Source organism: Perissodus microlepis, chromosome 16 (assembly GCF_051167445.1).
Source record: "Perissodus microlepis isolate ML-2025 ecotype Zambia chromosome 16, ASM5116744v1, whole genome shotgun sequence".
Lineage (NCBI taxonomy): Eukaryota > Metazoa > Chordata > Actinopteri > Cichliformes > Cichlidae > Perissodus > Perissodus microlepis.
Window position 1 is genome coordinate 11388232 of NC_140476.1, and position 144179 is coordinate 11532410.

Consider the following 144179-nt stretch of genomic DNA (forward strand, 5'->3'; position numbering starts at 1 on the left):
CTGCATGAGAGCACCTTGAAAACTGACAGGATGACACGACAGTGAACTGTGTCACATCCTCTCACTGCTCATAATTGCTCTCCACTTGCCTTTAATTAAAAGACATAATCCCATTAACAAGCAGAAATAGGATTAATACTGCCTCAGACTCCAGCTGCTGCTCTGTAATGAGTGTGACCGTGTGTGTGTGTATGTGTGTGAGTGGAAGTGTCTGGTCCCCTGACTCAGAGATATCACCAATACCACATGGGTGATGTGGGTGAGAGGAAACGAGCGAGAAAGGGATGCTAAAGGATGTTCCAAGGAAAAGAAATGGAGATTGAAGATGGAGGGTGACATATATACAAAGAAATACAAAAGATTAAATGAAAACAAATATATGTGCACTATACAGTAGGTGTGTATCTTCTGCTATAAAATTCTATAATATCAGTTAGTGTTTAAAATTCTCAGTGATATGAGAGGAGTTTGGAGAGAGAGAAAGGATTGGAAGAAAAAGAATGAGAGAGAATGATTCAATGACAGAGGTCAGAGTCTTTTCCACTGAGACATCCTCCCTCGTCGCTGAGCTAAGGTGAGAAACAATGACCGTGAAAGGATGACATGCCAGCACAATGCCACTATTGTAGAAATAACAAAGGCTGCTGCTGAGCCACAAGGATAAGAGGACACGGTAACAGGGGAGCGTTCAATGTTTCTGAGTCGATTATGTTGTTGTTACCACACAGCAATGCCTCCCTGCATCTATGTCTTCTAATGTACCTTACACAAGCCGAAACCATCCTTATTCCCCTGTCTGTTCTGTAATTGTTGCACTTTTTTTCATCTCTCTACAGCGGTCCCATTGTTGCTGCCAGTTGGAAATATTATATGACTCTTGCTGTGTCATATTTTGCAGAAATCGGTAGTTTGAAGATCATGTCCAATTTCATAAGCCTCATGTGGCCACATAAAAGCATGAAAAGTGAAGAAATCACAAATTGTGTTGCAAGAACTGTTGCTTAACTGAAGAAAAAGTATTTACTTGAGTGGTGAGCGATTGAGAATGAGCCAAATGTTTTATTTCTCGCCAAAGTGATATAGAGTTATGATGGAAATTATATGACAGCATGCAGCAGTTGATCATTGTGACACCTATGTTAATCAAGATCTGAAAAGAAATAACAATGTTCTATGAATTTCTCACAAACAAACAAAGTTGTAAAAGCTTTCAGTGTCAAAATTTTTTCTGAAAATAACAAAAAAGTAAGTGACCTTGTATATCATTTTTTTCATGGACATCTACTGGTCGGTATTCCAGCAGCCAGCTCTGTTAGTTAAGTGTGTGAGTGTGTGTATGTGTGCTTGATGTGTCAGGGTTTGAACCAGTGAGTGGTAGAGTTCAGAGGGCTTGTCTGTGCTCTCTCTGTGGGCTTCTCTCTGACAAGACAGTGAAGTGACAGCACCGAAGCACAGACACATTACTGACAACTAAGGTTAGACTGATAAATGAGGTCAAAAGTGGCCTTGTGCTTTAAAATTGGAAATACCTGTCACTGCCATTCTCCAATTATAACACGTATTGAATGAAGTTTCATCAGCTGTGCTGTATTAAATACTCTGTCAATGATATACCAGTCTTTTGGAAATTTAAGGCTTTATTTGCATTATGTAGCAACCACCATAGATAGATAGATAGGGAGAGAGAGAGAGAGAGCTATCGCCAGCTTCAGGGCAGGATTTTTTGTATGAAACCTCAGGATTCAGGACATCAGTGAGTAAGCTGAACCCTGGACATCACAGGGTGATCAAACCTTGGTTACGTCTATCCCCATAGAGTCTTTAAGAAGAGAGATCAGCGGTAGCTGCACAAACTACATCTAATACCACCGAATACTTTATCTGAAGGTGCAGGTATATCAGAGCTGCTTGATGGATAAGTTGTATAACCTCTGAAACCTCCTATTTACAGATTTTTCCTGTGTCAGGTTTTTGGTGGAACATATCTAAGTTATTTTTTTAAACTTTCTTCAATTTCCATTGACATTTGCACCTACAGTACATCATGCAGTGAATGACCAGGTGTTTAGAGCTTCAAGCTTCTCTTTCTTCTCTCACCCTCTTTTTTTTCTTATTTTGATGCTTCATGTACAGGACCATTCATATAACAGACACCTCTGTCTTTGCCTTACTTTATTTTTAAATACAAATTTGGTTACTTTATTGGATGACTGTAATTGCAAGGTATGATTTTGCTAACTTCACATTGCCTGCTTAAACCCACTAAGACTTTCAAAATTCCACTTTGCTTTAAGTAGTTTTTACAATATTTAGAGAGTTTTCCCAGATTCTGAATGGTAAACACCTGTGTCAGTTAAGTCTCAGTATAGGTTGGATTGCCCTTCTTTCATACACTTAAGCTTACCTCTTTGCTGTGAGTGACATGATGGAATATATCAATGTGAATGTCAGTGCAAAGCCTGAAATAAGAAATGGGGAAAATGCCTGTGCTGTCTGAATAGAAATGCAGGCCAACTGTAAGGACTTGACATAGAGATTGCATAACACCTCATACATAAAACATTAAGCTTTGCATATGCAATGCACACACAGCTAGGCAGGCATATGGTGTAACCCCCATTCCCTTTATTTTTGTCCAGCCAAGGAAGCATGAGTTAATTGTGGAACCGCTTGTATGTACTGTTTGTGGATTCTTGCCCTTATGTGGACATGTACATGTCTGACTTCTTAGAGAGCTGCTGCTGCTTAATTGTAAAGTTTCTCTCTCTTTCTCATTCCTTTGCTAAGTCTTTTTCCCTCCTCACACTTTCTCTCCTCACCTCATCCTCTCGTCAGACCAAAAGAGAAAACCCGCAGAGTCAGTTCAGCACATGTTCATCAAGCAGAGGTTTGCAGAAGACTCATAGGGGAGGGGATTAGGATTTAGCAGGCTACAGTCCGAAGGCGACGGCAGGCAGCTGAAGACGCAATCAGGATTGTGTTTGATTTTAGCACAGCACATGTGAGCTGATTAATAACGTAGGGGGGAAAGTAGGACATTAAAGGCAGCTGCAGTTTCCTTCAAGTGTTTTTTTTTTTTATAAGTCACTTTGGTATCTTTTTCACAGATAATGATGGCCTAAATGGCCTTAAAACTTCAGGCCATTTCAGATGAAGTTTATGTTGGGAGGAAGTTGAAAAAGCTTGACAATCATTAAAAGTGGGGAAAAAAAGATCAAAGTGAAACTTTTAAAAAACTGAGTTAGTTTAATGGATAATTACAAAACTTAGAGCGCAAATTTGTCCCATTTTTCCACGCACCTAAAACCCAGAGTATTTCTCCTCCGCCTCCCTGTCCTCGAGTTCACCTCGCTGCCTTGTTTTTCTCAAGCTGTCCTCCTCGTTACCTGGCTAATCCCAGCCACTGTCGAGATTTAAATGCTGCTTTCAACGTGAGTCATATTTTCAGCATTCAGCGTTCAGCATCATTTCCCTGAGCCCGACAGACAAGGAGAGAGGAGAGGGAGGGGGACTGGAAAAAGATAAAGAGACACACTCCTTGGGTTACACACGCAAATACACACATAAATATGCGTATACACATGCAGGAACACATTGTATGACTCTGTTTAATTAGCCTGGCGGTTTATCAGGGTGATCAGGAGTTCAACGCAGTAAAGTTTCCTGCAGATAAAACAGTGTTTGGGGAAGTCGGGTCTAATGAATGCTGAGCAGCACAAAGGAGGAGGAGGAGGAGGGGAAAGAGGAAGTGAAGAAGATGAGAAAAGGATGACAAGAGGGCGCTTCAGTTTAATTGCTTACCTGATACTTTCACTTCCTCTTTATCATCCTTTTCTCATCTATTACAACAGCTTCGAAAATCGCCTCTAACAGATGGAGCTGACACTCTTTTATTTGCTAGAAAAGAGCTGAAAGTTTATGGTGACGGTTTAACTATTACAGAAACTGACAGGGTCTCCTTCAACTATTTATGCTTTTAAGGACTTTGTTTACTGTGGCGCAATCAACCAATTGTTGTGAACGGATTAGGACTGTTGAAACGTAATATTAAACGTAATATCTTTAACTTGACCTTATCAGCTAAAAAGTTTATTTTCACATTCCAAGTGGAGACCATCACAGTATTTTCTCAAGTACTTACTTTCTGACTACATATATTAGTTGGTTTTCTTAACTGACCGCTCCACTGTTGCTTTGTTTGCATATGGTGAAGCATATGTGGCAAATGACAAACAAATACAGTCCCTCTATTGAATGTCATATTCAGGAAGATGCGCTAGGTGAGAAGAAAAGATAAAATGCAACTAACAAAGAGGATAGCCTATATTACAATTTGAGAATGGTCAAATTTTGTCTCCTTTTCAACGTGTGTGTTTCATTCTAGCTTGAAGAAAGACAAAGACTCTTTATTATTGTTAAAACATGGACCAATAAATTGTGATGTTTTATAACCTTGATTTACAAAACAGGAGACGTTAGTGTGAGGCTGCAATCTAAAAAATGCGCCATTCAAAGGGGAACATTATGCCAAAGATTTAGTGATAATGCACTAATTTATGAACAATGCTTAGGCCGGTTCATTTTAATAATGACCAATGCATTTTTGGCACGAACGGCGTAAAATTACAGCACTGAAACATGATGAGGAAGTGAGTAATGTACTAATGAACTAACCAAAACAACTTCATGCAAGCGTAGGATTTACATGTGTTTCCCTTGAAAAAAAGCATGGTAATCCAGATCGATGAGAGGGAACTGAAGAGAGTCGATATGTTATTGATATGAGATTGATGTCTTGAAGGTGTTATGTATTGCTGTAAGAGGACTGTAGGAGGTCTTGAAGGTCTTCAAGGTTGAGACAGCCATTTTTGGATAAATATGACAGGAAAGGTGAATCTGAAGACTTTCCAAGAGCAAAGCTGTTAATTACAAACTATCTTATAAATCTTAAGTCTGTGTGTTACAGCTGCCCTGGATGATGTGCTGAAAAAGAACATTATCTAAAAAAAAGTTTAAAAAAAATTCACCCAGTTACATGTTATTGAGCTTAGTGTTACAGTGTCAAAAGTACATAATGCAACAGAGATTAACCTAGCACACCATGTGTTTGTTTTGGACAGATAATTTTATATGGCATATAAGCCATCCTTATACAGTATCTGGCTTGTGTTGGGTTTCCCAATCCCTTTGACGTTCAACATTAAGTTCAGTTGTGTTTTGTTTCATCACAATACCACTGGGGACTAGAAATATGTGAGGCTTGGCTCGCTACAGGACTACTAGCTTTGAGCAATCCAGCCTTGCCAATTATGCAATTGTTCTAATAACACCTTCCACTGGATTTCTAAATAAATCAAAACTCCAGGTAGTAACTATCACAGCCACATCAGGCACAAAATGTTAAGTTAGCTTAAATATAGCACAGATTACCTCTCTCAAACCTGAGTAAATCACGTTTGTGTGATTATTTCAAATACGCTTCTCCCAAAGTTTTGTGCTTTAGAAGTTAAACTTGCAATGCAGCAAGGCCGGCTGCAAAAATAGCTGTGTTCATGCCTTTCAGTCACAACATTGATAATGCACTAAACTGGCTCAGACTAAATAAATTCAGCTGTTGGTCTGGCATCTTGGCTGTCACCATCATCTTTTTTAGAAGCCAGAATGATCATACTTAGTGCTAAATGATAACTTAACACACATCTGTCACTTAAATAGGCTATCCCCTTAATAATGCAGCTTGAACCCTCAATTCCTCAAAAGATTTCTATTAGAAGGTTACTGAGAACTTCAAAAGACTCTCCCATCTATGGACAGCTGGCAATGAGTTGGTATAAGCTATAAACGAAGCTATAATCAGGTAATGTTGGGTTCAAGTGTCCTAAAAATCACACTTTCCCTCTGATAAAAAGATTACATGCTCACATTGTATGAGAGTTTATTTGCTAATTTCCAGAAAAATGAAAACTTTAGTCTCACTGGCTAACACCAGCAAAAACAACAGAAGCTAGCTACAATAAAGGTCAAGATATCCTCAAAAACTCACCTCAGACGCCAGACTCCTTACACAAAGGATTACAACCTCCTCAAGAGTATTTACACGTAGGTGCTTCACACTGGGCCTTTTGACAGCTGAGGTGAACAGCAGTTTGACAACAAACTGGGCAGAGCGTTTGAAGTGACTTGGGGAAATGTAAAATGGTAAACTACTTAATTAACATATATATTTTTTGTCTTTATACTTGATTTACTGTCAAGTGTTGATATTATTCAAATATGTTAAAATATACTCCATCCGTTCTCTTCTCTTCCTATTCCAGCTACCATATCAGGAGAGGCAGGGTACTCCCTGGACAGGTCGCCAGTCTGTCAAAAATATAGTATGTACAAAAAATGTTTTTACGAACATCCAGTAGTAGAAACTTGCCAGCCCATCTATAGCTATTATGGGAAGATGCAAAGCAAGCCATGTCCTTTATGGCTCATGGACTGTTAACAGACATTAAACAGAGGAGAAAAAATTTCCTCCTGTACAGTTTACGTTTTTTGCAATGCAAAGCAATGGCTTTGCTTTTTGTAGCCAGCCTCAAATGGCCATTGGCGTGAGTGCAATTTTTAGCACTTAGTGTTGGCTTCATTTTTCACCCTTAGAAGTCAGAGTTTACTCATCACCAGTGTTGGGACTAATGCGTTATTAAGTAACGCGTTACAGTAACTACGTTATTATTGTGGTAACGAGCACGGTAACTAGTTATTATGCCAAAATCAGGAACGCGTTAGTCGTTACTGGGATTTAGATAGGGTCGTTACTCGTTATTTCGTGTGGTGGCTATCGCGCAGCTTCCACAGATTCAGTAACATTAGCAAGTGGTGGAGGCCAGCAGGTGGAGGAGGGAAAGGGGACGCAGAAGGAAAAGAGACCCGAGGCGGCCGCCGGTCCAAGTGTGAACTGAACTTCAGGTAAGAAGTTATGACCTGCAGTCTATCTGGGTCAGATATAAACCAAGTTTAGGTGGAGTTTATTTTCGTTATTCTGACTTTTTCCGTACTGCGTACTAGCTAGCATGACGGAGTTTCTATACAGCTGGGTGGGTGCTATGAAGTTAATGATGTTGAACTCTATTTTGTTCATAAGTTATTAGAGTTGCCAACCGTCCCGTCTGGTATTCAGAGAAAATATTACGCGTTTCTTATTGAGGTGAAAAGGAACAGTTTGTCCCGTAATTCAGCTACAATGAAAAAGGCACAAAGCTGGAGTTATTCTGTGTCTTTGCTGCACAGCTGCCTCTTCTTCTTTCATTCTCCCCCCTCCCTCTCCCGTTTCTACTTCAATCATGAAAACTGATCAATGATCAGCTGATCGGCTCTCTTGTTTGTTTATCGCCCACTTTGCGCCGAAAGAGGAAACCAGCGGATGTCGCGCTAAACAACAGCAGCACTTTTAAGCTTGATCAGCTGTTGTTAGAATTTATTTAATATTAATTTCTAGTATCAGCTGATGTTTGCTGGAGCCACAGCTGTAAAGCTGCTGGTCATGATATCGGTTTGGTTATCTGGTGAGAGGGAAACATGAAGATGAAACCAGGAGATGTCCTTACTGAATCATCAGAGCTGAACAGGTGATGGAGAAACAGGTTTACCTTTTAGGTGACATAAATGAGTTGAAGGGAAGTTATGAACTGTTTCTGAGAGACAAATAACCCCAGGATCCTTTTTTAGGTAGCTGACAGCTGGTAACTGTGCAGGTGCGGATCTAGCAAAGTTTTACCAGGGGGGCCAGATAGGGCATTAACAGGGAGAGGTGGGCACAAAGAAATACTTTTCTTTCTTATTCTCATTTAAAATGTCTAGCTTTTAAAAAATAATTATCTGAATCTTACAACAAACGATTGATAGATTGATGCATATATACCATCAAAACAGTGTACATCACTGTCACAACAGTGTTTATTTTCATTCAAGGGCTTTATGATTTTTCCTATAATGGTGGGCCAGTCTCTAGTCAAAATGCCCGGGCCAATTTTCTGTCCCAGTCCAGCCATGTATGCAGCTCATCTGCAGTCTGGTGTTGCCTACATCTTCCTATTCAGCAGGCAGAATTTCCGAGTACTGAGTACAATCGAAAGCACCACGACTGCAGTTTTTGTGTTGGATGTAAAAGGCGCACATGACGCTGTGACGTAGGCTAGAATCATGGCGGCAGTCAATGACGGTCCAGGCGTGGGATTTCTCTCGTGGAAATATGCACATTATCTTTTCCTTTCTATTGGTAGGTGGCACAGTGCACTTGTGGCAAGTAAGCAAGCTAGAAGACTGGCAAAGTTATGGAAGCAACACATTAACAAGAGAATTCTGAGTAAAACCAAAGTTACTTTCCCTAGTAACTAGTTACTTTGAAAGTAACGAGTAACTTGAAGTAACTGAGTTACTTTTGAGAGAAGTAACTAGTAATGTAACTAAGTTACTATTTTAAAGTAACTTACCCAACACTGCTCATCACCATAAGCTAAAGTCTAAGATGAAGGTAAGAACAATCAAAATCTGGAAACAACTAATGCAATATGTGTTATAGAAATAAGCTAGTCTTAAAAAAAACAAAAACGATCAGGTCTGACAATATCAGGCTTGACAATAGCTTATAGCTTTATTAGCTTATTTTACCTCTTAATGACTTTGTTATGCAGTTTTTCAGGAATTACTAATGACAGCAGTCATTTTTACATTAATCTCAGAATACATGTTTTTGTTTGTTGTTTTCATTGTCTGTATAGGTTCTGTACAGGCCCGTATGAAAATGTTTGGAAAATATTAGATGATAAAAAAAAAAAAAAAAAGTTGCATCTTGGACATTTGTAATGGTATCAGTCTTTTTAGTGTTTGACATTTTTCAAAACATTTTCGCCAGTCTCTATTGTTATGGAGTCTGACAGGACAACACGCTGCAGTAACTGGTATTATTTTCATCTTGTGGGTCTGCCTGTCATTGCGTGTTTGATCATAGCAGAATGTGGTCCTGGACACTTGTACGGTTGTGGGAAATACCACAAAGGTCACTTTGAGTGATACAGCAGGTTTTTGTATGTTCAGATGTCTGTAAAGACATATTGTTAAAGCACTAGTGTCACAACTGTGCAAGTAAACATCAGAATATATGACAGGTTCAAAGATGGTCATGGTCCAAGTATTCACTGAGTATTCATGGGTCAGAATCACAACACGATGACATCCATTGTAGTCGGTGTACATTTACAAATATGAAGAAACAGCAAGTCTGCCTATAGGCTCAGAGAGGCAAATACTGTGTACGGAGGGATGCTTCTTCCTTTAAAGTACAGCTACTCTTTTTTTTTTTATTCTGTTTGTGAGCAATGAATTATCCCACCCACTGTCACAGTTGTGTCCAAACAATGATGTGATGCTCTTTGATGATACATGGATTCTCTGCCAATTTTCAGTCAAAGAAAATTAATTCAATAAGAGGTAATTTGTGGTAGAACAAGCACCCAGATTCACCCCTGCCAGTGAGTGGAATCATTCCCTCCCAGTTATATTGTAATCACATCCAATTAGCGGAATGACAAAGCAGTCTTCATTGTTTCGGGGGGGAGGAGATGTGTCATCTTACCTTCTGTATGTTTTCCGGGGATAAGCTAGCTCCATCATCCCTATCGTCTTGCCAGTGTTTTCCTTTTCACCCCACCCCCTTTCCAAAATTTCCCTTTCCAGTTTTCCTCTGGCTGTCTGGCCAAATCTTCAGAGAGTAAAGCATGGGAGGAAAAACTCAACCATATTGACTACCCTCTCCTGACAGGGATTGTGATCCAACGAAGGGTATACACAGTCATATTTGGGGAGGGGGGGAGATGGGGTGGTAGTAGAGGGTCTGCGGTTACGTCTTAATTTTTTTTATATATTATGAATGTTACGCAGTCACCAATGCACTGTATAAAAATATAGCCAACATTTATGTTTACTGGAATTTTGTCTTACTTTATGAAACTATTTCTGGATTTTACGAGTTATAGCTTTTATGTTACAATTTCTAACCATCTTTAATGGGTCATGAAGATGACGCCAATTTTTACAAGAATGTTTTTAGCGTAACTGAAAGGTAATGTGCAGATTTTAAAAACACTCGATGATGGGGGAGTATAAACATCAGGCTAAATTCTGTATAAACAATTTAAATCAATATTTCTTAGAAAAACAATGGATAAATTTACATATAACAAAACAAAATGAGGAGAGAGAACCACAGAACCTCAACAAACCAAGGTCTCATCTATGGTAAAAATGGCATATTGACTTCAAAACCAGCAGCATATCATTTTCAGGGTCTTTGATGAGCAGTTCACACACAAAAAAAAGCCTTGAAAGCTTGAGATTCCTTTCAGAAGAAGAACTGGCGCACGGAGAACGGAGAGAGAGCCAGCCAATATACACTGTCTGGTTCCAGCATCGGGTAGGCAATGACACACGCACATGCATACACACCTACAATAACCCCATACATGTCAGGCACACAAACTGAAAGGAATGTGGATATTTCACAAGTCCTACAGTATTATTGAACAGCTGTATTGAAATATATCGACTAGAACGCATACACACACTGCATTGGCCTGTTGTATTATTGATGTAAGTCATTGTTCTCCTCTCAGCACCGTTACTCCATAGACAACCCTGGCCAATAGGGGTGCTGTTGGTGAGACTTTAGTGACCCCATCTGGCAGAGGATTGGTTCAAACGTTCAACCAAAGAGAACAGAGTATAAAAACAGATAGACCACCCACCAACGACAACAGTTACGATTGGATAATCCACCCCTATGTCCGATTGTTAGTTATCTTCCTCACTCAAACAAGTTTGCCTTTGTTGTTAAAGGGTTTCTTGGTAGTGTGTGGGCTCAAGTGTGAAGCAAAGAGGAAATTGGAAACTGCTGATCTCTGTCTGGCAAATAAAGAGCAGCAGTCTACATCGGGCTGTCAGCTTGGTTATGCCACCCACTCTGATAGCACTGCCTCTTCAGTTAAGAGCAGACTTTCACTGAGACTGAATTTGAGGCCTTCGGCTGGATCAAATGTAAGATTTCTGAATGGTTTTTGTGTATACACGTGGTTGTGGATATTTATGAAGAAGACTGAAGTGTACACCATGTGCTTGTTTACATTCATATGCATATGGAAATGTGTGCTTATGTAAATTCATCATCTTCAGTGGTTCTTTGTTTAGGGTAGTGTCTTGATGACTTGCAAAATAAATTCAAATCAAAGCAACTCCAAATTAAGTAGTTGCCTTCCTGAAAAAGTTGGTAAAACTAATTTAAAACAATTCATACAAATCCTGCACTCCTTAAAGCCTACATAGTAACGTCTGAATTAGGACTCATCAAAATGTGACAAGATAAATGTTAAGATGAATAAAATAACAGGAAGGAAATGGAAAAATGTTTTTACTGCATTTCATGGTTAAAAAATAACACTGTGTTCTGTTATTAAGATACAAATGAAATAGAATATAATATAGGCAAATGACTTGTACCAAAACATAATTTTACCATGAATATTGTCAAAGTACTTTTTAGTTTAAATACATACATTGGGGGGAAAAATAGACTAATCTCTGTGTTTGCATGGCTATGTGCTGTTTCATGCATTTTTCTTCTTGTGTATTTAGGAATTACAAGTACATTTAAAGAATACGCCTACTTTTATGAATGCACGTATATCTGAGGGTAAATGCTATGGACAATCCTGCCAGTGCAGTTAGCTGGCACTGTGACTCTGCTGTGGATCAGGAAAGGTTGTCTGAAGGTAGAGGAAGGATTAGAGCACTTCAAAGCAATGCTCACTTCTAAGCTGGCTGATGCAAAATCCGCTTTGTGCAAATGGACAGCCGGCACTCCAAAAAGAAAAAAAGAAAAATCCAAGCCCGAAGGAGTTGAGGACAACTCGGCTATATTCTCAATATAGCGTAATGCTGACGTTACTTGAAACAGATACTATTTGAAAACTTATGTGTGAGTATAAATTATTATTATTATTATTTTAATCATGAACTCAATAAATTTTTTGGTTGGATATAATTTCGTACTACTATTAAAATGTTTCTGCAATTAAAGTTTAAAAAAAATAATTTTGCAAGAATTTTAAATATCCTTAAAAATCAAACTTTCTGTGTTTTTTATTTGGCAGCATTGGAGCACCACGTAAGAGTAACCACACTTTGTGCAATACAGTTTCAGCAGGTGATAGAAAGATCCTGGTCAGAGTACAGTGGCCAGCAGGGCCGCTTCGGTAAGTCTTAAATCACTGGGAAACAAGACCGCCGCTCTGATGGATGTGCACAGCACACCCCGAATCAAGAAACCTCTTATCTGTCTCTAAGAAGAGATGCTTTAAAACAGACATGTGGGCTGAGTCATGCATACATGAAGTGCACGTTTGCATGCATGCAAATAAACATTTGCACAAAACTACACAAAGAGTCACACGTGTAGTAAAAAGAGGCACAAAGCATAAGCAAAACAGTCCAGCAGATTTATGTGACTAAAGGTGCTGTGGTCAGGTGAATAAATTGGTTAGCTGGCAAAGTGGGTGGGTTCAGTAGCTTCAGTGGCCAAGACAAACCTTCTAATCATTCCAATAGACTGGCAGATTTATGCTGATAAATGATATCTGGGAATAAAATGCAGGTGCAATAAGAGTCCTGCACAACTAGGCGAGATCAACAGTAAAGGTCCAATGAAAAGCAGGAGGACGGTGGTTCCAATGAAAGAAGCAGTTTACTCTTCTCCCAATAGAAATGGAATTAAAGCAAAGCTCTCTCGGCAAACTTTACCACATTCACCAATTCCTGTTTTTCCCCTCTCTGTGTCTTTGTGAGTGCTAACAGAAATATTAATGTTGGGGACATAAAGATGAGAATGGTGGTGTTTAAGTAAGTAATGTTTTTGTATAGTCACTGAATTTCTGTGGCTGTACCAGAAAATGCTTGGATACAAAATTAGATAATTGGTAATGATGTACAGAGGCTGTAAAGTCAAATGTTGATTTACTCGTACACTTCAGCTGTAACACCCTGTATTAACCAAACCTTCAGTTCTGGTCCCAATAAAATCCTGTAGGTAAATGGTATGTCACTAAAAACAAAATCAGTGACCAATTTACTTACGAGTTTTCCTTTTCCCCCACTATCCCTATATCTGAGCACCTGCAATAACAAATAAGCAATATGTTAAACTATCTTGTGTTGGAGTACCTCATTCACAGCAAAAATGTCAAAAAGAAGAAAAGTAATTGAAAAGTGCTAAAGTTCCATTTTTTAAAAAAAGAAAGAAAATATCAAAAACAAAAGGACTTTAAAACAAGCCAGGCCTGGGTTTTGTTTTTTGGTGTTTTTTTTGCCAGGTGAAGATTTTTTTTTTCCTGTGCTTTTTCCAGTGTGAACAAGCTGGATCCTTGCCAGGCCTTTACAGTGCTGTGGTATTTTGGACGAAGTCAATATGGAGTATTGCTTATGCATGTTGTGTTTATCCAAACAGATCTGATTTCTGCCAGATTTTCCCTGCCAGCTCCTCTCTTTTTATTCTGTACTTTGTTTTTTCAGTCAGAATAAGTTAAAGCTTCTTTGTGGAGCAAACTATCCCATGCAGACCCAGGAAGCGTCCTATAATGAGCATAGAGCCACAACAAAAACCTTTTTTTTAAACAAATATTTCAGTCTGTTAATAATTATAGTAAACCTTTTAGTGTTTCTCCATAGTCCCAATTAAGTGTGTTTTATGATTAAAAGATTCATGACTTTTCTGAAGTTGGATATTTATTATACTTTCAAACCCTTCCATGATTTGTTATTGTGGTGAACCCTGTGTATATTCCCTGTGGAACCATAATGGCTCGGTAACCCATTGATTAATTGTTAAAAAGGAGTATCTATAACACAATTTATTTATGTTTTTGTATTCACGTATATCAAGCAGGGCAGAACCCAATAATTGGGTGAAATAATGTTGACGCTGCTGAGTTAAACCAAAACTCAGAAATAGCATCACATCAATAGAAATGGGCACACAGACTTACACAAACAGTAGACGTGGATTAAAAATGGTTCATGCATCGTTGTGATCTGCATGTTATATGTAATGGCACAGTTTAAATGAAAATTGACATTTTAGATATATATATGCAAAACTATAACAGTAAAATTCTTCTGTATTCCATTAAGGCATATTTATTAACAGATCAATCTACAATCAAAGATGTAATAGCAACGAGTAAACCATTAAAGAGACAAATTATTTTATGCTGAAATATTTCATATAGGTTTTCACTCAGGATTCATAGACTTTGCATTAAAATACAACTGATTTTAGGTTCTTTAGTTTTCTTGAGTTTTTCTACTGATCAGTACAGAAAGAGTCTTAGATTAATTACATGTTAATTTTCCTCTGAACTCATGTGTGTATAGGAATACGATTTTTTTTTCTCTGATTTGCTTTTCTAAAAATGTGCGTTGTGTTACAAAGCCTGACCAGTTTGAACTGTCTGAGACAGCTGGCCGCACCAAAGCAATCTCAGCGATCACTGGACATGTCGTCATAATTCTCCTTATGTCAGGCCCCAGAACGAAGAATCCGTGGGATTAGCGTGGTTTGTATTTGTTGACAGACCAGCGACAGGCCAGATCGAGAGGCAGGGTTTTATACTCTTCCACACCCAACACTGCACTATATTTGGTCTTTGAAGGGTGAGTGATTCCATATTGAATGAATATACTATATTTTCTTGCCAAAAGTGAGTGGAAATCCCCAAATATTCTCAGTTACTGTGAGCTATTCATGGCCAGATGGGGACTACAGGCTGTTATGAGGAGTCAGTTGTTCATCCAACAAAGAAAAAAAAATTTTTTTTTCAACTGTCCATCAATTAATTTTTTCTTTTTTATCCATTTCTTTTTTCTAAGATTATTATTTTTTGGCATTTTGGCCTTGACAAGGGATCATACTTATAGTTTGTGTCTTGTATTTTTTAGGGCACATAAATAGTGCTGCGACATGTAACAAAACCAGCATCCAGTTTAACCCTTAAGACTACAGAATATGACACGAAAAAATAAGTGGCTACACAATAAGCAGGGCTGTAAATATACAGTAACTACAGCATGCACTGCATTGTATACAATAAAGACATATAACACACTTTCCCCGTGCATTAATTTTGCTACTTTCAAAATCTTTAATGGAATTGGAACCACTTAAAATTTTTCAAATGCCACATGTCATGTTCATGACAACACATCAAAGAGCAATTATAGTAAATGTGATTTTAAACAGTTGCAGATGTCACTTTGTATGACACTGATCTATAGTCCTGCTCTGTGCTACCAGCAGGTAGGCAGCACCAACCTTTAACTGAGTCACCGTGTGCATGGCTGCATTGATTAGGTGTGACTACTCCGGTCAGGGGCCAATTTGGGGTCGCCAGAGGGTCAAGCGTGTTGTCCAATATAACAGCGGGATCTCTGGACTGGAATGGGCCAGTATCCTGGCAACAGGCACCTCCTCCCCACCCCGAACCATGAGAGTACCCGTCCCGTGGTGATTGAGAATGCAGGGCTCCATTCTCTTTTCATCAGCTTTAGTTCATCTGTTCCTATAACTTGGCCCAGATGAATTAACCTGAACAATGGAGGCAGAGGGTCAGTAAAGTGTTCGACATTGTCAAAGAGCGCAATTAAAGTGAATGTTCAGTTTGTATCGTTTTTGTGTGAAAACACGTTTAATGCTTTCCCTTTGTAGTTGTACTGTGCAGAACAATAAAACAAAATCAAACTGACATTCATTTTTTTAATCAATGACTGGCTCCAAAAAAATCCGTTGTACAGATGCCTTGTGCTTAAACTCTATACAAAATGTACAGAATACTTTGATGCCATGTTTTCTTATTCCACAAAGAAATATAAACCTGACCTAGAATAAATCGTTCCACCATACATGTGTGTTTTGTTTGTGTCTGCTTTGTAAATTGTAACTCAAATCTCAGCGAACCAAACGCAGCCACATTGCATCACAGGCCTGTGCACTTATAGACAATCGCTAAGTAAACTCAATGCAGTGCCATCAAAATGTCCCACTGATGTGTTTTCAAGCTACTCAAATAAGTCATTATATTAGAATAACATATGTCTTGCTATCTAATAATGTCAAGTGAATTACAAAGTGATTTGAAATGAAGAGTAGTCAGCAATTCCAGGATTACATGCTCAGTTGAATTCAATAAGCCAGTGTGTACTGTAATAGGAAACCACAGAAAAATCCATACTTACCGCATCATCTGATAAAAATGTCTGCTTGCTGCTCTGCAGGATTCTGTTAAAGCCATTAAATACCTTGGTTTTCCTGCTAATTCCAAAATAATATTCTGAATACAAAAGAGCATTAACAGACAACAGACGTAAATGATCTTGCAATAATCAAATATTTATTAAAAATGCAATTTACTACAGATCATTAACACTGTCTGCCTGGCTGGACAACAATATGAGAAACACAAGGATAAAATGCATTTGTTTCAGTGATCTTTCCATGCAAAAGGCTGTAAAAGTCAGAGGGAGAGAAATATGGGACTCTATACTCTAAACTCTATATAACCAGTATAACACCTATGACTATTTTTAGCTTATTACTGTTAAACTAACAAAACTAAACCTTTTCCAAAGACGTGCATTCTCTAAATTTGTTCTGTGAGGCACAACTTTTAATTTGAAAGTCTCCAATTCCAAATTGCATTGTTTGGCTAGTAGTTAGCAAGTATTTGCAGACAAATCCGATGGGCAATTACTTCCATCCACTTCCATCCAAACGATGGGCAATTATGGCACCCAGAATTAACAACAAAGGGACTCACAAGGAGGTTTTTGGCACAGCACTTTGTTTGCGACCAATTTCAACTGGTCACTAGCAGCAACCTCCAGAACGTACTTAGCAACATTTCAAAGAATACATGTTTTCTTTCCTAGAGAGGACGATAAGACATCCTTGTGATAGAGTAGAAACTCCCACAACACGTACATGGACCCCTAGTGAGGGACTACACCAAGCACAAAGCCTGACCTCTTGGAACGCTTGACCAGGAACAACCAGTCCCTAGTTCATGATACTAATAAAGCTAATGTCTGTCAGCTGGTTTACACAACCATAAGTGCAGCCTATCTAGGCAACCCCTTGTTTCCAAACGTCTTTACAGCTGTACGGCTCTTTCTTTGGCATCCCCTTGAAGTCTGTGTATGAGTGTGTGTGTGCGTGTGCAGATAGACAAGTTGCTACATCTGTATAAAGACTGTGATTTGCACTTCTTTATTCCAAATATTTGCTCTCCCTGTATCTGATAATAATGATTATATTCTCCCAGTTCCCTCAGATTGAAATCGGGTGTGTGTGACCGAGTGTGTAACTTGAACATGTGCGAGTGTGTGTCCAAGTTAGTCTCAGTAATTGGGCCGGCTCTGCTCTCCCGGGGAGCTCCCGAAGGTAGAAAAACTCAACGTTCCATTACATCCTCCTGTTCGCTCCTTTCATTCAATTCGTCACACACCTCCTCTTCACCCTGCAAGTGTTTGCACCTGCGTGTATGTAGTGTTTGTGTACGTGTGCCTGGTTGTTGAGTGTGTGTATGGTTATGAGTTTGCTGAGAGTGGTATGTCCTTGTTTGTGCGTGTTTTTTGGGGGTTGGGGTGTCTCATAATGAAGCCATATGGCCTGTCTGTTAGCATGCGAGCTGCCAGCACTCAGAGCTGAGATGCTGGCAAAAAGCACTAAGATCAGACGTGAGTGGCATACTCCTGTCTTCTTCTCTTTCCCATCCCTGCTCTTCTTCTTTACCCTCCCCTCCCTTCTTCTTCTCCTCTCTGTGCTCCTCCTCTTTCCTTCTGTTGTTTGCTACCCATCTTTCTGTCCCTATCTCGTCTCGTACCTACTCCCATCATTCTTCTCATCACCTCATATGTACTTTATTCATTTGTGCATATCCCCAGTTTTTTCCCCCCTTCTATTTCCATTTACTCGCATCTTCCCTTATCTTTTTTGTGCTAATACCCACTACTTAGTTCTCCTCTTCCCTCCTTTGTTCTTCACATTAGACCCTGTTGTTTTCGCGTCTCCCTCTCTCTCTTCCAATCAGATTAACTGGTGTGAAACGATCCATTTCCACATTTTCCTCTGAAGCCTGGAGAGGAGACTGTGGTCTGACCTAAATTTACATGTAAGGGAGGGAATCTAGATGACAGCACATGAAGGAGGGAGAGAGAGAAAGACCAAGAGATGAGGAGTGGGTGTCTCTGTCCATCAGGGACTTTCTCTGGACAGTAAGAAAAGTTTTATACTTCTGTTGAATACCTTCAATCAAAATGTCAAAATAATGAGTCCAACACCTGCCAGTTGTTCTATTTTAATATGAGCTCGTTAACTGAGCCTAATGAATGTATCACATTTTAATTGTAGTAGGAGAAGAAATATGATTAGAAATTATTTTAAAAATAGGGTAGTATTATTTTAACTTTTTATGTCTAACTATGTCTAACTAAATTAAAGCATTAATATACTGTAACCTAAGTTAGAATCATTTTTTATTATTATTAAAATATGTATTTAGTAAGTTTGGGATCAAAGGTGAGAAACAGCTTACATTTATTTACCTTTTGTAAATAAGAATCAGAAAATAATAATCCATAAAAACCCTCAATAATATTTATTATTACTTATTGTTACTTGTTGTAGGGTTTTACCTTACAAGATAAATCCCGTAAAACGACCGATGTTCTGATTTGACACTAAAAAAATTTGAAATGAATTAAATTGAATTGAACGGAATAATTTTCAGCTTGCATTTTCACATAAGTGGTTGTATTTATTTGCACAGAGTAGTTGTTTTAACTTAAATTAGAACTTTCATTTGAATATTTTTTTTCTTTTGATTTGACACGTTTAAATTGTGGCATGGAGGTGAAAAAAGAGAGAAGCAATTAAAAGAAATGTTACATCAAACAAGAATGAGGACCCTTAAGTTTAATTTTGAAGGAGGGCAACCTCTTTACAACCAAAATTGTTTGTGCATAAAGAACTTAAAAGAACACAAGATATCGATTTAGGTTTTATACTTTAATAATCTTTTACCTGTAAATATTTAACCTTTTCTTCTGGGGGATGTAGGGTAGATTAATTATTATTAATTATTATTAGATTAAGTGTTATAACTGTTATCAGTGTACATTGTGACCAACACATAACATTAAAAAGTTTGCAGTTTATTACTATTAAGATATAACATTATTATTATAAAAATTTATTTTGACTGTACGGGTTAAGCTTCACTTTTGAATCCAAATTGCATAAGAGCAACTGAACAGTTTTAGAAATGTATAAGATATTTTTTGGTGGAGAGAAAATTTAACTCGTATAGTTAATTTAATTGTTTGCTTGTTTTTTCTAAGTCTGTGCCAAACCTGTTGCAGTTGAACACTGCCTATAATTATGTTTAATATTAGTCAGGTAAATATCAGTTGATTGAATCACATAAATGTGAGTTGATCTGTTGAAAATATCTTTGAGTAAAGTTTTTAGTAAAAGAAAATACATATTTATGTATTCATTGGTGTAAGCTAGAATAACAGGATTTAATTCAATTCTTATTGACAGAAAAAATGTGAAAGTTAACCTAAACATCCATCCCATAAGACTGGAAAATATGTCCTGTCATTCCACAATGTATTTACAATAAAACACTTCAAATGTATGAGGTGTGATGAATGTGTATGTTATATACAGTGCAAGTTTTTTTGTGTTTGTGTGTTAGTGTGTGTTTTTAAGTGATGTACCTTGTGTGAAGTACTGTTGTACAAAGCAAGAGAGTTATTCAGAAGAAGAACTTTATCCAGGAACTATCTCTGTGTTTTCTTAATCTGTTCATCTCGGGCTCTCCCTCTTTCTCTATTTTTGTCTGCCATGTGTTCTCCACAGGGAACAGAGGAGGTAGACTGCTTTCGCATGCATGGGTGTGAGAGGAAGATTCAACACCCCTTCACTTGCTGAGACACACATGGATGACTTAGTTTGTGTGAAAAACCCTCACGCAATGGAACGAGACAGTCTGTCCCAGAGTCAGAGGAGAGAGTGGGCCTTCCTGTCTGTACGTATGTTGACTATTTGTTAGCATAAGGCTGCTACTGTATGTATGTATGCATGTATGCGCCTGTGTGTTTCCTTTTCAGCTTCCTGGCACGAGCAAGGCCCGTGTTTGCCAGTGTTCCTGTATGTGGGATGACTGCAGCTTGCGTGATCAGAACAAAGCAAGAGAGCATGACAGAAAATCCCTCAATACCCGGCCTTTAAAAAATGCAGGAGGCCAACGCACGCAGAAGCAAGTAAGGTAAATGTATAAATTATGGACCAAAAAAGTCTGCTTCAAAAAGAGGGAGAGATCCCCCACATGAGGCAACAAACTTTATTGCATGTGAAGACAGAGCACCGACAGCTGCGGAGTGCTTGCTAGAGTTCCTTCACTCCGTCTTGCTAAATAATGAGCCAGCACCTTTCTAATAAATGGACCGCGTAGAGCTCCGCTTGCAAATTGTTGGCATTTAGCCAGTACAGTTCACGTACACACTGGCCTGCGAGAAAAAGTTGAAATTTTGAATGTAGTTTCACTTTTGGTTATTTATCTGCAAACTTATAAAAATATGTTGTTTATAGTATTAATAAATATAACTTTACATACAGAAATGAATCCAAAAGGAATATTTTTTAAAGCTTTGAACTAAAAGAAAAGTACATTAAAAATATATATAAACCGATTAGAAAAATCAAAGCAAATGTTATAAATATATATGTGGGGCTTGGATGTTTTTTAAGGAAAAAATAAAAAGGTTCCTATTTTAGTCTTTTAATATTGGAGTTTTTAACAATAGTATCTAACATTATATTGTGGTGTATCAAAGAAAAGTGCTTTTGAGTATTTTGCTGGTAATTCGCTGCCTTACCAGTTTTTTTAGGTAAGTATTTAAGTATTTTATTTTTTTAAACTCTGTTTTTTTAAATCTTAAAAAAAAAGAAATATAAAAAAAACATACTGTTAGACCTAAAGAGAAGGATTACTAAAAATCTACCGATAAGAAAATTGTTGTTAATGTTAATTTTCTTTTTAAGACATTATAAGAAAATAGTTGTTAGTAGTTGTTTGACTTTTTAACTGTTTCTCGCAGTGATGGTCGACTTCTACATTGCAGAGTTTCATATTAGAAGAGAAGAGACTAGGCTTGTTGAAATCAAATTAAAATTTATTTTGTTATAAAATACATTTCTAACTAAAATATCGTTTTCTGATGGTAAAAAGGTCCTTTGCTGTTACTGATCAATGTTCCTGTCTTTCCTTTAACAACTAATTATCCAAGAAATTATGATTGCTGTAAACCTTTTTTACTACATGCGCTGGACAATTTATTTTAGTAATTTTACCGTAGATGAAGAATTCTTAAATGTACATAAAACTGAAATGTGATCTTTAAAAAACGAACAATTTTGAAAAGCATTTTAGGGGAAGCCATTAACTACATCACACACTATGTTGTAGCTTACACAGGGACTTACATTTACCCATTTCATTTGTACAGAAATGAATAAGGGGACTGCAGTATAATAAATGTATAACTATTATTATATTAGCTTTTATTAGCTTTTATTAAGGGCCCATAATTTTTCTTTTCTTTTCGGGGACATTGCTTTTTGGGGCATTTTTTTAAAATATTGTAAAATGACCATGTTTATGAATCAGTACACAAAAAACTGTTCTGAAATCACCTTATGAAAGCACATAACCAATGCTTCATGTCAGACTAGCAAATGATGCAGCCACTTTCCCTTTATGCTCTCAGAGTCTGTGTGTTATTTTGTGCAAACGTGCAGAAAATGTGGGTTTGTCCGTGTGTGCGTAACGTGCACATGCGCATTGGACAGGCTTCCTGGAGTCCTCTTTAAACTGTGCATCAAAGCATGACTAACAAGTCAGCACACAAGTCGGTCCTTGCCTGCCATGACATTGTGGCGTCATCGCTGGGATTTAGATGTCACCTATCATCGTTCAGGCAGGGTCTGAAAAGCTTCACAATTCGTTTGCATGGCAACATACTGTAGCAACTCACTTTACCATTATTACTTGTGGTAATGAGATTCATCTCAAATAACATTCATCAAAACAGTAAGTCAACCCAAATCTAACTGTATTTGTCTCATCCTCCATAACAATCTAACAAATAAAGAGCACCTGAAACAAGAGAAGAAGAAAAAACCTATATGTATTGTAGGGATATAACTGAATTAAATAGACATTATTAACATAAATGATTGTAATGTGTATGCAAACCATTTATTAGGATATTTCGGAAATTTAACAGTAAAAACAGAGCATTTACAGTAAAGTGTTGCTTGGAGCTGGACACAGGGGTAAGGTTATAAACAATAACAATAACGATTTCACTCCTATGGTACTTAACATTGTGCAGTAGTTCTCTACTCACCTTTCTGAAGGTGCAAGTTGCAAAAATATTTGTTTGATACGTAGGGCTGTGAATTATTCAGGAATTATTTAATAATGCAGAGAAGTGAGGAGGAGACTCAAAACCATGGCAGTAAAAACTGCTCAGGCTGGCTGCCTGTAAGCTCTTGCCACAGATACAAAATGTATTGCCCTATCTCTTTCTAATTGGCAGCAATACCTACTCTTTGCAGACATGCAATTTTCACTCACACTTCATTTTGCACTTAAATAGTCTCTTACACATGCTCCATTACTAAGCAAAGTAGAAAAAATGCAAATTTGCTCATTTGCTTTTCCCATAAACTGGATGTCCCCTGAATGCACCAGGAATAACACATAACTCAGTAGCACTAAGTGCACAAATTGCATTTAAGTGTGTGTGTGCACTTGTGCGTGCGCGCGTGTGGGCATCTGCATTAATCTGGGGATGCTGCAGATACCGCTTTGCCGACAAGCGCTATCATTATACAACAGCTGTACTTGTCACCAAACAGAAAAGGCCCAAGAAAAGTAAAGCTAAGATGATAAAACATCCCCTCCCACATATACACACACGCATCACACATATATACACACGTACACACACACAACTGGGTTGATCTGTTTAGGTGAGTCACCACTTCTTAAAGCAGCAGTAGGTGGTTATGGCAGCAGCTTTAAATAAACAGCATAAAGCCCTGAGTCAATTGGTAAAGTAACAGAGAGTGACAGAGAGTGACAGAGAGAGGGAGAGGGAAAGAGAGAGAGAGAGAATTAGACAGTGAACACAGGAAAATGAGAGATTGGGAGTGTATTTGAGTTGTGCTGAGTGTGTCGTGCTGAGCTCGAGGGCTAGGAATCATCTCACATCCGTCATGGAGGCTGGTTGTAGGGTCAAACTCAGTACTGTGGCGAATGGCCCTGTTATCACACAGCTTTACATTCGCTGCGCTGCCTTTTCTCAAAGGCAGCAAAACAGGGCTGGAAGAAAACCAAAAATAGAGACGCCCAATTAGAACTGTTCCCAAAGCTTTGATGGAATTAGCAGTGAAAGGAGGCTTGCATAACCCACCCTCCCAAAATGTGCAGACAGCATATGCAACACTTGTCCTATTTACTGGAAATGAGTCCTGGGTCAATTTTATGGTTCTGTGAAAAAAAATTACATAAACAAAATGTGCGGAAGGTAATGCCACGTTGTTCTCGTTTAGTTTTGTGAGACATATTTTGTCTATTGTAGCATTACCTTTGGCCTCATAAAATGCTGACCAGGAACTGGTGTAGCTTACAAATATAAAGATGTGAATCCTGATGTAGATCCTGCTCATCATCAGCAGCTTGCCTGGTTGCCTCAGGCAATATAGCCTCAGACTGCTGAAGAAAGAGGCTCACAGTTATTTCATCAGATTCATTTATATATATAGCACTTTTAGCCAAGGACTAACACAAGTCTAGGCCCAGGCAGCAACACTTTATTCTACAGGGAAAAGCAGGAATCAGATGTATTAATATAAAAATGAATACTGAAATAGCATATTTGAAATCTGTGAATAACACCTTATAAATAAGCTTTCGCACACCGAAAAAATCTTTCAATTGAATGAAAATTTGCAGAATTAAATTTGTGATTATAAGGCATTTTTGAATGCAACATAAGTTGATGAATATTGAATGGCTGTTTACATTTTACAAGGTTCAACAAAAGATGTTCATCCACAAAGTGACACATTGTGCACAAGCACACAGACACCAATGCAAAGACCTTAGGGATTTGATCATAACTCAGAGGGCAGCAGATTGTATGATATGTATATATTCCAGTGGGAGTTGTAAAAGAAATACTTTTTCAATCTATAATAAATAAAACTGATGATAATGATCAGCTGGAAGATGAAGGCTTTTCCCATGATGTATCGTTTTTATAGATTTTCAGTAGCTTGTATAGTTAAAAAACATGTAAATGTACATTTTTCTTTTTTTACAAGTGTAAGAAGTTTACATGTATGTATCATGAAATGTATTACTAATCAATGGGTGACCGCTGACAGACAAATAAACACGACCATTTACAGTTGTGGTCAGCAGTTTATCAATATCTGTTGACCTTTGGGAGTTTTAATTATTTCTTTGAACTCTTATTTTTCTGTGGTGGAATGATTGTACAACATGTTTATGTTTTAAAAACCAAGAATTGGATGTGGAGGTTTGAATTTATTCAGGATTTTTATAAGCTCAGAGCTCAGGTAACATAACCTTTTTTTGTCTTTATTAAATGTTTCAGTTACTTGTATTTATTTTTTTATTTGAGACCATCCCCAACTTTCATGACAAGCTGGTAATAAAGGTAACGTGAAAGGGGCTAACTTGCTGGTGTAAAGATTGGACTTGATTAGCCCAGCAGAGGCCAAATATGGAGACATATAAAAATGGAACGGTGAGGAAAAAATAGGGAAATATTACAGCAAATAACGGGTTAAGTTTGAAGGGGCAACTCCCCTCCTCTTCCCTACCCAAGCAGACAAAAAGAGCGTGAGGGAGCAAGAAAATGAAGATTTTTGGGGGGCATCCTCCTCCTCCTTTTTCCTTAGCAAGGAGTTGGATGTGGGTGGTGGAGGTGGAGCAAGTCAGGGGGTGGCGAAGAGCGCCGCCGAGCATGCCTAATCGGACAGGACAGTTCCTGCTTATTATAGAACCAAGCACAGATAATAAAATCTGAATCAAACTGCTAGCTGAGAGCCGCGAGAGAACCGCCTCCTCTTCAATTTTTAAAGTTATGGCAGCGCTTGACACTGGGGTGGATCGTATAACACCAGTTTGCGTGCAAATACTTACTTAGCGAGCCAACACGGCCCAAATCTGCAAGGCCGACATGCAGGTGAGCGGCATTACAGCTCTCTAATTACACCACAGCCCCAACAGCTCTCTTCTTCGTAGTTTGTCCCATCACTCCCCTGCCTCACCAACTCACCAACAGTCACGATTTGAGTGTTGACAGTTTATTACCTTCTATTACTTTTAGTGAGAGTAGTGAATCTGAGGATGAATTCATATTTCGGTTGCTGGGAACTGGTAGCACTCGAATAAACACTAAAGTGCCCAAATATACAAGCAGACAGGGCAGAGGAGAGCAAGTAAGAACAGAGGCACAAACAGTCAAGGGGAAGCTGGCAGCTCTGTGTGAGTTGCAAGCCAACCTTTATCTTTTTTAAATTATGCTCATATGCAGCTGATTTAAATTAGTAAAACACATTTTCAGAAAAATGTAAAGACGCCCGGATGAAGTTGTTCATCTGAATATCAAACCCAGCTAAATCTGCACTGCCAAAGCTTTTGAATAGTTTTTTTTGTATAAATTGGTTGTGGCAACTCTAGTATGTTAAAGATTAGTTTATACTGTAGGAAACCAGACTCAAATTTGGATTGCTATGTAATGCAGACAAACAATTTGTACAGTCATCTACAGGCACAATTTACACCCATCTCTTTTACTCCTTACTGCTTACGGGACAGTTAACATGCATATGCTCTGACTGTTATATATTGAAGAGTAAAAAAGCAACTGAATACATGAAGGGACGTTATAATTGGACTGTCCTGCAGAACTGATATACTTCAGGGAATTTTATACATGACAAGTTAGGCATCATAACATCTTTAAGCTTAATAGTTCTGAAGTAATGTCTTATGTACATGAGTATGGGTTATGTAAATCCCTATAAATAGTAGTCTTTGCTAACCTGGACTAGATTAACCTTTTCCTTTGCTGTAGTGCTAAGTGTTATTACAGGTCTAATTTCTGACATAACTCATCAGTGAAGTTCAGTGTATAGTTTAGAGGTATAGTAATTGTTTCCAGTTTGTGAATAGAATTTGCATAAAAATCAGACCTTTTATTTCAGTCTGTCCTTTATTCAAGGCAGTTAAGCCCAAACCTATGGAATATATTTTGTTTTTCTGTAAATGCACGTCTCATCAAAATCCTCATGCTGCAGCTCTCTTTGGTCTTCAGCTGGTGACTCATTCAAATTTCTCTTGCTTGTAGTGAATTAAATTTACAAAGTAGATACCTTGTATTATTGTTCTGAGTGATGTTTAAGTGTTAACTTGAAATACAATAGAATGAAATAGAAAACGTGTCTATGAATTTATTATGGATCTTTTTTTTTTTCATTCCCATTACAGCTGCTATCATCCATTGTATTCAAACACGGCCAACTTTTTGCTCTCCTGGTGGTGGGTGGGTGTACCAACTGTGGATCTGCCATCAGCTGCAGTGCTTAGCCAGTCCCAAACTATACATTTTGTTTTTCATCATCTCTCTTCTGCATATCCGACTGTGTGTCTGTTGGTATATTGTACATTTAATGCCAGTAATAGCTGCCAGAATCCACAGAAACTTTTGTTTTTGGTGCCAGATCTGAAGATGTGCCCCCATGCAGGGCTGTATGCATCTGGTGGTATAATAAAAGTTTGCTACAGTGAGGGTCGGAAGAACATTCAGTGACTCTTAGTGTGGCATCATAAAGGATACTTTGGATGTTTATAATTAAAATAATGACAAACTCCCGCTCATTTTCTTGTGCCATAGAAAAATCAATATCTGGTACGCGCTTCAAAGCACTCAAGAGTGGGGATTTGCAAGGGGGTGAAAACTGGCAAACAAACACGGCATTTAAACTGGGTTGTGAAGATTAATCATGTGTTCAGTATGTATTGCACTGAAGACAAAAACTCTATTCATGAGTTACTGAAGAGACGGAAATTTCGGAGAGTACTTATTTCATAGTGGCCCAACTGGAAGTGTTATTGCTGTAAATTAGGACAATGTAGTCGAATACATATGCAAATAAAAGCTGTTTATTTGTTTGTTTGTTTTTCTTTGCAAACATAATAAAAAAATGATGTATACACGATAAAGACACAGCTGAAAAATTCTATGCTAATACGTTACATCGATAATTTGTTGGACAAACTTTTGCAGTTTTGTAGTTTTCCTTCTGTACATCACCACAGCAGATTGCTGTCCCCCACAAAATTAATTGTATAATTGAGTGAAGGCCTGTTGCCTCAATATATTATGGCCAATAAGCAGATATAACTTCTGGAGTTGATATCTGACATCTTGAATTTGTATTTTATAGTTTTTTCCACTGTAATTTTTAAAAAGACACCCAAAGAGATGGCAGTGCAAGTGATTAGGCTAAAACAAAATAAACCTTACAGAGAGAGAGAGAAAACAATAATGAAAAACTGAATGCAGAAACACCCACAAATAAGCAGCCACTGAAGGTGGCTACAGTAAAGGTCTGGCAGTGCATTTGATGATAAATATCAATGGCTGCCTAACTAGGAATCATTGATTGCAATGATTCTCATCCAAGTATTAGAAACAATCCTTATATATACAATTATGTTGGTTTGAGTCTGAAAATATAAAAATTAAAGGTGAAAGCCTGCACTTCAGTTACACATTGATTGTCAGGTCTTAAAATCCATTGTGGTGGTATACAGAGGCAAAACTATAAACATCTGTCTTTGAGCAACAAACGGGCCCAACTTTCTGCAGACTTTGGAATTAATCAGCATTTACATAATACAGCTATTAGATTTAACAGAGCTTGAGATGAAATGCTACATATTCAAATTTAATTGAATCTGCTCTCAGCAGATTGCTACACAATGCACTACCATAACAATCCATGTAAGTCCCATGCATGCCAGTGCAATAATACACAAAAGCACCAAGGCATGTTGTTTTACTTGCTCTGTGATGAGATCAAATGGTCAAAATGTCAGGATAATGACAAGTATGAGCTGTACAAAACCCAGAGATGGATTAAAAAAAAAAAGGAACTAAGATATAAGGAAATGAAAGAAACACACACTCCTTTTAGTGTCTGTTTCCATGTGCAAAGTGGCCAGGTTTTTGATTGCTATGATAAAAAAGTTACAATGACTTTAACAACAACATTGCATTGGGAACACTACTCTCACACTCTGGAAGACCTATAACACAAAATTCAGTTCACACAGATAAAAATGAGCATCCTCTGAGCTCGCAATTTTGAATTTCAAACTAAGTTTACATTTGCAAAATAAACATTTTTTAAAATGGTACTCTGAGCTGTTCTTTTTCACTGAAACTTACTCATCCGTGCAGATCCCAATCACTGCCACTTCCCAAACTAAATGAAGCACTTCACACTAATATAGCATTGCTGACAGATTACTTTGAAATGCCAAGAAAAGCCAGTGAGAGCAGAGGTGGCAAAAGCACAGTCATTTTCCACTTACATTAAGTAGAAGTACAGATCCTTGTTTTAGAAAAGCTCAAGTACTGATTTGACTTCTTTACATAAATAAAAGTCAAAGAGTACACTACACAAAACTTCATTTCACCTTAAATTCTAATTCTGTTGAATGTACTCAACTTAAACAGCTGTTATGTAGAACAAAAGCAAAGAAAAATAAAGTAAATTTAAAAAAATGCTCTATTTCCTGTTGCCTGCATTGTAACTGTTTAGGTGTCAGGGTTTACAGTGGGATTCAGCAGGTGTGGGAACCCTACATTTGGCTATAGTGGTGCAGCCTCTGGGTCACATTAATTTCTACTATGATCAGGTAAGCTGTGGATTTAGTCAGGTGGTTTAACAGATATTACAAGAGCATTACATGAGCTATCATAGCTGCTTTCTCTCCCCTAGACCATATAAATCTAATATAAAGGTGAGTGAATCTAATCAGAATCATTACCTTAAATTTAATTTGATGTCTGCTACCCTTCACGAACACCATATCTGATCGGCACCAGTCCAACATACCACATTATTGTAAACTTTACAACAGTACTGTAAACTAACCAGCATAACCTACATTGAACTTCCTGGTTTCATCCAATCCTTGAATAGCACAAAGTTAATATACTTAAGTGAGTTTTGCAAGACACAAAAGAAAACATAGTTCAATAACACGTCATGTATAGTTCCAATACCTGTTCAAAATAACTCTAAAGTAATTGAGGGGATTATATGTAGGCTTTATCTAACTTCCAGTATTAAATGTCACCGAGCAGTCCTAAACTTTAACAATAATCTCTCTTCTTCTTCTCCTGTACTGACTTTCTTACATTTTTCTGTATCACTGAGTGAAGTTATCTCTCGCTTATTTCTCCCTGGGAAATTCAGCAGCAGTACCTTTAGCTTGCAGACTCACTCTGTGACAAAGTGCACAAAAAACCCCTGCTTGCTGATATTTTTTGAGTTGTTTGAAAGGCTGCATTTGAAATTATCTGACACTTAAAGTACGTTATTCCCTTTATGCTTGCTCCTTTTTTGTACCACTAGCTATACCCAAGTACTGCGACCACAACTTATGGACATATGCAGGAAAAAAGCCATTCTGGAAATTCTTGTGTTTAGTGCAACGTGATGCATGAATCATATATTTTTGCCTATTTCATCTTGTTGTTTGTGATAAGCTCTGGTGTTGGATACATCAATAGGATTGTCTTTTATGTTATTGTCCTTCTATGTAGGTTCAAATATTTCAAGGTACGCAGTGACAGGATAAAAGACATATCAGATGTCTTAAATATAACACAACAAGCCTATTCTGAAAAAAAGGAGTAGCAAGTGTAGGTGTTTGTGTAAAGAGATTTAAAAAAAAAAAAAAAAAAAGTTGTCAGAAAAATAAGTGATTATAAAAATCATGATTCTCAGATTTCAGATAATCAAATCTCAATTCAGGTCTTGAGTCCTGAAATGAATCAATAAGACAAAATAAATGTAAAATACAGTTTTATATAATAAGCACAAAGGAGTAGAAATTAAATGGGGATGATTAAAATGAGAAAGGAAATTTACTTGGCTTGGTTGGATAACGTGCCTAGAGTGTCTTACTATTTGCAAAATAAAACTAAATGAGGCAAAATGAGATGGGACAAAATTAAACATGAAGGCTGCAGCCCTGTTAATTTCTTTATTTTTTTAAAGCTCACCGACAACTTGTAATCACATATGCAAAATTGAGGAGTCAAAAAAAGGAATGAAGTCAGAATTAGACTAGATGAGAGGCGACAAATCAAGAAGAGTCAGAACAAGATGAAATGAGATCAGATGAAAGAGCAAAAGAGGATGTAATCTCCTGCAGGCTCACTGATCCCTTAATAAGCGAGATGACAATAAATAAAACAAGATTAACCAAGGTGACATGAAAAGAGAGAGACACCAAAATGAGGACATGGCTCTGAGTGCCTTTGCAGTTACCTAATGACAGAAAACAGTCTCCAAGAAGCCAGCAGATCCTTATCAGTAAACTGCGTCCTGTCCCCCTAATCACCGCAGATGTGATAACTGAATTATCCGTCTCCTCTGATCTTTCCATCTGATAGAAAAACTACACTTCCTTCTCTCCGGGGCACAATTCAATTCAAGTGAACTGCCACCATTTCCCAGCCTCACATCTGCACCCCAGCTCTGATCATATCTTCAGAGTTCAGCAGGAGGAACAGAGAGATCACATAGAGTCAATTGCCTGTCATGATACATTGGTTAAGAGCCAGCCGTGAAGACCAATGGTTTAATGTATGTCATGGCTCATAAGCAGCACACATCTGAATCAGAGCGTCACAGTGGTAAGTGGTCAGAGGAGATCAAAGTAGTGAGAACGAAAGGCATAAATATGCCTCCAAGAAGAAACAGAAACAGATTTTACAAACGAGCTGAGGTTATCGGGTTAGCCAATAAGCACATTATTATCAAAAAATTCATCAGTGAGTAAATATATAATACATAGAATTAGAGGGCAGCACCTCTTCATTTTCTTAAGTTTTTATTGTACATAGACATCAGAGCAACTAGTGTTCATGTCTACTATCTTGACACCATGAGTGGTGTCAAACTTAATATCTGACCTCCATGATTGTCTGCTGGAGAAGCTACACAATCTTAGTGCATACAAGACTTCCAGGCCTCCAGATGTTGGAATCAGCTAATGCTGGAGGTCAGCGAATAGGACATCAGAATTGATGTTTAAGGGAATATAAATGCAATGAGCAGGTCAAGTTGGATTTACTGGATTTACTATTTCACTCACTGACTGTTTAAACTGTTTTTTTAAAGTAACAATTATGTATGCTTTCCCTTTAAAGCTCATTGAGCTGAGATTAAAACCAGATATAATCTATATAGTATTCTCTGTTGTCTAGTAGTGCTTTGCCTTTTAATCCAATTCAGAGTGACAAGGTAACGCTGTCTGACACCCCCTAGTTGTCTAGGGCTTTTTGTGATTGAGAGTAAGCTATGCTCTGCGATGGATACATATTTGCCTAAATAAGCTCTAAGCCCTCATTTTTTGATCATCTTCACTTTTAAAACTAACAAAGGCTTCTTGAAAACACTGTTAATAAGGCATTGATATTTGTTTGGCTTACTGTCAAAAAAATTTATTTTCTATCCCAGAAAACATCCAAGATTGTTGACAATAGGGCTGCTACAATTACTCAACTAGTCACGATTACGTCAACTATCAAAATCGTCGACGACTAATAGTCAACGCGTCATTTGAAGCTTTGTAAGAACCCAAAAGACGCAGGAATAAGTAGCAGGATTTAAGAGTGTAATAACGGACTGAAACAGAAGATGGCAGCACTGCATGTACAAGGATGCCAACTGCCATTAAACCCCGAAGAAGAAGAAGCTGTGTACGGTGTCGTAGCTGTGTCCAAATTCAGGAATCACATCCTCCTGTGCCCGCATCTGTAGGCTGATTACGTTACAGCAACACGACGAAGACTAACCAAATTCGAAGACTCCGACAAATGCGGCCGACAAATGTGCCCTTCATTTCCCCAGATTTGAAGGATGGGTCGGGTGTATACTTCGTGGCCCAAACTATCCCAGAATTCATAGCGCGGCCCTGCTCAGTCGCCAACAATGGCGGCAGCTAGTTAGTTTTAATATTACTCTTATTATTCTTTCTGGGTCACAAAATAAACGTTTAACATATTTTCAGCTGTGTAAACTTCAAATATCTGCTCAGTTTATCAAAACACCACATATTTTCAAAAGTGCTCCGATGTTTTCAGAGACGTCTGTTACCCACCAGCTCGATAGCTAGCCGGGATTCAAGGCTCAATAGAGCCAGTGAGAACACCGGACTCCCGGCACATCGTTTTCAAACCCACCGCCGTCTTTCGATACTCAGGTTAAACATGATATATAAGTCACTTAGATAACTTTCAGTATTTTATTTGTTCCTGAGTAAATCGGTTTGGCTGAGATTAAAGTTATAGTTTTTACACCGCTGAATAAACGTCGAGCAGACAACTGATTATCAGAAGTGTGAGATGCTCGAGAATATACTCCGGTGTCCTGTTATATTTTAGATAGCAAGGAGCAGACGGCTGAGTTTATTAAACTCCACTGAAACAATCTGCAAATTTCATTATCATCTTGTCTTTCTTTTTAGTTAGCACATACCTTAAACACTTCAAGCTGTTAGCTAATGATAGTTATATAAGAGCAGATACATGCTGGTACAATAAGCTGTATGTTTTATGTCCAATGGATGCATGATCTGATTAGTCGACTAATCGCAAAAATAATCGGTGACTAGTCGACTATCAAAATAATCGTTTGTGGCAGCCCTAGTTGACAATAAAGCACGATGAGGAATAGGGATGGTAAATGATAAGAATTTAGCAATTCCAATTGCATTATCTATATCAATTATTGATTTGATTCATAATCAATTCTCATTGGGTTTTTATTGGATCCGCTTTGAGAGTTACCATCATTGCTAAGCAGCATATCAAAAACATTATATTCTGCAAATTAACTGCATGCTGTGTGGTCAAACATTTGTGCATGTTGGAGCTATTACCCCTCCTTGTTGTCATCAGTGATGGGGTTGTTACTCAAAAAAAGTAATGTATTACAAATATTACACAGAGCACTTTTTTTAAAAGCAATGCAGTAAGTTACTTAATTACTCCAAGCAGAAATTAATAAACTACTGGTAACATTACTTTTGCATTTTTCTATAAAATGACCTGAACGCTTTGTCTCACAATAACCATTTAACAATATAAACCTATAGGCTACAGTCCCATACATCAATACATATTCCTATCCTAATGAGGACATATATATGATCTTTCCCTTAGTTTTAGGTATGAACATAAACCGAACAGCACAAAGCAAAGATGAAAACTAACAAACAGAGACTTCAAAGTAATTGCCACACTGATTCTATTTTAGAAACATAAACAGGTACAAAAGGAGGCGGCAAGCCTGACTGCTCATCAGTTTGTTACCTGTTGTTCAGGGTCTGGCTGCTGGGCTGTGGTCGACATTCTCGTGCTTTAACGTCACACTGGGTTCTTGGCTAACTTAGCGTTAGCATGGGTTAGCATGCTTGCAACGAGTCAACATTGTTTCTGTTCTGGACGCAGTTTGTAGTTTACTATTGCGCTCTTGTCCTTTATGCAACATTAATAAACGTAATCTTCATGTCCACGCTGTAGACTGTGCAACTATTTTCCTCCCGAAAACTAAAATCACGTGATTGTAACGCAAGTGCAAATGGAACTGAAAAGCTGAATTGACAGGCAAGGAGACTAACAATTCCAACTACTGGGAACTGGTTCAAGAACCCACTCTCCATCCCCAGCCCTAGTGAGGACACAGAGGCAACAACTGCAGAGAAAACAAACTCTGTTGCAGTATGATGCTTTCCAGCTGCTAATTGAGCATCTAATCAGAAATTAGTTTACATTCACTGCAACTATGACTGTGGGGCCATTTCCAAATTATTTCTTTGTAAGTAACATCAATAAAATGTGCTTATGTAATAAATTATATGTTATAATTAATTAGTGAGATACAGTAGTTACATGGCAAACTGTTCTGCATATTTAGTAGGTCACTTTCAAGAATTAAGACCACAAATATAACCTGCATAATTTTTACTTTTTGAATTTCTATTCATAATATATACACATCATACCAACTAGCGTTATTAATTTTTACTACTCAAAATAATATCTGCAGATATCTCGAACTTCATCATGACTTGTCTGATTTGTTGTGTATGGTGGTCTTCTTGTGAAGCTTTCAATTGAATCTAAAGCAACAAGTCATTTGAACAGTGGTGTTATTAACAGAAGCAGCTGGGCAAAAGAAAGATCATTAGAAAATGCCATGAAATACAAAGAGCCTATTATTAAGGAATATGTTGTGAGGGGGAACCTCATTCTGTTAAAAGCTTTTCCCCATTTGCTCCAGCTATGCCATTTTAATTCATCTAAACTCTAAATCATAATGTCTGTAATCACATTTAGACCAGGCAGGAGTACACTTAAACGGTAACACTCTATAACAGATAGCTTTGATTAGTCATAATTAAATCCAGGATATCTGTCTACATCACAATGACTTGTCAAAACTTAACATGTGCTATCTAATTACTGCAGTGACAATATTACAAATTCACATCAGTTCAAGAGATCTTGAAGTAGAAGTGTGAGCAGTTAGAATTAAACTGAATGTAGCAAAACGACGAACTCCATGAACAGATATGGCAAAGGTGACGCCATTTCTCCTACAAAGGACAAAGCTCTGCGTGAAATCAGAGTGGTGGTTTCAATGACAATAATTAATCAGATCTAAAAAATCCACAATACATGTTTAAAAAGCTTCATAAACAGCTCAAGGATTGCTACGTTCTGACACGATATGGGCACTGTCACTAATGAAAGCCTCCTTGGTTCAAGCGAAACATCAAAATGAATTTTACTCTATAGTTTGAATTCTGTAATCAAAATCTAAAAACATGTTATTCAACTTGCTTATTTCTGAGCAACTTATTGCTAACAAACCTCAAAATCTTAATAGAAATAAAAAAATAATGACCATATAATTATTGACATCACTACCAATTATCTGCTTATGGATTTGCATCATAGCATAAAATAAATAAGTTAAAAGATCCAAAGATAGGGACCGTTGTCTGATCCTATCTTTGTCAACTTTACTTGCATGTGTAGAATGAACTGTGTTCCATCGAGCAGGCATAGCTAGTCCACCGTCAAATATCACTGAATTATCTGCAACGTGCATGCCAGCAGAGCCAAGAAAAAACAGTTTCCCTCTCTGCTTGACAAGTTCCCTTATAGGGTTCGTCACAACATCTTCCTCCATCTCACCCAATCTCTGGCATCTTCTTCTGTCACAACATTTTTCTGCATGTCCTCCTTCACTACATCCATGAATCATGGGAAAGAACTAAAGTAGATCTCTAAGGTGAAGCATGACGTGAACTTTCTAGAAGCATTATTATTATTAAAGATCGTGTGTCTGTGAATGACAGGCATCCTTTAAAGTACTGGGACCCACTGACCTGCTTTGAAATCCAGAAGTTTGCCTTATTGAACCTCATTCTGCTTTGCTTGATAAAAATGCCACTGCTGTGGTACAGAAAATTGATTATTGCCACATAGCCCTCCACCTCTCTCATCCCCTTCAAAAGAAAGATGCAAAATGATAACAGATAGGCAGTTAATGAAGCATGAATGATTAAAGAGCCCCACAGGGAGAGGTTGTCAAACACTGCAGACAGTAAACCTTTTTTTTTTTTTTTTGAGTCATCCTCTGTTCACTTTCACTTTCAGCTGGGGGGCATCAGATACACAGAAAATACTAATACAAAAACAGAAAAGCAGGGTGCCACAGGGTGAACTTCAAGGATAGCAATCAAATTTGCAAAACAAGATGAATTAAAAGAATAAGAGGCAACATAAAATATTTTTTTTCTCACTAGCAAGTGCCAAGTAGGAGGTTTAGACCAACTAAGTCCTTATTTATAGTGGTATACTCAAAAGGCCTTGGCAAATGACCTTTAATATGACTTCAGAATGGCATGAAAAACCAAACCATTATAAGCTTTTCAGCTTAATGCGAGCCATTAGACCCCCACAATAAACTCCCCCACATGCGCTTACTCTATTAACCCTGCGGATCCTTAAACAGACACCTACAGTGACTCAGCTGTCCTAGTCTGCTACTTCCCCTTTATTTCACGTCTCTCCATGAGACCCTCGAACTCTCCCTCCTTCCTTTGATCAGGAAACCTTAGTAAACAGGGGCAGGATTTACATCAGTGGAGGCAAGCTGCTTTCATCACTTTGCACTTTGCTGCCAAAGCTTTTTCTATCAGCAAAGCATTTGAGGCACCCAACAAGGAGGAGAATTACATCAGCTCTTAGGGTGCAGCTTTTCTGTCAGCTAGACTATGACTGTTTCTCAGCACTAGTAAATAAGCCCTAACTGCTCCTTATTTGACCTCAGATTGATTTATAATAAATAAATCACATTGCTGTCCACATGAGAATTTAAACATTATAATGCACAAAAGCAGTCTGTTGTAGCTTAGTAGGTGTGTTTATGCCAAGAAATCAAAACATATGATCAATGAAACATAAATATAAATCAAACATGGAAACAATGAACAATAAAACTGGCTTTGTTGTATTTCCCTTTTACACAGCATGTTATGTGGCCGTAATTTAAAGCCACTTTAATTTTCTTACCGTTCACTTAGGAAACTGTTTAACTATCAAGTTTTACAGGTCTGTTTTTTCTTTTTTGGAAAAAAAGAACTCCACAGGACCTCTGGAAGTGTCTTGTCTTATCAAACAACAAAGATACTAGTGCAAGTCTGCATTTTCACTTCCAACTTGTCACATAATGACACATGAACAGTACCCCTTCTTATCATGTTGCAACATTATGGATACTCATTTAGCTTCGTTTCTGATGCACAGGTAGAGCTCTAGAATAGCATGTTGCTGAATGAAAAAGTGAATTAAGAGTCAGGGTTTGATTTAGGCACCAGAATTGTTTGGTTTAAGGAAAAGATTTGGAATTAAACGAAATTACACGCTTTCATAGCATTTGGTACATATTAAGGAAAACTTGTACGGTTTCATGTAGACAGTTTCAGACATTGAGAGATTGTTAAAAAAATATATATTGAAGGAGTTTGCTCTGCATTCCAAGAAATGCTAAGTCATCCTAGCCACACTACATGAGCTAAACGAAAGGTGATGCTCTACACCATCCCTGCTGGATGCCAGCTTGTTCCCACACTCACCCAGCTATCGACATAATGGAGAAGAAAATGTGATTCATGAGCCAAGCCCTTTTCTATTGCTTCCTCTCCAGTTCTGGCACTGGCATGCCCATTGTAGGCACATTCAGCAGCAAACAGGGGTCAGCATGGGCATCCTGACCAGTAAGCTGCTACACAGCTCAATACAAGCTATGATGCATTATGTGGTACTCTTTTTTTGTCAAGATTAAAGTTTTTAACAGTTTGTGCTACAGTAACTCTTCTGTGGCACCACATGGGCAACCTTTTCCGTTCACATGCACCATAAATCACTCTGTTTACTAATTATCCTGCGTTTGTTTCCTGCTTAAAATACACAACTTCAAGAACCTAATAAATTGCTGTGAAATTACACAACCGTATGAAAGGTGTCTTTACTATAGTATAATCTTTTTTTCTATATATTTTACCTCTAGGGAGTTTTAAATCTCTGATCAGTGTATATGCACAGTATATGGGGAAATGCTGTAATTAAATTTTTAATTATTTCCAAAAGAGGACCTTTTGTTTATTTATCTATTTTTGGTTATTTAACATATTGGATGTCTCTTAATATAAGTACTGTATGTGCACTACATCTGTTCTATATTTTTAGCAGAGCAGATGGTTGCAATTCTGCTAGGGCTAACTAGCGCGGAGCGATTATGTGTGATGATAACTTGCTTCTCAGTTAAAAACCTATCATTAGGGCTTTAATTAAAGCAGTAGCCAGGGTGGGTGACACGTCTGCCGCAGATTCCTTGTACCCATGGGGGGAGAGGGGCGTCTCACAGTCACTCGTTTTCTGTCAGAGCCACGTGGTGCACATGTGTGCCACATGAATCTCTTTTTCCTTTTGTGCGAGTAGCTTGATATACACAGACTCAGTAGCACACAGACACACATACACAGATGGCAGTGTCTAGGACTAGGGGGCAGCCAGTGTCGCCTTGTGTGGTCGAATGTCTAGACGTAGTGCATGCCCTGTGGCATTTAAGAAGGGGATGGCTGCACAAGGACAGCAAAGATTCCTGTGAATTAATGCAGCTTTTTACTGTTGTTTTCACACAAGTATCGGGAACTAACTGTAAATGTGTTTGTGCAATACTGTGTCGAAAACTCATATTGATAGAATGTGCATCCATATGGCAGACACTCAGCATCACAGTGCCCATCTGAAGGCCTTTCTTCACTTCCCTCTTGTTCCCCGGATAGACAGTTCTCAAATAAGGTCATTTAACAAAAGTAGAAAAGCAGACAAAATCATAAACATGTAATACTATCCGTACAAAGGACAAGAGAATAGTCTGAGCTTTGTGTAACTGGCCTAGTTTTGGGGAATGCAGATGGATTAATAAAACATAGCTGGGAATAGATGTCACACCCTAGACCTGATTGGAGTGTCAGAGGAGGACAGAGTTGCCTTTCAGGATTTTTAATATTTTTGGCTAAAGGGCTTTGATCCCACAAAACATCAAATGTAGAAAAAATTTACTGATCAGTAAACATCTTTATAATATGTACTTTTTTTTTACCTGCTCAACACCAGACTGAAAGCAAAATTAAAGATGTGAAGACCTGTCACAGTGTCTAGGCTTCAGCTGGGACTGTATTCACTGCAGATGTTGTGAAGAATCCATCATAAAAATTTCTTCCAATTATGTCAGCAATATAAATTCCATGGGATTTAGATAAAACCATTTCACAATACAAGTAGCAGGAAGGACTTTATTTTCCAAGGTAAAAATAATAAATGTGTCACTGTCCAAACCCTGTGTCCCCAGTGAAAAGACAGTAAATTGTTTTAGAAATATCACATCATTTATTTCTGACCTTCTTTGTGCCTCTTTCCCTTTCTCTGCATCCGACTGTTAAGATGAGAGCCCTTTAAAAGCATGAGCCATTTGCCAGTATCCACGATAAAAGAATATGCAGTTAACTATAAAGCCATCAATACCACTATATAAAGTGTCAGCATTCTTGAGTGGCAGGGCATCGACTGGTGCTGGGATAAAGTGATTTGAAACCTCTGTAGTATTCAGTTTTTGTAGAAGTTACTACACAGATACTCTAAGAATACTAAGAAAAGGCATGTGAAGGAAAAGCTATGATTACATTTTATAAAGTGAAAGAATGTGATCACTAAAGCTTCAATCACAGTAAGTGATAAACACAGGTTAACCTGATCCCTTATTGAAACAAAGTTTGACTGATGGATGCCATTTCCAAGCTCTGAGCTGTGTTTTGACTTGAATGGAGCGCTGTTATCCAAACACCTCAATCTGTTTGAATTAATGCAGTACTGCACAACAACCACCATGAGAAAATGAAGACGGATGAGTCAGCTATGAAAAACATTTCATGGTCAAAGGCCACAGAACACCCAACAAGGAGTTTCCACCTCTGCCAAGACGCAATCCATTCTGACAGGCGCAATACGAATATAATTCTATCTGCGTGGACTCTGTAGTGCCTTGTTACATTTAAAGGGTTTCAACCAGTAATACAAGACTGTAGAAAACAAAAAGGCGATGTCAAAGATGATGCCATGTGTTTGTGCAGTTGAGGTTTCTCTTTTAACCCAAGCCACTGTAAACTTTTCTGTATCTGTATCTTGTGGGAAGTAAACAAAAGACATCTAAAATGTTTCAAATCTAATTGCATGTAGAGTAATTCAGTCAAGGTCATCATCTTTGCTATTGCCGCTGCAGCTTTTGAAATGAAATCTCAGATTCATCTTGTCCTCTATTAGTTAAATTCTAGGAAAGGTCAAGGCAACACGTGTAAACTTGTTTTACTCTCCTTCTTGTCATGCAGATTGAAGAGAAGCACCTTTCTCCAAGATGCTGGGAAGTTACACGTTGCTAGGGACTGTGCATGGAAGTTACCTGCTACTTATTCGGATTCTGCCTCTTCACTTTCCTCGTTTGTCTGTTTTGCTCTCTGTCTCCCTTCCTGACTAATCCCCAACTGCAGTGTAGACAATTCATGTCTCCAGTTTGATGATATGAGGCCCAGAAATGTTTGGTTTTCCAAATGGCCATGATATTACTGCGATTTTCTGCCATTAGCAAAGTGTTTCGTGTTTACAGTGCACTTTAATGCCTAAATGCATAAATATTGTTCCCTTCTGTATTAATGTTACCGCCGTGGGCTATTATTGCAAACCACAGTGGCTTGGATAGCATCACTTAACAGAACCGTTACTGAGCAGCAAGCACAGCCACCACATATTTGAAAGACACACTGGCTTCCCTTTGTAAGCACATGGGCTGTATACTTGAAACCTCAAAGGTTTTCATGAACCTCATATTTTCTGTAGCAAAGGGGAGAAAGTATTTCTTTATTGTATAGTCAAAGCCTCATATTTTTCCCTTGAAGCTCCACAAAGATAAAACTAAATAATTCATACACTACATTTATATCGAAGGTGTATAATCCTATGAAAATGTCGCTTTGCTCTCCAAACTGGCTATAATTATTTTGTCAGCACAGCCAGGTTTGGACGGAAAATGCTTAGGTCTGCTTGTAGAGCTCCACCCTCCTAAGAGTTCCCCCTCTTAAAGAAAACAAGCACTTCCCCGAGTGTCTGTACATCATTGCAAGTACCTCTCTCTCACAACAATTGGGAAACACATCATGGTGTGCTTGAGTTATGGCTTAAAGTGTGAATACAGAAAAGACTGTATCCCGCAATGGATATTCATTGGAAAAAAACAGTAATAAAATGGAGATTGTTTTGCTGACACATCTGCAGCGGGTTACTGTGCTGCCAACTGGCAGCTATGATGATGATGACATATTGACAGAGGCTCCACAGAGATACTCCCAGCTCTATCACTTTCTGGGCTTGGGGCAGGAGATTTCTTCTTTAGGGTTTCATCTGGGGAAATTTTCGACGGGTCTGATGACGCCTGCAGGTCTCTTGGATGAGAATGGATGAGGACACTTGGCTGTCAGTACATTGAGGAGACCTATCTGGCTCAGTCAAGGGTCCGCAAGGGAATGAGAATACTCCAGGGTTTGTGATCTCAATAGGGTAATGTAACCATCCTCCCAAGCATTTCTCAGGGTGGAGTTTGTGGTATGTCTCACATACCGCATACCCAGAATGTTTATTTTTTCAGAGGAATTCATTTTTCTTTGTCGCAGATAGCTACTTCAGTGCAGTGGGTGCTAGCTTGAAATGTCTTTAACAAATCACACTTTTTTCCACTGGAGCTAGGTGCAAATAGATGTGCCAAGGGAGCCACTTTAGATGATTGGGAAGAACTTATAAGAGCCCTTGGTGAGAAAGCCATTGATTTCACTGTCTTTCTCTGCCTGTCTGTGTTGTTCAGGGCCTTCAGGCAGCTGTCTGGTATCCCACAACAAACACACCATGGGGGTTGAGCAAGCCACAGCTCAATCCACAGGGTGCTTTATCAATCAATATGACCTTCTAGAGCACTGATTCTTTTGCCTCACCCTTCAGCATCTTCAGCCCCATAGCATACTCTTTCCACTGGGTAGTGTAGATTTTTCAGCACCCACAGAGCTGATGCAATCTGTGCTCATTATCTTGGTGCCCTTTAGAAAGATAGCAGACCATTAACAATGATGTAAAGTACTCAGGCTTGTCTGCAGGATTCTGAAAAGTCAGTAGTACAGTATATTTGTCAGCCCACTGCCATGATATTGAGTTGTTGAGTCATTCCTTGGTGAACCATTACAGCCAGTCCTAGGAAATCTCAGGAAGCAGGTGAAACAAGAAATGTAATATACCAATACAGCCATCTTGGGAATTTGAGTCCGGAATGTTTTCATTTTCTCCTACTGAGGACTGGTTCACTAATTGGGTTACGTGGGCTCAGCAAGGATGTTGTCAAGCTTCAGAGGTTTTTATTTGTGCCTGGACACCAAATCACAGCCCAGTGCAGCGACTCTAGTTGTGATGCCCCCACGAGGCCCTTTAAGGTACAGCTGTCTGATGAGTCAGTCCAGAAGCCCCACTTTCCCAGAAAATCCCAAGTTCTGGGGTGATAGGGTGACAGAAGGCAAAAGGCCACACAGCTTGGTATTATGAGAGGTTTATTGCTCCTTACAGATTAGTGGCTGCTGAGGAGTGGCATGGCATGTTAGTTTCCTTTTACAGGGGAAAAAAACAAGCTGAGTGCTGTAGATTAAATACAGTTTGAAGATAATGTACACAGAAGGAAGCACCTGAATGGAGCCACAATGATTTTGATAACATTTCATCCAGGAAATAGCTGTGTTCTGGGGGTTTTTTTAGAATGGGAGATTTTCTGTGGTTATTAGCAAAACTGTTTTTTTTTTATAGAATGTATTTAGATCATATTTTTAAAAGGTGCTGTAAACCTAATTATGCAATAGTTATGTAATGGAACCTGATTGTGTATGGTCTTGAAAATCCAATGGTACATTTTCATAGCTGTTCTGATCCAAGTCTGTGCAACTTACAAGGCCACCATATGACTCCAGATGTTGGGTTTTACTGGCTGTGCTCCACCTGCTTGAATGGGGACTTCAGCATATAAACAGCAGCACAGTAACTTTCTTCGTGAGGGGATGTATAAAACAAAGCTACTAATGACATAAAAATGACAAGGGTGATGCTTGCATCTGTCCATATGACCATTGTGCATATTTGTAGATGAAAGCAACAGCAGTAACCATATTTAGCTTTTACTAATGTGGGAACTGATCAACTGTGCTCTCAAGAGCTCACCTGTGGAAGCTTCTAGTGTAGGTCACTGCACTTTTGCAGGGTGAATATAAAAAACAAATAACCAATCAAATCTATGGCCAGTTTAGATGTGCATGTCTCAGGACTGTAGCTAGAAGCTGGAGTACCTGAACAGAGCCTGAACCCAGGACTTTTGTCCTGTAAGGCTACAATGCTAACCCAAACATCACTGTGCTCCCCAAGGATAGACGCTGGCAGACTTAAACCTACACGTGGCGCACATCTGATCTAAAAAAAAAAAACCCTTTTATCACTTTTAATTGTGGATGTTTGGAGCGCTCCATAATCACACTTCTCCCACTCAACTACAGTCACAGTATGACGACCTTCCCCTTGTATTGCAGTATAATTGCAGCATTAGGTATGTGTGCAGAAGGAGAACATGCAGGTCTTAAATACAAATTCACACTTAAAACATAAAGTTGTGTCCATCAGAATATGCTGACTGTCCACATTGGCTGTCCATAACCATATATACAGAAATATGAAACAGTGTTGGCAGGCTTGCACTAGTTTGAATAGTAAGGGCAGGATTAACACTATGTGAGCTTTGAAATTAAGAACACAGAAGATGAAGAGATCAGATTGACAGGTTTATTGCAGCGCTGAGCAGTAAGGATGATGATGACTGTTAGTTCACTGTTTTCTCTAAACAAAGGGATAAAAACATATGGCACTACAGTTCTAAGTATGTTACACAGAGTGCTGAAAACCCATTATCAGCCACATACACTTGCACAAATGTTTAAAACATTTAAGCATGGAACATTAACACAGAGAACAAAAGAGCTCATATTTACACACTGTGAAGCAATCGACATCGAAGCATCAAGCTGCTGGTGATCAGGGAAAAAGAGGCCACACGTGAATCCCTTTCATATGCTGCTCATCAGCCATGCCTCCGGGGCTTTTCAAAGTAGCCATTTTGGCATGTCATCCCAGGGTAAACACAAGGGTAACTGATAAAATAAATTACGCTCTCATTCTATTTAGTGTGTCACAGTCATTCCGATGAGAAAGCATGTACGTTACCCATGCCCTCGCCCATCTAAATGGAACAAGGCCATAATTAATGTCATTAATTACACCTGTGTTTACGCTGCACTGACACGTCTGCTTTGAAAATGGCCTATTCCAGTCTCCTCCTCATCCCTTCATTTGCAGGTGAAAGCTGACCCTTTCCTTGCCATGCTTCACAACAATACATGTAAGTGTGAATAAGTGCATAACTGTGTATGTGTGTGTGAGCCTGTCTGAAGGCAGCTACTGTAGTAGGGGCGTCCAGGGAAATTGAAATTAATGAGTGTAATCATAAGCAAACAGCGAGCCAGGCAAGGGCAATTAATACAAGCAAAGCGAGCAGGGCTGCTGGTTTGCTCGGCCAGGCATGGCTGGAGCTGAAGAGATGGAGGATTAAGATGCAACCACAGACAAACTCCACAGCTTTCCCACACACAGCAGATGTCCACAGAGAGAAGGCGCTGGGAGCCTGGCATCAACACGCATCCGCCAACAGGCCACTTGGTCAGCCTGGCCCAATACAAGCTGACAACCTCCTGGCAGCATTTAGATAACACCATCTTCTCTGTTTAGTTTGAGAGCCAAGGGAAGGAACTCATGGGGGCCCCTGCACTGCATACGAAAGGGACTCATTGCAAAGCAGCACATTGGAGCCACTATGTGTGAAAGAGAGAGATAGAGGAACACAAAAAGATAAAGTGAGAGAGAAGTGGGGAGGGCATTGTGTGCAAGCTCAGCTCAAGTACATCAAGTACAATCTGAGGGACATTTTTGTTGCCCCCACACTGCCTCCATGTTTTTCCGATTGAAACATCCTTGAATGCATGCATTCTTTCAAGTATGCATATTTGCTTAAGTATAAATAAACACATCAGATCCAGATGCCTTCAGGAACAGGTCTGCTTGTTGTTTCCTCTAATTGACGCTAAACGAGAGTGTCACGGCCCAGGATCTTTTCACTGAGCCCTCGCTTTGTTGCCTTGAATGACATTCGTTCCCCCAGCGGTCTCTCATTTCCACTGTTTACATGAGATAATGATGCATGTGTAAGGATACACTGCCAGGCCAAGTGAGGGGTTTGTTATGAACTGTGACGGCTGCCTCGTCAGGTCCAAAGCAATTTGTGTTAAAACGGAGCAGTGATGTCAGTTCAAACATACCGTAATAAAGTCAGATCCTGCAGCGTTGTTCTATAATGCACGCAGAGAGCAATTAATCGCTCGTGCACATTCCCAAGAAAGGCTAAAAGGCCACGAGGTCAAACATGACTCTACAGATGGGACGATGTTGTTGAACTTGTTCCCCGTTTGTGTAATGTACTTAAAATGTAAATGTTTCCAGGGGATTACAATTACACTGTAGTAAGAAGTAAGTGGATAAAATGGGATTTAATGACATTCTCATTAGCTTCATTTATTTGGATTTGCATTAGCCACAGCAGTTAGTTTGCTTGAAAATGAGCGAGGTGTACCTGCTTTCCTCTATAAGTTTAACTTCCACACAGAACCAAGGCTGTCTGCTGTGGATTTCAGTGATGCTGCTGTTGTGTGGACAAGAAAACTAAACCTGACAGCCTTATTCTGCCCGAGTCTCTCTTAGGAGCGGCAGACCATATCGCTCAGCAATACTGCAGATGAGCTAATGGCATTCTTATAACAAAGGGAGCAAAACAATTAACATTGTTATACCTTTCGCAATTTTCTAAATGATGTTGTCAATATGCTCTGACCACGAAACCCAGTATGCAATTTCTATTCATTTGATCTTATTGACTTCTTTGTATTTTATATCACCAGATATACAGCTGCTGGCTAACCATAGTCCACTCCCACCAATCACAGATTTGATTTGAAGGTGTCCAAATCCTATTATTCATATTGACCCAGCATCCATTAATTCCTGCTTTAAGACGTTCGGTGATTCAGTGCAGTTATCAGTGGGAGAAAACGTGCTGAATAATCAGCATAAATTGCACAGCTGTGTGTCAGCCCCGCAAAAAAAAAAAAATGGAACCCTTCCACAGAACTGGATGAAATATGGCGTTGCAGAACGACAAAGTGAGACTTTAACACCAAACAATGTTGACCTCATTTCCTCAGCCTCAAGTTATGTAGCTGTTTCTGTGCAGTTTTAGTGTGTGCAGGTTTATGAAACACTGCTGGGTTGGAGGGCAAGTCCAACAAGATGATAAAATAACTGTCAACCTTTGATTGAATTCTCCTCTAATGTGTTTTGTCAGCAGGAGAAATATCATTGGCCACTAGTTGATTTTTCTTTTTGCTTTCAATTCATAAATACTGCTCTTTGTTGTCCAGAGAATGCAGACCGCAGAGAATATTGTGTCAAAGCTGTCTCTTAACACCTTCACCGGTCCAGATAAATTACTGCCTATGAAAGCCAACAGTTCTCTCTTTTAGAACCCCATTACTTTAATGGAGGACAATTCAAGCTTGAAATATTTACAGTTTTCCTCACGGATGCAGCCAGATAGAAATTGCCCGGTAACATAAGTTCAGCTTAGATTGCTCTTATAAATTGATTAGTTTCCTCCGTGATCTTAAAAGTCCTATTTTTTTTTCCTCTGCTTTTTGTGACCTGTGGCTCAGTCTTGCCCTTTTTTTTGTGGAGTTTGAGTGCCCCCTTCTGGCCTCATGTTGTCATGAGACTACAAGTACATTGCACTCTCTTCCAGTAAAGTAAAATATCAAGATCATTTTTTATACATGTATAAAATGCCTGGAACCAATTCAAGGATTTGTTAAATGGTTTGAGAAGACACTGGGAGTTTAAACATTACAGCTAAAGCCATTTAGGAAGGGAGGGGAAAACACCTGGGCATCAATAAATCTGTAAATCTATCAGCCTCTCAGCATTCAGCAATAAATAAAGTCCCCCCTAATAACTAATGAGGACTCTTCTAGGAGCACAACATATATCTCAACAGTTGTAAAAGAGAAAAAAAATGTAATTACAGTTAAAGAAGCAGTTTCTATGGTTCACCACCAATAAGCTATTTCAAATAACTGTGGGTCTGAGTTTTAGCATGTTTCCTTATAAGAAACACACTTCTCTATTAGAGGAGGGTAAAGCGAAAAGTGTGGGGGGGAAAACTCTCTGGAGTCAAAACTCTAACCAGACGCCACTGCAGCGGTATTTTTGAACCCGTGCGTCAGAGCTGCGCCCGTGGCCAAACCGCTTATTAAAACGCAGAGAAGCCAAGTGCCATAAAGACAGAAGGCAAGCAGCTTGTTATTATTCTTTCTGAGAGGTGAACAGGCTGAGATCAATGGCTGCAGTGGTTTCGCCTCGCCACAACTATGGCCCTATAAAGCACAAAGACCCGTGTGGCTCCTACCCATACAGTCACAGATATTAAGTATTCCAGGGGCCTTTGAAAGAGGCTGCCAAGAATAATTTCCCACATGTAACATTTCCCACCAAAGCCACAGAGTCATACTGGCATATTCTGTGCCCCCACTAGACCCCACATGCCCTCGCTAGAGTGACGCAGGAGAATCGATGGAAAAACAGATCCACTTCATTAATAAGGAGTCACGTTTGTCTTTATTTTTTATATACAGATGGCTGGAAAAAAAACATTTATGAGAAAAAAGCAAGAACTGGATGCTGCTCAGGTGTTGCTCAAATGTAACCCAGTTTTTGTGTATTAACAAGCTTTGCCAAACTATTTTCAAAAGTCACACTAGAACAAGCTTCAGAGACAAATGCAAAGAAGTATTGATACAGGTCACATGTTTAGCATATAGCACATATACCTGATAACATGATATCAGCACAGGTGAGTTTGAATGTGTAAAATGATCTTAGGCACGTTGTGTGGAAAAGCAACCTGCTTTCTTCATCCCATCCAGCAAAATTTCAAATCCTCAGCTGTCTGAAGCGGGTCTAGATGAATTCATATGTCATGTGCCATTTGGTCCAATAAAAAAAGGCAAGACCAATAGCACTGAGTTTTCTTTTTTCCTGACCACAGGTAGTAAATGTATATTTTTATATGAAACGTCTGACCAACCAGTAAAGCCCTTCCAGGGTGGTGTGGCAGCTTGTGTGCAATCAAACCTACTTAAAGAGTATGAAAGTGGCTAAATATATGGACATTAACCGCTGACACAACATCTCAGACATTAACCCTGTGGAGATTTGAGTTTTAAAAGTTACGAGTGAACAGCAGCAATGGCAGGCTATAATATACTCTATGATAGCCGGCTCTGGCTAGCTGGCAGAGGAAGCCTACATGATTGCATCAATTTTCAACTCATCTTTTTACTCCTGATGCATTCATATAGTACTACTGCATGTCATCAACTTTTGTGTACTCTTTCAAATGCTTTATGTTTTGGTCGGGGTCTCTCTACATTCTCCTACTCTCTCTGAAACAGATGACTGTCCCTCCCTAAGACCTGTGCCAGAGGTCGCTTCACTCACATCCTGGGCCATCTGACCTCAGGAATTCGCATGATAAGGTGGGGCCAGGTTTCACAATGAACACACCCGAAACTCTGGCTGATTGGGACCCACACCCAGTTTCACACCTTGGCTCAGGCGATTAGAGGATCATCAGGGGGTCCTTTTGTCCCTCTGTGGGGGGATACTCCCACTAGGTTTATATCTGGGACTCTCCACCATTTGACCTTAGAACTGAAGAAGCTTCTCGGATGAGAGGTGAAACGTCTTCAAGTAACTTAAAGAAGTCCAGACGCTTTTCTTTGCAAGCTCCTTTGACTACGATGACCTGGATGACTGAGAACCTTCACAGACAGAGGTCGCTTCCTTTTACCAGGGTCTTCCTTTCTGCCACTGCCAAGTGCTTGGTCATAGATGATCATCTAATCATTGAGGTTATCTCTCTAATATTCAAGGGCATCATCTGTTTGACTGTCACTGCTGTGGTTTAACCTGAGCTAAATTTGTCTTAGATTCATCAGGCAAACGTTGTGCTGACAAACACAATTCCTAGACACAAGGGAGTATGTTTTTATTTTGCCCACAGCTGCACTGTTTGGTCACAATTTAAAAATGCCACAAAGCCAGTTTTTCTAAACAAGTGCTGGGAATAGTAGGATGACGAGTTTGGTACCAAAAAAACAGTCAACCTGCAAGTGATTCAGCGGTATATGCATTACACTGAGAGGTGGCAGAGTTGAAGATTTTCATTGGGGCAAGATTAGAAATGAGTACATCAGAGGGAGAGCTCAGGTTAAGCGGATTGGAGACAAAGTTAGAGAAGCGAGATTGAGAGGGTTTGGAAATGTGCAGAGGAGAGAGAGTGGATAAGCTGGACAAAGGACATTGAATATGGGGCTAAAGAAGATGACCACAGAGAAGATTAATAGATGTAGGGAAGCAGGACATGCAGAGGGTTGATGTGACAGACACGGAGGAGGGTATGGACAGGGTGAGATAAAAGCAGATGAGCTACTCTGATTGCCCCTAAAGGAAGCAGCAGAAAAAAAAAGTATAACTGTCTGTTCTGGGAGATCCTTAAAACAGCAAAATTAAAAAGCACCATTTAGACTTGTAATTCAGTTCATTAAGGAGAGTCAGTTTCACAGCAATGTTTTCCAATCTCCAACTTCCAGCCATTTAATTAAACTACTTAACACCTGGCACTGAACAGGAACAAATTAGCTGAAATTATAATATTTTTATATGTACATTTGTCTAAATATTAGACTTTTTCTGAACTATGTTACTCTGTTGGTATTTCTAACAGACTGTTTATCTGTAAACATTGTGGGATAGCTTCAATTCATCCCATGAAAGCACATTGCTTGACTTTGTAGTGTCACATAAAGACAGATATTTATTTGTTAATAAAGGGCTATGTTACATCTCAAAAGTTTGTAACTCATAAAACTCCTTTAAAAAAAACATACATTCAAAATTAAATTTAATCCAACAGTAAATTATTGAGAAATGTTGTGAATGGCACCGATTAAAGGAACTGTGAACAACTTGAATAAAATGCCTACATATCACACAGGTGCCCATTTTCTACAACCATCTGTTGGGACATTGTGCTGCCAAATGCAAGTTTATGTTAAATCCTTTGCAGTTATGTTGGCACGGATAAAACTGCTGTGTTAGTTTGCTGTGTTCTGTGAGGGAAGATGCATTTTAACAACTGTCAGCATGAAAAAAGCATGAATTTGTTTAAACGAGAATAACCTGAAGAGTTTCAGAAGATATTTGGTTGCTTTTGTTCAGACAATAAAACATGCGAAGGCTGATACCTATTCTTGCTTACTGTTGTTTGAACAAGTATAACTGCTTTCAGTTGTGCCATCTCAGAAATAAAAAGCCTATTAGCATTATAAACCTGCATTAGGCATCTCAATGTCCTGCTGTGACACTGAAATGCTGGCTGCTCTGCATGAACATAGTCAATTAAAAATCATAGTCACTTACAACTCTTTTCATTTTTACAGCTGAAATAAAATTAAATGTGCTTTTCTTTCCTAAAAAAGACATTTCTAAGAGATCTTTTGAGTGACAGTATAACTGTTACTATACCGCAAATGTATACATTGAACATATTTTACATAAGGCACAGGCTTCCAAAGCACTACATGCTTTGCAAAAAGGTACAGTATATTTAAAGCAGCCCATCCATTTACCTTCTAGGATAATCTTTGAGAATTCTGCTTTGCATGTTATGATGTAAATATTCAATTTAAATGCATCAGTTTGAGTCTACCTTTATATTATTGCATGACAGCCTATAAGTTAGAAGACAGGGTTGTGTCAGATGCAATATGAGGTCCCAAATGCCCAGATAATAAGTGTTCATGCAAATAAGATGAGTGTAGAGTAGAACCAAAAGGCCAAACCACCACTTTTGGATAAATAATGTGAAAGGAAATAAAACTAATAAATCTAAAACTAATATATCTTGACTGTCAGCTACAGAGAAGCTGCAGTTCACTGGAATTGTAGGTCAAAGCAGGTGCTGCCACATCTGTCCCACTAAGAGCATCCTGCCCTCTGATTTTCAGGTTGACAAACTTTATCTTCCAGCTGTTGTTGTCCAGAGGAGAGCGGATAAGGCCAAATATTTGTTCAAAGATTCCCAGACAGACTGCATCTCTGTGAATAGTCCCAGCCACAGCCACCAACACCAAGCCATGAGGAGAGGTCAAGGCTTTGAGGCCATGGGGATCCAAATTGGGACTGAAGAGGAGACGCTCATCCCTGGTCAGTGCCAAGAATCGACGACTAACCAGATCAGCACCCAGAAACTCCTCCATCTGCTCACTGCCAGCTCTGAGAAAGACATAACTCTGTTATTAGTGTTTTGGGGTTGTTTTACCTTCATCTCTATGCTTTGTAAGAAGAAAATCAGAAGGAATAATCTACCTGAAACAGAGGACTACTCTGGATAAGATTATAAACCAACAACATCAGTATTATTTAAATTCTCATTTACTTTCACTACTAATGAGGTTCTTACTTGGAGAGGAGACGTAACTTCACATCAGTCCAGAAATGTTGTGGTCCCCAGTCTTGGGGCTGTTGGCCAAGTGAAAGGTTTTGACTGTTCAACAGCTGGAAGAACCACTGACAGAACTGCTGGCCGAGGACCAGCGGATCAAAGCCCATCCCACAGTTCACATCTGAGGAAGCCGCCTGTCCTTGAGGGTTTTCATCCACCACCTCCATAAAGAAATGAGAGGTTGTTGTTACAGATGATCTTCAGTCTCTACAAGTCAGAGCACTACACCCATATTAGCTAGAAGGTCAGTTCTTTGATGGAATGGCAACAGGTTCTAAAATATAAAGTCTGACTAAGGCTTGATTTTAGAACTGGTGTTGACCCTGAATTTTGGGAAGTACAAATTCTAATATCAATATACAGTGCTGTAAAAAAAAAACCCAGCACTCTCTTCCTGATTTCTTATGTTTTTGCATATTTGTCACAGTTACATGCTTCAAATCATCAAACACATTTTAGTATTGGTCAAAGATAGCCAGAGTAAATACAAAAATGCTGTCTTTAAATGATGTTTGCATTTATTATGAGTAAAAAGCTATCCAACCCTACCTGGCCCTAAGTAAAAAAAAAACAACAAAAACATCTTTCTGATTGTCAAGACAATGGAAAATAGTCTGTGGACTGACAAAACAAAATATTAACTTTTTTGGAAAGTTTGCATCCTGTTACATCTGGTGTAGAACTACTACACAGCATTTCATAAAAAAAAACAAAACAGCAGCAGTCAAACACTGTGGTGGTAGTGTGATCGTTTGGGACTGCTTTGGGATCTGGATGCCTTGCCCTGACTGATTGAACCATGAATTCTGCTCTCTACCAGAAAATCCAGAGAATGTCCAGCCATCAATTTGCACCCTGAAGCTCAAGAGCACTAGGGTTATGCACCAGTGCAGGGATCCAAAACACAACAGGAACTCCATCTCTAAATAGCTCAAAAAAATAAAATGAAGTTTTTGGAATGGCCTATTCAATATCAAAACTGCTTGATTGCAGTTCTTGCTGCCAAGGGTGGCACAGTCTGTTGTTCGGTGATTACTTTTTCAAAGCAATATATAACCTGTTATAAAGGTGTGTGAGGACACTGTGTGTGAATAACCCTAATTATGTCTTCTCTTTCCAGGCATACCAACATCAGTGCCATGTCTTCACTTCACTGGACTTCACTATTCAATAAACAATACTTTCCATCCTTTATAAAATAGATGGGTCGCCTCTGGCTTATCCCCAAATAAAACATTTACTGGCGGCAGTGGCTTCTGTTTCTCTCGTGTGTCAAGTTACCTTTACAAAGGACCACAGCTCCAGGGTCCTCTTTATAAGCATGTGTTTCTCGCTGTTTGGGGGCATCGCCACACCTTCTGTAGCCAGGTACTTGAATATCAGGTCACGCTGAACCTTTTTCCTCCTCAGGAGCTCTTCGGCATTGTTAGTGAAGGCGAGAATGGTTTCTTTAGCTTCTGCAGTGGAAAAATGATCAGAAAGAGTAAGATAAGCTAATCATTTATTTACCCAGCAGAGGTGAGAAAACACTGAAATTTTTCATGCAATTTATTTGTTATTTCTTGGTAGATATACAACAAATCTCTTGATTAAGGACATTATGTAACTCCAGTAAAGACTTAAGGTAAGCGGACTTCCTCTTTGCCAAGTGAAACTGAATAAAAGTCTTACCCGTAATGTTTTCCACGACTATCATCTTATTCGTGACCGTATCACTGAGTGACAGTAAGTCGCTTTTTGTCATTAGGCTCAGTATCTTCGTAAATCCAGCACGCTCTGTTTCTGATAGTCCTGACATTTTGGCAAAACGAAAACACTGGGGCGGTTTCGTCCATGCGAGTCCTGCAAGAAATCTCTCCGTACGGAAACAAGCAGTAGTGGGAACGGGATCCGTTCAAAACACTGGTTGCTATGTTACATTGATGCGTTCGCTATATCTCGGAGGGCAGACAACTTAAAGTATTGTCAACACCGCAATTGTCACCGTAAGAGCTAGAAATTACGATAACAGAGTGAACACGAATGTAGTACAGAAGGGCTTTCGCTGCCTTTAGGGGTGTAAAAAATATGGGAATCTTGATATTTACTTACACAAAGCAAAACAAAGAAAAGACATTTTTTTCCATTATTTTTTGCTCTCACTAATAAGTAGGAGCTAGAGAGTGCCGTGTCTTCTGCTGTATCATTCAGGGGAAACTGGTGCTGTGTACTGACACATTTTATGGTAATTATTACGTAAAAAAATGGCAGTTTTCTCCATTTTTCTTTGAGTTATTAGAGGCTCATTAGAATAAATACCAAAATATCAATCGTTGAAATTTGAAGTGTACGGTGAGCTCCTGAAGGCATCATAAACCAAGCTAGCAGCTAGCCTGCGCAGTAGCGATGCTCGGACGGGAGAGCTGGTCAGCCTGTTTAGCTGGCGTCACGCTATCATATTAACATGCTTTAACGAGGCTAAGAGGATCCGTTCTCCAGTTTAATATCGTACTGTGAAGCCAGTGAACCCGAAAGGTAATGTACTGTTATCATTTGCTAATTTACCCTCAGGTAGTTATCCATTCGTTTAGCTTAGCTGGTATGCTGTTAGTGCAGTGCCGCTTATTTACATGTCACTTAAACATTTAGGCATTCTTGTTAGTTTTTTCAGTTAAACTGCTGGTCCACTTACAGTAATGTTTTAGGGTATGTAATATTATTTTCCCTTCTGTCGGGATTCACATTCAACCACACGTTGGTATTTACTGTTTATCTTTGGTCTTATTGAATTAAACTATCTTACGTCTTACAGTTTGATACTTTTCTTGAAATCAGTGTATGATCGTGGTAACGCGATTAGACCTGGAGGTTTCTATCGAGAGCAAATCAGGGGATTTGACATGTGTACGTTCAATGACACAGAAACGTACCTTGGACATTGACCTATTCCTGCTGGTTTTTATCTAGCATCTGGGTCTCATAGACAAATATTGATAGACTTCAAAGCTAAAGCTGTCAGAAGGAATGAGGAACTGTGTTATTGCAAAAAAAAAAAAAAAAACATTTCGCAGGACATGCACATCACACTGGCCAGCTTTCAACACAAGGAAATATTAAGAAATGAGCAGGAGGAAGAAACTGCCAGTGTCTAGTGGTGGTAGTATCATGCTCTGGGGCTGGGAATAATGAATGAGGTTGCCTTCAAATTCTTCAACTTCACCTCAAATCAACAGCTAGATAGTTAAAACTTGAATATAACTGGATGTCCCAACAACACCATGGTCCCAAACAAACATTCAAACTAGTTTTGAAATGGATTAAGCATTAAACATTAAGCTTCTGGACTGACTTTCCTAAAGCCTTGACCTCAAACTTATTGAAAATGTCTGGACTACTTCTGCCAAGAATAGTGGTCTAATATCTAGGCACAGTTATGCCATAGCATAATGGATATCAAAAGTGTCTTGTTGAGGTGCAACTTGCTAAGGGAAACTTAAATGAATATTAGCGGTGGTGTATCTATACATTTCAACCTGTATATATACTTTTCAATATATATACTTTTCTGTGTTATTAGAGACAATCCATACATTTTCTTCTGGTTATCTGGGGCCGGGTCACAGGGGCAGTACATATAAATAGTATACACTGGATATATGTACACAAAGCCTAAAACTAGATCATTTTATTTCAAGGAGTTTATTACATTTTGTACAAATTGAGGAGGCCAAAAGTGTGCTTCATGTTGGGTATGTTTTCTGCTTAGGGATTAACTATTTTTGCATACATTCTTCAAATTGTATAAATCTTTCTCTCTTGATTTTCCATTAGTATTTCCGATGGGAGACTATGAGAGCAGTGCTCCTGGGCGAATAACTGTGTATTCAATCCAGGGTTGCCCACACTGCACGCAGGCCAAGGCCACCCTTGCTCGCTTGGGAGTGCCTGTATGTGACATAGACCTCGGTAGTCATTCAGAGCTGAGAGCAAAGGTGAAGGAGCTGACAGGACGCAGCACAGTCCCTCAGATCTTCTTTAACAATGTTCATGTTGGGGGTAACGACGACCTGCAGAAACTGGTGAGGAAAAGGAAAACATTTCTGACGATACCACTTCCCTAATGACCAGTAAACTAAGAGGTCAAGCAGTGTCCAAAAATGGGGGAGAAAAACTAATTTGAACTGATAATGTAATTTCTGTAGTCACCTGAAGAGCTTCAGAGGCTGGTAAGTCTGGTGAAGGAAGAGCCCCTTCCAGCAGATGCACCACCTCTGCCACAACAGAGTCAGTCAGAGCATACAGCTTCGGAGAACGAAGGAGGTAAGGAATTAATTCTTAAGAGTTTTTGCCTGCTTAAGATCATTACTTTCTTTTCCTTCCCTTTACAGTCAAAAATGCTCTTAAGGCACATTTTAATGCGGTTCTTAAATATATTTGTAAAATACCTTCTGATATTTTAGTATATTAACTGCATATCTTTCAAGAAATAGACAAGCATGGTCTGAAGTCAGTGTGTCCGGTTATGCATAGTCATTGTTGGCTGAAGGTGAGCCAAGAGCAAAGAGTGGTTATGAAATAGCATTGGCTGATGTAGTGAAAAAGCCATTTTTAGGCAACATCAGATGTGTGTGTGTCTTACATCCAGGCTCCTCTACTCCTCCAAATGCCAACACGGACAGTTGATACAGGAAACCTGAAACTCTGGATAAGCCTAGTAGTGCTGGGCTGCCCCACAGCACCTCATATGTACAGTGTAAACAGTGTTTGTAGAAAGATATTGAAATTTAGTGTTAGCTTTTGTGAAGTTTAATTAAAATCAGCAGTACGTAGTACTACACATACATCTCTGGCACCTAACGATAATGCACTGAAGAGCAGAACAAGTCATCAGATCGTAGTCGGTGTAATATAAGTGAGCTGCTTCTGATAGAGCAGTTTTATTTAGTTTTTGCACAGATGTATAGACTATTGGAGTACTTACAGTTTTGCCTTTTTAACAATGACACCCTTTACATATACAGTCACAACCATATTATACAATACGTTCCTTATACCAGATTCTAACCATCCAAATGTTGCAGAAAAATGCCTAAAAGACTTGTGTTGCTGCCATGAGATTCACTGATTCCATATTTGCATTAATGAGCAGTTGAACTGGTGTACCTAATTAAGTGGCCGGTAAGTGTACAATATAATGGGGGGAAAAAAAGAATGAAATTGCCATTTGTGTGTGTAAATATTTCTTTGGAAACATGATTTGTCTCTGTGATGCCTGTCAGACTTTATATAATAAACAGGACTGAAGTCTGATGCTTAAAAAAACTTAGTAATGCTTGTGCCATATATACACAGTTACACATTTACTTAATTTCTCTTCAGTAGTGTATATCCCAAAAATCTCATTTACAAACAAAAGCAATGCTGCTGTGTTGAAATGAAAGAAGCCAGAAGTTTACCCAGCTCAGGCAATACCTTTTCTCACCAGCGAGACATTTTTTCACAGATGCAGAACTACATCGTTTATCAAATTCTTTCATACATGTGTGAACATGATTATATTTCTGTGTGTTTATACATGTGTGACCTGGAAATTCCACGCGTGTAGAATTTACGTGTGAGAGAGATGAGTTGGCAGACCTAGTGGAAGACCTCAAACATGCCAGCATGATTGGCAGTCATAGGAGGGGGCTGACTTTATACAAAAAGAGCTTCTCAGGAAGTCAGCTGGTTGACTGGCTGCAAAAAGAGAAGGGCATGGGTAAGTAAGGCTGTCGGTGATATAGGTAAAATCTCAGGCAATTTCCCAAGCGCCCTTATCCTTACAACACATAGTCAAATTCAGTTCTGTCAGCACTTGATTGTGGCTATGTGTACACTAGCCAGGGCTGCAGCCTGTAATACTGGACAGGCATTGTTGAAGAAGAAGTACATGATCAGAGTTCATGGCTGTGAGCAGCAGGATGGCAATTTTGGCGAAGGAAAAGACACCATGGATGCACTGTACAGGCTACTGGAGGATGATTCAGCTCTCAACGCAGGACAGACTGCAACCTGCAGTCCCATGCAGGGTACGTCAGGACCAGATCAGGCTTGGAGTGTGCACGTATCGCATTTCAGGTTCACTCTGAGCAGTGTCTTTCAGCACTCTACTAACCCATGTCCTTTCTTTGCTGCTAACTTAGCATATGATCCTTCTGGGTTTGCTTGGGTTTGTGGCTTTAAGAGCTGAAATATGGTGTATCCAATAAAAACATCATTCGCTTATTAGCTTGCAACGCCTGCGTGACTGAGTGCATTCTCTGTCTTGAAAATCTATGCAGTATTTAAAAAAAAAAAAAAACTTAAACTCACTGTCTTCATCAGTGAATTAAGATAACTTAGCAAATTTAGACTAAATAAATAAACTAAATTTGATCATAAATAATGTTTTATGATGATATTATGCATAAAGTGTATCAGGCTGCAAAGAAGCTAGCTGGATTTCAATGTCAGCTGCTGGCTGTTTCACAACAGTTTCCTGCTTTGCTGTGGGCTTGGGTCAAATTAATACTTGGTTTTAATTTCCTGTCAGATATTCCTTTACTTCTGCAATGGTGGTGGTGAGTCATATTGGCTGGCTCTGTGTTGGTGTGTTTATACCTGAAAGCTGCACACTTGTAGAACCTGTAGAGTCACACCATGATACCAGCAGGATTTTACCCAGCTTCCCTTTTTTCTATAGCGCCTAATAAAAGCACAATTTTTTTTTTTTCCTGTATTTGTTTTCTTTTTGTTTTTTTCTTTGTTTTGTTTTTTCCCCAGCTCGTGTTTAATATTTTGAATTTTGACTCTGAACTATGTTGATTTTTATTTCATGTTTTTCTCTTTGTCTTCCTGCCAGCCGCTGAGCTCTCTTTGCTTTTACGGGAGATGATCCTGAAATTGTTCTCGGAGCATCTCTCTGCCGATGGCAAGGTAATGTTGTCCCTGATGCTCACTGAGTGCATGTTGCTATTTTGTAAAAGCAACAGTGCATTTGGATCTGTGCCACACAGTGTGTACTGTTGCACTGGGCAAGCTGTGTGTTCATATGAAGTTTCACTTTGGCAAACAGAAAAAACTTGTCTGCAAACATTTCTACTGTATTTTTCACTGCAGGTCTTTTTGTGACCTACATTCAAGGTTGTTCGTCAAGATATTTTGACAGGATAATGCTTCTCTGATACTTTATCCCTGTACAAACAGTTAAATTAAATGCATGTACTTTGTGTCCATGCTCCCACAGTCTGTGGACTATAAAGGCATGTCAGCAAATCCTGCTTTTGAGCGTTACTGTGAGCTAGCTATTCAGCTGCAGAGGGTGGAGTTGCTGTCGCTTAGCCGGGAGGAGAAGCTGGCCTTCTTCATCAATATCTACAATGCCTTAGTCATCCATGGGTACCTACGCCTGGGGGCTCCCACCAACATGTGGCAAAGATACAGAGTAGGACTACACAGCTACAATGTCTCCCCCAGAATTCCTTTGTAATATCAATAGGACTTATGTGCTGAAATTAGGAATGTTTTGAACTGTTTTGTAGTTCTTCAATTATGTGAGCTACCTGATTGGAGGAGAGGTATTCACGCTGCAGGACATTGAGAATGGCATTCTTAGAGGGAACAGAAAAGGTGTCGCACAGCTTCGAAGACCCTTCTCCAAAACGGACCCACGACTTCAAGTATTCACATTTTGATAGCTGAATTTATGTGGTGGCAGTTTTCTTTAGAGTTAACTAAAGGTCATGTCTCTTGTTGTCCACTAGGTGGCACTTCCAGATGCTGAGCCACTGATTCACTTTGCCTTGAACTGTGGTGCAAAGGGCTGTCCACCTATTAAAACATACACACCACAAGTAAGTGATTTCACTTTAGCTTTTTTGATTCTGAGAAGGCTTAGCTAAAATAAATACACTTGGAAACTCCCTCTTCTGTCACAGTTTTTACAGTTGTGAAATTGTCCCATAGATTTCATATCAGGTTTCCCAAGTCTTGCCTCTTATAATGTCTCCCATTATCGCGGCAGCCTGAATGGTCAGAAATTAATTCTCATGTGCTCACCCCTCTCAGGACATCGACAGCCAGCTCCGCACAGCAGCCGAGGCCTTCCTGGAGAATGATGACGCCTGTGTGGTAGATTCTGTGAAAAAAGAAGTGCACCTAAGTCAGATATTTAAGTGGTACAAAGCTGACTTTGGAGGCACGGATGAGAAGGTATTTTTAAGTTTAACAGCTGTATGTGTGCACATGTATGGATCCTGAATTTTTCTTGTAGGAAAAATGGATGAATTGTTTTTTTTTAGTTTTTTTTTCTGTTGCATCCCCTTCTATCTCATAGCTGCTGGGATGGGTGCTGGATCACATGGGTGACTCACCGAAGAAGACCAGCCTGCAGGGCGTCGTTTCTGCTGGAAAGACCAAAGTCAGTTTTCTCCCTTATGACTGGAGCTCCAACAGCACCCACTGAGCTCACACACAAATGCATTCACACCTACCTGTATGTACGTCTACATGTTTTACATCCATTGTCTTCTGATTGAATCCGTACAAAATGGAAAAACACTTATTCTTAACCATGCGTATGTTTTATACAGAACATAATGTATGTCCCTGTGACATGAGGAGCACATTTGCACTGTATTTTACTGCTGTCTGTTCCAGTTTTCTGCTCTCATTGTAAGCTCCTACACCCCATCTTTTGATGCTGTGTAAATACTAGAGAATTTGGTAAGATCATCTCAGTATTTTCTACACATGAATGGTGTACTCCAGCAGCTTGATAGCATCAAATGCACACTAAACATATTTTATTATCTGTAACCATAGTTGTGGCTCTCCTTTCCATGTCAGCCACTCAGGAGTCATAGATGATCCCATTCCTCTCTGTCCAGTTCAACACTGGTTGAGCTATTCATGTGGTGCGTATAATTATAGCAGATGGAAACGATAACTTGGCTTATCAAACATACTGCTTTTATAAGCCATAAGAAAACCTTTTGAACTTTAAAGAAAAACACTCATTCATGTGCAGCAGACTGCACCTTCTTCTCTCTGGTCCTTCATTTAAGCATTTTGCAACCTACATATTTAAATGGTTTGATTTTCCATTCTGCGGGGAAAGGAAGGATTAGCTGCTGCACCCTTTATCTTTTACGTGAAATCGAATATAGGTGTGGCTATTATATAGTCACAACTCAGCTTGTGGCTGTAGAATCTGAAATGCAAGGTGAAGATTTTGTAAATAATGATCCTTTTTGAGTTTGTTTGCGGTTAACAACCCCTGAGCTTTTTTTTAAAGGGGACAAATGAAATCTGGTTGTGCTGCTCTTATTGTCCTAGTTGGTCAGCTTAGGATGCACTCAGTGAGTAGTTGATTTACGTCAGCAAAGGGAGCACCTTCTGTGTGCACTGTGTAGAACGCACAGACCTATCCAGTGTCCGCTGCTTAGACTTTATTTAAATGTATGGATCAGTTTGTCTTCCTATCAACCATAGGTAAACTTATTCTTCCTCTATGCATGTTAGCCTATGTGGCTTTTCAACCCTCTTTTTAATCCAGGTATTCCACTGTAAATTGCAGAAGTGCTATTACTGTGTTTTGGGTTTTTTAGCACAGTTATTTGTTTTAAAAAGAAAATTATGAAACATTTATCAAAACCAAACCCGTTCGGGATGCACTCTGACACTTTGCATGTTTTTTGCCAACTTATGCTACTGAGACATATTTGTACTTTTTCACAAGGTCGCTGTTCTGTTTGTCTGTATGTGAATAATGTGCTGTTGATCCAGCTTTTTATTTCAGCATGTCTACAGAAACTGGACAAAAGTCTTTAGAAGTGTACATTACCAAAATGTACCAAATGTACACTTGGTCATTAATTTAATAGGATATTAGTGTATTTAGTTTCACCTTGAACAAGTTTACAAAAACTATTCTTATTTAGGAGTTGAGCTTTTCTTTAAACTTAGCCTTTCATGGGTTTTTTTTTTTTAAATTAATTTTTAGTATGGTGATTCATTGTACATTGCATAGCAGTGCAATAACGTTCCATTAAGTTTCTATAATGTGTCACATCGTCTTAAGATTTTCTTATCTCAGGTCAAAGCAAAATCTGACACCAGGTTTGATGTCATCAGTGCATCGTATGCTGCATGTTGTTTTCTAGTCTTAGCATTTCTGTATAGTTTGTATTTGTTTGCAAAATCATTTTCAGCATTTGATTCCTGCACACTGCTGTGTTTTTGTTAAGGCTACAAGCAGCACCAAAGCAAATGGTTAAATTAGCATGTCTCAGAGCTGGAACACATTTGCTGCATGAGTTAGAGGAATACCCTTCAGTCTTGAATAGTAACTATAACAGGACTGCCTCTGTTGGCTAGTGTTTTTTTTTTTTTTCCTTTCTAATTCCCCCAGCCTGTGTGCTTGCTATAAGAACTGCTTGGACCTAAAGTGTCAGATATCAAAGTACACAAAGTAAAAAACCACATCTGATAAAAGTCAGTCATACACTGATTACTGCGTATAGACTTGACACCAGCCTATTTAACAGACTGTAGGTTTTCTTTGAATGCAGCCTTCAGCAACAAAGTGCACCTTTGGCTTTACTATATTAGTGTTAAGAGTGGGAGACACTTTGTGGACTAAATTAAACAACACAAGATTTTTATGTTTATGGATGTTCCCCGTTTTTTTCCCCCCCCCAAAAAAAAATAATAAAAACATACCTCATGTATCAGGAAGATGTGATGCAAAAAACTTTTTTAAACAATTCTAATATCACTGTTCCTCTTTCCTAGGATTGACAATAACAAAAAAAATTACATCCCTAAATAAATAAATATGCAATGTTGACCTATATGCATATACTGAGTTTGTGTTTTCCTTTACTATACTACCCCACAGCACGCAACCTAAACTTTAAAGCAGATCACACTGGAGGGCAGAAGTTTAGTTTGTTTATTCAAACAAATTTCATCACTTTTTTCTTTAAGAAAAATAGATGGGGAATCAATACCTTTACAAATCCAATCTATTGACATTTGTACATATAAATAAGCAGGTTTAAGTGCATCGTCTTATATAAACATTACATCAAAAAGGTATTAAACAGATCAACCACCTGAAAGGTTCATATATGATAAATGTGAAATACTCTACATAAAGAAATGCACAATCATTGTTTAAACCAACTTAAAAGAATAAAAACTTTAAAGCAAGCTGGTACTGTATTAGTTACATTGTGTTTATCATCCTACAGTGTGAACACTGATTCAGTCTTGGCACTAACAGAATTGTGAGTAATGCATACGCTGTACAGAAAGTTTGACAAAATGAAGGCAGATTTACATTGTTTCAAATGTTTTGGCCACGGCCCTAATACATAATTGTTGTATCGCAACTAGAGAAATTTAATAAAGGCAACCCCAGTCCTGCCCAACTGCTACCCACATGATTTTCTTAGTTTAAAATGTGCATTTGTGACAGGGGTTTGAAGGACTTATTTAGAAAATAGATTTTACAGTGTACAAAAGTTACGATGATGCAGCCATCTGATATCCACCTTTACAGTCATGTCTAGTAAGTTCTCAAGTGCTCTACGATACAAACTAAGTGGTCCATGCCTCATTTGGAAGACCACAGAACATACATGTTGTTTGCACACTGCAATTCACACTTCCAATGATGAACTGTGTGTAGAATTCATTCTCTTATCCAGTCTCCAAAGACTCGTGAACACCACAGCAGAGGGAATGGGTCCATTATTCAGATTCCCGTTACCTGACAATTAGTGTATTTCTCAAATTTACATGGACTTGACAAAGTCAGCAGGTCAAATTAGTTTTAAAAAAAAAAAAAAAAAAAATTTTTTTTTTTTAAAAAGGGTGAATAAATATTGTGTGTAGTTTCAACCCAAATTTGTTTTTTTGTTGTTGTTGTTTTTTTCTTTAGGTACTAGGTATTTTCTGGTTTACATCTCCTTTGCCTCAAGCACTATGACTGATCATTAAGAAAGGATTTTAGTGTTTAGTTGTCATGAAGGCCCCTCCTAAGCCAAGTAACAGAAATAGCCATTCCAATTGCCGCAACTCTTCACACTCCTGCAAATATTAACCTAAAAAACAGCAAGGGGAAAAAACAGTTACTGGTTGTTCAAGGTAATAATAATAATAAAAATTAAAAAAAAAAACAGGGTCAGAAAATGGAGTTAAGCAAACTTACTTTCATCATCTGAATCAAAGCCAAAGAGGGAAGAGCACGTGTTGAGGGCTTTGTGTTTCTGCAACTCCTCCAGACTGCTGTAAGAGGAAAGGCATTTATCACAGCGATGTCTGATCTTATGCTCAGGGGCCACATCCTCCACCTGCTGCTCCTTTTCTGGATCAGGGTCCTTCTTTTTCTTATGACTCCAATAAATAATTTTCTTGGGAGCATCATCAGTGGACCTCCTTTTGCGCATTGAAAGCACAGATTCATCCAGGTAGGTGGACGGAGGTGGCCGGATGAAAGGGGCCTTAACAAAAGTTGCGTAGGAGGGATCCTCGGGCTTGAAGGTTTTGTGCTCAGGAATGTGTGGCTCTGCTATATTCTGTTGGACTCCCTCGGCCAAAGTAGAAATATCTTCAAGATCTCTGACGTTTAAAGGGTCTACCTCGACAGTTGGTCTTTTTCGACATCTTTTGGTGGGAGTCGCTGAAGCAGCGTTAGTGTGAGAAGTGGGCATAAACCCCTCTGAAACATTTGTTTTCACATCTTCATATCCATTGATGGTAGGTTTGGTATCATCTGTGTGCTGATCTGCAACAGTTTTCTCTGAATAGTTATCAGATTTAAGAAGATTATTGTTTTGCGCATTTATTCCACCAGTCTCACCATCAGTTTTGTTTATTAGTGTAAGATCCTCAACACGAGAGGCCTCACCATCAGGAATGGGACTCTCCTGCTGCCCCTTTTTACTCTGTAGCCATATCTCCTCGACCTTCACTCTCTGTTTCCATGGAGCTTCAGCGCTTTCCTTTATCAGTTTGCTGGGTCCCAATTCCAGCTCGTCTTTCTGCGGGACTGGGACATAGTGCCTCCATTCATGGTCATATAGACCCAGATAACTTGAGAAAAGTTTCTCACAGCCAGTGAAAGGACACTGAGGTCGGAAGGGCTGGTGGGTATTTACGTGATCTTTTAATTCCTGCTGTGTCACAAAGCGCTGCTTACACTCTAGATGGTAGCAGAAGTGTGGAAGAGGACTACTGTGGCTCTTCATGTGGTCCTTATAATGCTGAAGAAACTGAATCTGCCTGTTGAGAGAAAAAAAACAGTGCGTAACATGCTGAATCAACTTCCCAAATTCAAACCCTTTAACTGTACATGTATGGAGTCTTTTAGTGTTTTACAATCAGTTAAGAGACCGCCCTTTTTTTTTTTTATTTATATATATCTGCAGTTATTTCAAGTTCTCTTACCTGAGGCAGAGGGTGCACTTGTGTTTGGCCCAAACAAAAGTCTTCTCTAGCACCTTGTCTTCAGTAATATGGCATTTGATAGCATGCTTTGTTAGTGTGTTGGTCATCCTCAAGAATACTCTATCACAGGAGTCAGACGGGCACAAGTGGTATGTGATGTCTGCACCACAAGCATTTTCTCCTGCAGGCGTCTCCTGCCCCTCTTCTTCAATCACAGATGGATTACTTACAATTACCAGGCCTTCTTTAATGATTACCTGATCATCCTTAAAGTCGATCTGTTTGAATATATTTGTGTTAGGTTTTTTGCATTTTTTGTGAAGCACAGATGTCTTCTTGATGAGGGTACGGAGGTTCCTGATGATTCGTTCTTCCCTCTTGAGATGTGACACTTTAGCTTTGCTTCCGGGTCTCTGTCCAAAAGTTTCGTCCTCAGAAATAGAAGTCTGTTTTTTATCCCAAGGCTTACACTTATTTCCTGCATTGTCTATTACTCCATTAGCAGCTTGAGCATTTTCAATGGATGGCTCCTTATTAGAAGATTTTTGTTTGCACATTGTATCAATGTGCTCAAGAATGTGCTTTTTGGCAAAGGGAAGCTGTTTGAAGCGTTTTCCACAGAGAATGCATCTTAGTTTCCTACTTTTGAGGTGCGAGAGAGCATGTCTCATAACATTCAAGCCTTTGTAGTCTTTGCCACAGAATGTGCAGTAGTGGGACAAATGAGAATATTGTTGAGTACGGAGAGCCCTGTCCTTCCATGTTCTCTTAACTTTTACCTGAAAAAGAGAAAAGTCAAATCAGAGCTGGAAGCAGCAGGGCATCGATTCACATCATGTCACTGCATGCAAAACTGTACTTCTCCTGAAGTGTATATGTGCAATCAAATGCAACCCAATATGAAGAAAAGAGAACATATTACGGGGAGATATTTGAAGTAATTGACTTTCATAACAACATTTCTTAAATTACAGTACTGTGCAAAAGTCTGTGGTCCCCAGCAGTGATGGGATTAACGGTGTTACAAGTAACGGCGTTTCTAATGGTCATTAGAAAAGCCTACCAGATTGTCTACCAGAAAGTGATTGCCGCCCGCGGGAGTGTGCGCAGCTGCTTAAGATGACAAAGCAACAAGGTGATATGTACCAGTTTTTAAATTGTGTTGATAGGCCACGTAAAACCAGAGTCATGATAAAGAATATATATGCTTGTTTTTTCCTGAATAGTTTTGTCACGTTAACGTCTAAGGACAGCGCTAGCAAGCTCTCTCTGCTTAAGACCAAAAAAAAAAAAAAAAAAAAAAAAAAAACCCAGCCCGTTCGTGATGGTGGAAAAATGCACCATGTCGACCAATCAAAAATGATATGGCAAAATGACATTTGGTTTAGGAAGAAGGGGAAGTTTTAGGAGTGGTGGCGAGAGAGAGAGAGAGACAGCAGTGTGTTGTCTTGTGTAGTTAGTGTGTAGTGTTGCGGATAGTTTTGTGTTGTGTGTCAGAACAACGAGGTGACTGCTATCTCCAGGTAGAAAACAGGAGTGATACACCTGCTGCTGTCAGACCTGCAGGTATCAGGCTGTGATGTTCTCCTTTATAGTGGACAGAAATTATTTTTTTGGAGTGGCACAAATAATTTATTATTATTGAATGCAGAACAGCTGATTGTTATGTAAATAGTTTGAAATGGTTATTAAAAAAAAGAGGGTAAAAAAGGTAAAAAGCTGCAAATAACTTGTTTGCAAAACTTGTGCATAGGCTTTTAAAACTGACAATTTATATTTGCATTTAAAGTTATGAAATATGATTCAATAAACATGTTTGTGGTTGTTACAATAAAAAAATATAACTTTTTCTACTCAGATTTTATGTTTTTTGTCTGATTTTAGATCAATTGTGTTAATACAGTATGTCAAAATGAAAACATAACTGTAAATTCAGACACGTGAGGTTGTGCTGAAAAGAATGATACAAAACAAGGCAAATAAATAGTTTTTGAAGGTGAAATGTAGATGGGAAAAAAAAAAGTGGTTAAAATGGCCAATTATGCCCTGGACCCCAGAGGATTAAACTTTTTTTTTTTTAAGTAACGCAATAGTTACTTTTCAAGTAATTAATTACTTTTAGAATCTACTAACTCAGTTACTTTTTTGAAGAAGTAACTAGTAACTATAATTAATTACTTTTTAAAGTAACTTGCCCAACACTGGTCTCCAGTGATACTGGGGTAACTGTCAAAACTGATCCTACTATAAATGCAGAAAAGTCTGGTCATAGTTTGAGTCATCATACAATACCATGTGGAAAGTATCTGATTGGCAGTGGCTTAATTTTCAGCGTGACAATGACCCCAAACACACTGTCAGTGCAGAAAAGTGTACCTGACTAGAAAAAACACTCAGTGGAACACTATCAATCATGGATTGCCTTCCCCAGAACCTGGACCTCAACATTATTGAATGAAGTGTAGATCATCTTGACAAAGAATAGAACAAAAGGCAGCCACCATCCAAAGAGGAGCTTTGAATGTCCTGGAAGAACTATTCCTGAAGACTACTTAAAGAAATCACAAGAAAACCTGCCTAAGAGAGTTCAAGAATAGAGGTGTTCATACCAAATATGGACTTTAATTGACTTGCTAGAATTGTACAAACTTTGTTTTTGCCTGTATTTCCATGGGTGTGCATGTTTAAATAACTCACTGCATCCCTTTCCCCTTTCGCATCCTGGCAAAAAACGAAATAAGGGAGGCTTGAGACACTTGCACAGTAATGTAAATATGGAGAAATAACTAACCTCAACGTTTGTTGTTTCTGTTTCAACCGACGGATGGGGTTCCTCTTCATTGCTGCCATTAAGGTCCTCAGATGCTGTAGATTCTGGCGGTTGAGGATTTTCACTGTCAGGTGATTTGGATTTAAAGGAGTAACTGTGAAAGAGTTCTACTGGACAATCCAATAACTCCAATAGTGGACCATCAAGGTCCACAGGATCAGCTTCAGCAATACCGATAGCAGCTTGATTCTCAATGGGTGGACCTTCACAAAGTTTGGATTCCACCTGTGTTTGAGATTCCTCTTGGGATGGTTCACTTAAAGTGTTATGACAATCAAGGCCATTATGTTCTCCATTTTCTTTCTTAGGGCCCATCATCTTCTCGAGTTGATACGCTCTCTGTTCGCTTTTGATTTCAAAGGCCAAATCAGGATGTTCTCCATTCTCCTTAAAGTCTGTCATCTGCTCAAATTCATTGTCTTTCAGGTCTTTCATCTGCCTATCATTCTTAATTTCACAAACCAAATCATTATGTTCTCCATTTTCTCTGTTCAAGTGCCCAAGTTGGTTCTCTTTCTGGTCACTCATTTCAAGATCACAGTTCAGTTGAGGCATATCCTTCTCTTTGTCTTCTGTGTCCATTTTTTTCTCAAATCCATACTCCTCCTTGTTAAGGTATATTTCATTATCGGGATATGAGAGTTCCAGTTTTGATAATGGCTTCCTTCCCCGTTTTCTCCCTCTAACTTTGACCTTTTTCTCTGTCACTGCCTGTACCAGCTCCAGTCTTGGAAGACCTTGCAACCATCTTTTCTTTTGACCTTTTCTTTTCAAAATTTTGCTCTTAACACATCTAGACAAGTATTCCCTATTGCGGTTCAGAGGGAGACTTACAGAAGAATTTTCCTTGTTAGTGTGATTGCGCCTTAGTGAGTACACAGAGTTATTACCTAAAGAGGTTGATTTGACATTGTATTTGATCTCTGGATCATCACCTATTTCAAACTCATCATCAGACCGAGGCCGTTTTCTCCGTCGTAGCCTTTTTCTCCATTTCCTCCTCTTCAGAGAATCATTATCCGACAGTGCAACACGTTTTCCGGCCTCTCCATCTACAGTTTGCTCTTCTGGAAGGTTCACAAATCCAGCTTCAGTGCAGCTGCAAGAGATGGAGTCTTGAGTGCATGACTCATTTACACAGTTACTTTTTAGTAGTTCTTCACTATATGCCTTCTCCTCTTCCATCTCGTCGAGAACAGCAGCCTTCACAACCTTATCATTCATTAACTCTAAACAATGTGTCCTAAGGGTCAGGAAGTTCCAAAATTCAGGGTCAAAACATAGGCGCTCCTTTAGCATCTGGGAAAAGAAAAAAACAATCATGCAAAACACAGTTGTAAACAAATCACACAGTTATAATATCGAAATATAGCCCATATCAGATAAAGTTTAACATATATCGCATCACCCCCTCTAACCTGAAGAATATGAAAGCGAACACAGGTCCGGACAGGGTTGTTGTGGGGCTGCGGCTCCTGATCAGGATGCATGTAAAGCAGGGAGACAGTTCGGTATGCCTCCAAGCTTCGTTCCTGGCAAAACACAAGAAGGGCACACGCTCGACAGACCTCCAGGTCATGGGGCAGCAGGAAGGCAATTGTCTTGCAAACGAGTGACCGGGTTACAGTGTCAGCCTGCATGTCACACAGCTGCAGGGCCCTGGCACAAAGCTCCACGCAAACTTGAATTCCATCACCACCCAGCTATTCAAAAGGAAATAAACACAGATGAATAAATCTGATAAAAACAGATATAAGAATCAAATCAAAAGGAAAAAATTATTCAATTGCCAACTGCATATGTCTCCAGTACTTACGTTTTTAACTGTTTAATCAAAGCATTTAACTAATATTTAACAGTATTAAAAACATAACTTTAAACAGTTTCTGTACACTTTAGACAGTGTACAGAAACTGTTACCATTTAACAGGGCGACAAAAGATGATGCTGCAATGACATCTCACCTCTGTAGTGACCAATTTTATGAAGGGGAAGATGGCTCTGACATTGGTAGCAGAGGAGGCCAGCTGCAAGCACTCAGCTAAGAAGCCTTGTCTGGAGGGATGGGCCCTAAGATACAGTCTGCTCCAGATAAACACCAGGTCCCTGCATAAAGGCATATACATCTAGTTCAGGTATGATTTTAATCAGGCAACAACTATGATATTAAGTCAACAAACAGAGAGATGCTAAAGCATTTAAAATAATTAAATAAAGTCATGCACCGTAATGGGGTTATCACTTCAACAACTCCCATTACTGCCATATTCAAAGATATGCCCTATACCCAACCCTGCATAATCTGGCCGAAGAAACTGACAGGAGAGAGACACACCATTGTAGTAAAATTGCTATTTCTTTCACTCTATAGTCAATAACCTCCTGCCCAAAAAGTAAAAATATTTCTACTTTTTGCACCAAAATGTATAATCAAATCCCTTACATTTACTAAAAAAAAAGTTTTGTCAAAGGAACTCTCTTAAGAACTCTAAGACTTCTATAACGGAGATGTTGAGAGGGACAGTCAATAAAAAGTTTTTAATAAATGTAAAGCTTTAAGATTTTCCCCCTCACAAGCGCTCCAGAGCTTTTTAGTGCCAGATACAAGGAGACTGGTCACAAATAAGGAAAGAATAAACAAAGCTAAATTCAGAAAGGGGGCTGGAAAAAAAGACCTGCACAAGAGACCTTAAGCATGCAGTCAAGACAACAGCGCAAGCTTTACTTTCAGTACAAGTTTGATTGTCCTTGAGTGTAACAGAAACCTGAGACATGGTCCCATAGAACATATGTTAAAAGACCCAAAGATGGCAGTTTACGGATGGTACCCATCCAATCTGACAGATCAAGGAAGGATCTGCAAAAAGGAATGGGATAAACTACTGAAATCTGGCCTGATAAGCCTATAGAGGGGGTCTGAATATTTTCTGAATCCTTTATATGAGGTCATACTTACCAGATGTAATACATGTCTCCATTGTGTAGCTGCTGTGTAAGAAAAGCTTGACACAGTGATAACAACAGCTCATCTTTTTCAACACTCTCTGTATTGCAGATTATCTCCACTGCATCACGACCATCTATCTCTGCCATCTAAGGAAGAAGTTAAGAAAATACACATATACATTTATTTATTATAAAACACGTATTATAGTTAATGTATGGCATTCACAAAGCTTTTAATTTGCAAAATGGTCACCTATTATATGTGATACAGTTACATCATATTTACTAATATACTATAGCCTTAACTATTTTCCTGTTTTGGGTTGATTTGAACATAGACTTTTTAAATACATAGTAGATCAACAAATAAATAAGACTAAAGAATGCATTTTTCCCCCTTTCTTATTCATCCATGTCTATTTTTAGAAACGCCTATCACTAATTCTTTCAAGTTTACATGTTCTGCTCTTCAATTCTCACCTCCTTGTAAAGGTTTTCATGCAGCGAGGCTTTGTAGAGGCAGGTCAAGTAGGCCTGATGAAAGTATAGATGCTTTCCAGCCTCACGATTTTCCAGGCAGCTTTTAGCAAGAGCCATTGCCTCCTGCATTCGTTCACAGGCCTGCAGATATCGCACTCGCAGCTCCAAGAACACTGGCAATTCTGAGCTCAAGTAGTCCTCAACTGCATAGAAGGTAATTGCATGTGTTAATGTAAATCTCATGGGATGGGTATTAATATGAACTACCTGCTGAAAATAAAGTCATTGCCTATATTTATATATAGGCGATGACAGTGCAATGCATTATTAAAACATGATGATAGATATAATGGTGTGTTGAGGAGGAAATGTGGTTGCTTGGGGGTGGGGGGGGATGATCATGACAGAAGATGACTGAAACATTTGGTAGTTTAGTAACAAAATTTGTTTAATAATGAGTGTATCAGGGTAAGAAGGGGTGGAAATGGGGTTTCTTCAAGAGGCCAGGTCAAGTTTCAGTGACATTACATGCCATTTTCTTATCGTATTCCAAGATGACAATACCAAGATTCATCCCACTTAATTTCTTAAAAAGTGATTGCATGAAAAATGACTCCATGCATGAAAAATTATTTTTATACATGGAGTGGTCATCACAGAGCCAGAGAATAACCCTGATGTAATCTTTGGAAGATTTTATGCAGTGGTCCTTTACCATCAATACAAGATCTGGGCAAAAAACTTAATGCAACTCTGTAAATGTGGTGACATTGCCCAAGCTTTTTTGAAACTATATCACAACTTATGTGTGCCTCATCAAATCTAAAGGCAATGCAATGAAATATCAGCATGTATGACTTCTTATTTTGGACAGGCATTGTATTATTTCCTATATGTCATATATGCCTACCGTCGTTTGGTGGCAAATCATCCTCCTTCAGGATTCCCTGTAACACAGGATTTTCCCATGGGCCTCCTACTTTAATAATCTGCTTTACATGCTGAAGGTAGATGTTCCTGTGCCTCATGAGGCGAGTGTGGCAAATCTGCAGAGAAGATGTTCATTCAATAATCTTAATGTTATAGAAGCAAGCTGAGGTAGTCACTATTTTCAATCATAAAACATTGGTGCAAGAAGAAACTGGCAGCAGTTTTGAGACAAGTATTGTTACCTTTAGTTTAAAACTCAGCACCTGTAAAAACACCTGGCTTTTGCAAAATTGTACTGTGAATTGACAGCAGGTCAGTTTTTAATCACCTGAAAAGAGTCAAGGATGTCTTTTAAAGGCTCTTCCACAAATTCTTCCTTGCTGAAAAACAGCATGAGTTCAAAGAAGCTCCTGCAAGACAATGACAGAGACATTAGAAAAATATCTCACACCAAGGTGACAACCACCAGAACATGAATGCCTTACAAGTGCTAGTTTTAAAGGAGAGGTGATCAACTCAAAATTGTGCTGCTCATTACCAAATGATTCAAGTTAAAAAAAATATGTGTGTCTTTTTCTATTTCAAAGACAGGCAGCAAATACAACTCTGCTATTCCTTTTGGACACTGAGCTCCAGCTCTTCCCAACAGATAAAAAAGGGTTCCATGAATTTATGGTTCACCTCTATTTAAGCTACAGCCTTTAAATTTTATCTGAAAGCATCAACAAACACTGATTTACAGAAAATGTTCTGTACTATTTTCAACACTGATTTTTCACAGTAACTGTCTCTCAGTTTTGTTTTAGAAATAACATTTTATGTCATGTCTCTGCTAGGCAATTAAGAATTTTCGAACCAAATACGTGGGTTCAGCTATTCAAATAAATTTATTTACAATCAATACAGCACATTAAAACAGCTTCCAGTGAACATTGTACTTACAAGGCCAAACTGCTGAGAACATATTGGATATGCTGACAGTCATCTGGAAAGGCAGTGGTGGCTTTGGTAAAATTGTAGAATGCGGTCCGCAGCACCTTCAGTTGCGGGAGAGGAACTTGCCATTGCCCTGTGTACTCCTCAACAAGCTGTCCAGGAATGAAACAGAAATGTGAAAGACTTAAATGAATCCTATGCATGACAGCTAAAAGCTGTATGTTTTTCATCCCACATCTAACACAGTTTACAACAGAAAGGTTTACGCTGCCAAAAGTTAAAAACAAGTAATATATAGAAAATAGTGATTTAGGTATGAAATGGTGGAACTCGTTATCCGTCCACACTGCACATCAGAGTACTAATGTTTTAACAGTTTTAATACACTACAATCAAAACCAAGAAGAATTCTAACTGAAATTGTTTGGATAATAAAGACAGCTGGTGGATGTGCTGTGTGAATATGAACACAAATTGGATCTTAGAACCAAAGTATAAGAACGTAAATAAGACACACTGTAACACAATCAAATAGAAATGTTCATTAGAATGCACATTTCTATTTGACATCTCTATTAGACATTTATTGTATGGATGTCTAACACATTTGTTAGACCATCACCCAATCTAAGGTTTGTGCCACAGCTCTCATAACTTAACAGTATTCATAATTATCAGAAAGAAAATGTTTCTATAATGGTTAATTCACAAGTATGGCCAAACTCTTTAATTGAAATGATATTTTTAATGATAAAATATAACTACTGTTATCCTTGAATTTTCAAATTTAGTTTGTTGGTCCAGTGAACCACTAGTGCACCTGAATCAAACAGACTCTCCTCCACACAGTGCTCATTTATAAAGTACAAGCCCAAGCAGTATGCCTAACAGGTGGATTTTCCTGGTTCAGTGCAGCTAGCCAACAACAAAGAACCACTAAGTGGGAAATGGAGAGTGAAAACGAACAGTATATCCATGTTTTGTTTTTTTAACATAAAAGTCATTGCTACAGACATAGGCAACAGTGACCCTCATACACTGCTTTATAGTTTGTACAAGGTTATTAATTCTGTCTCTAGTTAGCTAACATATAGGCACAAGTGGTTCTACAGATGATCTAAAAACTGAAACTTTAAACACTTATTTCCTAAATCCGCTTTCAAAATAGTGTTAAATCTATGACCGTTTGTAGAGTGGGATTCCATGGTGTAAATTAGCCTTAATACGTTTAGTGTTTCATGTCCACTTTAAAACACAGTTTTAGATTACTCATTTCGCAGACACTATAAACTTGTATTCCTTATTTATTTTCTTTGTTTTAACTATGTGTATTAATTTCAGTTATACATCATACACCTTTGAGTATAGGTACCATGTGGTAGTTACAGTGTGCCATTTTATTGAGGGATGTTTCTTTTATCCTAAATGTGAAGCATTTTCGCAACTGCGTGTTTGTAAGTGTTAGTGCTATAATAGTAAAGTTAATCAACTTTATTAAATTGTAAACTTCAAGTACAGCTACTGGTGGAACTTATGGATTAATTTACGCAATTAAAGCTCCATGCTCTAGGATAGTTAAAAGCCAATTCATCCGACTAGCTATCCAAACGTTTGCCTCCCAGATAAACGCATTCCAAGTGTGTATATGTAAAACAGAGTACTGTTATTCTGGATAGTGAAACAATTCAGTTGCGATTTGGCAGTCAGCTATGGTATTTCTTCACATCGAGGGCATCTTGCATTGTGAAAGGAAACCACGCTCCTGCTTTTCCCTAAAAATAACTTACCATTTGTCAGTACGTACGTCTTTTTGCATTTTTATCAACTGACGTCAACTCTAGGCAGCAAGGGTAGAAACTGCTCCATTTCCCTCGTTCTTCAAACCTTGTTAAGCCCACAACGTTAATTAGCTTAGCTTTACTATCTAGCTATAAAGCTAACGTCAAACAAAAAAAACAAACACTAATACAAAAATAAGACACCCAAAAGTCCAGTTCGTACCTGTAAACTCTGACTAACTAATTCTGCTCTGTCTCTGATGTGCTATGCCTCCGCCTTAAACACATAACTGCATTAAAAGAGCTGCTCAGGGGCTAGCATTAGCTCTCAAAGCTAGCATCGTTAGCGATAAACAAACGCCGACTCCGTAAATCACAGGATATAAATTCACCCGACATACCTCACAAAACTCAGAGCAATACTCTTTGCTCTTCAGTGACGATTCGCCGCTGCAGTGTTTAGCACACAACGTGTCCAGAGCTAATTCAAGCCCGTCTGTTTCCAAATCACTTTCGTTGTCCGCCATACTGTCTGCTGTATCCAGCGCATACTCAAAGTTGCCAGGTTGGTAAGAAAGCGTCCTCCGATTCCTCACGACAGGATACTAACTACTTGGCAACCGCGCAATTATCCTTGTACGTTCCTTGTACGGCTGTTGCCAATAGGAAATCCGGTATGAAAGATGGTACCCACTATGACTTAAAATAGTATTAAATAGCTATTCACTTGTAATAGGGGACTTTGCATAAATCAGTATTTCTTATATAATATATATTACATGTCAGAGTCAACCAAATAAAAAGAGTAAAACGTGGCTTAAATAATAAATTACCCACATTTATGACAATAATCTTTTTTTTTTTTTAGAATTCCTAATCTAATCCTTAGCATGCTGCATCATCAGACAATACATTTTTACAGCTTATTAAGTGAATCTTTAATCACAGAGAGGAATTAGGTTAGAAATTCATAATTAAAAGAGAAGTGAGAAATGTCATTAATTAAAATAATACCTGTTATTTCAATAGGAAGAATGCAGAATGGGACTTAGTCCTACTGCACAGGTGTTATTCACATATAGGTAGATATTACTTCTTCTTCTTGCGGCTGTTCCCTTTAGGGGTCGCCACAGGGCATCATCTGCCTTCACTTCACCCTTTTCCATACCACCTTTCTCCGTCCAGTATATCCAGTATCCCTCTTCTGCACATGTCCAAATCATTGCAGCCTTGCCTCTCAAACTTTTCCTCCAAACCACTTCACCTGAGCTGTCCCTCTGATATACTCATTTCAAATTCTGTCCATCACAATCAACCCCATTGAAAATCTTAACATATTTAGCTGTGCCACCTCCAGCTTGCCCTCCTGTCTTTTTGTCAGTGTAACAGTCTTCAAACTATACCTCACATGGTACAGCTGCTTGGGAAGCACAAGTCAGTGTACTCCTTGCTCCTGTCCCAAGCCCAGATGAATTATCCAGATGGAGATTGCATGAGAAAGGGCATCTGGCATAAAATATGCACAGTACCAAAATACTAGAAGTAAAGTAACTAAACTTAATTCAGCCTTTATGGTGTATACTGGTGCTTTTCGTACTACAACATGCCAAATTTACTTGTACTTTTGAAATTAAAAGAACTCTCAAAAAAGATATTTTATGTAGTATAAGATAAATGGTCCCTACTTAACACCTTTTAACAACTTAGTGTTCCATAAAGCCCTATCAATGTTGCTCTCACACACACACAGGCAGGCAATGTTTCTTGTATTGCTGTTCAATAAAATACTGCTAATAACATTAACATCAGAAAAGCCCATAGAGGGTCAGGCGCAGTATGTTCATATCCTTATTAGTGGGCAAATTCACTAATCCAAAGCCCCTGATAATAGTTCTTTTTTTGCTTAAGTATAAGATATGAAAGTAGAGTATATTATACCTTGTCTCTGCCTTATTCCTGCACTGGTATTCCCTATTTAATGAAGCAGCTGTTATGCTGCAGCTATAGTTAGAAGATACGTAGCAAGCTCTGTTCATAACCAACAGATGTGGCCTTTGTCTTTTTGTGAAAAGCACTTCAAATGCCTTTGTCTGTATGGACATGGGGCACGTTATTGCAGCCTACAAGTCTACAAGTTTTATGTGGAAACTGTTGAAATAAATTGGGCAAACCTGTTGCGACAGGTTCTGTTTGAGGAAAATGCTGTAGTGCTTGTAAGTGAATACAACTGGCGGGACTGACAATTGGAATGCCCTGATGTTCTACTGGGACACCCACTTGCAGTGTAACATAGTCCATCTGGCAGGAATTCTAGCTTTATCAGCTCTCCCAGTGAGACAGTGCAACTCCTCACTGACTGACACGCACACGCACACACACACACACACACACACACACACCGGAACATAAATGCATGTAATTTTGAAGAAACAAGTGCGAAAAGATGCCATTTAAACATGTTCTTTCCTATGCTTAGGCAACATTTAAACATGGTCTTCATCATGATATGAACAGTGTTTATGATAGAAGTAAATACATTGTCCACAAACATTTGACACAGAGAGAACTTGCACAGCAATGCTTATTTCTAATTACTTTTATTTGTTTGACCGATGAGTGAGCAGTATTTTCAGATTCATGAATCTTGTTGCTGTAGCATTGAAAGACAGTACTAACCAATCAGAGTGTCTTTCTTCTTGCCACAAGGGGGCACCATCAAATCAAAATATGGAAAATATCCACTCTATTCACATTAAACAGTAAGCAGACTGATGTAATATAGCATAATAACATTAATTTACACATACAGCTTATCATTGGTATTCCTGCTACCATTTTCTCCATACATACAGGGAATATGGTGATACACTCTCCTTAAACAATTACTTAACTCGGAGAAGAACAGGAACAAAATTTCAGCTGTGGACCATTTATTATTGATTATTTAGGCAGTGAAAAACAAAGGAAGAAACAGCAGACTGGTCATACTGTCAGAGATCTATATACGTTTATGGAATGCCTTATATTATCTCATTGGAATACAGTACACCCTCACACTTGACTCATCCACATCCATCAACATATCATGTGCCCTCTTGAAACCAATAAAGAAATAGTAGTTCTATTCCAAGTACTTGAGTGGGAGTAGTGTAATGAGGATTTCTCCACCAGTGACTCTCACCTTCAATTAATCTAATGCTAGCTATGGTGTGGGAGTGAAGGTAGATGGGGTGTTGGTTCCACTAGATAAATAATATATAAATACCATAGGAAATAATCAAATGATGTTTAAAAAAAAATCAATAAAAGTGGCAGTGCTTTGTATAACCTGTAACAGTAGACCTTTTCAAAAGTCTTAGGGTCAAGTTTATGTTGGTACCCCAGTATTTTGTTGTTGTTTATGGTATGACTTAGCCCTAGATGTTTACATTTTTTTCTTTATATTAATTACATTTTAAGCTGTTAATTGTAAACATTTAAAATATTATATGTTAAGTTCGGGCATTGACATCTTACGAAAGTTAGACCATATCTTCCCATGTCTTTTTAGACTGTCAAGTAAATGAAGCCAGTACCTGTACCATTAACTTACAAGAAGGTCGAACCATCAATCAATGGAGGTTTAATATTTTGGAATGTTTTGCAGGGCTAAATATATACTAGTTCTGCTAACAATCATTGCAACAGTCAGAAAAAAAGTCACCTTTCATAACATCACAGCCACAAAAAGCAACAACTTGGTATACTGTGGTATTTTACACATGTTCAATATTTAAGCCAGCAGCGTGGACTCGGCAGAAGGGAGGTCATTAGATGAAACAGACATAATGGTCAGCTATTTCAAGACCTATAAATGGGGCTGATCACTAATGCTCAGAACTCAGGCTCACCCTTTACATACTCCAATTAACATCAATGAGGTCTCAGGCTCTTCTATAAATAGCAGGACTTGATTTTCAATTGGGAACTCGCACCATCTCATTGCTGAGTCGGTGCCATTTAGGCTGCTGAAGTGGCTGATGAAGTTTCTTTTCCAGTATCAATCCTTTTGCTCTTTTAAATTATTCTTTTTCAGACATAATAACTCAGTTATTCAGTCGGTATTTTTGACCTGAAGCCATTAATTTTGTTTCCTCTCATATATAGATGGTGTACAGGTTTGATCATGCATAAATAATCATCAGAGGTAATGACTGCACCTCACAAGTTTTTGGAAGGCTTTTTTGAAGTCTTCATTGAAGATGGTGTAGATCAGGGGGTTGATCAGAGAATTAAGGTAGCCCAACCATGTCAGGAAGTCAGCCATTTCCCCTGAAGTACTGCAAGAACCGCAGGTGTTGACAATCAATTCCTTGACAAAAAATGGCAACCAACAGACGACAAAGGCCCCTATTATCAACCCCAACGTGGATGCCGCTTTGCGCTCTCGTGAGCCCGAGATTCGAGGTCCTTGGTATAACTGACTACGACGTGATTCACTGCGTGACTCGTGCCGTCGTGACTTGCACTTAAAGGCCTTTACAGACACACGGACCCGTTCACGTGGAGTTTCCTCTGTTGAGGGTTCAGAGAAAGACTTTTCCGGTGGGCTTACAGGCTCAGGACTTCGAGGCCCGCCATCGGCATCACCATCTCCAGCAGGATAGGTAGAGGGGATCATGCTGCCATTGGTCATGCATGAGTGACGGCTAGCCCGGCTAGCCTCCCTCCGCATATATAGGGTCTGAGCGGCCAGGTAGATTTTATAGTAGAGGATGAGGATGAGCAGCAGTGGAATATAAAATGCTCCGAGTGTTGAATAAAGGGTGAAGGCCATGTGAGGATGGATGATGATGCACTCATTTTCATGGTCATCATTGCCACTGTAGTGTTGCCATAGTAGAGGAGGGAGTGAGATGAGGATGGACAGGAGCCACACCACTGCCACCATTGCACCAGCTCTGGCTCCTGTACGTTTGCGAGAGTACTCCACTGCGTCTGTGATAGCCCGGTAACGGTCAATGGCGATTGCAGCAAGATGCAGAATGGAGCATGTGCAACAGGTGACATCCACACTTAACCAGAAGGTACACACCACCTGACCCATGACCCAGCTCTTCTTTTGGATGTAGATGATACTGAAGGGCATGACCAGCACAGCCACCAGTAAGTCGGTCACTGCTAATGAGCAGATGAGGTAGTTGGCTGGGTGGTGCAACTTGCGAGTGACTGCAATAGCTGTTATCACCAGGCAGTTGAAAAATGTGGTGAGGATGGCCAGCACAGACAGAGTTATAGTAAGCAGGATTTCACTAGGGGGAAGTTCAGTGGTCTCCAGTGAGTCATTCCTGCTAACGTTGCTTGTGGCAAACACCCCTTCAGTGTAATTGGGGAAATCCATTCTGCAAGCAAAGAGAAAATGAAGAGAGTGAGACATCAAAGGGGCTTAGGGGAAATTGTATTTTACTAAATTCCTTTTCAAGAAAGGCTGCGCAAGTCTAAATTTATTTTTTGCCTGCATATATTAATTGTTATTAAGCGATAGGGCTACAATCTCTGACGGAGTTTAAAGACTTGCACTATTATTCCACCTCTTATTTTTCTTTTGAACTATCAGTCAATTTTCTCGCTTTTTGGACTTCATAAATTAAAGATGTCAAAATGAATTAAGTCAGTTTTCTTTTAATTAAAAATATGCTTTTAAAGTCTGCTAGGGTCTTGAAACATTACTTGGCTGAGAAAGCTTGGAGAAACAGCTGCCTTGCCCACAAAAGTCTGGCCAAATCCTTCATTACATATATATTACTCCAGTCCTACCTGTCTATGCTGTAACGTGTTGCATCCAGGTGGTTCACTGTGCAGCAGACAGTCTGCTCTGATCTGTCTAACCTGGCAGACCTGCTATCACATCACTTCTGTCAGTCATCAACTCATCAACACCTGGGACACAAGGAGAGGGAAATGGAAATGTGAAAAAGGTGAATATTGAGAGAGAGAGAGAAAAAGACCCCAAAAAAGTAGAGATGCATTTCAAGACACTGCACTTTTTTGCACTTTTTAAAAGTACAGTGAATTACACTTTAACATAATCATGTACAAAATATCTGTAGGTTCTCAGTCATCCAGGATACAGTAGTTCTCAGTACCTAACAATCAATTCCTAAGCATTTCAACCCCCCATTTACATCTTTCCTATCTTAATAGCTCACATGATGGTGGACTGGAACAATAATGATGATGGGAATGACCCAAATCTTTTTTCACACCTTAGCTCATGTGGCAATTCACGCGGTTAATACTAGGTCAGAAACTCTCAGGACCCCCTCTAGGGGAACACCCCCGACTAGGGTTTAAATACCTGCGACTCTAGGCTATTTGTTTTAAAACTGAACAAGCCTCATGGATAATAAGTGAACCTTAACAAACCTAAAAAATTTAAGTTGCCTTCTTATCAAGCACTAATAATCATGTACAAACATGCAACAACGGTACCACCAATGATTACTACAGTAGTTTGGTTCAGTTCAGTTCATTGGTTGTTAACATGATTAATTTATGTTTCATGTTATGATTTGTTAGTGTATATGTTGTTATCAAGGCTTTTTAAAATTAATGTGATTAAAAAGTTTTATAAAACATAAAAAAGCACCAGCAGCATAATCAGATAGTTGTAACAAAGATCAGCAACTTCAGTCCAAATGGAGCCCTATTTGCAGGTATGTACCCAATGTGTAATGGTCTGCCATTAATTTAGCAACAGCCACTGTGATTAAATTAAAAAGCATAGATTTGGCTGCCATTGCAGCTCTCCTTCACCACTTGCTCAGTATCCCGAAGACGAGAGTGGAAACTGTTGCTATAGAAACACAAGAAGTACAGTACTTTCACTTAATGTGGTAATCAGCAGAGGCAGCCAAACTCCGACTGTCAGGTCTCTATTGAGACTGTTCGATTCCCAGGCGGTATGTCCGGGGCTCTGTGGGTGGGTGAGTGGGGTGGCAAGACTATATAACAAGTAAATGAGATAAGAGATTTCAGTTCACAATACCTCAGTCTTACTGACTTAGCACAAAATATTTTCAAATGTGTCTTTACCTTGTCCATAGTTAGCTCTTACTGGTGCCATACTGTAATGTAATCTAGGTGAAATCCCCATAAAGATATAATATGTAGGTGAAATTCACTAAGAACAGTGCAGAGGCAGGCTTGTGCGATGAGTATTCTTCAACTGCAGCATCCTCCAAGGTGTGGGCACTGGCCATCCCTTAGTCAGACTGTGCCACTGCTGCTTAGTGTTATTGTTTTACTGCATAAGATAAGTACAGATTTCTATTGATAAAGCACACTGACACAAACCCCTTGTGAACTATAGTTATTTTATGACAAATTGTGTACACCTCATTTTTGGTGGAACAGAGTTTGAGAAAACAAATTTTGCCACACTGACTGAAAGTAAATCCTGATTAACTATGGACAGATTTTGTCCAATGAAACTGTCACAACTGTGTAAGACACAGTCGTGAAACTTTTCAGGTGTGTAGCTGATATCAAAAATGATGGGTGGGTGATTTGACTCCTCAATATAGAGTAGCTAATACCCCCAGGCACTAGTAGGAACCTTAATTCATCCTCTGTCCTCTTGATACTTTTCCTATAAACTAGATTTGTCTAGTAAATCAACATACAGTGATGAGAAAAAGAACGTTTTCGCAGGAATCTATGCAGTCAAGAGGTTATACCACCTTTAGTAACATTAACGTGAAGTAGTCTTTTAATCAATCATTGTGGAAGAATTTTGGCTCACTCCCCTTTGTTAATTAATTAATTAATCATTTGATTGTCAGTCTGGCTGCTACTTCTCTTCTTAATTCCTATGGAAGCATTAAGAGTATTCTTAATTTTTCACAGGACTGCGTAGGGTCTTGTGGAAACATTCTTATTCACATGACTGTATATTTTTTTTAACGGTGGTCTGAAAACTCACTTGCATCGCAGCTGGTATAATCCCATTACAAGATGGTCTCTACTTCCTTCACACCTTTGATATCAGTCTTTAATGGCAATGAAATTGCCTTCCTCTGCTTAATGATGCAATTGTACACTCCTTCACATTTACCCACGGATGAGTTTGCAAGAAACCCTAACAGTACTTAATATGCAGATTACTCAGTTAGATAAATGATAATTACCGCTGCACTTCTGTCGCACTCTGTGTTACAGCACTGCCATATTTTCAGCTGTGCATCTGAAAATAGTTTATTTTTTTCAGTGTCTGTGCAAAAATGTATATTTAGACATACAGTATGGGCATCTCTGTGTGCATGCACAATGGTTGACGTATGCAAAAACAGTGTCAGCCAGTTATTATATGCAACAAAGAAAACATCTGCTTTTGCCTTGAAATGTTCTATAAGACAGGCTTTCAGTCCGAGGTCATCTGAAGATAAGCTCCAGTGAGCCAGCATGAATCTAGTCTGATCTGCTTTGTAAAAAAAAAAATATATATATATATATATATATATACCAGTCCCTTTGCTTGAATTTGGCAAACTGTAGAAACAGCAAACTGCAGAAAGAACTTAATTTACTGTATCACAGCCACGTTGTTTCAAAATTACATAGTAACTTTTTAATCCATTTTTTGCCCTGTTGCTCCATTATTTTCATTATTTACTTTCAGTCTATATATTATGAATAAGTTGCGATAAGATATAAGAGACCCAAACACTGCAAAGTTACTTTTAATGATCTCTACATTTGCTAATATTGGACGATTTACACAGCACCCAATTATTATATAAAACTGTGCTCCAAGATTATTGTACTCTTGCAGTCTACTACATTCAGGATGTAGATTGCTTTGTCAGCCTCGAGGCTGACAAAGCAGAAACGCGCTAAAATCGTTCTCCAACTTTCACAGATGATGTCATAGAAATCAGTATAATCCAATCTTTCAGTAATACTTAAAGACATACAGTAAAAGCATTTACAAACCAAAACAGTCAGTGCAGTATACTATATGTATACACACAAACATCAACTTTTAAGGATGGCAATCAGTGAAAAAGGTGTCATTCCTCTGACATTCAATCCTTCTCTTCTCACTCTCTCTCTCTGTTTTCTTCTTACAGCTTCATGGAAGCTGCATTTACCATGTGGATTACAATCTCTAAAACACAGTTTGGCCCAGGCTGGACATCAAGCTGCCAAGCGTTGTTGTGAAGGATGAGAGTTGTGAAAAACCAGATTGTGTGACTGACAGCTCTGGAAAGATGCTAAATAAATCACTATGAGGGCAGAGCAGTATCTGTCTGTTTATTTATTTTCTTGTGCTGTATCTGTTTAATTTTGGGGTTGAGGTAAATGACAGAGTTAGCCAGAAGTAACGCTGCAAAGGAAACTGTTTAAGGAGATTAATTACTGCTTTTATTGCTGTTTGTTTATTTGTTTCTAAGTTGAATAAAAGTAAAATTAAAAGATTCTGCATTCTGGGACAGAAAAATACTTTCCACTACAACATTATAATGATAAAGTAACTTACTAAGGTGTGGGACGGGGCTATCCCGGCAGACTTTGGACAGCATTGCTGGGCACAGCCTGTATAGCTTAGGGCATTGAACTAAACTAAACAGCTCTAGCCTTATTTTTAATCAAGTGATGAGACTTTTTTATTTAGATAAAAGAATACCAGTAAAAAAAAGTGTAACATTCAGGATAACAAGGACAAAGACTAAAGGGCATTTTGTGCCAGCTACTAATGTGATCTAATTCACTGATTTTTTTTTTTTTTTTTGAGTACACTAAATTACTGTCATCTCTATTTTACAGCAGTGTTCTCGCTCACTGACCTGCGTCCTCCATGTGTCTCGTGGGTTTCTGTACACAAGCGGATACACACCATGTCACCGGCAGCTCTCCCTACCTGCTTCATGGAGTTAGATGTATTACCTGGCAAGATGCCCACTGAGGACTTAATTTGATGGAACTGGTTCAGCACTCACCAGAGGCAAATATAGCTGCTGTAGTGCATTTGTTGCTGTTGTTTTCATTTCATTTGGCAGGTAATGCAATATTGGTTATTTAGTGTTCACTGTTACAGATCACCTCCAGACATTTTTTTTAGAAACACAAACAAAATACACCGCTAGGTACAATAATTTGTGATATTACCATGTTAAAGTACCTCATATATCTACTCCTTCTCCTTCATTGGACAATTCATGAACATATGACCTTGCAAATATAATTCACACACTCACGTCTAAGTGTATGTGTGAATATATATGTCATATGTGAAATATATTATGTGATCAGGTTCAACTTCTGAAGTGTTGGCTTGGAAGTTAAAGTGTATATTGTGGACTTCCTTTTATGTATACATTTTAGAATAACCCTGAAATACTTTGCTGAGCATCCATATCAAGTAAACATGGCAGCTTGGGGCCCATGTGGGGCCATTCGGTCTGCACACAGACGGTTAAATGTACTGCACATTCTAGCCCTACAATGGGGGGCGCAGGCATGCTCCAAATTTCACAATTTATTACCTACAGACTTTCCTTATAAGAACCCAAACAGGCAAAACTAGTTGTAGACTAGCCCCTACTTAGGCCATATACACTCTCTGCCCTAAAGGGCAAGATTGCTACCTAATCATAGGAACCTGAAGAAGTATTTACGCAATAATACAGGTTTATTATATCTGTAGAAATAAATGCCAACATTGTCTGCACTTAGTTAAAAATGAATGGGTCATTTCTACCTGTATCTGTCAGTTACAGTTTATTGTGAATGAAGGTAATCCATTTCAGGAGATTCAGTCCTTTTGAAGACAACATGGCTAGTAGCACGTTTGATTGGGGGTGAAGAAAGTGCACAACAAATGTTTAAAATGTTTCTAGTATCTTCCGCACACAAAGATACTACAAAACAACTACACAAACATCTGAGTGTGGGGGAGCAACACAAGGCCTCATGACAATTTACAGCATTTTCCTGTCAGCATCACTGAACATCCTGGCAACACAACCTTGTCTGCCCAGCCCTCCTCCTTGGTGTCCTTATTCGAATTAGAACGCTACTGAAGGAGACAATTAGGTGAGTCTTTCACTGTTATTAGTTTATGAGGTAAAGCGAATACAGTGTAATATGACATACCTAAATTGAGCACTTCATTAATACAATGACAGGAAGTAAACAGGAGAGCAAGTGGGGGATAATACTTCTTTTCCTAGATTTAATGTCAGAAACTGAAGACTGACACTACTATTTACTTCAGAGAAATCTAAACTTAATGGAGGCTTTGTTAGGTACACCTGTTCAACTGCTCATTGATCAACTAATCACATGGCATCAACTTAACACATTTTGGTATGTAGATATGCTCAAGACAACCTGCAGAAGGTCAAATTGAGAATCAAAATGAGGAAGAATGGGGATTTTGAACATGGCATGGTTGTTGGTGTTAGTGCCAGTAGCGCTGCTCTGAGCATTTCAGAAAGTGCTAATCCACTAGGATTTTTTCCACACAACCATCTCTACAGTTCGCAGAGAATGGTGCAAAAAAAGAGATAATGTCCTGTGAGCTGCAGGCCAAAATGCCTTATTGACACCAGAGGTCGGAGAAGAATGGCCAGTCTGCTCCAAGATGACAGGAAGGCAACTGTAGCTCATATAATCACTTGTTAAAACCAAAATTTGCAGAACATACAACACATCCACCCTCGAAGCAGATTTAATTCAGCAGAAGACGACACTGGGTGGCACGCATTACTATTGAGAACACAAAGCCTGAGGCTAAAATTTACATAGATTCACTAAAACTTTACAATGTAAGACAGAAAAAATGTCTGTTCTAATGCATCATGTGAAATTTGAATCTTAGAGTCAGAATTTAAGACAAAAGCATGGATCCATCCTTCCTTGAATCAGTGGTTTAGGTTTGTGGTGGTGGAACGATGTGGGGAACATTTTCTTGCCACACTTCCTTCATACCAACTGAGTATCAGTTAAATGCTACAGTCTACAGTTTTGTTGCTGACTGACGATATGCATGCCTTATTCTCCACATCATACCCATCTTCCAATGGCTGCTCTCAGCAGGAAAACTTGTGCAATTTCACAAAACTTAAATAAACTCAAAAGTTTTTTTGGTCCACCATCAACAGATCAGAAATCTAAAAGAGCAACTTTGGGATGTGGTAGAGCAGATTTGCATCGTGGATGTGGAGCCAATAAATCTGCAGCAACCGTGTGATGCTATGATGTCAATATGGACCAAAATCTTTGAGGAAAGTTTCCAACACCTTGTTGAATATGTGCCCCAAAGGATTAATGCATTTCTGAAGACAAACAGGCATCCAGCACAGTGCTGGTGAGGTTCTAATGAAGTGGCCAGTGAGTGGATTTGCCTACAGCTACTGCCAGGAAACAAGAGTGCTTATCTCTCATCAATTTACAGCTGAAGAGCCAAATGTTATTTGAGCTGATGAGAGCATTGATTGAAAAAGTAAACATTACTGGTGAGTAGTTACAACAAAAAAGGAAAAAAGTTATTCTTATTTCACTTATCACGCTGTGGAGAAAAGCAAGATTAGAAAACTCTCAAAGAATATGCAAGCAGTTAAACATTTTTTTTCTGGCTTAATTGCATTTAGAGTGGAAAGTACAGCACTGCAATTGTGATTGTTAATGTGTTGCCAATTGATGACTGAAGTGTGATAACTTTCGTCTCACCAGCTCTTGATCCTAAACATGATATGTGCTGATTATATTTACAAACTGCAGAAGACTTAGTACTACTTGGCTTCTTTGTACATTTAAAAAATATATATTATTATGATATTTTATTGCAGTACACAATTTTAAAATTTATGTGACTTAAATGACTTTTTTTTTAGTTGTCCGTTTGTTTCGTGGTGTTGCAAAATAAACTGTTTACGGCAATATTTTTCATTGTTTTGATGGTCACTGTAGAATTTCTTGAAGTTCTCTCTTTTTCTTATATTTAATATAACTACACTACGGACGGACAAGCGACTGTTTTTATGCGTTGTCGTTAGCAACAATGACGGTAAATCCATTGTGTGGCTCCGCCGTCTGCATCTTTATTTTCCACATAAACCTTTCCCAATAGATTCTGTTGAGATTTTTCAAAATAAACTGAATCACGTGAAACAGTATGCAGAGTGTTTACGGATGAGAAGCTAAAAAGAGCCATCAGGTGCTAACCCCCCTTAGAACAGGCTTTTTTCCGCAGCACGCCGTGAAATAAATACTCACAAAGAAAATTTTTGCTGTTTCAACGTATGTAACACTAAACTCCAGGTACAAGACGCCCAGCTGAAAACACTTCACGCAAGTCAAGTTGCCGAAGATTCACCGAATTTACAGAAAATGTATTTTTTTTTTTGTCATTATATATCGTTGTCGGGACGATAAATGTTGCGCAGTCCTAATGGTTAAAGAGGTTAAACACATTTTGTTTGTGTTTAAGTTTACAGCCACAGTTAATCAGTCTACAATTTCACCACCTCAGTTCCTGCCTATACCCTTGAGTAAAACACTATGTAAGGCTTTTATTTTGAATCCTGGTGGGGGTGAGCCTTTTCTAAGATCTCTCAAGCCATTTTCTGCACTCCACAGCTAATCTGGTGAGAAATTCAGCATAGAGCTTTTAAAGAGTGCTTATGAATTTGTGAACACTTTGCCACATCTGCATACTGAATCTATATCTATATTTAGATAATTAATAAGTAGCTGTAATACTGCATAATCAGCCAAATGAAATGAATCCAAGTGCAACTCATTCGTAGTTCCTCAAACCAGCAGGAGCTAATATCCTCCGCCTGTGTTCATTTATTTCTGCAAGAGTTACCTTCTAACACGACACAGTTTAAATGGACCAGGTGGGAGATTGGAAGCAAATGGCTAAAGTGATGGGAAGTCTTTGTGAAAAAAGTGTTCATGTGGAAGTAAGTTATTTAAAGATATGTTGTCCTTTTTCTAACAATGGCATTCTTGACTTGTTTCATACTGATTATTTAAATTTTTTTTAAATTAAAGGCTTTGACTTTTTTATTTCAAATGTACATTAACACAACAGCACAACTAAAAATATGGAAACCACATTTTTGACAGCATGAGAATTGGTTTGAAAACTGACCAATCATTTCAATAAGATTATTGTTTTTCCTATAGATCATGAATTAACTCCTGATGTAATTAAAGAGATGACGACAATCTATTACTGAAGTACCAGAAGTGTATAAATAAATGTAAAATTATTTGTACACTTTATGTATGACTATTATAGACACATTTCTTGAGAGATTGATGTGTGTATTAGTAATATACTGTCAGAAACACATGAAATTACTGAAACTTCCATCCTGCTGACTCAAACTGCATGTTCTTCACTGTTTAAAACAGATGAGTGATTCGAGACTGCAAGGTGAAAAAAAGCTTTGAATTCTTTTGCATGCAGCTTTAAAATCTGAATACAGTATCAAAAGGCTGACATAGCTGTAGGGGGTTCAAAAATTACTATGATTAATTATATAACTCTAAGGTGTTAAGCTTTCAAAACAAATTTTCAAGCAAGTCAGGAAAAAAAACTACAATATTTAATCACATATTCTTGCCGTCTCCAGAGTTTTGAGTGGTGAATTACTAGGGTTAATTTCTGATGAGTACTAAGTAAATTGGGTGTAATTTGAGGAGACTTTTGCAAATTTTTAATTTGATTGCTTTTGGAGTTTTAAGTATTGCTTTTGCTGGAAATGGCGCTTGCATTGGTATAAAAAACAGTGTTAAATTTGTAATATGGGAAATCAATTGTGGATATGTACTTATGTAAAATATACAATGAAATTTAAATGTATTGTATAATGGCTCTTCTATTTACATACATTAGTAAAAACCTCAACAAATGAATATTTATTGTGACCCTGCTTTGCCTTTAAAATCGCAATAGTTTCTCTCAATACTTGACAACACAGTTAACACAGTTCTTCTGTGGATTTATCCTGCCTCAGTTTCTTTTAATTTAATGCCATACTGACTAGGTAATGTGGAGATCAGGGCCCTGTGGGAGTCACACCATCTGGTACAGGACTCCTCACTCTTCCTCTGCTTGTTCTCCGTGGCTCTGGCTGTATTTTTGTCATGCTGCAAAGTGAATCTGTGAAAATACTCCATATATGGCTCTGTGTAAATGTATTTGACCCTTTTCTTATGTCTCTCTTTCTTTTTGCAGTTTTTGAAAAATATTTTTACACATGACACACTTATGTTTCTGATCATCAAACAAGTTTCAATATTATACAAAGATTATACAGGCAAATACAAAATGCAGTTTCAAAATGTTTATCCAAACTTAAATCGCCCTATGTGGGGGAAAAAAAGGGTTTGCCCCCTAAACCTAACAACTAGTTCTGCCCGCCTTGGCAGCAAAAAGTAAAATCAGGTGTTTGCAGTAGTTGGCAATGAGTGTTTTATATCTCTGTGGAGGAATTTTTGCCCACTCTCCTTTTGCAGAATTGTTTTAATTCAGCCATACTGCAGGGTTTTCAAACATGAATGGCCTGTTTAAGTTATGCCAAAGAATCTCAAAGGCATTTATGCCACTTTTGACTAGGCCACTCCAAAACCTCTATTTTGTTTTTTTGAGTAATTCAGAGGTGGACTGGTGTACTCTGGATCATTGTCCTGCCACATAACTGGGGGATTTTCTTTTTGGAATTTCAGAATTGCCCCATACCATCACACTACCTCCATGTTTGACCATTGGTATGATGCTGTTTTTATAAAATGATGTGTTAGTTTAATGTCAGATGTAATGGGACTCACAAAGTTTTGTCTCATGAGTCCATGGAATATTTTCACAAAAGTTTTGGGAATAATCAAGATGTTTTTTGGCAAGTGTGAGATGAGCCTTTCTGCTCTTTTTGGTTAAACAGTGCCTTTTCCCTTTGAGCTCTCCTATAGGTTTTTGCCAAGTCTCTTTTTTATTGGTGAAATAAACAGACTGTAACTTAGAGAAGTGAGTCCTTAATTTCTGTAGTTCTTTTGTGACCTTGATAAGTTGATGATTTGTTCTTGGAGTAATCTTGGCAGTCTAGCCAATCTTGGGAAGGTTGATCACTGTTTCAAGTTTTCTCCACTTGTGGAAAATGGCTCTCACGGTTGTTTGCTGGTGTACCAAAGCCTTAGAAACCCTTTGTAACCCTTTTCAGACTGATAGCCAATAACCTTGTTTTCTCAGTTGTTTCTTTAGAGTGTTGATTGTTCCTATTTGAGATCTTTTAGCCTATTTCACTTTGTCAGACAACTTGTTTTTAAGTGATTTCGTATTCCACACGTCTAGCAGTAATCAGGCCTGGGTGTAGCTAGTGAAACTGAACCCAGCTTTCCAAAAAATATGTGTCTTACCACAGCTAATTCATGAATTAACAAGGGAAGAGATTTACTTTTCCCCCCAAATACTGACAAAGTTCTATTGCTAGACTATCACTGTGCTCTAAACTGCTTTAGTGGGAGGAGGCTTTCCTGCAGACTGAAGGGTGTCATATCAAATGTAGGAACGTAATAAGATTAAGTAACAATATTTCTAAGAGTACAATAGAATCTTTTTGTTTATTTGTCTTGTTTTCAACTAAATGCTAAAATATTTAAAAGAATGTGATGAATCTCACATCTACTCACAGCAGCAAGCAATTGGTTTATAGACACACATGCACTTCCTGCTGTATTTAATCAGTTCATGATGCGTAGGCAAACTTTGAAGTTACAGAAAACAAAGCTTATTAGAATACATTTTATATCCCTGTCTTTTACTACTTCTTTTACTGCTTATTAAAGTCTACTTTGGATTTACCAGAGAGCACATCACTGGTAATTGTTTCTGGGCTTCTACATTCAAAGCTACACAGAAATAAGAAGTTTACACCAGTACTACAGTGCACTGTGCTTCACGCCACACTCAGACGTAATATAAAAAACAATTCTGGATACAGCTTAAACTTTTGTGACACAAGATTAGATTACTTTTGCCTTTAACGATACAAAGATGAAAAATGCTCCTTTTAAATATGAGAACTAAATGTAACAGCAATCAGAAGGTAAAGGGAACCTGTTTTATTTCTGTCAGATTTTTTCCGGTGTAATGATGGATGCGGATATTAAAAAAGATGAAGGATTCAAATACAGAGATTAGTCAGTCGCTTGTAAAGCCTAAAGCCTACCCTCCAGAGTGATCTAAATGCCCTTTTTATTTTACTTTATTTTGATCTGTGATCACACCCACCTGTTATTCAAACAATTTTCTAACAAAACAACCAGTTAGAAGAACACTGGCTTGATGGGAGGGTGGCCTTAAACACATAGCAGCTAAAATAGCTTCTTTAATACAGTGGGTGAACTGAGGGGGCCGCACAGAGGCCCAGAATGAGATAAATCAGGACTTCTTGAACAGCTACACTCTAGTAGACACCAGGAACAAACATAAGATGTTGGCTACGTTTCTATTTTAAACTCATACTAACGCCAAAAGTCATCACAAGTTTTACATCTACAGTATTTTATGTGTGCAATGCAAACTGAATTTAAAGATTTCTGTTCTCAGTGAAAATGACTGATTTGATAGTTGCTGTTAGTAAAAACAAAATGTTTGGGGTCAGGAAAAAAAGGAAGCTTTAATAAGGTCAGAAAGTCATTTTAATATATCAGTTTTCAGTATCATCAGTTTTGAATAACTGTGTTAATGGCTCAGTGTCACTGCTTCTTTTTTGTTTCTAATTATCTCTGATCTTGCAATCAAAAATGAAAAAAGGACTACACTCCTGTTCTGCACCTCAGATGTCCCAATTTAGGAGGTTTCAGAATGTTGCAGTTTCTGAAGAGAGAAGAGTTACATCAACTTGTATACACCAGAACCTGAACATCTAGTTCAAACATTTTCTTTCAGGGCGAGCTGGAGCCCTTTTCCAGTTATCATGGGGCAAGACGAAGGGTACATTGGGCAAGTCACAAATTTGTCATAGGGCTAACACAGAGACGCAGACAACCATTCATGCAGCCAAATGGGAATAGCCAATTACCTAAAATGCTTCTCTTTGAACTGTAGGAGGAAGTCAGAATACCCAGAGAGAACCCACGCAGAGCCATCTCATCTACAACACCTCTGTGGTAAAACCTTTTAATGTGTGTGTGGACTGAAACTTTTGATGGGAACATCACTACAGACAAATATGGTAATTTTAGATGCAGTTACAATTTTGTTACCTTATTTGGAAAAAGTGACTTAACAGACATTTATGTAAATTAAACTTTTTGAGATTGTCATATCGGTCACTGTGGGCTGCAGAATTTGCAGTAGAGAGTTGCAAAAACAGAAATATCATGTATTTAAAAAAAGTGTCTTGCCATTACAGTCCTACCAATACATTATGTTTAAGCTTTCATGTCATAACAAATGAATTGCCGAGATAAATTCTCTGACCAATTTTGACATCAGGATGCTCGAGTACATCGGTACAGAGCAATCAAAATAAAAGCTTAGCAAATCTTGGTATGCATGTTTTGAGCCTTTTTGAGCCCCATTTTTGATCCTTACTCTGAAGTATGCACATTTCATAAGCAACAATACTCACAGTTACAGTGTAACTCACAAACACCTAAACACACAAATAATAATGCAACATTATTTTACTTTCCTGCATCTACAACCCTCCCACACATACAAAGTTAACAGCTCTGGAAGTTGCTAGAACGGATCGTTGAGGTCACCGCCAATTCTCACTGGAAGAGTAAAGGACAAAAGCTGCACAATCGGATCACAATCAAAATCATTTCAAACACCCTTGCATCAGTGATCTGTCCAGGGTGTACCCCTCCTCGCCACATAACAACTGGGATATGCTCCAGAGGCTCTGTGACCATATAAACTGAACGAGCAGTTAAGAGATTGGATGGATGAATTTAGTTTTAAAACAATCTCACCAATGTGACTCAGCTGGATACTAATTTAAGCCACATTGTTTTGGTAACATCACAGAAAACACTCCTGTTTTTCTTTTTTCTTTTTTTAATAAATCAAAACTTTGTGATTTATTTAACAGGTTTGTCCTCAATGAAGAAATCCTGAACTGACACACAACTTGTGTTCCCAGTGGTGAAAATGAGCTGAAATTGAACTACAAGCAGAGGGAATTATTTGACCTTTTAAGTGGAGGATGTTTCAACCTGAACTGAAGAAAACCGCTAGGGAAAAGCCAATTAGAAATTTGTATTCAGACTGCTGGTGCCTGGATGAACAGCACTGAAAATCCCTTTAAGCTGCATAACTTGCAGTACATACCATTCAAGGCTCTACTAAAATGCTGTACCCCTTTACTCCTGTCTGGGTCCCCAATTCACAAAGCAATAACCTTTTAATGAAGATTGTTCAATTCTGCAGGACAGTGTCGCTAAAACCACTAAAAACCAGGACTAAATGTCTTTGCAATGTTTTTCTTTGGAGGACAGATGCTGTCGGCTGTCTTAGACAGAAGCATTTCCGACCCGAGCACTTACAGTTATTGAATGCATCATAAAAGAAATCTAAAGATTGAATTTGATGCTATCAATAACATTGTTTCATCACCCCACTCTTCTCTACAATGCTTCTCTGTCCATGGCTATAATAAGTTCTTTACTCTTTTCTTGATAAGATTATGGTTATGAGGACGTATCAGGTCGTGTGACATATCAGCTTCATCTTCTGACTGTTCAGAACTTATTTCAACGTATCAGCTTTCAAGCTCTGATGCCATTGATTAGCAAAATGAAGTCATCTTCTACTAATACTGTCCTCCTGTTAAAAGTTTTGTCAGTGTTGGCCCTGCTAGAGTAGCAGTAATTAAGCCCTCATTGTCAGGATTTACCTACCCCTATTTTACTTAAGTAGTAGCCTTGCTTAGACCCTGCCGTGTCCTTGAACTATAGCCAGCTACAGACTGCTGCATTAGACAGGCACAATATTTATGATGCTATTCAGCCTGGCTTTTGGAAAAAAGGTACTTTTCCTCATGAGAGCTCTGTACCTGCTCTTCTGAGAATTTAAATGATCATTTAATATCCTCTTATCCGCGTGATTGTTCTGTGTTAATGCTACCTGACCTCTGCATTTCACTCCTGATTATGAAGTTTGCAACTGGTTAGCGTGTCAGGCAAAGGTATATATTGGTTTATTTCTTATCTTAAAAATCTGGGGTTTGCTATGCATTTTTTAGACTTCACACCTCCTAATTATCTCATAATGTCTAGCAGAGCTCAGTTATTGTCTTTATGTTTGCTGTCCTTGAGACATGTTGTAGAGAGTTTTACTATTAGATACCACTTTGATTATATTTACCTTTTCCTTAAGGGGAAAACCTTATAAAGCTTAGAGTTCATAAAGGCTCAAGTTCTTTAATGCTGTCAATAAACAGGTGCCACACAATTTCTTAGAGCTCGCAACAGATAATACAGAGGTTTGCCAGAAAATTCTACTTCAATGATTGCGCAATTTCTTGGGACAATGTCGTTTGCTGCTACTAGGTCAAGCAGACAGTCTTACAGCACCTCGCTGCGTATGTCTCTTCACTGGTCCCTGTCGCATTCAAGAGCAAGTTTAAAATTCTCATCCTTATGTGCAAATACTGCATCAGCTCCTGTGTGGTCACACAGTTTGCCTAAGGACCCTGGGTAATCAAGCTTTTGAGGCTGTGGCATCTGAACAGTGGAATGTGCTGCCTGCATCTCCAAGGTTTACAGTTCATAAATATATAAAACCAGAACTGGTACACAAACATTACCCAAATGCCTGTTTGAGCAGACATGTATTTAGGAAGGATGTTTAAGTTTTAGCTTTTGATTTACTTTCATCACTAGTTTTATTCATTCTTTGAATAGCTTTTAATCTTGGGTTAGATTTTTTTTAAATTTCTCTACTGTTTTTTAATTTCAGTATTGTGTAATGGCTCTTATTGGATCTCTCTGGCTTTTATCTATCTTCATAGATTTTTACATTATTGTGTAATTTTAACTATGTAAAAAAATGTAAGCTCATGGACCGTGAAATCATCACAATTATTTGACCTTAGCTATAAGGAGTCATAAAAGTCTCTGTATTTTGGGTCCTTAAACATGTTTGTATTATATGCTTTTCAAAATAACATGCTTGTGTGTTGGTGTTGCATCTTCTCCCTCCCTGTGTGTGGCACAAACACAAGAGCGGAGTAGACACATGAAATGGAGGCCTTGAGAGACAGGTAAAGTAAAGATAACGCTGCTGAATCTGACTCTTTACATTTGAGTAAAAGCAATAAAGGCTTTCAGTATTTGTTAAGCTGGTTATGACAGTTCTGTTTAGGTTCAACAGCTACCATCTAGGGATGTTCCTGGAGACTAATTTATTGGAGTTAAACAAGAAAATAAATAGACTAGTCGACTAGCCTAAAAGACAGAAAAAACGACAGAAAACATTTAAAACTGAGCCCAGTCTAATCACTGGAGTTAAACAATGGTTTCTTAGTTATATTCTGGTTTATTCTTACACAGACTATGTGCAGCCACATAAAAGTACTACAGAAGCATGCCAGTTAGCAACTCGAATTTCTGGTGTCAAACAGCAACATTTTAATGTAGAGTTAATTAGTCGCACTCATCCCTACTATATCTAGGTGCTATCCAAAAAACCTGTGGCACTGTCGGTGCTTTGACGCTTCCCATGATTTCTTTTCTCACTTGACCCACTAGAACAACACCCTCACTGTGTACCGGAACTCCCGATTTCCAAAGAAAGATACTTGGCCAAGCATTGTGTCTTTTCATCCTGTTAGTGAAGTGCTCGACATGGTTGTGTGTTGGTGCTATGCAGAGCTTAGCACAGCATTGTCTACATGCTGTAGCTGTGTACTGTCCATCCATCCATCCATCCATCCATCCATCCGTCCGTCCGTCCGTCCGTCCGTCCGTCCATCCATCCGTCCATCTGTCCATCCATCCATCCATCCATCCATCCATCCGTCCATCCATCCATCCATCCGTCCATCCATCCGTCCATCCATCCGTCCATCCATCCATCCATGTCTGGCTCACAAAGGCAGTAGTCTAAGCAGAGAACCCCAAACCTCCTTCTGCCAGGCCATGTCCTCCATCCCATCTCAGAGGATACTGACGCAAGCCTGCTAAGAATTATTAAATTCTCTCTTAGAAAACCTCCCCCAGCTTCCCAAATGACCAAACTCCTTATCCTATTGATAAGGGACAGCTCATCCACTCTTAGGAGGAAACTCATTTCTGCCACTCAAATCTGTGATCTAATTCTTTCCATCAGTACCTAGAGTTCATGGCCATAGATGAGGGTGGGACCATAGACTGACCATAAACCTTAACACTCAGCTCCTCTTCATCTTAACAGACTACTACAGCATCCACATCACTACAGATGGCACCAATCCATCTATCAATCTCCCACTTCACTCTCCCCTCACTACTGAGTAAGATCCTGATGTATTTAAACTCCTCCACTTGGGCAGAAACTTGTCCCTGACCCAGATCCAAAGTAATATTTTTTCAGAGTTTCTTCCTCGTCACTTTTAATTTTGCTGTCATTACCTTACCCGTACATGACAACTTTTCAACAGTACAGCATTCTACCTACATAAAGCATCAACGCTGTGGGCTTACATGCTGTATTTGAGTTGGAAGACTACATGCAAGAACATCTGTATTTACATAGACGAAGACCTTTGCAAACGTATACTAAGGTGTAAAGCCTGCGGGAGGCTTATAGATAGGGAATGTTTTCACAGATAGCTGTCAGAGTCAAATTTAAGCAATTTTAGGCTTTGAAAGGCATCAGTAGTTATCCACAGGCCACATTGCCCTTTGTTTCTAATGGTGATCCACTTTTAATAAACCTATTAGAACAGATGAAAAGGGAACAGCAGAATGCAAATGCAGCGTGAATTTCTTTATTATATGGTACTTCCAACAAACAATCACCCCCACTTCAATAAAAACATGTCTACCACCATCACTGTTTCATAGTGTATCATCAAATGTGTTTAAGAAAATGAACCAAATAGTGCTGTTTGCTTGCCTTCACCTTTTTCATAGCATGTCCACATCATAAATCTGTTTTTTTTAAACATTATCAATAATATTATTGACAGGAATGTTATATAATTTATATAAATGATACAGAATAACTGCACCTTTTGTAAGGATAAGTTAGTGACGCTTTGAGTTTTCAAAGGGAAGAACTGGCAGAAAAAGGGTGAACTGTGCTACACTATTCCCTTTGGGATGAATGCAAGGATTCTGTGAGACTTTCAGGTCTCCAAAAGACTTTTTGGGCTGTCTCTTTGATGCAGCCCCCAGAAGATATGCAGGCATAGAAAGAGACATAGAATAGAATTGAATACATGGATGGACATATGAGATCCTGTGGTCTTTACTGCATTGCTCTCAGAAAACAAACCTAACCAAGTGATATTGTTACATAAGCTTTCAAGATGAGCATATAAGTATGATGAGTTGTTTATTCCTTGCAACACTCTGTGTAATGGACATTACAGCCTCTAGGTGCCGCTAATGGGTCTTTATGGGTCCCCCCCGTTCCATTAGGAGTCAATTTCATATAAGATGCCATAGGGGAGACCATCTTTCAAGGTCCAGGGCAGAGTCCACTCAGTTAGATATGACCAGATGATGGACTCTTCAGGGCTAATAACAAACCCCTGTTTTTCTTTTCATTTTGTATTTTTCTTTTAGAGTGTGCATTCATCACCTTTGCAAAGTCATTTAATGTTTAATGGCTTCAATTCATTTTTAAGAATAAAACAAGTAAATAGGTGGCTATTTTATTGTTTTTGCACACTTATCTATCTCTCCCTCACACACAAAAATGAGAATGTGCAATAATGCTATGTTTGTTCTCTGCTGTCGTGGTTTTGAGCATCGCCTTCAAAAATCCATGAAAAAAACAATAAGAGCTGTCAAGATTTCGGTTTCTTTTGGCGGTTAATGTTGGCATAAGAACCCTTAATTTGAATTTTCATCTGCCATGTACTGGTGACAATTAATTAAACATTGATTCGGGGAGGCCTTGGACTTTTTAAGGTAGCTGGAAAGCAGTAATGCACATCTTTTTAGGACAGGCAGAGCTATGAGACAGAGAATTCAACAAGATATATTTTCATTGTCTGGTAACAATTGGTCAGATGTGTCTAGACAGGTTTTGATTGAGGCTCTTGATTCTGTGACATGTGTCAGTGAAAAGATGTACATCAGCTATGTGGCTGGGCTTTGTTAGGAGCCAGAGGGAAATGGAAAGAAGACAAGATAATGCTTGTCTCAGAAGTCTTTCTTTAAAACGATTTAAGCCATTACATTTATGAAAAATGTGCCAGCCCTCATCTGATTTACTTGGAGCAGCTGAAAGAGAAATCTTAAAAGCTTCATTGCCCTAATAAAATTATGTTTTGAGGTAAAAGACTGACCACAGGTAAAGGATAACATGTGTATTTAAGAGTAAAGACAGCAAACAAATACCTCTTCAGGACAAACAATATAAGATGTTCTATTTTGCTGATATACTGTCTTTTGCACTGCTGATAGTATCAAATAATTCAAAGTGTAAACAGAAACAGCAGGTCTTGTCTGCATACCAATCACAAAACTACAGATATTACATACTTTTAAATATTTAAAGAGTCTTATTTTAGATGAAGAACTCTCAGCTAAGCACTGAAATCCACTGTGATGCAAACAAAACAAGTTTACCGGAGCATGACATAAACAGAAGGGGAACACAAGGTAAATATCATTTTTGTAGTGAGCAAACACACCCGCTACACCTTTTGGTTTAGTTCATCTACTCCGTGCTGTTTGCTAGTTTCCTTTGAGGGGCTGCAAAAAGTCAAACTGTAAAATATTCAGAGCACAATGCATCAACGCACAGGTTATTCAGTATTGCCATAGAGCTTTGCTCTTTACTGCTCATCCCTTATGGAGTAATTATAATAATAATCCTGCAGTCCAAGCTTACAGCCTAAAGTTTACCAACATTGCCTCTCAGAACTTCTCAGATGCATATTTTTCAGCTACCTTTCAGCGTAAGGGAAATATTAATGTTACATTCACATTTACATAAAGTTGCAGGGATGCTTTTATCATTTCTTACACAGAATACCGTGATGCACTCTGGGTGAATTAGCAGAATGTGTGACATGGGTGTCTGTTTTATTGTTGAACCCTTGTCATTTTGTGTTTTGTTTGCTTTTTCTGTTGCTAAATGTTTATATATATATATATTCTGCTCATTTTCCATGTTTTGTTTGCTTTTAATGTTTCTCTTTTTATTGAAGTCTTTGTAAGTCTCTCCAACCCCACCCACCTCCTTCCCTGAAGGTCCCTAAACCCTCGTTTAGAAACACAGAAGTAGTGTAGTACCATTGCTATTAAAACTGTGACTATTAAAATGGGATCTCATAAATTTCCTATCTGTAAATTTTACCGTTGACCAAAATCAAATGTGTCAGCTAAAGATGTATGAAGCTTTAATAATTTAATGAGGTAAATACATGCTTGCAGAATCAAGCATGATCACAAATAAGGATGAGTTAGGACAAATTGTCAATAAAAACTAGCCTCAGGCAAAATTGATTCTTTTGCTGTACTACTGCTCTTATTGATATTTAAAAAAAAAAAATCCTACTCTGTCTTGCAGTATATGTTGCAACATAAATTTTAGAATGGATTTTGCAATGACTTGGATCTTTTTGTTAAGCATGAAATGGATAAAGCATCACTCTGGTATGTGATACTGTATCTATGGGAATCAGTTAGCATGAGCTACAGTAAATACTTGCTACTCCGGGGCCCTCAGACCATCGCGAGCCACGACGTGTCCTTGGTTTGACTCTGCTACTCATCACTGAGGTCCACTATTTTTCTTTCCAAGATAACTTCGCAGCTGTAATTAAGCTCCATAAGTAAATGTGTCACCTTGACCAGAAAAAGAGCCCAGTGTGGAGACCTTCTCAAATATTTCATGTCATTTAAATGAAAGAGTCCTTAATACTGTCCTCAAGCTTCTGAAGGATGGCGTGGCACTTTGCTGTGTGTGCACATGGACCACTCTAGTATCCTGGGAGTTATATCCATATGTACATCTTATCTCAATATTAATGTCAGTGGAGCAAGATGTATATCCTTTATAACGAGGCAGGAAGTCAGGCGTGGATGAACATTTACTGTGTCCAACTGACATGTAGCCAGGACAAGCCCTGCGATTAGCATTGATATTTCCATATCCCGAAAACACAGACTTTCCCCATTAGCCAAGTCATTGTATAACCTTACTATAAACTAACCTTGCCATATTTTCCATAAAAAGACTCAACCATGTGCACACACCAGGGAAGAAATACTCTTTTTTTCAAATGTTGTTAGTAGATATAAATGTTGCCATTTAAGTTAATGATGCATTTTTCCAAATTGGCCCATTAGGATATTGACATTCACATCTGCAGATGTGCATGAACATGCATGCAGTCAGATATGTGACCATGCTTGGTTCTCACAACTACATGAAAAAGCAAAGCCTCTCACTCCTTTGATTCCATCACTGTTTCTCACTCTCTCTTTATCACACCAGCACATAATCCTACACATATGCTGTAATACGCACACAAACACGTCCACACTCCCTTCACATACAAGGCTCTGCCTGTCTCTACCACACATCATCCTCCTCCTTGAGCACACTTGATGTAATGCTGTAGGTTTGATCTTCCATGGGTTGGTCCAGGAACACCAGTGAACCTGCTGATGCTGCTGGTCAAAGAACTATTTCATTGCAGCAAAAAAGCCTTGTAGCTGAATTCCACCAGGTATTTGGAAACCTGATTGCCTGCTATAAAATGTCCTTCTGATGTGAAGCACATTATGAGCAGCCAGAGAATATGGCTGTATTATATATTCACAAACACACATGTAGCAACTCGAAAGCCTTTGCTTTCAGAAGAACATTTCAAGACAAGATGATTTTTTTTCCTCATCCTTTTTCACTCTTGATAAGCCATGAAGATCCAAGCAATACTCAGTCAATGCAAAAACAGCCTGTACCAGGAGCAGGTACATTAATTTGTTGCTGTCTCTTATATAATTAAAACCGCACGCTCATTATGAAGTCACTGTGTTAGATCTGAGAGGAGGGTAAACTGAATAAAAGAAAAGAAAACGAAGGAATGTAACTTTATCAAAAAAATAGAAAGGTACAAGTGTAAAGATGGTGCATCGTTCCTGAGTCTTTTTGAACATCCAGTTCAGACTTTATCGAATTATAAGCGTGGAAATAGTTGTGCTTTGCACAAAGGTGGATGCAAAGTGGGAGCTCTGCTTTGATTTATACATGTACAAAGACAACGTTGCAATATCTGAGTGACATTTCAAAGAGCAATTAGGGTACCAAGACTATATTGATGCCACATTAATTAAGCTTAATATGCACTTGGCACATAGAGATCTGTCTCTGTCTAGAAAGTACTTCCTAATTTCGGTCCATGAATTCAAAAGCTGAACACAGTCTGTCTCTCAATAAATGCACAACCTGCAGAAAATAAACTTACCCACTCTTCCGCTGCAGCGATTAAATAACAGACGAAACCAGTCACTGAGAGAAGTGTATTACATTCCCCATTAATGTCCATTCACAGCTCAACGACGCTCACGCCGACACCCGTCCGTGTGCCGACGGAAGGGGACGCGCAAGCGAGAGCGCGCCTCTTGGCCAGCATAGACAGAGCTCTGAGAGATGCGTCAGTAAGGAGGAGGTGTGAAGACAAGTTAAGAGTAATAACAGCCCTCCAGTAATGAAGGAAACGAGTATTATTATGACATTTTGTATATAACTTTGCCAGATGCGCAAGAACGTCGCCTAGCCTGCTACTGGTTCGCTATGACCTTAGTGTAATGCAGCGTAATTGGGGGTCTTATACGATGGAAACGGGGTAGTAGATACAAAACGAGGATATTTGACTGCTTAAATGTGTTGGAGCCACACGCAAGTTGTAAACATGCATGCATCAGGTGGAGTACAGAATGGTTTTAACTTCTGTAACTTGAGTTTTGCACCAACATTTGTGCTGAACATAAATAGTTAACATTAACATGGGGAATTTGTAGCAGCAGTACACAGTGCCTAGAATATGCATCATTGGTCACATTAGCAAGCAAACTCGCTGTATTGCAGAAACACACTTATTTTACAGAGAAAGTGTGAAATCTGTGCAGGTTTCATGAGGAGGCGATGAAAGCCTTCATTAAAGAATGAACATGTATGAAGCCACTAGAAAAAAAAATTAATGGAAAAAGTAGATGTAATTTTGGTTGTGTTGGTGGTTGAGATGTTGGTCATTACTAGGGAATTGGAAAACACTGATTATAAAATGAGCTGGCTTGTGATCTAGAGCTGGAGGTGTGTGTTATCAATCTCTCAACTCACCTCCCTCTGAGCACTGCAGCTCTCTGCTGTTTATTTAGCCGGGTGTTATGTAAATGTGTAGTCACTATGTTTCCTGTAAGAAACCATTGGTTGATGTTTAGTCTCTTCTGATTGACTGGTGGATGTAGATTGGCTTTATAGCTGTTATGGCAGGGTGTGGAAATAAAATATGGCCACTTTGTGATGCGTTGCGTAGGCTGATCATGCACTGCGGACTTGCATTTGCTTCATTTGATTTAATAAGAAAACATAAGACTGGAAAATGAAACTAAATTGGTCTTAAATTTTCTGCACTGCAGTTTACTCGCCTTGGCCACAGTGATAAAGAATTATCATGGCTGCTGCCTACAACAACACCTGTGAGAAGCTGAAGCTCCTGTTAGTCACTGAGAATAAAGTATTGGTTGCCAAATGATACAAAACCTTTACTGAATCACATATAGACAGAGTGAAAAATTTGGTTCTTGTAAGTGTTAACTTTTGGACAAATGTTCCATTTCCTTAAAGATAAATCTGTGGACAGCCTTAATCTCTACAATATCTACATCAGGTGATTCTATGCTCCCCAAAACAAACACTGGCCACATGTAACAAACCTCCTTTATCTATTTTAAAAAGCTCATTTGTGAAACTGACATTTTATTTGATATGCTGGCTCTTGGGTTTCTCTAGTGGGGTAATCGTGGCTCAAGAGTTTGCACTTCGTCTTGTAATCGGAAGGTTGCCTGTTCGAGCCCCGGCTCCGGCAGTCTCAGTCGTTGTGTGCTTGGGCAAGATACTTCACCCGTTGCCTACTGGTGGTGGTCAGAGGGACTAGTGGCACCAGTGTCTGGCAGCCTCGCCTCTGTCAGTGCGCCCCAGGGCAGCTGTGTGTGAATGGGTGGATGACTAAATGTAGTGTAAAGCGCTTTGGGGTCCATAGGGACTAAGTAAAGCGCTATACAAATACAGGCCATTTAGTGTATGTATAACAAGTGGCCTTGTTCTGTGGGAAAGGAGAAATACAATTAAGTAATTCTGGGAAACCACAAGCCTATTAAAGTGGAAATGTTCCTTCTTTTAATAAACCCTCCAGAAAGTAAACCAATTTGATCAAAGTGTTGAACCTTTGGGGGAAGCCATCTATGTTGTTATGTTTAGGTAGTGCAACCTGCAATGAATCTGCAATGAATTAAGGCAATTCAGAGGCCAAAAGAGGGTCCAACACTCATACTGGTAAGGTGTACCACTAAAATGCAATTGAGTGTATATTATGCTGTTTTAATGCTAAAACAATTAATGGATCTATGAGAATGCAACCTTAAGTGGAGATAATTTATTGGAATTCATTGGCCTGGGAGCTGCTGCCATTCCCCTCTGAGGCATTCTACAAACCACAGCCTCAATTCATGCTCAAGACATCTGCCATTATCTACTAGAAATGGTGTCAAAATGAGGATCTCGTCCCAGGTAGTGAACTAAAAACAAAACCAAAACCTTCACTTAGCGATCCATTTCAAAGTGTTCAGCTTAGATGTTCAAAATGCAGGGTCAATTCCCTAATTTGTGCACTCAAATATTCTTCAAACAAGTGCGTACACAAAATTATCGATCGGCGAAACGTGTTTACGAGCCAAATCAGTTTCAGTTATTCAGTGCAGTGAATTAGAATGATTCTAAATCAAGAGCAACATGCACACTCTTTGCAATCAAAGGCTCAGGCTGCAATAATTAAGGTGTTGAATGTTGTGTCCCCTAAGGCAAGAACTGTCGCCGAGGAAGGAAGCAGGTGGAGGACAAGAACCGCCTGATCTGTCAAACCAAGATCAGAGACTCAGTGCAATAATTTGACAAACCTCCATAACCTAGGTCTTACAAAGAAATGAGAGTGAAAGCAATGAAATCCAAGGATGGAAACTGAATAAATTTTATGGTTATTTAACATATTTGAAAGCTGATACAAGCAGTAAGGGAACTAATGGTATTAAATGTTGTTTTCAGTCAAATCCCTTTCAGTCATTGTTTTAATATGCTTTATATACATTCATTTAAAATATATGTTTTACTATTTGGGGATTCGGTATTTGTCCATATTACACAATGTGAAAAATTTCACACAAGAAAATATTGAGTAATCCTGGATAGTAAACCACAGATTTGGTTTGTAAAATATATATATATATATATATATATATATATATATATATATGTATGGGCAACATTTTCTTTACCATTACATCTACATGCACATATGTGTCCATTTCATTAGGGTTTAATGATATAAGCTGGTAATTCTGTGCTTTCATATGCAAACAGAGTGCATGAACGATTTACATTTGGGCAGGCTGCTCTTAAGAGTAAACACCAATAAACTGCTTTCTAATTAAATCAATTTCTATGGAAAAATGTAGGAGTCCAGTTTCAGGTACCTGCAAGCGGAGGCTCGGGAAGTCCATATTTTACGTCTATTGCTGTTGTCTATCTATCGAAACCTAATCTTCCATCATCTTTTTTTATCTGCTTTAAATAACTAAAGCTTCATATTTAAACAAGCTCAGGCTCCTATTTTTATTCCGCATTATAGAGAGACTTTATAAGGAGCTCTCAGTAGAGAAATTACAATCACAGTTGTTGTTTTTAATTAGCAGTGACTTTTTTGCCATCTTATCAGTGTGAAGATTAAACTGAAAATTTAATGAACCTTCATCATGCTTTAGTCATGTGTGTCTGCTTATTGCTGTCTTGGACTGCAAAATCTGCCACTTTTAATGTTGTCTTGCTTGTTAACGATCATACACAGCAAGTTAAACAGAATAACGTTTCTGAACAATTAATATTTTAAGTGGTTGATTATTCAATCATTTTATTCACTGAGTCTTCACTGAATTTAATATAGTATCTGCTGCATTGTCTAATCTTTTACCTTTCTTTTATAGAAAGCAGATATCCATTTAAAAAAAAATAACACTGGCAATTATTACAAGCTTGCCACACTTTAAAAACACCACAACATCCCAGTGTGCTTGCTTGTCTACGCCTACTACTGTACAACCTATTTTACTCATTCTTTTATGTCGTCATGAATGTTATGTAACAAGGTCAACAGATTTGACACACAAATTCTGCAGGTATTCTGAAGGACTATAGAACTGGTATGTTGTCTGCAGTGTTGTTTTTGTGGCCATACAATGTATTTGTATATTGTTACATATATTTAAAGCAAGAAGGTAGGAAAAACTGAAAAACTCTCAAATGGCACATGTAGCACATTTTTGGTAATTGGGTATCACAAAAAATAAGTTTTGCAGAAGATTTTTTTAAAAATCCAAATGGCCACATTTACTGTATTCTTGTACTCCTGCAATCTTATCTGCTCACATTTGTAGTAAAAATACTAAATTGGGTAAAAAGTTTGCATTTACAATTCAGCCTTGTTTGAAAGGGGGAAAAAAGCCAAATTAGAGCACATGTGTTGGATAGTGTGTTTATTCTCTCTTTTTTAGAAAAAGATGCAACCTGTTCTTTAAATGCATGACTCATCTCTGGCTTTGCTTAACACCTGTTCCAATTTTCTGAATTATAATCAGTCCAACTGACTTCCATGTCTTCAAATTAAGGAAAAAAGGCTTACAATAAGAACATAATGTTTGCAGAGTAGGGACAAAGGTTTGAAATTTGCACTGTTCTAACAGATATACACGCCCCCAAATTTTTTTTGTTGTTGTTTTCTCTTTTTTTGATTTACTTAAAAAGGTTATGCCAAGCGGGTTCACACAGCTGTGTTAAGTAACTCCCAAGAAACATTTATTTTAGTAATTTTCATTATTTCAACATAATACAGTGTTTTGGCAATATCTCAATGGCTTTTTTATTGAGTCAGTTCAACATATTTGAATAAAACACAACCAGTTTCTTAAGAGTTACGTAACACAGTCGCCTGAAACCTCTTGACATAACTTTTTTAAGTAATTCAAAAAATAAATAATTTATTCATGGAATCCAACTAAAGATGATTCTTTAAAATCACCAGTCGTGAGGTTACTTTTTGTGTTTTGAGTGTAACCGAGTCAAATTTTTAGTGGCTTTGCAAAAGCTTACATTATTGTTGTTTGCTGTCTCTTTCAGTTTAGTGTTGATATCACACTCGCTCCTTGGGTTTCAGAGATACTTCAGGCAAAGATCAGTAGAAGATACTCCAGATTTGATGGCACCCCTGCAGAGATATAAACCATTGCTGTGTCACAACATAGATCCACTGGTGATTGCAGCTCCTTTGAATCATCAGAGTGTGTCGCGTATTCTATCTAGCATATCTTTTAATTTAAAAAAGAGAGAAAAAAAAAACAGGCAGAGGAACATCTGTTCTCTGAACTTAAAGTTATTTTTTTCTTTTTCTTTGTGCACACTTGAATACTCCCACTGCCTGCTTTCGACGAGATGCAGTGCTCTTCCACTACAAGAGCAATAAATTGGAGGTTTAAGGATGAAGGAGCACTTGGTAAAAGAGCGTTCAAATATAATTTTTCCTGCTTTACTGAACTGCAGTCCATTATTTCCAAAACAAATCAGCTATTTCACCACCCACACAATTGAATATCAAGAGCAACACAAATAATTTGAACCAAATGTTCTGTGCACAGCGTGGGAACTGTAGTGAAGGTAGACAGTGCGAAACAACCTCAGGTCACACTTGTATAACATGCCAATACTCTATTCTCCACCACTGGCTATTAGTCATTTAAGAGAGACAGATGGATGGCACGGCTTCTTTAATGTCATCACGACACAAGCATTACCTAATGATTTCCTGCCCTCGAGTTTACAGTAAACAGGCACAATTAGGGCTGGCAGGGGCAGCGATAAGTGAGAGCAACCTGGAACAGTCGTATTATATTATTGCCTGAGAATATCATGGGAATGATTTTGACACTCATGTTTCAAGATTCTTAAACAATAACAAGCATGGTGTTATTCTAAACCTCCTTTTAATTTTCCATTCACAACAAATGTTCTCATATTTTCCATCTTCCAAATCACCAAGCCCTCTAATCACTGTGGAGAGGATGCAACAAATAGCCTAACAAAGTTGTTTCAGTCTTACATCTGGCATCCTGCATGCTCTGACAGAACAGCATTGTAGCACAATTCAAAGGAAATGTAAACTAGTTGTGGGAGTAAACTGTCACAACACAAAGTATATTGTACCCTGCTGTGCATGAGGCTGCGTAGCCACAGATCAGTCAGAGTACCCATGTTAATAAATGTCTACTGTGCCTTCACAGGGCATTTCTACCTTGGAGCCAAACAAGCTGTTTTTGACAGCTGGGTATGTTTACACAAAATAAGCCCAGCTACAGCCAAGTGTTTGCCAATGGGGAATACAAAATTTTCTCTAGTGACCACTGGTTACCAGGGGGTCTCCAACCAGTCTCTATGGCAGTATCACTGGTGCCTTGCCTCAACAGGAAGTAGACAAGTGTCACGACAAGTTGATGTAGAAACAGATGGAAAATGTTCCTGTATCAGTTGACCCTTAAACATGTTGTCCTATTTAGCACAGTAATGCTGAAGGCGTTTAAGATTATTTTTTCTCAAATGGCAGATGCTGCTTTGAAATAATTGTAAAACTGAATTAAAGAGATTGAAATTTAAGAGATGTATCTACAAGCATTTCCCTGGTACATGTTTTATACAAACATTTGTGGTGAACATAAGTTACAAGCTAACAACCTTTTCTGTTTCATAAGCTTCTGCTTTCTGTTGCTACAGCTGCTTAAAAAGACCTTAAATTATAAGCATAAAAAAATATAAAACTGCAGTTCAGTTATGTTTGTTAAATTGCACTCTTTGTTGGAAAATGGAGGTTTTCACTGCTTAGTCACCTTGGTTGGTTCCTGCATTGTGTTAGTGCTTTCAGATACTGGTTTATTAACCTCCTTTTTTATTAGCGATACTTAAGCTGTGGGAATATTGACATAAACATACACACACATAGAGAAAATCTGATACAAGCATATTCTTTTTTAAATTTTTAATGACAACAATCTTCCCAAATATATTGACACTTTTACCTCAAGATCCAACAGAACTTGTAAAGAAGAAGTGGAGGTAGGTTCTAGCCAAAAGTGCCCCATTCAACCGCTGAAAGAGCTTTTAGTCATTATCACAAATATGTGTGTGTCTCAAGGATTTTAGCTCTGAATATAATGTGTAATGTTCAGGAGATTTCTTTCCTCTAGCAGCCTTCATTCTCAGGAACACCTTACACATCAACACCACCACAAGCTTTGAAAATGACCAGCAAGCTGAATCACCATCACTCTGGAACAATCTCAAGTGACAATAAAAGATTCATGAAGCAGAAAAAAAATTGGTTTGACAGCATTTTATTTTGCTGATATCACATGTTTGTGTTTAGATATTTGGTACAGTATTTGGCTGACGAGAGTATTTTAATTGTTTTTAATGTGTTTGGTGAAATGACCATTATTTGCATTCTTTTGCTCAGACTTGTAACCATTGTTTGGTTTTAAATCATATCCATGGACCAAGCATTTTTTTTAAGTCACCAGGCAGTAAACTAATCCATAAATACCCCAGTTTAAACAAGAAGTGGAAGTTGTTCAAACACTGTAACAGCAGGGTTGTCAACACTATCAGCTGTTGTGCTTTGAAGCATGCTAAAACCCTCCCATTAACAACGTAACACCACCAAAATAACAATTGTAAGTGCTAAATTGTACATTTAGGAAAATGTACATTCCTTTTATTGTTGACAGTATTAATTGATGCTTTTGTACGGTACATAATATTGAAGCATATTGTACTGGCAAAGTCAAAATATAATCTTCATAAAGATTAGATTTATGGCTGGTAGATTATATAAGCTTTTACAAGTATGCCTTAATGCTACCAACCTAACATACACCTACCATTATGATCAATGAAACAGGACATCTCAAACTATTATATTCTAAATCTGAAGAGGAATACGTCAGAGGCTAGTCTTAGCTTTCAATTTGACTCAAATGACATCTTATTTTAATGAAATTAGTGGAAAATATTCCAGCTACTCCATATTTGGAACACGAGCTGGTAAATAAATAACATCAGCTGCCACTGAATTAATAAACTAAACTCAGGCAAACCTGGCAGACATCTGGGATCCATCAAAGAGGGTCTGCAGGTCGGAGTGGTTGGCTGAGGGGGAAAACTTTAGTCCTTCAGCATTATCATTAATGTCACCAGTAACAAGATAGAATCTGCTACATCTTTCAGCTTTCTGAGACATTTTAATGTCATTATTTCTTACATCGTGTTCACACAAAATGCACTGCCAACACTAACGTGGTCGAGATATTTCAGTCTGGACTAAAGTAGTCGACCAACTGTCACTGCCATCCGTCATCCCTAGAGGCATGCTGCTTTAGCTGAAAACATTTTTTAAATACATAAAACTGGGCTCCAAACATAAATAGTGGAAATTCTCCAAGCTAAGCCAGTTTCTCATTGCCAGTTGTGAGAAAGGTTGTTCTGAACATTTTATCCCACAATAGTACCAAAGCTCACTCTGGATGTATGGAACTGTGTGTGCAGCCTTTGTCTGGGTCACACTGGTCTTTGAATGCAACTTAACCACTACAAACAAAAGTGTATCCTTTAAGTAACATTTGGCTATTGGTGCGAACTCCTAGTAACCATGTGGGAGGTTTTAATGAAACCTGTGTCATTCTCCCTTATGGAGATGAAGAACCCACATGAGTGTCTGCTCTCATTAATCTGGCTTTTACTGGCATGTCTAAGTGTCCTGTGATGCCCCAAAAGCTGTTTCACGTCTTGGCCATGAATCCTTGTATTTCAGGAGAGCTTTTGGAGTATAAAAAGTAAAATCCAAGTTTATTGTGTGTCAGCGCAAAAATTCTGGCAGTCGCAGTCTAAAAATTGACATGTGTATCAGGCATCTGAAAGCACTTATCAGTCAAACCCTGTAAAGGTCTGTGCCAGTCTACACATTACCGCAGATTGCAGTGGGCTTGGCCTCTGCTCAGTGTTCCCTTGGTCCAGCTGAACAGCGTAAGTGATGGAAAGTGCCATCTGAGGGCGAGCTCACAAACAGGATAATGGAGGATGCTGGCACACGCTAAAAAGATCGTACACATGTAAACACGTGCGCACAAGCCCACTTGAACACAAGCAAAAATATGTGTCTGGTTCAGCTAATATAGCCAAGGGAAGATGTGTCACTCTCAGAAAAGCAGTCAATCTCACATCTTAGCGACAACTGAGGCGGCGCTAAAAAAGACAAGCAGATGCAGATAATACCAGTCCAATCTGATAAACAGCAATGACAATGCACGCTGCTATTAAACACACTCGCATAGGCTAACTCACTGAATGGGAAAATGAGGGCATCTTTGCTGATACGTTATAATGGGCAGAGGAACACACAGTACTGATATGAGACAATAGTTCCTGAGAGAGATGGTTGGGGTTTTTTTCTGCTCTGCAGGAGAAATAATTATTGTATAAGCCCAAGTCAAAACCTGGCACTCTTTGTTTCTAAATCTGGTCATTGGCTCAAGTGACTTCTACCTCTCAAGCTTGATGTCCTTGAGGTCTTAGCCAAACTGTCCATCTTGTCATTGAATTAATAGAAGTGAGGTTTCTTTTATTATTATTTTTTTAATTTTGCTTTTACAGTGCCTACATAATTTAGAGCCTGTTTGGCTTTTAGTTCACAGTATGCTTGTCTATGCAATCTCTATGCAATGTTATCTTGAATTAATGCTCTTAAAGAAAGACGGTCACAGCATTGTGGCATGATTGTTTGCATTTAAAATAGCACATCGCACTAAGTGTACAGCAGTGATTTCTTTTAAAACAATGTGTTATTTCAAGGTGGAATAATATAAAAGAACAAAAAAGTGTGGTGAACTTGCAGTTTCTGGATTGTTTTTCCAGTCTGTGTCTCGCAGCCAAAACTGGTCAGTAAGTTCCCTGACTGGGATTTGTTGTGCCAACAAGCATCAGTTCTGTTTGTGGCAGCTTGGGCAGATTAATTCCCAAACTTGCCAGCAACTCTGTGTTCTCTTATTTTCCTCCAGAAATTCACTTTCCCAGCCTAATCTCTGTTCATTCATAGAGTCTTACAACAGCAGAGCTCTAGTGGAAATTGAAATATTTTGGATGTTCACGGTGTTGTTAATGTTCTCTTTTTCAGAGCTTTTCAGATTTATTGGTGGGTTTAGATGAATTGCTCTCTAGGCTTGGTTTCAACAGCAGCATTTAGGTCTTATTCATGAAAAAAAAAGCTTTAAAAATCAGCTGTATGCTGCCTGCTCATAGTCAAAAATCAGACAAAGATAGCAGCCAGCTGTGGTGACCGTAAGGGTGCAATTAATAGCCAGATATTTTTTTCAGAGTTGGTGGAGATCAACACATAATAAGAGCCACGCTGGACTAAGCCAGTCATGTCCTTAGATGCTGAATGATTGCCCTAAAGGTTTAAAAAAAAGTGATTGCAGGTGTAAAAGAGATTTGGGGACATTTAAAATTTAGACATATTATTAGTTATTATCAATCTCTGGTTCTCTTCTACACAATGTCTTTGTGCATCCTTCCTCTGCTCATCCTTAACTAGTTGCTGCAGATGGCTGCCCCTCTCTAAGCCTGGTTCTGCTGGAGGTTTCACCTGTTAAAAGGGAGTTTTTCCCTCCCACAGTCGGCCAATGCACTTGCTCACAGGCGGTCATATAACTGCTGGGAATTTCTGTTTTCTCTGTATTATTGTAGGGTCTTTACCTTACAATATAAAGCGCCTTGAGACAATCTGATTGAATTGAATTGAACTGATTGTTAGAGTCTATATTAAAAAAACAAAAAAACCCTCAGTATAACATAACAATGTGTAGTTTTAAATCTATCTGTCACCTACCTGTTATAAATGTACTGCTTGTCCCTTAGAGGTTGCCAGGCTATTCTATCAAACTAACATATGAGGGTGAACTAATGCTTTAAGGTTCACCTGAATAAAGAAGGAAAAACAACATTTTGTTTGCTTTTTCACAGTCGTGTCACTCATTAAATGCTCAGTTTACAGATGGGATCAAATGCCATTGTCCCACCATGGTTTTAATTCTCTAAATAGGCCTCTGCTTATCTTGTACCCTTGCCTACCTTCTGCCTGCACAGATCTGTAAACAAAGATTGGGTCATGCAAGAAGAAAAAAAAACTGCACCAAAATAATTTTCTCTGTCCAGTTTCATTTAGCTCATATGCTATGAAATAATGGAGGCACAGATAATGCCTGGTGAAGAGCAGACAGGATTCTGGCAGGTAATTTGTTTGCTTTGTTCATCTGACACTGCCTTCCTTTTGTCTGATGCAGGGTAAATAATCATTTTCAACTGTAGCAGAAACCTGTATGAAAAATACAAAGACTACTGTATGTGGCACGTTTTTCATGTCACTGACCCCGTGTGGGATTTTACCTACTCGATACCCCGGAGAAACCCTTTGCCACCCATTCAAGTGTTCTCTTTTGGTTTCTACCATGTGGACCCTGAATAGCATGGCTCTAATTCCCCTGATCAGGCCAAATCAGGAGTAGCAGCTGCAGTAGGCTTTTATCACAGGCATAATTATTGAGGGATTGCTGCTAGGTTTGTGAAATAATTGGTTTTTGAAGAACACAACAACCTAAGGCCAAGGGAGAGAGTGACTCAAGTTTGGAATGTGAAAATGTGAAAACCTTTTTGAAACCTGGTGAGCTGCCAATGTGTTTTTTTACCATCAACCACTTTTTTTTGTCTCAGCAACATTGAATGAATGTTAGGTGAGTGTCAGTAATGGTAATGCCTCAGTTACTGTTATGAGACAGAGAAGTAACAAAGGTAGGATTCAGGTATGATTTGCAGAATATTGAAACTGGAGAAATTTTACCAATCCAATTTTGCAGTTTTGTGTTACTTTTAAATTTGTATAAGGAAACTGACAACACAAAGACTAAGATGTTGCATGAGACAGACATGTAAATACACATATGCTACTTTAAAGCATTATTTGTTAATGTAAATGTTTATGTGACCACTAAGGGCAAACATGACCAGACAGAATAACTGCGGCTTCTCATGGTTTTCAAATCTATCGCCCAATTTATGTTCCGCAGAAACAAGATTGAGACGCTTTACTGAGTCCTGTAACACTTATTCAAGGATGTGCATTGTACAGCTGCTGAGTGCGTGGTCAAGGCTTCCTGTATTATTACAAACTAACTGCAGTTCAGAAAATTGCAGGAATATTGTAACTCATTTTGTTCGAGCACAAGTAAGTCTGATTGAGGCTTCAGTATACATGTAGGTGTATGCGTTTGGGCTGTTCATCCCTTAAACTAGTGCTATTGTATAACATGTCCTGGTGTAAAAAAAAAAACACAAAACCCTAACTTTAATTACCAACAGATGCAAACATGTCAGACTGAAATGTAATACTTGTTTTACGGTCAATTGAGAATGAAAAATTTAAAATAAGTCCCCATTATTCTTCTCAGTGACATAAAAAAGAACTCCAGCAAGTATTCACAGTTTTAGTTTCTTACTTTGCTGCCTAGAGCTGTACTTTTGAGAGCAAATAATACCTTTGTAACAGTGAGCCATTAAACAATGATGTTCTTGAACCTGTCCCAATTCGATGTGACAGACCTGAAAGCAACCCATCCACTCATCCATCCATCAATTCATCCACGAGGAACATATATATATATGAGGGAGCTCCTATGAGATGCCCAGAAGGCATCCTAGTCACATGCCTTGTCAGTGAAAATTTTCCATGGTGCCAGATTCAGCCACCATGTATCGCCATCTAACACTAGCATTAGAGAAAGCCGAACCCTAAATCCTTAAACTTTGACCAAGCAAAGTACTGAGAACCTTATTACTTCTAAAAGACTCCGTTCTTATAGCCAATCACTGTCAGCTCTGTGAACGACTTACATGGTATCCCAACTTTTCAGAAATAGACAGTCATGCTAGCTTAACCAGTATTATAATCTCCTTGCGAGCATGTGTTCATTGCTAAGACAGAAGAAGAGTAATTCTGCAAGTCAGATTGAATAGTTTTGTAAAAGTAAAGTAACAAAGTACAAATACTTCAGAAAAACTGTGTACTATAGTCAGGGGTTAAGGTGATGTGAAACAAGTGAAACATGCTGCTAAACAAACTGGGGTAGACTTACTGTGTTATTTAAAGGTTGCATGAGCATAGTTTGCTGTACTGTGACAGATATTAAGTAAATAACAGTGTGTGGCTGTGGTTTCATGGTCAGAGTTTGGTAACAGAGCCTCATAGCAGAGATTCATGAGCATTTTAACCGATGCTGCTTAGCTCCATTGACTGAACTCGGCTTTATGCCATCTAGAAAAAAGACAGCTAAACAGGGTACTGTCAGTGTGGAGGATGGAAATCAGCCAGGACAACTCGTGAAACATCTGCTGACATCTGCTTGAATTCGGTTGTGTAAATCCACAGAGAGTAGCACGTCAGCTGATCACAGCCTGTACACGAAGAAAATCTACTGAAGCACTCAGTGGAAATGACTTTTTTTCCCCCACACTGAGCCATTACAGCTGATTTTAGGGTTCCCCTACCTGCTGAATTGAAGACCTGACTGTATACATTTTCACATTTAGAGGCACGATATAGGCAACAGAAAATAGAGACAAATCTTTTATTTTTTTTCTTTTTCCTCAGATTCAAGCCGAGTATAACTAGAATTAAAAAAAGTCAGACTAAAATTTGTGTTAATATAGCACAAGGTTCACTTTTACTTTTTCACCTTGAGTACATTTCAGAGCCTGTACTTTTTTACTTTTACTTGAGTAAAGAAGTTGATTTAGAACTTCAACTTTTCCTCGAGTATTTTTTAACAATAGTATTTGTACTTCTACTTACGTATAGAATGCCTGTACTTTTGTCAACTCTGCTGGTGTTGAAATGCTTAAATAAAAATCAAAGCAAGTACTGTCACAATAAGATGTTGCTTCCAGTGTACTAATGATTAAAAAAAAAACTCACAAAAATCCATCCAAGTTGAAATATTTCAATTTGAACGGCAAATGTCAAAAATGCGGTTGCACATGATGAAAAGTCAAATACTCTAGAGCATTAGTGTACGGGCATTTGTAGTTCGAAGGTTTCCATTTTTCATCATCTTTAAAGGGAAAGTGTCTACTGGAGTTCTGAGTGAGCAGCTGCACATGAAAGAGGTGTCTTGCCAGAAAAATGAGTCTGTAGATCCTGTTAAATCAGCCAAGGGTGTGAAAGAGTACCTGAAGATGTGATAAAAAAAAAAATGTCCCACATTCTGCCACAAAACATGTCACCAAGTGACAGCATGAACAAGTGAAATTATCCATTGTGGATAAATTAGTCATTAAGATGATAATGATGGCATAAAGACGAGAAAAACATATATTCTTCCAGATTTAGGTCCAATTAAAGTTGTTCGCCGAGGTCTCTGTCTGACACTAGTTCGGTGGTGAGGATCTTAAATATTCTTTGTTATTTCTACTGTAATTCACTTAACTGATCTCTCACTCTGTGTGAATTGTAGCAATTTTTCCTTGTACTTGATTTATTCTTTTCTCATCCATGATTAATTCATCAAGCACTCGGGTTGTTGTGTATGCAGCGTTGTGTTGATCTGTCAGAATTTATGGCCATGTTGGACAGTGTCTGTCCTTCCTCAGTGGACTATGACTGTGAGCCAAAAACATACTGCCAGATTAACCTCCTCAAAAGAAACAGAAAAGACAGCCTCTTTATGGAAGAGCAGACAAATGCTTTTGTAGAGGAGCTTACAGTGGAAAAGCAGCAAATACACACAGGTGAAACACTAGGATAAAAGACAACTTGCTGCCTTGGATATTGGCATAACACTCTTTTATTGTTGGAGGGTTAGGTAACCAGAAGGGGCAGGTGATGAAAACAATGATCATCCTATACTATGAGATGTCTGGGGATATAGCGAGCCCTGATTACCTGCACACAGAGTGTGTATTTTGTCATTTCCACCAGTGCAGGATTATGTCTGCCTGGGTGACTTTCTGCTCCAGTCTCATTCCAAAAGAACCTGTATTAATTTCCACAGTGCCTATTACCCAGAGAAAGGGAATGACACAACCTAGCAATTACAGAAAAAATCTTCAAAGCCCAGAGGAGTAACTTTCTGAAACTGAACATTTCTTTTAAATTTAATTTATCCATGGCAATCCAGCCCTGCATCATTACTGTTTTTCATCACAAGTGGTTACAGCCTTTCCCTGTGCATTTTTAGTTTTTACAGTGCAACGTTCCGCCCAAAATATTGCCCAATTACCTCAGTACTGATAGTAGTAGTTGTTACAAGGCACTGCTTCTCGCGGAAAGCTAGATGTTGAGAAGAGCTGAGAAAAAGTGTGTGTGCTTTTGTTTGCTTGTTTGTATGTGAGCCTGTGGGCCAGAGGGAGTTATTAGAGTCAGGCCATCCTTTTTACAATCAGATGCTATCAGCTCTCCAACAACAAAAGCAGACTCACATGTACACTTTCCCACCTTCAGTTGGTCTAAATGTCAACTAAGGGCGCAGACGTAGAATGGTATTTCATGATGTCAGGAAGAGGCTGGAAGGAAATGAGGTGCACATACAAATGTCCATTGCTGGATTAGTCGAGCTACTTTTCCATGCACAGTACGGAAAAAAACCCCCACCAAACAGTTTATTGCATTATGGCTTTAAAAATTGCATTATCTTTAAGTATCTTTAATGTTCAATAATAGGGCAAACTGAAAATATTTGTCTCTCGCTCCCTGTTTTTTCTCAGAGCAGCAACAAGAAACAAAAAGCAGAATGCATTTCATTTCTACACAGAAAACACTCTAATTGGCCGAATATGCTGTGTGTTGTAACATAACAGTGAGCATGAACTAGAGCTGTGGTAACTCGTTGTTAGCTGCACTGGTCTGCTGTGCTCATTAGAAAGCCCACAGTGAAGAATATGCCAGACAGCCTGAACCATATACCAAGAGTTTCCTTGCGGCTGAACATGTCCAGATTCAGTCACCCAAAACCAGTTTCTTTAATCTAAACCTGGCAACGAAAGCAACTTCATGAACTGCAACTAAAAGTATTTGATTTTTAATTGGTAAAATTTGAATAAAGCAAACTTCAATGCATGAAATGACAAACTGCCTGTAGCAGATTCCTGCTTGTAGTTAAAAAGTCTAAATTCCTGCTGTGCACTGCCTGCTCAGCACCATGCAATGGGCAGGCGGTCTTCAGGGGACAATCTTGTGAACATAGCGGAACATTTAACAGCTTAATAGCTAGAGTGAACACAGACAGGTGCTTTAAGGAGCAGAATAAATTCATCGCATCTCCTTCTGTTTGAATTTACTTAAAAAGAAGTTTGTGATGGACACAAAGTCTTTGTAAGTGAGTCCTGACTTCCAGTGGATGACAACATCTCTTGGAAGTCACTGTCCTCTTCACAGAATCAAACGAGGCTTAGCCATCTCATTTAACTTTAAAAGTAGCCCTTTCCTCACTGATGCTTAATTGATTGATCTCAATATTAAACCTTGTGTCTTGATCATTTAATAAATATGTTCATCCACAGAAATATTTGAAACATTTCAGTCTGGTTTACAATCATTGAAGGTATACAACAATCTCCTCCGTGTTGATTCATGGTCTGGTGGCGTTTTAGTCATGCCCCATGTTAGCACAAAGTTTGATAGTGTTGACAATATTTTGTGACTCTGCTTTGTTGGTTGGCAGAGACCAATTTCACACTGGTTTCCTTCCTGTCAGAGATAGAAGCATCTCTGTCAGAATACAAAACTGTTCTTCATCCCCTGCTTTCATTAAAGGTGACATCCCTCACACTTTAATTTTAGCCCCTCTTATTTCCTTTATACATTTTTCCTCTTTGATTCTTTCAGAAACAATGTTCACTGTTGCAGAAGATGCTTAACTTAATCTACTCAATTCACCTAAAGTCTGGACTTACAGTGCTTAACAAATTCATTAGACAACCCATCATAAAAACAAGAAAACAGAAATATTTAGAAATCTGACAAATATAGTTTTAATGCAAATATAAGATTTTCTGTTGGAAATGCCAGTTTATAACTGTAAAATGTGCTTTATTTTGTCTGTTTTCTGTAAAACTTCATGAATAACCACAATAATTAGTTTTTAGCATTAAATATAAATGCTAAAAGGGTTTGCACATGCTGGTGTATTAACCTTTACAGAAATATAAAAATGGATTTTGGTAATATCCAGTACTGTTAATTTAATGCAGCTGTGGCATAAACCTGAGATTAGGTGCTAGTCAGATGCAGATGTTAAGTACTGTATTTCGACAAAATGAAAACAAAACTTAACCAAATTACTCCGCCTCCATTCTGTCATTAAGCTAAAAAACTGGTCCTCGGTCCCCTGTCCACATATCCACAAATACAGTCATTAAAAATCTTGGAGTTTGCCTGACATTCAATGAGAAAAGGCAATGTTTTTAAAGAGCAGCTTTTCACCAACCTGTAAAAAGGAGACAAATTATAGATATTTTCATCTAATAAGTACTCAGAGACAGTTACCCATATGTTTATCACCTCTCAGCTGGACTCCCACAGTTTCCTCACTGAAAGGTTACTCGATTCTACACTTTCTAGAGCCTGGTTCACAATGTAGCCATCAGATTTTTAGTCACTCCATGCTTTAGATCCTGCTGATCTGAGTCAAGGTGTTATTTGCTATAGAAACAGCAGGTTCCCAGCAAGTTTTATAATCATGGCACATTGACTAAAGAATCATTACACTATTATGACAAAAACAGATGTGGCATTATTAAGCATCATTTCTGCTGCATAAAATCTGGTGCAGTTTAGAACTTAGCCAACACCGAAGTGATTTAAATTTTTTTAGACATTTTAAAAGATATTAAAGTGTACAAAAAAGAGCACCACTCAGTTTTACTTAGTCATAATTCAAAGGCAGAACTGACTTAAAAATGTTCCCATGCCTTAGCTGCCAGGTCACTTAGGTCATCCTGTTAACTCGGTTAATAAGTCTCTGTTTACTATTGTAACACTTACATGATTTTTTTTTTTTTAAGGGGGTGGTCTGGTCATAATCGCCTCTGAACTCTGGAGCAAACAAGCCTAATGAAACTGCTAAAATTTGTCAAAATAAACAAACAAATATAAAATGACAAAATTAAAACTTAAGAATGGATGCTTAAAAAAAGAAATATAAAGCATGGGAAAAAATACTTACCCCTTGCAGTAGAACAATAGACAACTCTTGTGCATCTTTTTTACATCCCACTCAGTCTATACTCTGAATTACCTTCACTCAGGTCACCACTAGGATTCCCCTCTGCATACAAGAAAAACAACTGACTGAAACAAACCGTACTAGCAGGTGTAAAAATGTAAATGCAGTATATCTGAAATGCCTGCTTCATTCACAGCCCAGTACACTGGAATCATTGAGGAATAACAGCTAGAGGGAATGTCGGCGTCAATCACCTTCAGCTGCCTCCTTCCTCCACCCATTAGCCTCAAGGTGAAATAGCCTTTAAGGTGAGACACCTCACCAAACTCATCTCAGTCTTCCACTCTTGTCTTCAAGCCAGAGACTCCAGACTCCGTATTATCTGAGTCTCCCCTTGTCCTTGGTCATGTCATCCTTCATCCCTCATAGTTGTGTGTCCTCTTGCCAAATGTTTTCCAGACTTCTGTTAGTAAAATAATCAATTCTCTGCAGTGAGAAGTCCCACCATAAATACAACCTGGTGTTAACACTAAATCCAATTAAACACTGAATGTGGTTCAAATCCAACAACAAAACAAAAATCTGCCATTACTTTTGCTTTAGTTTCTTATTTTTTCACAACTGTTGGAGAAGTGTTCAGCAGAGAGCGTCACCGGCACTTTCGCTAGCACTCTGACCTGATGTGGCGTTCTGATCCAATACTCAGTGAACTGATTACTATTTCTAACTGCACCAAGGGAAGATGCAGTAGATGACATCTGGACAAAAGAAGCACTAAGCAAGCAGTTGTGAACCCTGTGGAAGCTTGTTGCCATGGATTTGTAGCCTCACGCACCATCAGTTTACTCTGTGAGTTTTTGGATTGCAACTTCTAAAGCACCCAGTAAAACTCTGGATCTAAAGAAAGGACACACAGGTTGGAAAACTTGCAAATACACCTAATGGTAAAAAAATCCTAAAGTCAGACATTGTGAAACACAAGGGGGAAGTTATCCTATTTACTGTGTATACACAACTGTGCTTTTCACAACTCAAGTTACCACCTGCCATCTGTTGCAGACTATGTGAAAGTGTCAAATAAACAGAGTCTCCCAGTAGATGAGTGAAGACTCTATTTTAATACTTGGGTAGTTTCCCAACCTTTCCAGGCTCATGACCTATTTTGTGTTCCCCAAATTCTCTTTGCCCCAGCAATGAGAGTTTCCAAGCTGTTATGTGAACTAAAAGTATGACCAAAATAGATCAAGAGCAGATTGCATGGATACATTTCATCTGATTTATTCATTTTATAATAAACATAAATCAGTTCTATATCAAATCCCTGTGATAGAACAGATTTGCAGTTAACCACAATTATAAATAGATACCATGTGGGTCCTGACTCTGAGTAAGAGTATATAAATATATGCATCGCATATGACAAACACAAATCCCAATGCAATAAATACATTTGATGGTCCATATGTTATAAGAGCATGTGTTAAAGACAGACCAGATGCCAGTTATTGCATTTTATATACAAATAATATTTGACTCAAGTGAAAAATTGGCTGTATAATATTTACAATACAACCCCAATAGGAACAAAATATCAGACATTATCCCACTTAAATCACTAATCACACTTTATTAGCAACATTAACTTGATATGGCAAAAGCAGGCAATCATTTTAAAAACATGATTCATTTTTTTTCCATAGCTGTTGTGGGAGGTTTCTGTTTAGGTGGACCAAAAAAACCCCTTGCTCTAACACTGGTTAAATAAGGCACCACAATAGGACAGTCACCAGGCAGATGGTTATGTAATTAGCTTTACAAGTGTGTGTGTGATGTTCATTTTCTAAAAAAAACGAAAGCCCTCACTGTCACATTAAAGGGGTCTTTTTAAAAGGTTCATAAAGCAAGTATTAAAAAGAAATACTGTTAGTGTTACAACAAGAAGATTAAGCTTGTGTCTGAGATGCTGTCACGTAGTTTGAAAAGATTAGGTTTTTTTCCAAGTTAAAATAAAGTTGAGACATACAGGGAGTGCAGAATTATTAGGCAAATGAGTATTTTGTCCACTTCATCCTCTTCATGCATGTTGTCTTACTCCAAGCTGTATAGGCTCGAAAGCCTACTACCAATTAAGCATATTAGGTGATGTGCATCGCTGTAATGAGAAGGGGTGTGGTCTAATGACATCAACACCCTATATCAGGTGTGCATAATTATTAGGCAACGTCCTTTCCTTTGGCAAAATGGGTCAAAAGAAGGACTTGACGGGCTCAGAAAAGTCAAAAATAGTGAGATATCTTGCAGAGGGATGCAGCAGTCTCAAAATTGCAAAGCTTCTGAAGCGTGATCATCGAACAATCAAGCGTTTCATTCAAAATAGTCAACAGGGTCGCAAGAAGCGTGTGGAAAAACCAAGGCGCAAAATAACTGCCCATGAACTGACAAAAGTCAAGCGTGCAGCTGCCAAGATGCCACTTGCCACCAGTTTGGCCATATTTCAGAGCTGCAACATCACTGGAGTGCCCAAAAGCACAAGGTGTGCAATACTCAGAGACATGGCCAAGGTAAGAAAGGCTGAAAGACGACCACCACTGAACAAGACACACAAGCTGAAACGTCAAGACTGGGCCAAGAAATATCTCAAGACTGGTTTTTCTAAGGTTTTATGGACTGATGAAATGAGAGTGAGTCTTGATGGGCCAGATGGATGGGCCCGTGGCTGGATTGGTAAAGGGCAGAGAGCTCCAGTCCGACTCAGACGCCAGCAAGGTGGAGGTGGAGTACTGGTTTGGGCTGGTATCATCAAAGATGAGCTTGTGGGGCCTTTTCGGGTTGAGGATGGAGTCAAGCTCAACTCCCAGTCCTACTGCCAGTTTCTGGAAGACACCTTCTTCAAGCAGTGGTACAGGAAGAAGTCTGCATCCTTCAAGAAAAACATGATTTTCATGCAGGACAATGCTCCATCACACGCGTCCAAGTACTCCACAGCGTGGCTGGCAAGAAAGGGTATAAAAGAAGAAAAACTAATGACATGGCCTCCTTGTTCACCTGATCTGAACCCCATTGAGAACCTGTGGTCCATCATCAAATGTGAGATTTACAAGGAGGGAAAACAGTACACCTCTCTGAACAGTGTCTGGGAGGCTGTGGTTGCTGCTGCACGCAATGTTGATGGTGAACAGATCAAAACACTGGCAGAATCCATGGATGGCAGGCTTTTGAGTGTCCTTGCAAAGAAAGGTGGCTATATTGGTCGCTGATTTGTTTTTGTTTTGTTTTTGAATGTCAGAAATGTATATTTGTGAATGTGGAGATGTTATATTGGTGTCACTGGTAAAAATAAATAATTGAAATGGGTATATATTTGTTTTTTGTTAAGTTGCCTAATAATTATGCACAGTAATAGTCACCTGCACACACAGATATCCCCCTAAAATAGCTAAAACTAAAAACAAACTAAAAACTACTTCCAAAAACATTCAGCTTTGATATTAATGAGTTTTGTGGGTTCATTGAGAACATGGTTGTTGTTCAATAATAAAATTATTCCTCAAAAATACAACTTGCCTAATAATTCTGCACTCCCTGTATTAGATTGAACTCTGTGGGGCGGAATATGTGCTTTGTTACCCCTGTGTGATTGAGATATATGGCCTTTCTTACATAGACTGATTCATGCTGATGGTGGAAGCTTTCAGTCATGTGAAATAATGAGAAACGGTTACATGAAACGATCCCACAAGGAGCTGCATTTGAAATTTGTCAGTCATGGTGGAGGAGAGTATAGACGTACTGGAGCGTTCCCATGCTCATTTTCACATTGTGTTTTCTGACAAAGCAGCAAACACCACAGTAACTGTGTGTTTGTGCATGTGTGAGTGACTGTGCATCATCCAGCTGAGCTGGGAATGGAGGCGATTTGCCTAACACTGTACCTGCACTGTTGGAGCTCAGCCCCAATTGACTTTATTTCTAACACTAACTGTGATCATTTTCTGTGTGTGCCACTTGAAGGAGGTTGAACAACCAGGAAAAGAGATTTTGCTTCTTTTTTTTTTCCAGTTTCATCCCAATTACCTAATTTGTGGAATTAAAAGTTCCCTGCTGAGTTTTTTTGACCACTAGTAGCACAAATGAGCAATACTTTTCTAATTTTGTTTGAATTAAGGATATAAACGGAAACTCCTGCTGCTATTTCACTGCTTTTTTCAAATTGACAGTTGTCTGTGTTAAAGAAGAAAACTTCAAGCTAAAAAGCACAGGAAAAGAAGAACAAACTTTATAAATACTTGTGGGTAAATTATCAAGAACCAGTAATTGGCCCTAAGTATGCTCTTCTGTTGCTATAGCACATCTGCTTCAGTGTTTGATGTGTTGTGCATTCAGATATGTTCTTCTGCACACCTTGGCTGTAATAAGGGGTTATTTGAATAACTGTTGCATTCCTATTGGCTAAAAGTAGTCAACAATCATCAACACAGCATTTTCACTCAGAGAACTACCACTGGCTGAATGTTATCTCTTTTTCAGACCATTTTCTGTCTGAGAGTTTGTTTTAATGTCACTATTAGGCTGTAGACAAGGATTTCTTTGAACTTACTGCTAAAGTCTGACATCAGCATAATAATCTTTATCAGGTACCAGCTATGGCCAGCATATATTTAATGTGTAAGCACCCTATTTCTTAACAGTGAACTATTTGAAGTAAATGTTTATGTTATAATGTTTAAGTACCACAAACCCAGTGAGAACTCTGGAAATTTGAACAGAAAAGGACAAAGGAAATGCATTGTGCATCGGTCTGAGTCTGTTCACAAAGCGCAAGGTGTGAAATCAAGCCGGATGAAATAATGCGTAAGAAATTCTCAGGGAGGAGTGTTTGGTATTGTCACAGGAAAAGGAAAGAAGAACATCTTTCAGTATATTTCTGTTTTTAACTGAAGGCATTTTGCTCCACCACCAGATAAAGGAAAGTGTTGATTCATCTCAATCCCTGTCAGTCCACCCCCATGCATCCTTTTTACTTCTTTTTCACCATTGTACCAAGAACGCCCCAGGAAATATAACAGTTGTCATGCACATTACTGCAGAGGCTGCTGTGGTGTGAGTCCTAAAGTACTTGATGATTCTCAAGCTTGGCTTTATTTAAATGTTTTATTCGAGCTGTTAAATTTACTTTCTTGAGGCAGTTATGGCTTTGCTTTTTTTTTCCCCCGTTTGTTTTAGAAAGCTACTTCCAGCATGTTACCTACAGTACCATGCATTACAATATTTCAGTAAGTATATTAAAGTTACAGGTAATACATTAAATGATTCCCATTACCTCAACATGGATGCAAGTTGTCCTTTCACATATGTATGCTTCTAATCCAGAAACATTTAGTTTCTGATATTTTCTCACTACTAGGATTCTCTTTTGGTTTAGTTGATGGTGTCTCCTGGGTACAGCATACTCTCTGACTACAGATCACCTTGACAATTACCTCCTCTATTCTTACATGCCTGCAACTGGGCATCATACAGACTTGGTACAAGAAACTTGGGAGCAGCTGGTGGAGACCAAGGACACTGATAATAAGGTGAAAATTAGACTTACATTCACCACACCACCACTATATTGCCAAAAGTATTCAGTCCACTCCAAATCACTGCATTCAGGTGTTCCAATTACTTCCATGGCTACAGGTGTATATAATCAAGCACCCTAGGCATGAAGACTGCTTCAAACATTTGCGAAAGAATGTGTTGTTCTCAGGAGCTCTGTGAATTCCAGCGCGGTACCTGTGCAACAACTCCAGCTGTGAAATGTCCTCTCCGCTAAATATCCATCAGTCCATCCATCGATTCTTTCACGGGGGCAGCAGCCTAAGCAGAGGAGCCCAGACCTCCCTCTTCCCAGCCAACTCCTCTACCTTTTCTGGGATACTAACAAAGGCATTATTTCACAGTTATTGGGATTATAACAAAATGGAAGTGATTGGCTCCCATTTTTGTGGAACACTTTGATAATGGCCCCTTCCAGGGCGCACCAGTTCCCAAAGCAAGGTCCATAGTGACAAGGATGAGTAAATTTGGGGTAGAAGCACTAGACTGGCCTGCACAGAGTCCTAATGTCAACCTGATAAAACACCTTCGGGATGAATTAGTGTGAAGACTGCAAGCCAGGCTTTCTTGCCCAAGATCAGTCTTATCTCAGAAATGTGCTTTTGGAAGAATGATCAAAAATTCCCATAAGCACACTCCTAAACTGTGTGGAAAGCCTTCCCCCATATCAAACCCTGTGGATTAAGAATGGGATGTCACTCAAGTTTAAATGTTCAAAAGTTCAAAAAGTTGTAAATGAGACATTGAGTCTCAGTGGGACTAGCTGTATAAATAAAGGTTAAATAAAAATAAAATTGGGTTTGAAGACAGACGAGCGAATACTTTTGGCAATAGCGTGTCTAGAAACCAAATTACAATTAGCATTAAGGAGATAACATCATATGTCTGTAGCTATGGCAATATGCAGGCATTTTCTTTATTTCTTTATTTATTTGCAAATGGATTCATTACAATTAAATATCTTGGGTGAATTGTTTATATAGGAATTGCTTTAACAAGGCCCGAATTTATATGCACCAAGGCACTTAGAGGGTGTGACATGCAAAATATTGATGAAAATGTTGTGCATTCATCTTTGTCAGAAGCTATCTTATCTCTTTGGTGCATTTTTGATCAGCTCTCTGACGAGGGATGTCTATCATCTGTTCAACACAGTGTTTGCTGTTATTTTCTTTCTCTAGTTTCTTCAAGTTTTTATTAAAAATACAATCATCACAAAAGAACAGTTCAGCTTGGAAGTTGCCACGTATAGAATAATTAGAAGCATACATGCTTATATGTTCATGTAATGATGCAGGCCATTTGCTGGAAGGACACAGGCAGAAAGTAATCTTGTTAAATACTTTACATTGCTATATTTTCCTTCCGATTGGTTTATAAAAGGTTTTAGTATCGATCAGTTCAGGTCTGTTCCAATCATGATGTTTACACTGTGTGAAGCATTTTTATCTTATGGTGCTTTTTAACTGATTACACTGCGAATGCAAACATTTGTTCTGCTCACTCTGTGGGAAAAATATCTGTTATCGATTGTGTAAGTAAAAGAAAGTAAATGCATGCTATAAAAAACATTAATTGCCAGACATTTCGGTCTATTTGACCTTGACTTGTAATAGAGAAACTCTCCGATGTACAGCAATTTAGAGAGAGAAACACAGAGAAGGAGAGAGAGAGAGATTATTTAGGGGGAAAATGCCTTTTTTATAATTGCATATTACAGTGAAAGATAGAAATGCAGCTGAATGAAAGGGAAGCTTTGCAGCTGGCACAGAAACACAATTAAGTTATATTATTGTAAACATGGAGAAGGAACAATCCAGATTTATTAAATACAGCTATTTGGTCTGCACTGAGTCTGAATGTGCCATGTTCACCACCTCCATTAGGCTGCAACTGCTTAGTCGCATTAGTCGCAGTCACCAGACATTCAGAGTTCTCTCAGGCTTGTTAGATTGTGGGTCTCTGACAGGCAGTTGACAAATAATGATGAACCAAGTGAAGTGGGACAGTTGCTGAAGCACACACGCGCGCACAAAAAACATTGAGCCTCTGAAGCAGGTGGCCTTGAAAAGATTCTTGAATGCTGTCAAATGATCGTTGTCATAGCTGCAGATTTGCGCGAAACAATGATGCCTCGACAGGGACCTGTGTCACTTCACATGAATGGACAGGCTAATCAAAGAGACATTTTCTTTGACTTGCGCTCAACGTGTTTATATGCTTAGGATGCAAAATCATTTTATGCAAATTACAGCAAGACCATTCTTTTGTTAGCGGGCAATTCTAATTCTGCTGACACCAATCTCAGAAGAACTGCGGGTGTGAAAAGTGTTGCAAGAAAAATGTGAAGATTTTGAAATTATACACAATATATGGTGTTTAAACACAGGTGCAGGTTCGTAATGGAAATGATTTAACAAAAACTTGTAGTTGCAAGAATATCATCAGGATATGTGATTCTATTGAAAATTAAAATATTGATCAAAATGCAGAGAGAACAAAACTACAGGGCCTTTCTTGGTTTTCTCTTAAGAGTTTTATTTTAATGCAAATTGTTTTCCTTGTTGCACTTCCTTAGATGTTTGGTGATCTTACTCCCTCTCTGTTCTTTTTCTCTAAGATTCTCTTCTAATTTATTCCATTTTCTTCCTGAGCTGAATCACCCATATAATTTAAGTACTCAGTAGAAGCAGATACAGATACTTTTACACAAAACTGTTTTTTAACATGTAAAAATTATGTTCGTGAGTGGAAAACAATCAAAATTACATTTATAGAGTGGACAGCCCTATTTTGACAACTTGTAGGCTCTTTCACCACAAAGATGCAGCTTGCTAAGAGAGCAAAGTTGCATGTGGAGGATCATTGTTGGTGATGAGAGCTGCGTCTCTGGCTACAACTGAACAGTTCTCAGCAGTTTCCAGTGGAAAAGCCCATATTTTGCAAGCCTGAAGGCAGCGGATGGGGTTGTGCTCTGTGAAATGGTCCCCCAGGGTGAGACTGTCAACGTGGAGCTCTGCTGTAACATTGTGAGGTGTCTGACGGAGAACATTGAAAGGATACAATCAGAACTGTGGCGTGTGCCAGCTCAGAGAGCATTGAAAATGCAGGAGGTTTTGTGGCCAGATAAACAATATTCCCTTACTTCCTCATTCACAAAATATGTCTCCCTGCAACTTCATCCACTTCCTGAAAGTTAAAGAAAAGTAGAGCGATTGCTGCTGAGAGATTGATAGCTGGAAGAGATATTGCTAAAGCACAACTGACATAAAAGGACTTTCACTGAGATCTAAATGCAGCAGCCATTCTGAACACAGTCCAGGGAACAAAGAGACGGTCAACATTTAAATCAGGTCAGTTGTTTACAGAGCTTTTTGATCATATATATCATTCCATCCACCCATCCATATATCATCTTGATCACTTATCAAACCAGATTCTCACTGGAATGGAGGCAACTCATAGCTGACATTGGATGAGGAGAAGGATAAGCCATGCAAGAGTCTCCAATCAATTACAGGGTTAACAGAGAGAGATACACAACCATTTACATCCATAATCACACCTAAACTCAATTTAGGACCTCAAATTATCACTACAACCACTAAGGCAAAGGCACTCTAGAAAAGCCAGCCAGCCACATAAAGTATGCAAACAACACAGAGAGAGGTCAACACTCAAAGGCAGATTTGACCTAAAACCTTCTTATGAGGGATTTATGGTACCACATTTGTGTCTGTTTGCTCAGGTATTTGCCTACGCAGAGCAAAGAATTATGGGTATGCAACCTACACAGATGGGCTCGCACACAGTCCTTTAAAAGACCAACTGAACTGTGAACTGTCTAATGCTGGCTGGTTGAAAACTGTTGATGAAAAGACATTTTAAAAAAACATCAAAGAGCAAAAAAAGTGCACAAAAAGTACAGACAGTGGCCGCAGTGCACAGCTTTAACTGGTTTAACATTCGATTTCACTTCAGCTCTTTGTAATTAATTAGAGCACTAGCTGGTTGCTTGTGACACTGCCCCCTAGTGACAGTAAACAGCTACATGTACATGTGAGTCTGCAAAGGTGTGGCAGTCTCTGTGTGGGACCAACACACAGCCATTTTTAAGCCTTTACTGTGAAGTGGCAGAACTAACAACTGCACAACTACACAATGCTACACATATATTGTATACAAGTACGAATTAGTTTATGTTCATACTTTTGTTCTCTGGAAAAAAAGAAAAATGCTGAAATTTCCCACAAAAATGGCTCAAATAGTGGATTAGTGGTTCCCATTTTGGGGCGGATTTAGCCCATATGCAGTAACTTACACTCTCACATGAAAAAACAAGAAAATATGACTTCTGCATATGTAAAGTGAAACAGTAATTCAGTCGGCAGTCTTATCAAGCTACCAGGACCATTAGGATTTCTGCATTTCTTAAAGAGAAGAATTACTTTTGGCAACATTTTGCAATGTCAACAATTCCATCTATTTATTTAATTTATTTCCCACAATGTTTTCCAGCTCTTTGATGGAATAGTTTAATACAATTTACCTACTTATTGATTACATCAATAGATAGCTAAATAATGGGTTATCTGTGGAATATTAACTCATAACCCATCCAAATACTAAGAAGCAATATTAATCTAATTTGAAAACAAATGTTTTATTATGTTTGTTTTTTTGTTTTTAAAAATTGCCTGTTGCTTACAGTTCTTGTTTCCAGAGGACCTGCTGTATTATGCTAGACTGTTCTCTGTCCCCACGCCAGCAGAGTGCAGCTCACACCACACACTGATCTTTGCAGTCCTGGGTCAGGTCTTGACTGCACTGTAACATGATACACTTGCTAAGCCCATTGCTTCAATATTCAACAGGCCTTGGTCAAGGGTTTGGGAGCATTAAAAGCACTGTGAACTGATAGTAAAGGGTCATAACCGTGTTTGAGTTTCTCATTCATCTTGCCCCTTTTCGCAATTTTTATCATACACACTCTTACAGCTTTCTCCTAGATCGATAAGCTCTTTCTTCATGAGATGGTTTGATTGACAAGCGTTCTGCTACTGCGCTATCTGCTGTTGCCATGGTGATGCCAGCATAGTCCATCGAATCCGTGGTTTTGGTTGCTTCCTTATTTCTCAAGGCCAGCAAGTCGTATTTCACCCTCTTAAAGCATTTCATTTGTAAATCAGGAGATGTTATGAAACTTCATGGGCGCGTGCACAGAGGTGATAGCACAACAGCAGCTGCAACCCCATAGCAACTGGTTAAACTCACATTTTAAACATGGTTTAGCCACGAAAACCACTCAGTGTTTCACGCACAGTGCAGGTGACTGCTATTCATAAACAAAGCTAAAGATTGCCCAGACCAGAAAATCTATAAAAGTGTTATTGCTCAAAGGCTTAAAACAGCTTATGGTTATGTTTCCCTGACTACTGACCTTTCACTGGAAAACCTTTTAAAGAAGGGGTCTAGATGAATGAGTGTTGAGAGTGTGACCATGGCATGTGGCACTGCTTGCTTCTCTCCTCCTACACACATTTTCTCATTGGTTTCTTTTAAACATGATCACGACCTCTAAATCGGTGGTTTCAGTTTTCTAACATCCCACATTTGAACACTTATTGCAGGTCAGAACATAACTGTATTCACAATAGTGGCATAATGTCAACTTAAAAAAATGATACTATGTATTCGAAAATGGATTTCCACTTCCAGCCTCCAAAGAGCAAACAACTGCAAAACAAGCATTTAACATAGTCAAACTGCATTTAATTAATAGTATATTTTTTTAATTCCAAAGATTCCAGAATAAATAATAATATAAAGGAGAAGAATAAAATAAATAATGTTTATTTTATATTAAAAAAATATTTTTATATAGTCCCGTGCAAAAAATATTTAGCCACATCTCATGTATTTATATTTTGTCTCCAAGAACATTATTATATTTTTTAAGTGATCTTAAGAAATAGTTCTTCAGGCTTTGGAAGTTTTTCTTTGGCTACTTTTTCTTTACCAAGAACATAAATTGTACTTTTTAAGGGCTTTAATGCTAGCAGCCTTGTCACAGAAACACATAATTCGTTCCAGTTGATTTAGCTGAATCAATGAAAAAAGGCCAAAGATAACACAGGTTAAAAGCTTAAAATATTATTTTTGCACTGTAAGAAGTTTCCCAAGAGCCATTAACCAAAAACCTAACATATCTCAGAAACAGGACCTGAAAGAGGCATCTCCCCCCACAGTTGATCAATTTAAGCGTCAGAAATGGTCTCAGTGGAAGGGAAACAGGGAGAAGTGCAAGAGGTATGATAATTACATAAAAAATGGACTGAAAATCATTGGCCACAGGTCTCATGGAGTGATAAATACAAATGTAAAATTTATGGTTCAGATCAACACCGACATGTACAGAAATATCAGGAGAAAAGTACTACAGTGAGTGTTTGAAACCATCTGCAAAACACGGTGACGGCTCTGTCATGGTTTTGGGCTGCATTCCAACCAGTGGTGTGGAGATCTTGTCAAAACTGATGGAAGTATGAATGCAGAAAATCTACAATGCAGTACCATCTGGAATGTGTCTGACAGGCTTCATTTTTCAGCATGACAGTGAGCCTAGACACACTGTCAATACAGTGAATGCATACCTGAATAGAAAAACACACAAAAGAAAAGTCATGGATTGGCTGCTCCACAGCCTGGACCGCGTTATAAAGCATTATTATTGAAGCAAGGTGGGATCATCTCGAAAGAGAAAGCAATGAAAGGCAGCCAACATCCAAAGAAGAGCTTTTAAATTCTTCCAGGAAGCCTGGAGAACTATTCCTGAAGACTACTGAAAGAAGAAAGCTTCCCCTAGAGAGTTCTACGGAGCCCCGGAGGGGACATGGGAGAAAAAAAAATTAAGACGGACTTTTGCGAGATCTCGCAAAACAAACTCGGGATCTCGCAAAACTTTTGCGAGCTCTCGCAAAACAAACTCGGGATCTCGCAAAACAAACTCGGGATCTCGCAAAAGTTTTGCGAGATCCCGAGTTTGTTTTGCGAGAGCTCGCAAAAGTTTTGCGAGATCCCGAGTTTGTTTTGCGAGATCCCGAGTTTGTTTTGCGAGATCCCGAGTTAGTTTTGCGAGATCTCGCAAAAGTTTTGCGAGATCCCGAGTTTGTTTTGCGAGAGCTCGCAAAAGTTTTGCGAGATCCCGAGTTTGTTTTGCGAGAGCTCGCAAAAGTTTTGCGAGATCCCGAGTTAGTTTTGCGAGATCTCGCAAAAGTCTGTCTTAATTTTTTTTTTCTCCCATGTCCCCTGCGGGGCTCCGTAGAGTTCAGGTTGTGTTGGTCTTACTAACAATTGACTTTCAAGCTCATTGGAATTGTACAAACCTCTTTCTTCTTTATATACTGTTCCATGTATGTTTGTAAATGTTTCAATAAATTGCTGCATTTATTTCCTATTTTGTATTAACGAAAAAAGACAAAACCATCAATAACATTCTTGTGAAAACAAATTCGTTGAAAACAGTTTTTTAAAACAATAAACAAACTGCCCCTTTCACCGTCAGTACAAAGCAATTCAACTGTGAAAACAACCAAAAAACTTCTTATGTTTGTAAAATACCACAACTGGAAAATACAATGGGATTTGTTTGAAAATAAATATGCAAATTATTCCCATATTTCTTTTGTGCCTGCAAAAACAAAGAAAAAGAAAAAAATCCTGAACAATTCTGTATTTACTGGTATGCAGTGCACAAATGTGCGTAGGAGGAGCCGTGTTTGCTGTTAGCTGCCGTGACAAAAAAAAAAAAAAAAGCAGTTAATAGGTTCTAAATTCATTGTTTTATATATTTCTTTCACATGCTGGTTAAAACATACTACAGCAGATGAGTGTAGTCTGTGCTGCATTCATTCTCTGAGCTCACACTGATGCAAGAGCTCAGATAGATTCTCTGTGTGTCTTCTTTACAAATCACAACCAAATACTGGACGTCTGGAAATATTCTCCAAGCAGATGATGCTTGACCAAATCTATCAGTGCCCGTGCAGTAACATTGCAGTCGTATTCTAAAGTTCTCAGGTTATTCAACACTTTGCAGTCAACAGCTTTAGTGCATTCCAGCCATTCAAATCAGTTACTTTGAAACACAGTTTTGCAGAGGCGGCCTTCAAGCTGACAGCAGCAATGAAAAGTAACTGAACTGGAATATGTAAGTCTGTGACTAATATGAAAATATCTTCAAAGGCAAAGATGCAGTTTATTGTCCAGGCCCTTCTGTGGAGCACCCAGATTATCTGTGTACAATCACACAATCTGACCAATGATCTCGAGTTCACGTTGCCACTCTTTGAAGCTTTTTAGGTACGGTCTAGATCATCAGCGCAAATTAGCCTTTATTTGTTCCTTCTCTCTGATCTTGGTGGCTCGTCCTTTCCTCTCCGTGTCAGCCCTCAGAGACCTGCTCTTTTCATCACTATGACCGTTTGATCTGCGCTGCTGAGATCTGGTCTTTACAATACAGAAAGAGAGTGGAGGGGGGGGGGAGGATGAGAAAGAGCATAGTTTTTTTTTACTATGCTGCCCATTTATCTACAGATATTTGTGTTGTCATGGGCGCAATTATCACACCTTTCAATTTACTTGTTGTGCTGCTTTAATCATATCAGGTCTTTGAATTGTGGTGAGAGAAAAAACAAAGCATAATACTTTGTTATTCATTCCTGTTCCCTTTGTCACTACAGGCAAGAGCAGGCCTGGATAGCAAACCCAGAAATGTCCTACTACTCTGTCTTGTCTGGTGCTTATCAGCGTACCAGTGACAGACCCAGTGCTTGTCAGTGTCGTCCTTTCGTATTTGATCTGCTCCCTTGGCACCATCAAAGACAGCCAGGAGCATAAATGGCCTATAGGCCCACTGGCTTAATTAATGTTGGTTTCCCTTAAATCCTCTGCTGGTTCTTTTATTGATGCTGTCAGTTAAAAGAAAAAAAAACTTTATTTTTAGAAAGGTCAGCTTTTCAGGTTTTAACAAATTTTCTTGGGTTGTTCTGCTTAGTGAGGATTAACTTCTGAATGGAAGAATCTGAAGGGATTTAAAAAGATTAAAAAGGTTTCTGTAAGGGCCTAGACATTATTAAGGTGTTTTAAAGACCTTAATAATATCATTTAATTTATAAATGAACTGGAAAAGAATTAGGTTCAAAATGCCAGCTCCCCTTGATGGTACTAAAATCATCCCTACTTGGTAGGAAGATGATTGAATAAAGATTTATAAATGTTTTGACCACTCCTGAGTCGGGTTTTCTCTGTGCTATCATGGGGATCAAAGAATCGGGTTTAATACCATCTTGGTAATGCCTCTGGGTACTTATTTAAGGAGTCCCTATCCTAATGAATAAGGACTCTTGTTAAATTCCAGAGGGAGACACAAACCCAGCATCAGGAGTCACAAGCTAGTGTACTCCCAGTGTTGATCCCAAGACAAATGTGTAAAAATCTGTGCCAAATCAAATATGCAGATCGAGTCACTGGGGGAAAAATATACGTGCAAATAAATGCATCTGCCTATTTAAAAGCATAAGGAGAGAGCCATAGCTTTCATTTTAGCAGTCACTGGGACAAAAATAACACCCACCTAATCACCAGTGAAATACTCATAAAATGCAACTTAAAAACATTTGTATTTTTACCACAAAATATGGTTCAAAATACTTTTTACCTACAAGCTGTACTTCTTCTTAGCATGTGTAAAGGTACAGCTTCATTAACAATCTATCTAATCTCAATCTAAAGTACTGACACAGTCATTTCTAGCATATCCCTCTAGAGGACACGCCCATGCTAATTTACACTATGGACACAGTAACCAATACTCTTTTATGAAATTATTATGGTTAGCATTTGACATGCAGTCGCCATGATCTGCTTTTTCCCATTGCCTTCCCTCACAAATTGCTTGTGGTACATTTATTTTGAAGTACTTTTTATAAGTGCATTAATAGTTTTCCATTAATACAAAGTTTGTAGTGGGATAATTTAGTGTTTAGTTTTCAAAAAAAGTTAGAAAATAAGTTGACGGCTCAGCTGGTGTATAAAGAAAAGGAGCCTTCCCATTTTCTGCCTGCGGTCTATTCACTCCAAAGCCAAAAATGTTCAAACAGCTCATAATAATTGAGATGTTGGGGGGGGTTGTTTTTTTTAAAGGTGCTGAAAATGCAGGGTAGCACTTTTAGCACTGCTGAACTGTTTTTTCCACACATGAACTTGTTCCTTTGTAGCTCAGCAGAATGACAGCAGGTAAGACAGGTAATCAGCTCATACAGCTGTGTCAGACTCTGTTGTGGGAGTCTAACAGGGATGAATAGGCATGGCTGGGAAACTGTTAAGCCTTGTTTTATGCTTAACTTTAATGCTCCTACCTGTACCTATTGCATTGTCTTTTATTGCATGTGAACAGCTGCCAGGTAAGTTACAAGCCTGAGTGAATCCACATAAATAAATAACCCAATATGACGCTAACCAGCTTATCTGCCAGACTGTCAGGAGCCTGTCATCAGCTGAAATGAATTCAGCTTCAGCCTGGCAACAATGAATGCCTTGATCCCATGTAACGATTTCCCCCCCAACACCAGCTTTAATTTATCTGTGTAATGCAGATGAGGCTGCACTCAAGAGGGGAAGAGCGTCTCTGCTAAATTTGCAGCTGGGGCTGTGAACATATTGAACAGAACATGGCGTAAAGGACTCTGGGGCTAGACCTGCATGTGGGGTGGGGTCAGAGCATCTCTCTCGGTGTTGTGATTACCGCTGTGCTTGTTGTGGCCTCCTGGTGGTCAGGTAAAGCAAAATCACAAGGAAGCAGACGGTGATATGCAATTTTAAGTCTTGCTGCAGATGCTTCATCTGATGGGTTGTGAGTAGACCTTAGGTTTAAGTAGACGATATGTCTAAAAAAAAAACCGATATACATAAAGTCAAATAAACTTCAATGTCTGCAAGATTTCATTTGGCCTACAAGCAGTGATCCATACATTAAGAAGACAGACAGGTAACAGTACAGCAGATGTGGCAACCCTTAGAGTCCATAGATTGTCGTATTGAAGTTATCCTCTCAGTTTGTCAATCTATAGAAATTAGTGTCAAAGTGGTACAACTTATGGCAGTGGAGACATTTATTCCACCTCATAGGTTTACTAATAACAGTAACTGAGCATGACATGCAGAAAAAATGGGTTTCTCTCCCTAGCAGCTTTCATTTGTGGACACCTACGGGGCACAGCCTTTTTTAGCAAATGAAGAAATAAATGGAAACTCATAAAGCCTGTAGACTTACGGGGCAGAATAGTAAACTGCCCTGCCTCGATGCCTGTTGCCTAGCTACTGCCTATCCATCCTGTGTAAAAAAAATTTCTAGTTTGTTTCTTTTCCTCATTTTTCCTTCCACGTGCAGAGCCTTGGCTTGAATAAGGTTGATTGCGCTGCAAGCAAGTGTACACGTACGCCTCAGGTACTGCACATCTCCTTATGTTATTTTTCCTCCCTCCTCTTTTGTTCCCCTCTTAATGCTCCCATTTACTACAGATCTATAAGAAGGTTTTTAGATCACGGCCTCAAGACAAGATAACATGAGGCATCAGAGACAGGCTAAGTTTTAAAGTACTGCTGATGCAGAGCACATAAAGTCAAATGTTGACCTTTATGTGATGAGACAGTTTTTATTTTTCACGCTGTAAAACAAGGCGAGCACACTGCAGCCTGATACAACAGATTTCATAGGCATTAAAATGACACCTCACCACTAGATGAGTGTTACTTTCACATATTTCTTGAATGTAAAGCAGTGTCAACCCCACATACAGCTGTCAGTTTTATTATTATTCTATAATCTGCTCTGTCAAACTCTGCTTCTGTTCTCCCTTCTTTATTCCTGTCTGTGGTTTTCAACAGAGTTATCTCTCTGTTAGTTTTACTTATCCCTCTGCGGCATTCAGTTGATTTGTCCTTCAAACTGTGAGCACTGCAAAGAGCAGAGGAGAAGAATGACAAGAACAGAGCCACAAAGAGCAGTGTGCAGCAGCAGCAGCACTGTTAGTCGTGTTTACTATGTAAAGACTGAGGGCGAAACTCGTCCGGTGCCACAATTGTATATGGATTGTAAAATAAAAGTCTCTTTAAACATTCAGCATGCTGTGCAATAAATATATTTAGCAAGTCCAATAATGTTTGTGTATTTTTCAGAAGGAATACAGGGACAGTGTGTGCTCACAGCAGAGGCTCAGCAGCTGAAATGTGGCTTTTGGGTTCAAGGGATGTGGACAGCTGGAGTTTCACAGGAGGTTTGTGCCATAATCTTGCTTCTTTCTTTACAGTATTGCAGTGCCTGCCGAGTCTTTGCAGAGCATTATTGTTACCAGATGCCAGTAAGCACTCGTATGGTGCTGTTTTCAAGGACAATTTTTAAACTTTTGATTAATTCTGTTACAGCATATGGAGCCTTTCATTTACTGAGGAGATAAGACTTGAAGAACTTAATGTGACTTAAAGGTTAACTGCCAATTTAAAATGCTTGCCATTTTGTTTATTTTAATCAGGCTAAAGTTTAGGTTAATGAGGATGCGGTACGGCTGAAAGCTCTTCATACTTCTTCTTGGATTGCATTAACAAATAAACTCATTTGCAGAAGGCTTTAAAAACATCCTCTGCTCTACTCAATTTTCTTTTTAACAGAGCTGTCATTTCACTTTGTATTCATCCACCTGGTTTTAAATAAGAAACAAAATCAGACACATGCAGAGAAAAATAGTCTGAAGATGATGAGAGAAACCACAGTGAAGTGATCCTTTTTTTTTTTTACTAAAGCAGAGAGCTGTAAAAGGAAGTTGGGAGTACTGTCGTTGAACTAGCACATTTTTGAAGCTGACATTTACTTAATGAAGAGAGATAGTAATCTGGGAGAGACTAGGAGAGCAGATTCAGGACCCGCTCTAGTTTCCTCAAATACACAGTTAACCTTTGCTGTTTGAATAGAGGGTTTTTTGAATATGTTGATGAAATTAGCCTTCCTGAATGCGTTTGACCGGTGTTTGTGCAGCGGTTTGTGAGTCAGGCCCAGCTTTGGGCAGATGGTGATCGGAGTGGTGCATAAGGTTTGCTTTATATTCATCAGCGGACCTGACCTCCGCCATGATGTATTCAAGCAACCGACAAACCTCACTCAGTGTTCATCCCTGCATAATTAATGAATACAGAAATTAAAAAACAAGAAGAAAGTTGTTTTTTTTTTCTATCCAAACTCCTCACCCTCCTCATCTCTCTCATGGTTGACTGGAGAACGATGGGCATGTTCTGACAAAATGCAGTTTAATATTTATGTGGTTCTGAAAAATGAGAACACTGGTGCTGATGATTGTTTGAACAATGAGGGGCAGGGTCGGTGTGCAAAGTTCAGAATGTATTATTTAAAAAAAATGTATGCACCGACACTCAACCGTCACATTTTTTGTGAACTATAAACCTTAGAAAGTCAGACCATAGCACAGAATTGCAGTAATAATTAAAAATGAATAATTGAATTGTTAAATTGCAGTTAATTACATTTTGAGATTATTGAAATGGGTTGTCACAATGATAATGTGGTTAGAATTGTCACCTTACACAAAGAAGGGTTCCATAGGTTATTTCCATAGTCCAGAGACATGGATGTTAGGTTAATTGGCAATTCTAAATTAGCCACAGTGAAGGTCTTTCTGTGTTGACGAGAAACGCTGGCAACCTGTCCCAGTTGGGGCCCTGGCATCGGCGTAACGTTGTGCTGAACATTGGGGGGGTCAAGATCTCTGTCTAAATAAATCTGGGTAAATTCCCAGATAATTAAACATGCAACTATTTTGCTGGTAATACCTGAAATGAGTAAAGAAAATTAACAGCCTATTTATGCAAGATAATTCATAATTTTATTGGGGGGCTTATATTGGTTGGGTCTGATTATTGGGGGGGGTCATAACCCCCCTAACCCCCCCTGGAAATTACGCCCCTGGGCCCTGGCCTGATTAGGTTCAAACAATCAAACAACCCTCTTTGAGCAAGCACTTGGTGACAGTGGGAAGGAAAAACTCCCTGTTAACAGGAAAAAACCTCCAGCAGAATCAGGCTCAAGGAGGGGCAGCCATCCACCACAGTTGGGGGTGAGGGAAGGAAAGAAAGTGGAAGTGTAAGAAAATGGATGGAGAATTAAAATATTATACATTTGAAAACCAAATGTATTTTTTTATATTAGTGTTGCTGAGTGACTTTCTCAGCAATGTCTTCTGTATTCACTTTTCAGAGGAAGGACATTATAAATAGTGAGTACTGTATGTACTGTACTTCATTTTCTATTCTTCTGCACATGATGTTTTTGTGGTCACCACGAGTACTTGCACTCATAGCATATTATTCTCATGTCTTGCTAACATTATTCAGTGTAATTTACTACACGGAGATGCACAGACTCAAACACAAAAAGCTGCTAATGAGCAGGCAATTAAGTTTTATACAAAATGCGATGCTGTACTTTGTTTATGTGGTGAGAAGGGTCGTGTCATTTTGCCGAAGCTTGCACATGCACATCCGCACACGCACAAAGGCAAGTTTATTACACGTCAGAATAAACCACCCGAAATGTGCCAGCTCATTTGCAGCACGCTCTGTTGTTCCCGTGCACACAGACACTGGCGAACACACCTGGTACACGGCGTGTATATGGATGTGATACCTGTGAGAATGTGTCACCTTGCACTGTTCCCACTGCATCCACGGGTGGATCAGTGTTCTTTGCTGTGTGCGTGTGTGTGTCTGTGTGTATGTGTGCATGTCTGTGTGTGTTTGCATGTGTGTGGTGGAAGAATAATTGTATTTAAACTTGTTATTGCTTACATTTTTTGTCATCTGTTAAGAGGTTAGGGTGATAGTCTGCCTGTGAACATTTAAAATTAAATTTCTGTGGTGTGTGTGTGTGTGTGTGTGTGCATGAAGGGGGACGAGGAGGGGGATCTAGAACAGGTGCTTTAAGAGTACCCATTTGACTCAGGGTCTTTTCACTAATTAAGTTTAGGTTCTTTATGTGCATATGTATGTGTGCTTGCGTGTGTCTGTGGGTGTGTGTATGTGTGGGAAAGCTTTCCCTTTTTCGCTCCCTCGTCCTTTGATTTTTTTTTGTATTTGTCTAAAACCACATTCAGATCGCCCAGGTTTGATCAAAGCCCTTTGAAGCTGGCATTTACTTTTATTTTAAAACATGCAAATCCATTCAATTATGGCATTTACGATATTTCCAATATGCCGAGAGTTGGGGTATATTTGCAATTTTCAACAATGCGTTCTTTTACGTGCTTATCAAATGTCAATTGCCATTTACAGTCACAATGTACAATATGCATATCAAAGGCAAACACCTTGCCTACACCATGTCTGATCAATAACTTAAATCTAGAAATCAAAGGTATTATTTTAAACATATAAACTTTCACTGTCTCATCTTATGATTGTATGACTGCATTTACCATCTACCCACACAGATGCTGAGCAGGTTAGGCACAGCTCACAAGTCAAACATAAAATAACTTCTATTTCTACATTGCCATTCATTATTATTGAGCATTATTTACTATTTAGCAGTTACTAAGACTTATTGGACTGATTTTTATCAGGGCAGTCTGAATTGTTGGAGACTTGTTTTTCACACTAACACAGAGATTGCTTTAAAACAGAGGTGGTTGAGTCTCTGTGTGAAAATAGTCCTGCTTTCACCAGCTGGGAAGATGGTCTTCTGCCTGTGTGGGAGTTGTTGGCAGGAATGAAAGACTATGAAAAGTATTTTGAGAATAATATTGTTGCTGGTGAGACTTTTTTTTTTTCTGTTGTCACACACCATTACATTCAGTTGTCTTAGTAATTTTGTAGACTTGTTTTCTGTTTCAAATCTGAAACTTGTAGAATGAGATTTGTCAAAGTCCATTTTCATTTGTCACAAAGACTTTCATTTTTCCAGTGCTCAGTCTTGTTGCGTTTTGCTTAATCAGTCTTTGAAAGATTGCATATTGAAGGGAAGATGGCTAAAGTAACTTCATGCTATCAGAGTTTGGGCTTAGACTATGATTTTATTGCCTTTGAGATAATTACTTTTAAGACCTATTTAGTACTCTTACGAGAAAATGGAGCAAAGCGAAGTCACCAAACCATCAAAAGGCAGAAACAATTTTCATTCCTTTTTTCTCTATCGTAATGACACTGTGAATAAACAAGCTCACAAACTTAGGTTTAAAATCCACGTCAAGCTAAGACATTGTCCGATGTGCTCAGTGCATCCAGTCCAAATTTACATTGTGCTTAGGCAAGCTGAATCCTGCCTGCCACCCACAAGCTATTTTCCACCTGCTGCCCACCTATATCAACAATAGTGAAGCAGAGCTGAGGATAAACACAAGTACAGACACAACAAAGTGCACATGGTGGCCACACTCTTCAGATTAACTTCTGTCCATCCCGTTGAGTCCTATTGTCTTTACCTGGAGCACTCTGCATCCAACACAATATAGACACCATCCTGACACAATAGCAGCCCTTTCTTTCACTAATGCTGAGATGATGGTACATGAGAGTTTTTGTTTCTGAGAGATCAGCAGTAAATAGAGTGGAAGCAGCATTGCTGACCTCCGTGATAACCTGGGTGAACCTTAAAAAAAAAAAACAATTTACAGCTGAAAGATGCTGCAGCACAGTTCATAGTTCTAGGCTGTATTTCTTGGTGCTCCATGTGAATCTTTTGTATCTATTATTTTTTTCTCTTTTTTATTTTAATGAGCATTTTATGTTTTCACTTTATTTTCTCATTGCTTCCTCACAATCCCGTAATCAGGAAGAGACACAGGGAGAGAGCAAGCGAGGAAGAGGAGAGGAGAGGATCGGGTTTCTCAGCCGCTCTGTACCCTAATCCTGGATTTGAAAACAGGATGAGAAGAACACAGGTAAGTACAAACACAAGCAATTACAGCACTGACATAGAATTGGAAAGTGGGGGTGAGGAGCTCGATGGGAAATGGGGAATCTCATAGGTTGAGAGTGGGCGGTTAGTTGTAGGTTGGATATAAATACCTGCAGTAGACAAGGACAGAAAAATGCCGAGGGTATGACAGACGCTGGCTTACCTGCAACTATAACAGCGAGAAAAGACAAGGAGAAGCCTTAATGAGGGAAATCTGTGTAGCTGAGAAACACATTTCAGAAAATGTACCAGTAATTTATCTTGAGCTTGAAGCTCCTGAATATTAGTCTTCAAGAGTCTTGGCTGAGGATAGAGTTGTGACTAAAACTGTGAAGTGTTCTGGATGAAGTGCTGACATCCACTTCTCTAAGAAAAAAAAGGAAACCTATCACAGTTTTCTACCTGAAT

At 38.6% G+C, this 144179-nt stretch overlaps 5 protein-coding genes across 8 annotated transcripts in view; 2 read left to right on the top strand and 3 right to left on the bottom strand.

Annotated features, from left to right (window-relative positions):
• Nucleotides 1–48020: 48020 nt before the first annotated feature.
• On the bottom strand, nt 48021–53889 carry c16h3orf38 (chromosome 16 C3orf38 homolog). Its single transcript, XM_084908735.1, has 4 exons — nt 53660–53889; nt 53270–53445; nt 51947–52149; nt 48021–51759 (listed from the first exon to the last, which is right to left on the bottom strand). Exons 1-4 carry the CDS (start codon nt 53784–53786, stop codon nt 51396–51398), a joined length of 870 nt encoding a protein of 289 aa, XP_084764861.1. The 5' UTR covers nt 53787–53889; the 3' UTR covers nt 48021–51395.
• A 438-nt stretch (nt 53890–54327) lies between these two features.
• On the top strand, nt 54328–62840 carry LOC146370458 (uncharacterized). Of its 2 annotated transcripts, XM_084907776.1 has the most exons (11): nt 54328–54502; nt 55799–56046; nt 56170–56287; nt 57573–57725; nt 57847–58035; nt 58848–58921; nt 59232–59429; nt 59527–59664; nt 59749–59838; nt 60053–60196; nt 60321–62840. In XM_084907776.1, the coding sequence occupies exons 2-11, from the start codon at nt 55807–55809 to the stop codon at nt 60447–60449; spliced, it is 1473 nt and encodes a 490-aa protein (XP_084763902.1). In that variant the 5' UTR covers nt 54328–54502; nt 55799–55806; the 3' UTR covers nt 60450–62840. The 2 variants fall into 2 exon arrangements, with proteins under 2 accessions (XP_084763902.1, XP_084763903.1); XM_084907777.1 differs by lacking the exons at nt 57573–57725; nt 57847–58035 and having other exon boundaries at nt 54331–54502.
• An 85-nt stretch (nt 62841–62925) lies between these two features.
• Nucleotides 62926–75953, bottom strand: znf654 (zinc finger protein 654). Of its 2 annotated transcripts, XM_084907775.1 has the most exons (12): nt 75742–75953; nt 73569–73714; nt 72955–73036; nt 72607–72742; nt 71697–71899; nt 71227–71363; nt 70235–70376; nt 69689–69973; nt 68232–69569; nt 65441–66219; nt 64203–65275; nt 62926–64095 (listed from the first exon to the last, which is right to left on the bottom strand). In XM_084907775.1, the coding sequence occupies exons 1-12, from the start codon at nt 75865–75867 to the stop codon at nt 64091–64093; spliced, it is 4452 nt and encodes a 1483-aa protein (XP_084763901.1). In that variant the 5' UTR covers nt 75868–75953; the 3' UTR covers nt 62926–64090. The 2 variants fall into 2 exon arrangements, with proteins under 2 accessions (XP_084763901.1, XP_084763900.1); XM_084907774.1 differs by lacking the exon at nt 62926–64095 and having other exon boundaries at nt 64174–65275.
• A 1968-nt stretch (nt 75954–77921) lies between these two features.
• Nucleotides 77922–103155, bottom strand: htr1fa (5-hydroxytryptamine (serotonin) receptor 1Fa). 2 transcript variants are annotated; one of them, XM_084908310.1, is made up of 3 exons: nt 102979–103152; nt 81137–81259; nt 77922–80721 (listed from the first exon to the last, which is right to left on the bottom strand). In XM_084908310.1, exon 3 carries the CDS (start codon nt 80718–80720, stop codon nt 79521–79523), a length of 1200 nt encoding a protein of 399 aa, XP_084764436.1. In that variant the 5' UTR covers nt 80721; nt 81137–81259; nt 102979–103152; the 3' UTR covers nt 77922–79520. The 2 variants fall into 2 exon arrangements, with proteins under 2 accessions (XP_084764436.1, XP_084764437.1); XM_084908311.1 differs by lacking the exon at nt 81137–81259 and having other exon boundaries at nt 102979–103155.
• Nucleotides 103156–144168: 41013 nt separating this feature from the next.
• pou1f1 (POU class 1 homeobox 1) overlaps nt 144169–144179 on the top strand; it is a 10864-nt gene continuing 10853 nt past the window's right edge. Inside the window, exon 1 of the mRNA XM_084907963.1 lies at nt 144169–144179. This exon is cut by the window's right edge and continues 475 nt beyond it. The gene's annotated coding sequence lies outside the window, so the exon portion shown is untranslated.

What these genes read in the sequence shown, in the direction of transcription:
- c16h3orf38 (XM_084908735.1), bottom strand. Translation starts at nt 53,786, where the DNA reads ATGTCAGGACTATCAGAAACAGAGCGTGCTGGATTTACGAAGATACTG. An exon ending in AGCTGTGGTCCTTTGTAAAG is followed by an intron (nt 52,150 to 53,269) that starts GTAACTTGACAC and finishes TTCTTTATGGAG; the next exon opens with GTGGTGGATGAAAACCCTCA. An exon ending in AAGTTACGTCTCCTCTCCAA is followed by an intron (nt 51,760 to 51,946) that starts GTAAGAACCTCA and finishes TGTCTTTCTCAG; the next exon opens with AGCTGGCAGTGAGCAGATGG.
- htr1fa (XM_084908311.1), bottom strand. Translation starts at nt 80,720, where the DNA reads ATGGATTTCCCCAATTACACTGAAGGGGTGTTTGCCACAAGCAACGTT.
- znf654 (XM_084907774.1), bottom strand. Translation starts at nt 75,867, where the DNA reads ATGGCGGACAACGAAAGTGATTTGGAAACAGACGGGCTTGAATTAGCT. An exon ending in ATGAAAACCTTTACAAGGAG is followed by an intron (nt 71,364 to 71,696) that starts GTGAGAATTGAA and finishes CTTCTTCCTTAG; the next exon opens with ATGGCAGAGATAGATGGTCG. An exon ending in CAGAAACAACAAACGTTGAG is followed by an intron (nt 66,220 to 68,231) that starts GTTAGTTATTTC and finishes TCTCTTTTTCAG; the next exon opens with GTAAAAGTTAAGAGAACATG.
- LOC146370458 (XM_084907776.1), top strand. Translation starts at nt 55,807, where the DNA reads ATGGGAGACTATGAGAGCAGTGCTCCTGGGCGAATAACTGTGTATTCA. An exon ending in AGCTTCGGAGAACGAAGGAG is followed by an intron (nt 56,288 to 57,572) that starts GTAAGGAATTAA and finishes CCACGCGTGTAG; the next exon opens with AATTTACGTGTGAGAGAGAT. An exon ending in TTAAAACATACACACCACAA is followed by an intron (nt 59,839 to 60,052) that starts GTAAGTGATTTC and finishes CACCCCTCTCAG; the next exon opens with GACATCGACAGCCAGCTCCG.